General features: G+C 42.8%; 3 protein-coding genes across 6 annotated transcripts; 2 read left to right on the forward strand and 1 right to left on the reverse strand.

The window, feature by feature from the left end:
• Nucleotides 1-10,657: 10,657 nt before the first annotated feature.
• CDC16 (cell division cycle 16) lies at nt 10,658-38,962 on the forward strand. 3 transcript variants are annotated; one of them, XM_068526774.1, is made up of 18 exons: nt 10,658-10,788; nt 12,039-12,093; nt 12,195-12,292; nt 13,404-13,442; nt 13,702-13,842; nt 15,984-16,143; nt 17,134-17,225; nt 17,728-17,861; nt 18,697-18,776; nt 19,857-19,906; nt 20,800-20,873; nt 22,450-22,575; nt 28,093-28,245; nt 29,532-29,595; nt 32,053-32,114; nt 33,024-33,159; nt 34,750-34,840; nt 38,484-38,962. In XM_068526774.1, exons 1-18 carry the CDS (start codon nt 10,741-10,743, stop codon nt 38,741-38,743), a joined length of 1,863 nt encoding a protein of 620 aa, XP_068382875.1. In that variant the 5' UTR covers nt 10,658-10,740; the 3' UTR covers nt 38,744-38,962. The 3 variants fall into 3 exon arrangements, with proteins under 3 accessions (XP_068382875.1, XP_068382877.1, XP_068382876.1); XM_068526776.1 differs by lacking the exon at nt 33,024-33,159 and having other exon boundaries at nt 38,484-38,725; XM_068526775.1 differs by lacking the exons at nt 10,658-10,788; nt 12,039-12,093 and adding an exon at nt 12,891-13,107 and having other exon boundaries at nt 12,204-12,292.
• Nucleotides 38,963-54,983: 16,021 nt separating this feature from the next.
• On the forward strand, nt 54,984-83,273 carry UPF3A (UPF3A regulator of nonsense mediated mRNA decay). The gene is given in 11 exon segments (XM_068526830.1): nt 54,984-55,215; nt 55,947-56,053; nt 57,651-57,757; nt 58,941-59,039; nt 59,174-59,284; nt 62,587-62,642; nt 62,732-62,914; nt 71,092-71,252; nt 72,972-73,266; nt 82,996-83,038; nt 83,041-83,273. Coding segments are annotated over 11 exon segments (1,473 nt in total). The 5' UTR covers nt 54,984-55,011; the 3' UTR covers nt 83,148-83,273.
• A 9,406-nt stretch (nt 83,274-92,679) lies between these two features.
• On the reverse strand, nt 92,680-101,384 carry CHAMP1 (chromosome alignment maintaining phosphoprotein 1). Of its 2 annotated transcripts, XM_068526882.1 has the most exons (4): nt 101,244-101,384; nt 98,444-98,567; nt 96,443-96,515; nt 92,680-96,153 (listed from the first exon to the last, which is right to left on the reverse strand). In XM_068526882.1, exon 4 carries the CDS (start codon nt 96,113-96,115, stop codon nt 93,668-93,670), a length of 2,448 nt encoding a protein of 815 aa, XP_068382983.1. In that variant the 5' UTR covers nt 96,116-96,153; nt 96,443-96,515; nt 98,444-98,567; nt 101,244-101,384; the 3' UTR covers nt 92,680-93,667. The 2 variants fall into 2 exon arrangements, with proteins under 2 accessions (XP_068382983.1, XP_068382982.1); XM_068526881.1 differs by lacking the exon at nt 96,443-96,515.
• Nucleotides 101,385-144,179: the final 42,795 nt, after the last annotated feature.

Consider the following 144,179-nt stretch of genomic DNA (forward strand, 5'->3'; position numbering starts at 1 on the left):
TGGATAGAGTGTCCGGTGCTGAAGGTCTATAACTTCTAACTTCCAGAAACAGTGGTCTGGCCTGGTGGTCAGATGTGCCCAGCAGAGAAAGCAAACTCCTGTGAGAAATTCGGGTCCACTGGCCGGGCGGGCAGAACCTAGGGTGCACATTGAAACGATGAAAACTGGAAACTGTGACACGGGCTTGAACCGCTGGGAAACAAGAGCAACTGACTTTGAAGATGACGTGAAAGAAACAAACTGCAGTGTGTTCTCAGGCCGTGGTGCCCGTGCAGTCAGGCAGCTCAGGAAGCCGCCGCAGCCCTGGTCCCCATCAGCTGGGACAGTCGCCGTGCGGTGTCTGTCTCCTCTTCCCAAAGTCAACTACAAAGTCCTAAAAACACGCTGTAGAAGCTGAACAACACTTCTTGGTTAGTTACTTAGAAAACAAGTTCAGTTCCACGTAATCCAGGAATAGGTTGGGGAAACCACATAGCAAACTGACCCTGGAAACAGTGGCTGAAACAGACAGGGCCTCGCTGGTCCTCAGGGCCTTTGACCCGGCCCTGCTGCCGGCCTCCTGAGGCCCCTCGCCTGACCCAGCCCCTGTCCGGCCCGAGGCGTCCACGGAACCGACCGGCTCGGCACCCTGGGCCCGCGGGCCTTGGAGAAGCCAGTGGAGGCGCGCCCTCTGGTGGTGGCCCTGGGGCCGCAGCCCAGCTCGGGCTGGGTGGGACGGCAGAGCCCCCATTTCTCTCCTTTCCTACAGTTTGATGAGAACTGTCCAGGAGCCCACAGTTCCAATCCCCCAAATTAGCACTCTTTTTCTCATGTTTTTTCCAATATCTTCATCAGTTTGTAAACTGTAGCAAAATAATCAATTGTTCTCAACCAAAATGTCCTAAGTCACCCAAAGTACTGCGGCCTGATAGAGAAGGGTGAATGTACCCTGTCACCACGTGCGACCTGCACTCAGATCGGCAGCTGTTCAACACGGTTGTATGGGCTGTTGTTTTATAATAAGGGTCTCCAAGTCATGAAATCCAATTTGGGAAAATATTAGAGTCCCCAGGAATTTGAACAGAATTGTGTTTAGAAGCAGCGGGAATAAGATCTGCAGGGAGGGAAAAGCTTCCTTTTACCCTCCGAGGATCTGTGGCCGGCCGAAGAACTGAACTGACAGATAAAATACAGGAGGGAATCATAAAGCTTATTTAATATTTTAAGTGAACATGGGAGTCTTCAAAAGGAAAATGAAAAACTGAAGAAACCAATAGACCCAAGACCTTACGTACCTTTTTAAACCAAGGACGCTAAGTTGTGGGGATGTGACAAGAAAGAGGGGCTTGGGCTGGGGAGTGCCCTGTGGAGCCATGACTGGGGGATGCATGGGTTAGTGGAAGATAAGGGTTGTTTCGTAGGTTTGCTTGTAGACCCATTTCCGCCGACTCCGGTCTCTGGTGCTAAGAGCGTCGGCCTCTTCTTGGTGCAGGAGGGCATCCTTCTCAAGGTAAATTTATGCCCTGCTTTTAGGCAGAAAGGGGGAGGGCAGAGAGCCCTCCTGCATCTGCTGTTTCTCCAAATAATCAATAAGCCAAAGTGGTGTACTTTGGGGTGGCATGTTCTGATCCCCTTCAGATCCTTATTAAAACCCACTCAAAATAACATTTCCACGTGAATCACCGCCTACCACGTTGCTGCCGGAAGAGAATTCAGACAGTGGTGTACACACTGTTGTGTCTCTTCCTCCCGGTGTGTTCCTTTTTCACATGGTAGTGTCCTCTGCTGGCACAAGGCACATTTTCTCCGAAGGTGCACAGAGGGGATAGCGCCTGACCTCTGTCACTGATGCGAAAGATCATTGCTTCTCCTCCTTCTCCTCTGGAACACCATGGCGTTTGATGTTTATTGAACCCTTTCCCCTCTGCCTAAAGCATCTAGGTTTCCCTTTGTCCAATAGCGTGGGCCCCACCCAGCCCCAGTGTCCCCCAGGGCATCCTACTCTGCTCCTTGTAGGCCTCTGGCAGCGCCGGACAAGACCTCCTGCCCACACACACTTGACATAAGCGTAGAGTCACCAACAGCTTCATGGAACGAGAGAAATGCTGGTGTAGATCGAGCCCCACACAGTAAGCCTCCTTCAAAGTTCTTGTTAAATGTCTCTGTTCCCCTGACTCTGTACTCTGAATTCCACCGCCTCTCCTCCTTCCTCTGCTTCCTTCTTTCCTTAGATGTCCCTTCTTCCCTGGCAACTCCACTCCAGCCCTCAGTTTGCACCTCACACTCAACAAAACCAGGACCTCTTCATCAAGCTGGACCTACTGCCCTTATCAGCAGTTCAGCAACCATCCTTTTGTTCCCTAAATAGGACTCCTGTGGAACTTCCATCCCACGCTGAGTAGCTAAAAAGTATTTGCCCAACAAAATCTAGATATCTGAGGACCAGGTGTGGAGGAAGTTTCGGCTGCTAATAAGACCACGTGCATGTAGGTATGTACAAGGACGCGTGTGTATCTCTAGCTTAAACACTTTCACACCTTTTTTCAGTGATGTACTGCTGCTATTTTAAAAAAATTGTCCTTCTAATTAAACTTAAAAGCTTTTGCACAGCAAAGGAAACCATAAACAAGACGAAAAGACAACCCTCAGAATGGGAGAAAATACTTGCAAACGAAGCAACTGACAAGAGATTAATCTCCAAAATATACAAACAGCTCATACAGCTCAATATCAAAAAAACAATGTTTTTCTGATGTTTGGATAGAGGTTAATCCCAAATTTGTAGAGTTGTCGTTGTAAAACGACAGCAGAATAATTGCAAATCACTGTCTTCCTAGGAATTATCAGTGTCCTTTCAACTTTAGCCAATAGGAGTCTAGCAATTCTTAAATTACTCTCCTGCAGTGGCCTGACCACATCACTCCTCACTCCGGTGAGCAAGATTGCTCTCTATTCTTTTCTGAGTAATTTAAATTCTTGAGAAACCCCTTGAGATGTTTAATATTCTGGTCAGACTGAAAATCCGTGTCCTGTTTTCCTGACTGTATTTCATGGACTGTTTAAGGAAGGGCTCATTAAAGGAAACAGCAAAACAGAGACTTATACACATGCAATTTCACAAAAGTCAGTACTGCATAAAAATATCAGTGTGCAGCTGTTTCCCAGTATTTGGCTGACTTCAGACAAGTTAACACACAAGAAAGGGTAGGGGTTTAGAAGCTCTTGGATGAAGTTGTACTATTGTCTAATGTAATTCATGACTCGATTGATGATATCAGGGTCCTGTTCTCTTTCCATGTGTGATTCTTCATTGTCCCGCTTCGAAGACAGTGGAAATGACTCCTGCTGAAAAACAGGCAATTTGAGGGAGGTAAGGGAAGCACCCTGCCCGCTGTCCCACGTCCCTCGCTGGCCCTTGGCCTTTACCACCCCTCAGACCCCTGAGCTGTGACCTCTAACTGGTGCATTTAGGTCACAGCTGTAGGTGTGAGGGGGCAAGTGGAGGGAGCCTCATTCCCACCACACACACAGGTGCCCACCTGGTTGTACGTCTTCAAATTGTATTGTATGTTTTCAGATTGCTGCTGCCGAAAATGACGTGACCATCCCCGTGCGCGGTGCGTCCAGTGAGCCCTGTGGACACGGGCTGCTGTTTTACTTCACATCCTTGGTTAGAGCCCTGAAGACAAAGGCAGCAGTTGCAAAGTCCACAGAAACATGAAGGGCAGGGAAGGCAGATCCCAGTCCAGACCAAGTGGTTATTCCAGAAAGAAAATGTGCTGCTCCTTCTGAGGCGGAGGCCCAGGGAAGTCAGCCTGGCCTGCAGTAGCTGGCTGGGCCTTGGCACCCAGGACCCCTGAGGACACAGTGCTGGCCACCTGGATACCGAGCAAGTGACCGTCCGAGGGGAGGGAGACCATGCCACCTTCCCACTGCCACCGTGGCCACGGAAGGAGGAGGATGGAGTGGGGGGGAGGAGGAGGAGGAGGAGGAGGGGGATGGTTCTGGATGGCCGAGGAGTTTGCCCTTTGGCCAGGCCGACACTGGCCTGGAGCTGCTGGGCGAACAACAGGCCACAGTCCCGAGGGAGGTGAGGAGCAGGTGTTAGTGACCCCTAACTCTTGGTTAGGTTTCATCATATGAATTTTGGGAGGACACAAATATTCGGTCTACAGCAGCCTCCTGGTTTATTCTTGCACTTTTTTCCCTCTTATACCCATTGCCACCTGCTGCCACATCGTCATCACTGATCTTAAAATGCCACACCTGGAGCTGAACCTTCCATCACTATGGTTCCCCTACCACACTTACTAACTCACTAATATAGGCTAATATGGTTTATATATATTTCCAGCAACAGCATTTGATAAAGAAATGGTCTTAGCTAGATGCGGTGGACTCATTAGCAAAAATTCTCCTGTAGCCAAGGGTCCTGCTTGCCCCTTCAGTGCAGTGGCCAGAAAGGGCACAAGACCCTTCAGTAAATCCCTGGGACTCAGACCCCTGTCCTGCAAGGGGGTGACACTGCCACAACCCCTGAGGTGGTGAGGTGAGAGATCTGCTACATGCGAGGCTACTTTGAAAGTGGAGAAATCTCGTTTGGGTATTGGTTACTGCTTAAAGATTCTTGGGGCTTTGACATTAAACTTTTCCAAGGTTTAGATTCTTCACATAGTCAAGTGTCACAGAGAGCATCTTGATTTGCATGCAGTGGAGAAGTTTCTGTAGCTGCCATCAAGCGCAGGAAAGAACGAACTGGAAAAAAGTGATAAGCTGTGCTTTCAAGGGTGCGTTTACTTTATGAAATCCTTTTGCAGCAAAGCTTTTAATACCTGAAGACATTTGGAGAGCCTGGCCTCATGGAATGAAATAAAAGATGTATGATCCTCAAACACATCTGGAAAATGTCAGTATGATTCAGTTCCTGAGGGCTTGTAATCCAAACTGAATTCACTGTTTTATTTTGTCTTTTTAAAAATGAGTTTGATGGAAAGAAAATTTTAGATTATATTTGTGATTTTACTAATTATTCATCTCAAATATATGATTTAACACAGACATATAAGTTAATAAAAAAAAAATGTTCAGTGAAGACGCTAAACATGAAATTGGGTATGACAAGTCACCTGGCCAGCCTGAAACTCCAGCCGGGCCTACCTGAGATTCCAGAAAATTTGTTTGGCAGCCTGGTCACTGCGTTTTAGCCATTCCATGGAGCTGAGTGGGGCAGGAGGTAAACAAGAGCTGTCTTGGTGCAGAGACCTCAAGTGGAGTGGAGCAAACTGTCTAGCCTTGAGATGGACCCAGAAATGGCTGAGATAGATTTTCACGTTGCCGGTTTGTGCCGCCCAGGCTTCTTAGCAAGACTTCTACTACAACTATTGCCGCTAGTAATAAATGCCACTCATAACATAATATAATATCATGTAATGCAATGCAATATATCCTGATATTCATGTTAATATAATCACAAGAAAGTGTCCAGCATTATTCTAAGCACTTTACATGAATTATCTCATTAAGGCCTCACACACCTCAATCCTATGAAGTAAGGGCTATATGACAGATGAGGAAAATGACACACCAAGAGGTCAAGCAACCTCTGCTCCGGATCTGAACCGAGGCAGTCTCACTTCAGAGACCCTTTCCCACCAGACAGCACACTTGCTGCCTCCCACGGTGCGGCTCTGAGGTTTTCATAGGAACTTCACGTCTGCCTCTGGCTGCCCTCCCCACCCCACGACTAACCTCCAGTAACAGTGGGTAAAGCACTTGCCTACGGTGTTGGAAAGAAAATATGGTCCTGGAAGTGGCGGTCCATGCACTTTGAGTTGGCCTCCAGTAGAAAGGATGGCTTTTGTCTGATTCCTTTATATTTTCTTACCCTGACATAATAAAGGCATGCCTTTGGGTGGCCGACTAGGTTATGTAACGTGGTGAGCCGAGTAACAGCTCCCAAGATGTCCACGCCTAATTCCTGAACTTGTGAATATGGTACCTAAAGTGGCAAAAAGGACTTTTTAGAGGTGACTAAGTTAAGGGTTTTAAATAAGGCAATTTTCCTGGGTAGTTGGGGTGGAAGCACTATAATCACAAGGGTCTTTATAAGTGAGAGAGAAAAGCAAGAGGGTCAGAATCAGAGGGAGGTTTGAAGATGCTGTGCTGCTGGCTTTAAAGACCAGGAGCCAAGGAGCGCAGGTGCCCCTAGGTGCTGGAGAAGGCAAGGGGTCGGATTCTCCCCTAGAGCCTCTAGAAGGAGCACAGCCCTGCCCACACTTTGACATCAGTCAAGACCCACTTCAGGTAGCGCTTGGAGATTAGGAAACAAAATTAGAGCTCTACCAGGGGTGGCTAACTGTTTATTTCCTCTCCTTACCTTCTCCACCAGTGTTTGCTCCCAGGGGACATAGAGACTACAGGGCAATGTGAGAAAAGGAACTGGCAATCACGACGGTGTTACTACAAAGTATAGGAGGGACACGTAAGCCCAACTTGGGGGGGCTCAAAGGTTTCCTGGAAGAAACGGTTGCTGTCTTAAGATACATGTCTCTCTGCGACTACACGCATGTTAACCTACGGTAAGGAACTGGCTCATGCAGCTGTGGAGGCGGAGCAGTGCCAGGGCCTGAGTCAGCGAGCTGCAGACCTGGGGAGCGGACGCTGTGGGCTCCAGTCCCAGTCCAAAGGCGGGAGAAGGTCAATACCCAGCAGGTAGGCAGAGAGAGCAAACTCTGTGTGGTTGCGCCTTTTTTTAAAAAAAAAATCACGTTTTTCTCCATTATTTTGTTAACTGGTGATTGTATCAAATGGATTTTGAACCAACTTGTGTCTCTGATAAGCAACATGTGTCTTTTTTTATTTGTTTGTTTGTTTGCTTTTATCAATTGGTGGCGCCATGCGGCCTGTGGGATCTCAGTTCCCCAACCAGGGATTGAACCTGTGCCCCCTGCAGTGCAAGCGTGGAGTCTTAACCACTGGACCGCCGGGGAAGTCCCTGGCTGTACCTTTTTGTTCTATTCAGCTCTTTAATGGGTTGGATGAGGCCCATCCACATTGGGGAGGGCAATCTTGTTTACTCAGTCGACTGATTCAAACGTTAATTTCATCTGAAACCCCTTCACAAACACACCCAGAATAATGTTTAACCAAAGATCTTGGCATCCTGTGCTCCAGTCAAACTGATACATAAAATCAACCACCACAGCCACTGAGGTGTGACCTGAAGTGTCAGTTTGTAAAGCATCATCACTCCGCCTAGTCTGATGAATATAATGTGAAACGTTTTTCAGTCATCAGGAAGAACAAAGCAGGTTCTGACTGGGAACCTCCCTAAGGTATACCAGTGAACAAGGCAATTCTCAAAAAATTACATACTGTATCACCTCATTTTTGTAGAAAAGAAAAAGAGATATATTTGTAAATGTGCATATGTGCGTTCAAAGCACAGAAAGGAGAGTAGAAAATGCACAACAATTGACAGTGATAGTTTCTGAGAAGAGGAGGAGGGATGGGTCTGGGGAATGTCCACAGTCTGTATACACCATCATCATGGGAGTCTTTTATAGAGTGCATCCATGTGAAACTTAAGTGACAAAAAAAGACAAAATCTAACGAGGTAATGCACAAATAATTATATATAATATCATTAAATGAAAGAAGCAGTTGAAAATATGGCTTGAACTATAGCCTGCCGTATGCCTACCCCAAGTTAATGAGCATAGAGCTGATTATTACCTGCTGGCATGGAAGGGGTGGGAAAGGAGGAGAAGGAAAGGGAAAGACACAGGAGAAGAAATTTAAAGGGACTGTTTCAAAATATTATCCAGTGTATGTGTATGCATAGAAAAAGGACACGGCAGGCAACTCACAAAAGTAGTGAGAGAAGAGTTTTTGAGTACATGGAATCTTTATGGGAAGCTTTATGTTCTTTTGGCTTCTCTGCATTTTCTTTCTTTCCTAGGATTTTATATTGATAAAGGTTGTATCTACTTTTCAAAGGCAATACAGTACATGGTCTGAAAGTCAAAAAGCTCAAAGACATACCCAGGGAAAAGTCTCTCCCACGTCCACCATCGTTTAACTTCCAGCACTTCTCCCAGAAGGCATTGCACTGTTGCCAATGGCCTAATTTGTCCTCCCAGGGATAGTTTAATGATCTTTCTACCCATTCTTTAGTTAGTTTTCTATTTTACCCAGACGATCACATATGATAAACACTTCCCTATCCCATGTTTTTTCCCCCTTAATATATCTTGGAGGTTTTTCCATATCCACACGTAGAATTGCCTTGTTCTTTTAAACAGTGCATGGTATTCCACTACGTGAGTATGCTGTGACTTCTTTAATCAGTTTCCTACCTGATGGGTTGTTAAATTGTCCCTAATTTTTTGCTTTTGCAGACAATGTTGTAATGACTATCCATATGGGACAGGTCACTCTGCACACATGCAATATGCATCTCTATAAGAGGTTTCCCAGAATTGGAAGTGTTAGGGCAGAGTATATACATGTTTAGTTTTGGAAGACATGACAACTTGTTCACCATAGAGAGTATATCAACATCACTCACAAAGACAGTATATGAGGAGGCCTGTTTCCCCTACTCTTGCCAACAAATTGTCGCCAAACTTTTTGATCTTTGCTGCCGTATATAAAGTGATACCTCACTATTTTAAGTTTTCTTATTATGAGAGAAGTTGAGCTTTCTTTCATATGTTTAGAATTCTCTTGCATTTCTTTTCCTATGAACTGTAGTTTCATGTCATTTACCCATTTTTTTCTCTTGAGCCATCAGTCTCTTTATATTGGCTTATCACATCCAAAGGAAATTAGCATCTTATGGTAGATTTCAAATTTCTCCCTAGCTTGTCTTTTGACTTCATTTGCTGTTTGTCTGTCTACATTAAATTGGGTTTAGGTAATGAGAACGCATTGCCTTTATTTTAAAAGTTGAACTTCATTATGGGGAAGGAAAGGTTCAGCTTATGTCATCTCCACTTCAGTTGCTTCCATGTCACTTGATTTCTCACTTGGGTAGTACTGACTGTTCCCTGTTAGTCCCTCCACTCCTTCCTGAGTCTTGCATCTTTGCACTTTGCACTTACATATCTACACATGTTTCCTTCTACTAGACTGAACATTTTACACGTGCAGAGATTGCTCTCAGGTAGTGTGCATAACTTTTTCATCTTTGCACAGCTAACTGCTGGCACCATGTTGTGCAGATTAAGTCAAGTGAAACATATTTGTCAAATGATGTTTCTTTCTGCGTTCAACTTGTCAGAAAAAGGAGTTTTTAACAGCTTTATTGAGATATATTTCATATACCATAAAGTTTAAAGTGTAGAGTTCGTGGCTTTTAGTTTATTCATGGAGCTACGCAGCAATCATTACAATCCATTTTAGACCATTGTCATAACCCTGAAAGAAGTCCCAGACCTTTTAGCGGTCACTTGTCATCCGCCCAACCCCATCCCTCACTCCAGCCCCTGACAACTACTACTCAACTACCTATCTATATTGATTTGCCTATTCTGGATAGTTCATTTAAATAGTGTTAAAGAAAAAAATATTCAAACGACATTTGTTAAAGCACTGTAAGATGTTACTCAAAGGTGGAGAACTACCAACACAGGTATAGGGACCATTGAGATGGAAATCTGCAGTGAGGGAGAGATTGGGGTCAACTCAGAACGCCGCACAGGCACGTGGGAATGCATAGCCAAGGAGCCGGGTGGGGGCCCACCAGTAGGAAGTGGCTAAGAGGAAGCATCAGGGGTTAGGATTCTCCCTGAAGGCGGGCCAGGGTGATCAGATATCACCTGGGAGACTGTAGTAGTGGATGAGGAAGGTACAGGGTGGGGGATTCTGGCTAAACTGACTTATCAGAATTCTTGCAAAAATTGGACAATGCAGAAAGGAACGTGGAAGTCCAAAAGCCAGGCCTAGCTGAAAAAAGTTCGGGGAGCCTGGGCAGACTTCGGTCAATGAGAGAATCTGTCAACGGAATCATACAACATGAGGTCCTTTGCGGTTGGCCTCTCTCACTCAGCATAAGGTTCATACATGTGTCAACAGCTCATTCACTGTTGCTGCTGAATAATATTCCACTGTATGGATCCAGGGTTTTAATAGCCCCGCTTTTCCAGTTCTTACTCGTTTTTGATCAGAGGTTCCTCTACCTGAGGTAGAGGAATGAGCCTCCGGGCTTTGCCGAAGGACAATCTTAAAGGGACACTTGGCCATGGCGACCACAGGCAGAACTTCTACATCACGTGCCGGGACGGCGTGTGCGCCCACCGGTCCGCACAACCAGCCTCTGAGGTGGTTACCGCCGTTTTTACACGGGAAACACGAGTCACACTTGGAACCACGGAACCCGCGGGGCCGCAGCTGCCAAGCTCCCGACTCCGAACGAGCTACTTAGCGAACCGCGCACGGACACGTCACTGGCTGCGCGTCCGCGGCGGCCAGAGTCGCAGAGCAAAGGCGTCTGCGGCCGCACGAGAGCCCCAGCCACCCAAGGGCCAGGAGAGAGCCTCGGCACTAACGGCGCGAAGCCCGTTTCCGTCGCCAGGGGGGACGCGGTGGCGGAGCACTTCCGGGGCGGGGCCGGGCCGGGAGCGGAAGTTTGTGGGCAGCGCGCGCGGTCCGCTGGGGTCGGTCCCGGGCCTGGGGCGCGGGGCGGTGGCGGCGCGGGGGCCGGGTCTGCCCGGCGGGCGGCAGGAGGGCGGGCGCGCGCCGGACCCCGGCCACGCAGCCATGAACCTGGAGCGGCTGCGGAAGCGCGTCCGGCAGTACCTGGACCAGGTGGGCGGCCCGATCCGGGGAGCGCGGGCCGGGGCTCGGGAGGCAGCAGGGGCGGCTGCTGTCGGGGTCTTGGCGGCGCGCGGTCCTAAGGGCCTGGGCTTTGGTTCGGGGTAAAGCCCCCGAAGGGAGGGGTCGAGCCCCCCGCCCTCTGCAGCCGGGAGGCTGAGGAACGCTGAGCGTGAAGCCACTAATGCGCGCGGCGAGCCTTACACGTGTTCAGCCCCGCTCCGCAGCCGGCCCACCCCGGCCACAGAGGTGCTCAGTACATGCTTCGTGCTAAGTGGAAGTTGAAGGATTATCTTAGGAGGAGAGTTGCGGGGTGGCCTTTGAATTTAGCTAGCTGATAGAAAATTTTTGAGAACTTTAGTTGTCATTCTTATTTGGCTGAATTTAACTGAATAAAGATAAAAACAAATCTGTAGTCTCAAAATCAGTACTTTAAAAAGTTCCTGTTAACTACACTTTCATTCCCTGCACTCCTCTTGAATGAACAGCAAACAGTGTTTAAGGGAAAGAAATGTTTCCAGAATCAGCAGCATCAGTTTAATCTGCGATGTCACTTAGTTTTTGTAAAATGTATGCTCTCCCAATAAATTGGAAACCAAGAAGGGGAGAGAAAAGGGTGTTCGCTGTGAACTGTTCGATGTGAAATGTAGCAGCTGAATGTTTGCAGCACGCTGAAGGGCTGTATTTTGGTTTGCCATAAGTCAGCTGACTTGAATAAATGCTTCCTGCGCACTTTTTCTCTGGCTCTGGGGATGCAGTGAGGAAGGAGACAGGCCTGGTTCCACCCTCCAGGCACTAACATTGAGCCGATTTGTAACCGTCCCAGAAGCATTCCTCCTCCCAAATTGACTGGCGACAGAGTTGCTGGTTTGCATCCAGGAGGACTGAGGCAAAGACTGAGAGCCTTACTAATGGCTGGATGTTGCAAAATGATTACTTAAGTTATCTACTTCTTTAGATACCTGCTGATATAATTTTGCAATGTATAAGTTAAAAAAAAAACTGCCTTCTTCAACTGTATATATCAAAGGTCTTCCAATAATATTTTTATTGCACCACTGAACTAAAACTCACCTACCTGAGATATAAGATAGAGATATGATTGATAGACCTTTTACTACACGTAAAAAATTATTGTCCTGAGATGTTGATATATTATGTAGCATTCTAATAATATTATCTGTCTGTGTAAAACTATTGAAGTAACAGGGCAATTACCGCTTTTTTTCTGTTTTTGGATACAGCAACAGTATCAGAGTGCTCTGTTCTGGGCGGATAAAGTAGCCTCACTCTCTCATGGTAAGTGACAGGTTCTAATTTTTTTTTCTGATTTCTCTATCCTTAAAAAATCTTTCTGCTTTACCTTGCACCTCTGACCATTTATGTAATTTTCCCTCCAGAGGAACCCCAGGACATTTACTGGTTGGCTCAGTGTCTTTACCTGACAGCCCAATATCATAGAGCAGCTCATGCACTTCGGTCACGAAAACTGGACAAAGTAAGTGATTGTATGAACCTTAAAGCTTTTTTAAAATGTTATTAGATTAGTATTTTAGGTATATGTTCTTTTTATGTCAAAATATTTTTAAGGATTCAATTTTTCATATTAAATGTAAAGAGAAAATTTCTTGTGTACGCTTTTTTTGTTGTTTGGCTGCGCCGCGCGGCATGAGGGATCTTAGTTCCCTGACCAGGGATCGAACCTGCGCCCCTTGCATTAGAAGCGCAGAGTCTTAACCACTGGACCGCCAGGGAAGTCCAAGAGAAAATTTCTTATTCCTAGTCTCGGTCACTTTGTTTTTTCCTCCCCCCACCCCCCTATCTAATCACTAAGTTTTGAAAATTCTGTTTCCTAAATAGCTCTGAAAGTGTGGATAGTCCTTTCTATCTCATTACCATTCACACACGTCAGGCCTGTAATTTGTCTGTTTTGTTGTTTTAGCCTCTCTCCTTTCTCTTTTCTCCAGTAACATCTTTCCCACACCCCACCTTCCTTGTCTCCATTTCATCTTTTAAACTATCAAAGGGTGGTCTTCCTAAAACAGGTCTGATCACATCACTCACAGTGTAACTCAGTGATTTCCTATTGCCTACAGGATAAAGTCAGATGCATTCATAGGCACCCCAGGTGCTTCTTGATTTCTCTCCAGTCTGTGTCTGACCCACCACCACCATCAGTGCATGGAATGTGTATCCAGTCATGCTGACTGCTTGCAGTTCCTTAGATGTGTGACAGTTATTCAGACTCAGTGCTGGAATGCTGACCAACTCCTAAGTTACCCTCTCCCCTGGAGATGTTTTCTTATTCAACTGGTTAGTATTTTTTATGCGATTCTTTCATAGTTTATGAAAGAAACTATGTGCTGTGTTTATGTCTCCCCTGCCACAACCTCCTTGAGGGCAGGTCCCTATTCCTTTTTGAATCCTCGGTGACTGGTAAACAGTAGGTTCATGATGAATATGGGTTAAAAAGACTGTTTTTTTTCCTCTGCGAGAGTAAAAGAGGAATTATGAAAATGGCTTTCTTCACTTCGTGGTTATGGTTTTCTTTTTGATTGAAGATGCATGTTATCTTGATCACTTTTTTAATAGATTAATTTCTTTCCTAGTTGTATGAAGCGTGTCGCTACCTTGCAGCTAGATGCCATGTAAGTGTGCCCTCAGTTTGTTTCATTTGATAAAGGTTTAACGAAGTGAATGTTACACATCCCTCCCATGAGTGTGAGAATACAAAATACTGACTCCATTTACTAAAAGCTCATATGCATGAAGAAAATTCTACTTTAGACATTTTAAATTTAAGTAATGAGTGGGTATAATATTTATTACCCTTTTAAAATCTACTGCGATTGTGTATCTAGCATCAGAAGTCATGGTTGACAAACCCTGTTTCTGTTTTCTACACAGTTTGCTGCAAAAGAACATCAGCAGGCTCTTGATATTCTTGATATGGAGGAGCCGATCAACAAAAGACTGTTTGAGAAATGCTTGAAGGATGAAAGTAGCTTGAAAGACCCCTCCAGTGACTGGGAAATGTCACAGTCCTCAGTAAGTAATACTGCAATAACCATGCTTCCGTAACATCAGTAAGAATTGCCCACATGATAGGGCAAATGTAAATCGCCTTCTTTTACTTGAGTACAGTCATGTTAAAACAGTTTGATTGCCAACTTACTGAATTTTCCCAACCCAAGAAGATTCTGAGACATTTCTGGGCCATCAGTTAGAAGTTGTAATTGTGTCCTCAGATGCTTGAATCTGAAATAGGCAGACTTAAGCTCTTTCTTCTTACATTTGATACCTTAAACTCCTCCCCACAGGTGGAATAATATTTTCCCTTCTTACTGTATTTCAACAGTGTTTTGTACTTACCCCCAAGAAACCTTGATTACCTTAGACTGTTTCTTTCCAGGGAGTGCTGTGGTGTTAGGTGTATGTTATTTCGTGTATTTCAGTTTGTATACTTCCTACCTGCATAAAATTGCAAACTCCTTGCTGGCAGAGATTACACTGATAAAATGTAACATGATCAATAACATCCTCGGTCAGATTGCTAATCTGGACTGTTACTCTTTTTTTTTTTTTTTTTAACAGCTTTCTTGAGATGTAATTCACATAGCATGCAACTCAGGCATTTGAAGTGCCTAGTACCTCGGTTTTTAATATATTGGTTGAGCTGTACAACCCTTACCACAGTCAGTTTGAGAACATTTTTTTTTTACTTCAGCGAGAAACCCTGTACCCTATAGCTGTTACCCACCAATCCCCCATTTCCCAGTTGTTCTTTATAACATGTCTATGAAGGAACTTGGTTACTCTACTGTTCATCTCAAGAAGGTGGGAATACTATACATTCTTAGGTTTTTTTCTTTTTAAGAAGCACATTTTTTTGTGAAGAAATACGTTTATGAGGGAGTTGAGGATTATCATTATTCTTGGACCTCTTATCCATTAACTGCTAAGAAATGCATGATTTATTTGTAATGCATTATTTATTTTATGAGTTTACTTTTTTTAATAACTCATAGGATACTGCATAGGTCTAAGATTCTCTCATAATGTCCTCTACTATTTTTTTTTTTTTTTTTTTGTAATTCCTCTACTATTTTTGAATTGTGATTTTATGATGAATCCCATTACCAATTTTATTTATTTATTTTTTTAGTGGTTTGAGAGACGGCAATTTTTATTTATTTGTTTGTTTGTTTATTTTTGGCTGCGTTGGGTCTTCGTTGCTGCACACAGGCTTTCTCTAGTTGCGGCGAGCGGGGGCTACACTTGGTTGCGGTGCATGGGCTTCTCTTGTTGCGGAGCACGGGCTCTAGGCGCGAGGGCTTCAGTAGTTGTGGCTCTCGGGCTTAGTTTGCTCTGTGGCATGTGGGATCTTCCCAGGCCAGGGCTCGAACCCATGTCCCCTGCAATGGCAGGCAGATTCTTAACCACTGTGCCACCAGGGAAGTCCCCATTACCAATTTTAGCTGCATCTCTGGACCATCTTTAAGCTCACTTATTTGTTTTTTGAGGTTCAGAATCTGGAACATAAATCAGATTTCTACATCCTCCTGTTAATGGTACTAGTGAAGTGGCTGCTGTGTGAGCAGCTTACCATGTGCTGCCTACAGATGGTACCACCTCTGATCCTTACAGAGCCTGTGAGTTAGATGAGAGGAGGAAACTGAGTCACGAGAGGTTAGAGCATTGTCCAGGGTCACTCGTAAGTGTCACAGCTGGGATTTGAGCTCAGGTCTGTCCAGTTCCCAAAGGCCATGCTCCTAACCCCTGTGCTGCATTGCTGCCAGTTTTCTAATATTTACTAAGGTTCGTTCATTGAGATCTACCTGTCAAACGGTGTTCGTGTTTGATTTAATATACGTTTGCTCTGTATGCTGTCTCTAAATCATTACCCTATTTGAGACAGAACAAGTAATGAACAAAGTAGCAGTAAGGTGTAAGCGAGTTATAAAGGTTTGTTGAAGTGAGGAGAGCCTAAGGAAGATAGATGAGAGAAATTTTACTTTGCTTTTATGTTTCTATTAATTTATATTGTGTCTGACATTGGATGGAGCACATCCTTTTAGATGTAAAAAAAAAAAAAAAAGAGTCTTAGCCTTCAGACAATATATGATTTTTGATAAGAAATTAATTTCAGTAGTGCTGACTTAGTATGTCACTCATCATTTTTCCAACAGATAAAGAGTTCTATTTGTCTCTTACGAGGAAAAATCTATGATGCTCTAGATAACCGAACCCTCGCTACTTACAGCTATAAAGAAGCTTTGAAGCTTGACGTCTACTGCTTTGAAGCATTTGATCTTTTAACATCACACCACATGTTGACAGCCCAAGAAGGTTTGGAAACCCAGGTGTTTTTATGTTTAGCACAATTAATACTGTTTGGATTTTTTTTTTTTTTTCCTGAAATCTGTAGGATCAAGTGCAGGCTCTTATGTACAGGTTTAAATAAACCTATTAACTTCCTTCACATCTTCAAACATGAAACACATGGCAAAGTACAGTATTGTGCAGTGCTTCTTGCAGTCAGAATCTTCAGGGATTGTGATGGGATGAGCGATTTAAAGTTGTAAAGAACTCAGGATCTGATTCAGTGATTTCCAACATGGCTGCGCTGTATACCCCCAGGAGGTTTAAAAACATCATTGTGCCGGTCCTAACTCCAGACCAGTCGAATCAGAATCTGGTGGTGGGGCCCTGGCATCAGATGGTTTACAGCTCCCAGATGATCCTAAGGTCCATCAAAGGCTGAGAACCATTGACCTAGTATGTTGCCAGTGGTGTGAGGTGGATAAACAGGAGAAACAGAGAAAGCGGAGATGTTGTATTCATGGCATTCAGACATTTTAGCCTAATGCGTGGTTCTCAACCAGGGTGATTTTGCCCCCTAGAGGCCATTTGGCGGTATCTGGGGAGAGTTTCATTGTCACAACTTGCCGGTGGGTAGGGCATGGGAGATTGCTGCTGGCATCTAGTGGGTAGAGGCCAGAGGTCCTGCGAACGTCCTGCAGTGCGTTGGACAGCCAGCACGGCAGAGAATTGTCCCCACGGTGTCCGTAGTGCTGAGGCTGGGAAAGTGGCTTGGTGGTTCTCAAGTCTGGTGATGACTAGTATTGCCTGGCAGGTTCATGCAGAGCCCGCAAGGTGATTCTTATTACCTGGGTCTGGAACCACTGTCTTAGTTTTCTCCAGTTCATTCTATCTTGTTATTTTCTCTTTTGAGCTCAATTTACTTAAACCAAGAACTATAGAAGAATATTTTTCATTGCTGATTTTTTTTCCCCGTAAATACTGTGAGGACGTTCCTTTTTTCTCAACATTTTTTAGAAAAAGAACTTCTTGAATCACTACCTCTTAGCAAGCTCTGTACTGAAGAACAGGAACTGCTACGTTTTCTATTTGAGAACAAATTGAAAAAGGTAAGTAAAAACACAAAGTTAGTATTTGCTTTGTATAAGCATCTTATTTCATTAAATTTGGCCTCTATTCTTTCACAGGTTAAGAATTTAAAAATTAATTTTTATTAGTTTAGCACATTTGCAAGAACAGATTTAGATTATTTACAATATATGATGTGATTCCTGAAAAAGCTTCCCAAAATATCTGTCTTCCTCCCGGGAACAACTCATACTTTTAAAAGATTGAACTATCAGATAATCAATGATGTGTGAAAATGAGGATTTTTTCCTCATGCTTCTTGAACTACTATTTTGTAAAATACTTCCTACCATGGAATTCTGTGATAAAATTGAGAAGAGAATTAGACTTGCTGAGAGGAGTACTGATGATACTTGAAGTTAGAAAAGTTTCGAGCATCTCACAGGTGTCATTGTGTTAAACCTTGAAACACTCGGGCCAAGTTGAGTCTGCCTTTTGATTCGGTGCTGCACACTGAGTCATGTTTGCATTTCTCTGTTTCAGTATAATAAACCTAGTGAAACTGTCATCCCCGAGTCTGTAGATGGTTTGCAGGAGAATCTGGATGTGGTCGTATCTTTAGCTGAAAGACATTATTATAACTGTGATTTTAAAATGTGCTACAAGCTGACATCTGTGTAAGTACATCCACTTATTTTTGTGCAGGAACGTAGAGTTTAGTCCATTTTACATGAGAAATGTGTGGGACCTGCTTTCTGAATAATGTCAAACTGATGGATGATCATTTAAGCTGCCTTTTCCATTTGCAGAGTATGGGGTGGGGGAGGGTGGGTGTCTTCTCAAAAGAGCGATTTACTGACACAGGTATATGCACATTTGTTGCTTTATTCTATTAACTCGGGAGTATCCGTGTCCCTCCCAGGAGATAATTTGCAAGTTTGAGAATACTGTCTGGCACGTAGTTTTATAAAGTCCGTTCTTTGTTAAAGCAGAGGCTAATAAAATCCTCTAGGTGCTGGGTGTCAGGCGCACTGACTGGCCACGCCTCCTCCCCCAGCACCGGTCTCTCCATGTGCATAGTTCACGCTTGTCCTTTACATGGACTGTTTTTAATGGATCTTTGGGGTTGCTTAAAATCCTTGAATTCATAAAAATTTTAATTGACAGATAGTTAGGATTCATTTAATATTTCATATTATTTTTGATCCTTCTAAATAATTAGACCACTTATTTTATGTGGTACAGTTCTGTTAGTTTAAAGTAAATGTATGTGGTGATGTTTATTTTTATTGCTTCTGAACAAATCAGGATTTTCCCTTTCATTTAAAACCTAATCATTGCCTTAACTGAACAAGTCTGAAGATAATGGAGTTAAGAAAGTAAAAATGTATTATAGCCCACAGTATTGTATGTAATGTGGTAATGACTGTTTGAATAAGCATAGCTAATTGCAATGAGTGTGGTTACATACTGTTTGTACATATGTACATAGTGTGTTTCTTTAACTTTCAGAGTAATGGAAAAAGATCCTTTCCATGCAAATTGTTTACCTGTACATATAGGGACACTTGTGGAGCTGAGTAAAGCAAATGGTAAGAATTTTTTTTAATTAAAATAATAATTTTTAAGACAAAAAATATTCTGTAACTCTGGAAATTTTGTCTCACAAATCCTGGATAATTCAGATTGCAGGTTAACAACTGGGGGAAGAAATGCTTATCAAAGTAACCAGCAGTCTCTTCTGTTATCTCAGCAGAACACACTGTTTCTATATCCCTAATTCCTGCTTCCTTTTCTCAAATGTAATTTGTGCTCCAAGGTATGTTAGCTTTAGAGCATTGGGTGGCAGTTTTGCCTTTTTTCTTTTTCTTGTAAAATCCATAAGAAAGCTGGTATGGCAAGAGTCAGTAACTGTTTAGAAATTGGAAGGGAGCAGATTTTTTACTCACGTTTTGCATATTCTAGAAACATTTAGAGGGTTTGGACTGTATTTGCCCTTAAATCTTCTGAACTGACTCGTCAGCTCAGTCAGGAGGAAAGCTAGCCAGGCAGCCCAGCTCTGGGGCCCCTGCTGCTCCAGGTGTGGTCTGTGGACCAGCGGCATCACGTCTCCTGGAAGTTTGCTGGAGGTGCCGGCTCTCTAGCCGCCCTGGCCTGTTGAGCCCTAGGAGACGTCGTTGTGACATGCCGGGGCTTTGTGTTACTCGGGAGCAAATCATCTTGCTGATTCGATAAACGGGAGACTTTGGTCAACCAGATTGGCTGTGGGTAGTTGAGACGGTCTGTAATAGGCCCGTGGAGTAAGAAACCTGGGCTTTAAGACAGGCGAGGCCCTTTGAAATAGCCTCTTCAGCACGTGGGGTGCTTTGTTGTGTGCCTCTCATCCAGGCCGCTAGTCACTCGATAAGCGCTCAGCGCCCACTTAGTGCCTGGAGTGGGGTGAGGGATTGGAGGTGGGGGTACATGAAACAGCCGTAGTATCTGCTCCGTGGAGTTTCTATATGGCATTAGGTAAATGGATTTTGTATCCAGGAAGAAAGAAACGTATGAAATCATTGCTGCGAGAACAAGATTTATATGATTGCGAAGAGCTGTAACTGGGGGAAACTCGTATCTTAAAGTTCATTTGCTGTGAATAATTTTATTCTTTTTTTTCTTTTTCTCTAATGTAGAACTTTTCTATCTTTCTCATAAATTGGTGGATTTATATCCTAGTAATCCTGTAAGTAAATATAAACTTTTTTTTCCTTTATAGTGTCTTTTTTCTTACCTGAACTTTAAGAAAATACTTAACAGGTGTTTAGACAGAGGCTAAATTTAAATTCAAGCAAATAATGTTTTATTTTAAGGTGTTGGAGCAGAATCTCCTAGTGCGTATGATAATTAGAAGCAACATTCACTTTTTCAATTCATGAGAGTATATTTTTTTAGTATATAACTTAAAAATCTTTATTTTTTATGATTACAGAAATTATATATGCTCATTATTTTGAAATAGCTAACATACAGAAAAATTAAATATTGAAAGTGAAAGTCATACTCATACCTCTCATAAGCAATGCTAATAACTGCTTGGTAGCTTTCTCACATTACATGTATGATAACTTACTGAATTATGAACTGAATTGAATCATTGTGTCTTCCAAACTGCCATGGATCAGAATGAAGACCTAGAAATTGAAAATGGAATCAGGAACCATGTCCTTAAAGACAAAAGTCAGGGGTCAGGGTTTAAGTCTCAGACAAGAATCTGCACCCCAGACCAGTGTGAAAACAATTTATAAAGAGGCGAAAGCAGTGCAAGAGAAGTCAGCTAAGGAGGTGGAATCTGTAGAACCAAGGTGGGGCGGGGAAGACACAGTGCAGGTGGGAGGCTGGCACTCAGGCTGGCGTTGCAATAGGAAGAGGTTCAGATGCTGCAGGGATGCAGTGGGAAGCACCTGGAGCAAGAGCTATAGAGAATCTGGTCTCTTTTCATCCAGGACCCTTAGTAGACAGCCTGTCTCAGAGAAGTTTCTGACTTGAACTAGAATATATGCTGGGACCTCTGACTTGTTACAGATTCCCGGTTCAAGGTTAAGCGTCTTTGGTCATGGTATGTTTTCAACTTTTTAGGTGTCTTGGTTTGCAGTGGGATGCTATTATCTCATGGTCGGTCATAAAAATGAACATGCCAGAAGATATCTCAGGTATGAACTTATTGTCTTCCTCCCTCTGTAGTGAACCTATAGGAAGTAATTTCTTGGTCATCTGCTTTAATGCAGTAATTAGTAGTACTTTAAAAGCAGTATGAAAGAATAAATGTTTTCTTCAGATTCCATTCAGTTGCATCCATTATTTACCCTGCTCTTTATAAGATGCCATGAGGGGAGATAAAAGTAGTCAGTGGTATAGACCTTGTCCTCAAGGAGCTTATGATGTATTTAAACTTTTATTTATAAATGAGAATAAATATGAAAAAATAGGGAATAATACAAAGTATTTCGAAAGTTTTTTTATTTATAGAGATACTATTAACCTCTTACTCTTAGGACTTCTTTTGTTAATAGTTGTGAAATTACATGACACGTTATGTGAGGTTAGGGTCACTAAATGTGACTATAAAACAGAATTCTTGGCATAGTAAACTGGTTTATATAAGGATCTGCTGTGGTTTTAGCTTGAGGAACTCCATGCGGCCCAATCAAGCTGCTTAACCAGTGTTATTCAATTACACAAGTATAGAAAAATGTCTAATAAACCTGTGATTTCCTCCATGTGAACAAAATAGAAAATGGATCTGTGGTAGAGTTCATAAACTTTGGACACAGACTTGAATTCTAATCCAGATTCTGCCACTTATTAGCTATAATTCCTTGGGAGAGTTCATTTCTCCGACCTTCCCTTTCTTCTGTAAAAATGGGAATGATGTAGTTGTATGTCAGGATTGTTAGGAAAATTGATAAGATGACAGGAGAGGATCCTGCACTAGGAAAAAATTAGGGCGAGCTCTCTGATTAGTTGAGTGTTGCATTTTAGAATAGGGATGCTTGTGTTTTTTTCGGGAGCAGGATGATTCACGTTATAATAGCTCCTTTGAACTATGCTTCTTTGACTTAGTGTGCTTATTCAGTGATGAATTCTGCATGAAACAGGGAACATTTGGGTAAAAGAAAACTTAGGAAATAAAATGCTTAGAAGTGGGAATCTCACCTTCTGTATTTTCTATGTTTTGTGATGTGTTCTCTTTATTCCTTATTGTGGGTCACCTAGTTGAAGACTAGTTAAGACTATGTAAATAGTCCAGTCCATGGAACCAGCATGAATCTCTTAATCATCTGTAGGACGTCACTTAATCTTTCCAGCCTCAGTATACTTATCATTAAAATATAAATAGTAATTTATCTTGAAGGTTATGAGAATTAGGTGATGCATATAAGGCACAAAATAGGCCTTCATTAAGTGGTTGCTGCTACCACCGTTTATCTACTAGGTTTTGAAATGAAACTCCTGGATTAAGTAATATTTGTAAATTGTATACAGAAAGCTAATGGGTTCCACTGTAGTACCTAAGAAGTTGTGGACCTCTCCTAAAATTACTTAAAAATTTGCTTGTACTATTAAACATTTTATTTCAAGTGAATTAACATAAATGTCACATTAGTGTTTAATATGTTGACAACTCATTCATTAATTCTGATGTCCTTGAAACCGTGAACTTACATAAAATTAACCTAACAATTTAAGAATGAATATTACACACTCGAATGAAATCTCTTGTTTTAGCAAAGCTACGACGCTGGAGAAGACCTACGGGCCGGCGTGGATCGCATACGGGCATTCTTTCGCAGTTGAGAGTGAACATGACCAAGCGATGGCTGCTTACTTCACGGCAGCGCAGCTGATGAAAGGGTGCGCAGAGCGGGTTGATTAAGCAAAGCGAAATTTTATTATTACTGTCTCTGCCATTTGGTTGATAAACTGAACAAAAGAATAATGTATCATGTTAGTAGCTTATGATTGTGAAATAACTATGGAAGTGAGAGGGAAAGAAGCTGGTGTAGTGATTTTGCCTAGCAGTTTATCTTAACCAGTACAAAAGGGGACTAGCAAGTTAGGCTAAGGAAACAGAATAGGGTGGAAGCTGTTTTCCACATGCTCATGTAGGAAGGAAAGTATTCGTGAGCAAAGTTATTATTTACATCCTACTTATGTCCAGAAGGTATTTATGTGGCTTAATTCATCATTCAGATTGAGGACTGAGTTTGCCAGTGTTGTAGATTTACATCAGTGTTAAATGTGTTGGTATTAACTGGTGTGCCCTAAGAGCATGTTACTTTGGGGAGCAGAGTATTGCTGTTATTCCTGTTGACTTTCTGGATTTGCCGTCGGTTTTACTTTGCCTCGTTCTCTTGTGCAGGCTGCTTCTGCTGTCTGCCGCCCCACCTCTGTGTGGAGAGGTAGTGGGAGTGCCGGGGTGCAGAGGGCTGGTCTGGAGCCAGACTGCCTGGTGATCTTGGCGAGCTATGTACCTCTTGAAAAATAGGAATAATAGCAACACTCAACACCTAGGCTTACTGTGAGGAATAATTGAGGTAATTCCAGTTAAAGACTTTGATCAGTTTCCGACACATAGAAAGCACTCAGTAAAAGTTAGCTGCCTTAACTTGTTTGCTTGAATTTCATCTTGTTAGGTTTGGTTTACCTTTCCAGACTATCAGACTCATTTTGGCACCCAGTTCTGCATCTGTATTATTTATGGCCCCAGCTTGTTTAGTTGTGTTAAATTTGATATGTATGACTTTGATATCTAACTAGCTGTCCATGAAAATATTGTAAAAGACATAGCTCCCTGACTGCGTTAGTCTGCTCAGGCTGCCATAACAAAACGCCATACCCTGGGTGGTTTAAACAGCAGCAGTTTATTTTCTCCCGGTTCTAAGGCTGGCTGGCCGGCTGGCTGATTGGGTTCCTGGGAGGGGGGTGGGGTTCTTCCCGGCTGCCTTCTCACTGTGTCCTCACAGGGCAGAGAGCTAGGTCTAGTGTCTCGTATAAGGGCACCAGCCCCGCCGTATTAGGGCCTCACCTTCATGCCCTCACATAACCTTTATTATTTCCTCACAGGCCCTCTCTCCGAATATAGTCACTGGGGGTTAGGGCATAACATACGAATTTGGGGGCAGACACACATTCAGTCCGTAAGTCCATGATACTAACATATTACTAGAGTAATCCTCCAGATTAAAGTTGTTCAGCCAGTGACTGATCCACCTAAACGGTCCTCATACCCCGTCCATCCTGTTCACCAAGACATGCGAGACCCTTTCCAGTGCCCTGCTGAAGCTGGGCTCCAGTGTCTGCCCATACCCCTAATCCATCAATCTGCTAAACCGGCAGCAAATAATAACTTACTGTGGGTTGTTTCTTATGAGGAAATGCTAGAGTCTGCTAATTTTATTTTGCTATTCTGGGTGCTCACAAACCCAGAACAGTTATTACTAGTTATTAGTTAGTTACTAGCTAAGAGTCAAAACCAATGATAATTAATGACATGATTAATACTTTTAATGTTTCCCAGTCTGACACTTTTCTAATTAAATTTTCAAATCAGCTCATCAGGATAGACATTTTTCTCTCAGTTTCACTTTTTCATCAGAACAGCTTTTATCCAATCTAGTTTGGATTAATACTGACTGGGGCACTTTCCAACACTAACAACCAGTTCTCTGCTTCTCCAGACACCAGCTGGGTCCTACAAGTCCATTCAGTTCTGACACTAACTACCCAGTGTTAGTGCAGACCTCACAGGTTAAGGGCCCCGTCCCACAAGACTGCCCCTCCCCACTCCAGATGCCAATCGCAAGTCCTGGGTCACTTGTACTTCTGACTGTCTGGCCACAAACCAGGGGCTCCCGCAACCCCCTCCTAAGGTTTGATCATTTGCCAAAACGACTCGCAGAATTCAGGAAAGCATTTTGCTTATTATAAATGATACAACCCAGGAAGAGCCAAATGGAAGAGATACGTAGGGCAGGGTACGTGAGTGGGAGTGCGTGGAGCCTCCATTCCTTCTCTGGGCACCACGCTCCCAGCACCTCAGTATGTTCACCAACCCGGAAGTCTTCTGAAGCTAACTGTTCAAGAGTTCTTACAGAGCTCAGGCTCCAGCCTCCCTCCCAGGAGGTCCGTGCGTGGGCCTGAAAGTTCCAGTGCTCTCATCACTCGGTCTTCCTGGTAACCAGCCCCACTGTGAGTCACGCCAGTGGCATAAATTGGGTGCGATCAGAAGGAGCTCATTAACAAAAGGTACTCCTCTCACTCAGGAAATCCCAGGGCTTTTAGGAGCCCTGTGCCAGCAACCAGAGACAAAAACCAAATGTATTTCTTACTTTACGGCACCAACTCAATTTCAATAGAGCAAGTAGAGAAAGGTTGCAGACAAAAATACATTTGTACTGTCTTATCCTAACTTATGTGGTTACTTCGCCTAAACTCTATTTGTTCCTGTGGATTTGATCTTGTGTCCTTGTATTTCTTGTTGGGTAGGTCTGCTAACAACAAATTCTCTCAGTTATACGTTGTTATGATTATTTCCGCGTGTAATGTTATTTTTCAAAGAAGCTGTGAGGAGAAAGGCGAGCAGGTGTATATTTATGTCGTTTGTTATGTTGACCTTTTTTACCATTTCAAGTTCTCGTCATTTGTCCTTGTGGATTTGAGATACTGTCTGGTGTCGCTTCCTTACCCCAGTACAGCTTTGCTCCTGCCACTTCCTTTGTGCCGTTAGTGGTAAACATTACATTTCTACATACATTAGGCTTAATCATACTGTTTCATACAATTGCTTTCTAAGTCAGTCAAGAGAAGAAAGATGAAATGTAATCACTTCTACTGGTACTCTGTTTTTCATGTGGATTTGAATTACTGTCTGGGGTCACTTCTTTCACCCTTAAGAACTTCCTTCGGTATTTCTTGTAAGGTGAGTCTGCAACAAAATTTCTCAGTTTTTTTTGTCCCTGATAATGTCTTAATTTCACCTTCATATTCAAGGGATAGTTTTGCTGGATATAAAATTCTTGGTTGTCCTTTTTCTTTCAGTACTTTGAGTGTCATCCATTGCCTTCTTGGCCTCCAGGTATTTGGTTAGAAGTCAGGTGATCAGGGATCTCATGTGTTATATTTTCTTACTGCTTTAAAGATTTTTATTTACGTATTTATTTAGTGTTTTCCAGTGGTTTGACTATGGTTTGTCTAGGTGGGGATTATTTGGGAGTTTTTTGAGCTTTGGGGTGTGTTTGGCCTAAATATTCTTTGGTTTCAAATATTTTCTTTACCCCTTACTTTCTCCCTTCGCCTACAGGGCTCTCTTTATGCACACGTTGGGATGCTTGGTGGCGTCTCACAACTCTATGCAACTGTTGTTTTCCGTCATTCTTTTATCTTTCTGTTCCTCAGACTGGGTAATCTCATGTGACCTTACTCATGTTCGATGATTTCCTCTGCCTGTTCAAACTGCTGATGAACCCTTCTGGTGAATTTTTTATTTAGTTATTTTGTTTTTCAACTCCTGGTTTTCTGATCGTCTGTTACAATTTTTATCTTTTGTTGTTCTGTTTGGTGAGGCATTGTTCTCATAGTTTTGTAGACATAATTTCCTTTAGTTCTTTGCATATTTAAAATAGCTTATTTAAAGTGTTTTTCTAGTAAACCCAGTGTATGGTCTTCCTCCAGGGTAGTTTCTATTGCCTGCTTTTATCCCCTTATATATTGCCATACTTTCTTGTTTCTTTCCATGTCTCTTTATTTTTTGTTGAAACTGGACATTTATAGTAATATAATGTGGCAATTCTGGAAATCACATTTACCCTACGCCACCCCAGGGTTTGTTGTTGTTGCGATTTGTTGTGGCTGTTTGTTTGGTGACTTTGCTGGGCTTTTAAAAATTTTGTAAAGTCTGTGTCCTTTGTCATCTGAGGCCACTGAAGCCTCTGCTCAGTTAGCTCAGGGCTTCTTTTCATATCTTGAGCTGAGCTTTCCCCCCTTTTCTGAAGGACCCTGTACGTGTATAGGGGCATGTATGTCTGCAGTGTTCCCATGGCTGGCAGTTCGGCCTTAGCCCTCGTCAACTCCTGCTCGCACTGAGCCTCAGAGGCGTCCAGAGATGAGAGGTGAGGGCCTTCTCCAGCCCTTCCTGTGCGTGCATGTGGTCCTGTGTGTGGCCTTCTGGTGTAGCTGCCTCAGGTTAGTGTTAAACAGTTACCACTGATTGTTTTCAACAAATGCCTTGGGGGTAGACATTTCTCTGCGTGAGCTCTGAGCCAGGTCAAATAAGACAGCTGTGAATGGGGCTTTTCCAGGGAGCTGCCAGATGTGTCAAATAGTGACAGGTCTCTGTGGGGTGTTTCAGAAGCTCCAGACTAATTTTTGTCCCCTCCAGTGGCTGTCAGACTGCTGATTTTCTAGGCTAATGTGAGCTGGGGAAAGGGAGATGGGAATCAGACAAGTTAAATGTCATAGAGTTTGCTGTTCTTACTGAGACTCAGCTGTTTTTCTAGAATAAATACCCCTCAGATTGTTGTAAGCCTTTGGTCAACTTGCAAAGTTCTGGAAAAGTTTATTTTGACAATTTTTGGCAGTGCTCTTGTTGCTTCTGTGGAGGAATAGATTTTTGGAGCTCCTTCCTGTGCATTTCTTGTTTCCTCCAGGTACATCCGTAAAGGTTCTTCATGACCCTTCTGTAGATACTACAGTTGTAACTTCAGTCGTGCTTCTAGATTAGAGCCCGGGCACCTCCCAGCCAGGCAGTCAGTATTCACTGACGTTGTCAGATCCATCTTTGGGGAAAGGTTATCTTACTGTGATCACTGGTCTGACAGGATGAAGAGATGGAAATTCAATTAAAACTAGTTACTCTGCCTACAACTGTTTTCAGAGGGTATGAGAGTAGAATACACATGACATAATTCAGAGCTCTGCAGCATAGAACTGATAATAACCGATAATGGAGACCCACACGAGGGGTGGGGGGTGGTCTAGCTGGAAGTCCGAAGCAACTGCATAGAGGCAAGTGGAACTGAGCACAGTCATGAGAGTCTGTGTTGCTGAGTCAGTGAGGGAGGAAGGCAGTCTTGGCTGGGCCTGGGTGCTGGCACAGTGGGGCCTGCCCTCTGCGTTACAGGGGTTTTGTTTTGTCTCTTTACTGTAGAATAATGAAAAGTAAGGGTGAATAGGTTGCTGGTAGATTTTAGAAGTGGCAGCTGATTAGTCTAAGAGCCTATTAGATATCCATTAAATATTAGTAAATGAAGTGTTAGAAAACAAGTAAGCGCTCTATTTTTGGCTATGTTAAAATTATTTTGCAGACAGGATTTGAAATCTGAACTATAAAGTTTTGAGTGTTGAATATGTGAAATTTTCCAATATTTTTAGGTGTCATTTGCCAATGCTTTATATTGGATTAGAATATGGATTGACCAATAACTCAAAATTGGCTGAAAGATTCTTTGGCCAAGCTCTAAGCATCGCACCAGAAGACCCTTTTGTTATGCATGAGGTTGGCGTGGTCGCATTTCAGAATGGAGAGTAAGTACTGAAAGGCCAGAGGCCCCTCTGTTTCCTTTTTGTACAGAGAGGAAAACCTCAGTCACCTGAGTTTAGCCCATCAGAGTGGCTCTTCATAGACATTTCATTTTAGGAGAAGGAGGCGAACAGGTTAAAAAAGAAAATAGTGAGTGTTATCTTGGAATTCTTTAAAAATACTAAACCTGGGTTTTGGTCCCCTTTGCTGTGAGCTGTCACAAGCTCTTAGGTCCTGGACTGGACAGTTGTTGCCAACTCTGTTAAGTCACTGGACCCCACAGGGTGTTCTGGAGGCACTGCAGAATCCCTAGTCGTCTCTTTGTTGACTAGGAATTGGATTCATACATTTGAGAAAGATTTCTCACAATTTTGGAAGAAAAATATTTCCTTTGCAGATAATCCAATAATTAAGCCAATTAGAATGGCCCAGTCTCTGAGTTTCCTGGTCAGTAGTTGAGGCTTACCGTAGTCTTGGATATTTATAGAATAGGCAATTCAGTGTCATACTCAAAGAGGGAACTATCTGTAGTCCTTTGCACTGAACTATACTTAAATTTTAAAACAGTAAATTAGTACTACTGTAGTGTTTTTTGTGGCATTTGTGTGTATTCTAAAAATTCGATTAATGTTTTAAAAGAGTTTGGAGCCTTTTAAAATAATCTATAGTAATAATTTCATATACAGTCAATTTATTTATAGTCTATTTTATGCCCTTTTCCCTTTTTTGTGCCTTATGTTGGTTATTTCACAGTTTAAAATGATCCCCAAGTGGAATGCCAAGTGCTGTCTAGTGTCCTAAGCTCAGGAAGGCTGAGATATGCCTTGGTCAGAATACAAGTGTTAGATAAGCTTTGCTCAGGCATCAGTTACAGTGCTTTTGGCTGTGAGTTCAGTGTTAACACATCAACAATATACATTAAGTAAGGTGTTGCCAAACAGAAGCACATGTGAAACCAGGTACATTGAACAGTTGGTGAACATGTGAGCAGAGGATTGTAGTTTTTCCACTGGGAGCAATGGTTTGGTGTTGGCTAAAGTAGTGTTAACAGTGCGTTTATAGAACCTAATTACTGAGAATATGCTGTATCTCCTAAAATCTTGAACTCTTATGATGTTAATGCCATAAAAGTAATCATTTATCTCACTTAAATTTGACTTTTAAAAAACTGTTTACAGAAGTTTACCTCATTTCATTTTAATATTACTGGAAAGAGATATTCAAATTTTTCTTAAAATGTTTATACATGCTAATTTTGAATAAACTGCAATTTTTTCCCCCTCTATTTTAGATGGAAAACAGCGGAAAAATGGTTTCTCGATGCTTTGGAAAAAATTAAAGCAATTGGGAATGAGGTATTCTATATAATATCTGTAATACACACACACACTCATGAGTGTGTTTAGTATTGAATGAGGAAGATAATATTAGACCGTCTGTCTTGCCTAGAATATAATAACCTAATATTTATCATAGCAGATGTTTGTTAATGTTTGACTTGTCATGGTATGAAGTGTTTTATTACATGGTACAAAATGAGTCTTTCTAATTGAGAGGGTAGGTGTTGGCCGTTTGCTTCTTAAGAGGCTCCAGTTTTGATCTGTGGGTGTAATCAGAGTATATTCGATGATTATTTGATACGGGGAATATGTGATTATACATGGAAGCTGGTTGGCACTGTAGCATCTGACTTGTCCTTGTCTAGAACCTCTTTGACCAGTGGGTACATGTAGCAGCAGATCCCACTTCTGCAGGAATAGGGCCAAATGTCATTAAAATTAGACCTATCATTGCTCTTCCTTACCTGATACTTAGTATATATTTAGATCTTTAACCAGGTTCTGTCATATGAGAGGTGCATGAATTTGTGCTCATGAATTACCCTTCCAGCTATCATGGATGTGTAAACACTGGTATTATATTAAATGCTAACAGTTTTGGACACTGTAAACTTCTGTAGGTCAGAGATTTGCATGCTGTTGCTCTTTGGTTCCTGATTCTTTTTATTCACGCCTGTGTTGTCTTACTCTGTTCTGATGATCACTTCCCAGTGTCCTTCTGTTCCTGCCCCCAGGAACACTTGCCCACAGCATACATCTTCCTTGGCTGTAAGTTCCTCTTTACTGAGACAGGCACAGCTCCCCTGGGCTCCCTGCCAGGTGGCGGTTTACTTGTCCCTGTAGACACAGCTTTGTTTATTTTGGTCTCCTCTTAATTGTCATATGAACTTAAAAACTATATATCTGTGTGTTTGCACATGTATGTATATAAAGCAGGTCTTCCACAGCTCAGTCTTGGGTGGTCTGGATAATACATGTGTTTCTGTTGATATAGGGTTGCCACTTATCACCTTGCCCATTTTCAAAGAACTGAATACCTTAGGACCTTGCTCCTCGGACTGGGCCAGCCGCATCAGCGTCACCTGGGAGCTCGTTAGAAGTGCAGAACTTCATATCTGCTGCACCAAAATCTGCAGTTTTAGCAAGATCCCCGGGTGATTCTCATGCGCGGAAAAGTTTGAGACGCACTGTCATAACCCACATGTAAAGTTGGAATTATATACATCTTTGATGATCAGAAGACACTTTGGATTCTTGCAGACATTTAAAGTAATGGTTTAAATACAAAAGCACAATACTATTAAACTTTCAAAATGCTCATTAAAAAGTTATATGAGATGGGGAAGATATTGTGTGATCTAGTTGTAAACTGCAGCGAACGTCAGAGTAGCGCAGGAAAGCAGTTGTGCCTAAGAATCGTAGAGGGTTTGTTTCATTCACGTGGGCGGTGCCTCCCAGAGCTGGGCTCAGGGGAGTTAGAGGGTGTGACCGGGTCTGTTTATTCCCTTAGTTCTGACTTACTGCTGCGTGTCGCCTGTGTCCTAAGCTCTGAGCTAGGGGCTGGGAGGCAACAGAAAACTGGTTTGATGTTGATGCCCTCGGATCAGTGCAGATAAATAAATGGGCAGTAATAATACAGTGCACAGAAAGGGCTGTGATTGAGGAAGTAAAGGACTCCACACAGACTTGATGGTCGGTCAAGAAGGCCTTCTGGGTTCAAGGAAATGCACCTCAGTCCTAGAGGATGGGTGCTAGCCAGGCGAAAGTAAGGAAAAGGGTATTTCAGGTATAGAGAACGGTATGTGCAAAACTGGAGCTAATTCAGTATGGCTTGGATTTTCAGTTCACAGAGAACGTCAAGAAATGGGGCAGGAGGGGTAAGTGTGGGTCTCCAAGGGCCTTGAAGGTGATGTTAGAGTTTGCACCTTGTCGTGAGGTGGCGGGACAGTAGGAGCTTTAAGACGGGTGACGTGGTCAGACTCCTATGATGGGGCCCAGACAAGACGTGTTAGTGATGGGGGTGGCGTTCTGGTGAGGAGGCTGATAAGCCATTCTTGGAGGGGTCAGGGGTGACATGGTGCTGTGTGCTGAATGGCGGAGCAGCAGAAGGGGTGAGGTCAGGGAGCTGGGATGACAGGGGAGAGGGGATGAGAGGTTAGCATGTGGTGTGTTGGGCTTGAAGTGCTTGTGAGGCTTCTGAGTAGCAACATTACTAGGCAGATGGAAAGCTCTGGGCTGGAGGTACAGAATTTGAAGTTCTTTGGCATGGATGGGCTCTGACAAAATAGTGCTAATAAAATAACCCTCAGGAAGTGTCTTCTAGTAGGAAAGCTGGAAAAACAACACTCTTGCCTAGTGCTGTGCAAGCACCAGGAGAGAGCCCCTCTCGCACAGATGAGCGAAGTCATGCAGTGCAAACGGGTCGGGTTGAAAAGTAGCTTGTAATCATGGGTCTGATGTGCTTTGTTTTAGGTAACAGTTGACAAATGGGAACCTTTGTTGAACAACTTGGGCCATGTCTGCAGAAAACTTAAGTAAGTCAAGTAAAGCATTTTCAGAAATATTCTTTGTGACTAAAAGTTTACTTAATTTTGTGTAGCTCTTTTCCATATTTTGATTTAGCTTTCTTGTACTTGGCTACTCAGATATAACAAGCACAAAACAAATGTTTTTATTACCTCTCTTGGTATAATTTTATTTTAGAAATATATTGAGAATTATAATAACTTCTATTTTCTAGAATTAAAAAATGTTAGTGTTCAAAATTAATTTAGAAGAATTAGGACAGTAGGAGCTAATTAAAGCCATATCCATATCCTAACTCACTCTTCTCCTCCAGATACCAGTTTTGTGGTGTGATGATTGTTGTGATAATAGATGACAATTGAAAAAGAGATTCTTTGGTTAAATAAGTTTGGGGACCTCGAGGTTACTCAAAATTTAGCAGGTTTTTCAGGATTTCTTGCAGTCTTTACTATGCATTACGAACTGCAGCATTTCCCAAACATTATTAAGCACAAAACCTTTTTTCACAAGAGTTTTTACAGAGCAGGTATTGCAGAGAATTTGGGGAGATGCTGTTCCAAGTAACTCCTGTGGACCTTAAAGCAAAACCATTTGGTTGCTTGTCACCATCCCCGGTGTAGGAGGCCTGTCTTCACGTAAAAGAGGTCTTGCTGTGCGATGGGGCACAGGCCCAAGGGTCAAGGATGGGATTCAGCTGGTAGCCCTGCGGGAGTGCCCACCCTCAGCTGGAAGGCAGGAAGACACACTGAAGATACGCAGTGGATGCGAAGGACCCTTGCCGTCTAGACTGTCTCTCTGATATAGGAAAGTGGTTCTTACGTGGTTACATCAAGGAGTACCCACTGTACCCACTGACAGCTTTCTCTCTTTCTTCCTATTCTCCTCTCCTCCCTTGACTCCCTCGTCTTCTCTCCCAGGAAGTATGCTGAAGCCTTGGACTATCACCGGCAGGCACTGGTGTTGATTCCTCAGAATGCGTCCACCTATTCTGCCATAGGGTATATCCATAGTCTGATGGGCAACTTTGAAAATGCTGTGGACTATTTCCACACAGTACGTCTTTCGTCTTTTGTTCGTACCTAACTTTAAATCTGGTTAACAGTTACCACTTTTTTTTAAAGATCTTTTCTAGGCAATGTTTTGTTACTTTACAGAAGTGCAGTTTAAAATTTACATTTTAAAATTCCTCAGGCAACCTTGTATTTTATTCTTTTCTTTGCAGAGAAGAGTACGTGAATGTTGTGTAGTACTCATCACATTAGAACAGATGTGAGCCTTGTCCTGAGTGTCAGTGAGAAGAAACACAAGTGTCCAGGAGTGTTTATCAGCGCAGCTGAGCTGGGTGTACATCTAAGGAGCCCTTTGGGAACTCCATTCTTTCTATTTATGACTTAAAAGGAATTCCCTTAGATCATGTTTATAGATGAACAAAGCTTGTGCATTCATCACTGGGAAAGACTCTCCCCTGAATCCATATGCAGTATTTCATCAGCTCTAAGCCACCGTTAATAAGCAAGATGACCACACACAAAAATACGCTGCCGTTTACACTTTATCATAATTCTTTCCTATCACTTAGTTTTTCTGTACTTAGAAAAAGTGCTCTTTTGGACATATTAGGACATAGATTTTTATCAGGGATCACTTTACTACCTACATAAAAAAGAAGGTATAAGTGAAATAAATAGCTAAGATATTCAGTTCTTCCCATTCAGAGTTTGCTCCTTCTAAATCACTTTTGTACCAGGTGGTCATTCCTGTTTTCCCTAAATTGTGTCCGTGTGCCGGTACACATGCCCCATTTCACTCAGGCTCCTCCCAGCCAGAGACATTGGCTCTGTCAGAAAGTGTCCCCAAAAGGTTGTTAGACAACAACCACAACTCAGATATCTTCTGTAGGTGTTCTTCAGGAGGTTTGTGGTCTAGTCTGTGCAGTTGATTGTGGCCGCCAAGCCCACACTGCTGTCATGGACTCCCGTATCATGGCTGTGACCGGCGGACAGCAGTAGTAAGAAACCACCTGTTGAAAGACTTCCCAAGTTCAGAAATGCTAGAATTTGAAAAAATGTGGGTCTTAGAATCGATGAAATAACTGTTTTTGGAGAAAGAGATAAAATATGAGAAAATGCAATATTTCAAAGATAAATTTGTGTGTGATAGATTCGTAACTGATTTGCAAAGGTTGGTTAGAGATTTTCAGGTAAGGTGAAGTCCTGAGGTGCCACTGAGATAACCAGAATACTTTCTGAGCCGGCAGAAGTGTTTAGAAGTGTTAATAGTTTTTGTGATCTTTCAAATGTCTGTATTTGAACATTGTGTAACTTACCTCTCTTCTATGATTTAATTAATACAGAAGTCTTCAAAGGCTTTTTGTGGAGATACAGGTTTTTAAATCTTTTTGGAGGAGGGGATTTCAAACATAAACAATAGGATAATGTAATGACCCTCCATGTACCCATCACCCAATTTCAACAGTCATCAACTATTGGCTACTCATGTTGACTGTATCCCCACTAACAGCCTCCCTCTACCTCTGCCCTGGGTTCCCTGGAGTATTTAGAAATGAGTCCTGTGGGACTGTTTTACACCAAAGAAAAGGAAACAAATTTTCTTGTAATAACCCTGCTGACTCTTTTCTGACAGGCCCTTGGTCTTAGGCGAGATGACACATTTTCTGTTACAATGCTTGGCCATTGCATTGAAATGTACATTGGTGATTCTGAAGCTTATATTGGTAAGATTGTAATTATTCTTCTTGATGTTGTATTCCATTGTTTAGATGGTTACATATCTCTTTTTAGGTTTCTCAGGTTCTCATGTAAAGTTCTAAGTTCATTTTTCTAATGATTCTAGCTACATTAATATTAAGAAGCTCCATTTATTTCAGTGGAACAACGTGTGGGAATTAATGATTCATTAAGTATCCATTCAGTTTGAAGTTGAGTACTTGCTATATGCAAAATACAGTTATAGAATTTGTGTAAAGCACTGACACACAACAATCAATCGAATTGCATAATTGAAAAAAATCTTAAGACAAATTTTTCTAATAAGTAAATGAAAGGGCTCTTGCCTTAATATTTTACAATGCAGAGTGTAGCACGTAAATCTTTGCACTTCAGTGGACTGTTAGGTTGGCTTACATTCACATTACAATGCTATGTAATTCTTTAAATTTTTTTTAATGATTAGCAAGTCATAAGGTAAGTTGGTATGGAGTTGCTGTACTTGGGTGCCCACTTAGTTACGAACATTGTAAGGGAAAGAGCATTGCAGTGAGGTTACATCTTGAGATCTGGACTTTGGGGTAGGCAAAGACTTCTTTAACAGGATGTAAAAGCATAAGAGGAAAAAGTGTTAAATTAGGCTTCCATAAAATTAAAAACTTGAGAGCAAACTGGCACATTAGAGACTGAGAGAAGTCCCTCACAATACATAAACTCATCAAAGAACTTGCGTCTAGAATACAAAAAGTCCCATGCATAATCCTACAATAAGCAGAAATTCCATCAAAAATGGACAAAACACTTGAACAGGAATTTCACCGAAGAGGTTATTCAGGTAATTACAAAGCAAATGAAGGTGCTCAGTATCATTACTTATCAGGAAAGTGAAATAAAAACCATAATGAGGGCCTCCCTGGTGGCGCAGTGGTTAAGAGTCCGCCTCCCAGTGCAGGGGACACGGGTTCGAGCCCTGCTCCGGGAAGATCCCACATGCCGCGGAGCACCTAAGCCCGTGCGCCACAACTACTGAGCCTGCGCTCTAGAACCCGCGAGCCACAACTACTGAGCTCACGTGCCACAACTACTGAAGCCCACGTGCCTAGAGCTCCTGCTCCACAACAAGAGGAGCCACTGCAGTGAGAAGCCCACGCACTGCAATGAAGAGTAGCCCCCGCTCGCCGCAGCTAGAGAAAGCCTGCACACAGCAACAAAGACCCAACGCAGCCAAAAATAAATAAATAAATTAAATTAAATTAAAACAGAAAAACAAAAAAAAAAACACACCATAATGAGGCACCACTATAAACCTGCCAGAATGGCTAAAAGTGAAAAATACTGACTGGTTAGTAACTAGTGTTGGCAATGGCACGGAGCAGCTGGAACTCTCGTGTATTATTGATTATTGGCGGGGTTATAAACAGGTCAGACCTCTTTGGGAAACTGTTTAACAGCACATCTGCTAAAGTTAAACAGGCCTTTGCTGCCTAACACACCACTCTGGCCAATTTCCCACAGTCCTGCGGGTCAGTTCATGGCTCTCTTGCTGGTCTTCTTCACTTGGAGGGGCTGATGGTCCAAGATGGCCTCATACACAGGGGGACCTCAGTGACGCAGCTGGGCTTCTCCATGGGTCTTTAGCGCTGGCTTCTTTACAGCATGGTCGTCTCAGGGTCCTGAGGGGCAGGAACTAAGCATCAGGACCCCTTGAAAGCTGGAAGTTGCACAAATCACTTCCATCACATCCTGTTCCTCAAAATGAGTCGTGATTAAGTGCAGCGTCAACACAGGAGGGCTTATTCAAGGGCGTGAGTGCTGGGAGGTGTGATTCATTGGGGGCGATTGAGGCAGTGACCTTCCATGCTGATCTTACAGTGTAGCAGCTCTGCTCCCAGGTTTATGCCCAAGAGAAGCAAGTGCCGCGGTAAGCCAGAATTCACACGCAGGATTGTTCGTAGCGGCTTCTTTCCCGCAGCAGCTCACTGAAAATAACCGAGGTCCACCAACAGGAGAGTGGAGAACACTGCACAGTTAGAGGAACTAACGACTGAATTGTGTTGTAACATACATGAGTCTCACAAGTTTTGACCAGAAAAGAATATATACTGATTAATTCCATGTATACGAAGATTAGTAATAAGCAGCACTAATCAGTGGTGATAGAAGAATGAGAGCAGTGATTAAAAGGGAAGGTTCCCTAGACGGAGCCTGAGGTGGTTTTCTAGGAGCTGGAAATGTTCTGTTTTGGTCTGGTGGTGGTGATGTGGGTGTGTACATATGTGAAAATTCATCCAGCTGTGCACACTTCACAATTTGTATGTTATGGCTCAATTTTTAAAACTTAAAAAAAAAAAGACCTTGGGTTGAAATCTCAGCTCTGCCACTCAGTAGCCCTGTGGCTTTGGGACAGGTGTGAGCCTCAGTTTCCACATTTGTCCAAGGAGGAGTTGTGAAGCTTAAATGCAAAAGTCCTATAAGGCTAAGAGAGATGTGGAGATACAGTACTGAATAAGACGGACGTTTTGCCTGTCCTCACAAAGGTAATGGTCTTACAAAGGAGATTTCCAAGTGTATTGTTCATTACATATTATTTTATTTTATTGAGGTAAAATTGACATATAATGTTATATTAAATTCAGGTGTACAACATAATTTAATACTCGTAAGCATTGTGAAATGACCACCACAGTAAGTCTAGTTAATATCTGTCATAACACATAGTTAGAAAAAGTTTTTTCTTGCAATGAGAACTTTTAAGGTCTATTCTCTTAGCAACTTTTTTTTTTTTTTTTTTTTTTTTTTTTTTATGGCTGTGTTGGGTCTTCGTTTCTGTGCGAGGGCTTTCTCTAGTTGCGGCAAGTGGGGGCCACTCTTCATCACGGTGCGCAGGCCTCTCACTATCGCGGCCTCTCTTGTTGCGGAGCACAGGCTCCAGACGCGCAGGCTCAGCAATTGTGGCTCACAGGCCTAGTTGCTCCGCGGCATGTGGGATCTTCCCAGACCAGGGCTCGAACCCGTGTCCCCTGCATTGGCAGGCAGACTCTCAACCACTGCGCCACCAGGGAAGCCCTCTTAGCAACTTTTGAATATGTAATACAGTATTATTAACTATAATCGCCTTGCTGTACTATTTTTATCTTTAGAAGACTTGGATGTTATTATCTGTTAAAACATCTATTACTGAAAGCTATTAGTTTGAACTTTGTAAAATTGTCATTTTGTTTATGTCGGGAATGATTGGACCTAATACATCCATTATTCTCACGATTTTGATCTGTAGAAAATGTATTTCCCTTCACTGTGTTTCTGTATACCTGAGGCTTGTGACGGCACCAGGGCCAAGCGCCAGCCGGCAGCTCTCCGGGTGCAGCTGAGGAAGCACCGCGCACAGGCTCCTGTCGGTGGAGGTGGGGCGGCTGCTGAGCCCACTGGGGCTGAGCCTGCCTGTGCTCCTGGGAGTCTCCCCGCAGTCTCCCTGCGTCCCCAGGACCACAGGAGCAGGGGCACGATGGGAACGTTTCTCCTCCTTAGCTATGCGCGTGCTCTTACAAGGACATCTGGCCTAAATGATAGAGCAGTGTTATGTACTGGTGGAAATGACAGGTAAATGGAATTTCTTCTTTTGTTCTTACTGTGGCATTTCTCTCTTTTTAGGAGCGGACATCAAAGACAAATTAAAATGTTACGACTTTGATGTGCATACAATGAAGACATTAAAAAACATTATTTCACCTCCGTGGGATTTCAGGGAATTTGAAGTAGAAAAACAGACAGTGGAAGAAGCAGGGCTTGCACCATTAGAAACCTCAAGGAAAACGCCAGATTCCAGACCTTCCTTGGAAGAAACCTTTGAAATTGAAATGAATGAAAGTGACATGATGTTAGAGACGCCTATGTCAGACCACAGTACGTGATTCCAGACGGGTCCCAGTTCCCCTTTATCCTAGAGTAGGTCAGTGTTTCCTCTCATCCTTGTCTTAAAAATTTCCCATTTCTCAACATGCATCCAGACCCCACCTCTGCATTTAGGAATGGAGACCTGCCTTAAGAGACTGGATTGCACACCTTTGCAACAGATGTTTTCTGATCCTACAGAACAGTTATACAAAGTGAAATAAAGAAGGTAAACCATGTCTTAAGTCGTTTTTTCTTTTTCAATAGACTTTTATTTGGGGCTAATTTTGAACTTACAGAAAATCTGCAAAGGTAGTACTGAGAGCTTCCATGTACCCTCACCCAGTTTCCCCCATTGTTAACATCTTATGTGACTGTGGGACTTTTATCTTAACTAAGAAATCCATGTTGGTTTCTAGTAACCGAACTCCAGACTTTTTTGGATTTCACCAGTTTTCCCGTGAATGTCCTCTTTCCGCGCCTGCATCCGGGGGCCACGCTGCAACTAGCCGTCAGATTTCCTAGGCTCCTCTTGGTGGTGACGGTGTCTCAGACTTTTCTTATCTTTCGTGACCTGGACAGTTTTGAGAGGACTTGTCAGATATTTTGTAGAATGTCCCTCAGTTTGAGTTGTTTCAGGTGTTTCTCATGATTGGACTGGGGTTTTGGGTGTGAAGTACCTTTCTCACCACGTTGTGTCAGGGGTACATGTTATCAGCATGACTTACACAGGAGGTGTGGACCTGATCACTTGGTGACAATGGTGTCTGCCAGGTTTCCCCACTGCAAAGTCACTATTTCCCTCTTCCCACACTTTAGAAGCAAATCACTAAGTCCAGCCTACCCTCCGTTTGACAAGGGGTTTAAGTTAAGCTCCATCCCCTGGTGGTTTCATCTGTTCTCTCCCATTTCTTCATTTTATTTATTTATCCCATTTATTTATCAGCATAAACTCATGTATACATATTTTCTATTTTAGGTTATAATTTTATACTAACGTTATTTATTTTGTGGCTTCAATTGTTTCAGCTTTGGCCATTGGAGGTCTTTCAGCTTGGCTCTTATGTCCTTGTGACATGCCTCCATCCATTTGTTTTTTCTTCTCGTTTTTCCTTTATTTTGGTAAAATGTATGTATATAACATAAACTATGGACTTTAGTTGATAATAATGCATCACTCTTGGCAACAACTGTACCGCATCAATGCAAGATAGGGATATGGGGAGACAGTTAGTATATGGGAACTCTGCTTTCTGTCCCATTTTTCTGTAAATGAAGAAATAAAGTGTGTGCATGTGTGGATAGGTAGCCATTTAAATCATTTTCAAGTGTATAATTCAGTGGCATTTATTTCCAACTTTTTTTTTCACTCCAAACAGAAACTTTGTGCCCACTAAGCAGAAAGTCCCTCAGCTCTGGTAGCCTCTAATCTAATTTCTGTCTCTGAATTTGCCTATTCTAGATAATTTCATGTAAGTGGTATCACACAATATTTGTCCTTTTGTGTCTGGTTTATTTTACTTAGAATAATATTTTCAGGGTTTATCCACATTGTAGCTTTTATCAGAACTTCGTTCCTTTTTATGGCTGAATACTATTCCCAAATATGTATATTTACCACATTCATCTGTTGACGGACACTTGGGTTGTTTTCACCTTTTGGCTGTTGTGGATAATGTTGCTGTGAACATGGTTGCATGATTATCTGGGTCCCTGTTTTCAATCCTTTGGATATATACCTAGGAGTGGAATTGCGGGGTCATATGATGATACTGTGGTTAACTTTTTGAGGAGCCAGCAAACCTTTCTCACAGTGCCTGTACCATTTTACATTCCCATCACCAGCGCACGAGGGTTCCAATTTCTCTGCATCCTCACCAATGCTTTTTACTGTTTTTCTGTTTTGTTTTGTTTTGTTTTTTACTGTAACCATTATAGTAGGTGGAAGTGGTATCTCATGTTGGTTGATTTGCCTTTCCCTAATCACTAGTGATGTTGAGCATCTTATCCTGTGCTTATTGGCCATTTGTATATCTTCTTTGGAGAAATGTCTATGCAAATCGTTTGCTTACTTTAAAATTGAGTTGTTTATCTTTTTGTTGTTGAGTTGTTGGATTTCTTTATAGGTTTTTGATATTAAACCCTTATCAGATACATATTTTGCACACACTTTCTCCCATTCTTTGGGTTGTCCTTTCACTCGCTTGATAGTGTCCTTCAATACGCAAAAGTTCTAATTTAATGAAATCCAATTTATCTATTTTTCTTTTGTTTTTGACTTTTGTAGTCTGCATTTTTGGTGTCATTTAAGAAACTATTGCTAAATCCAAGGTTATGCGGAGTTTCACTTCTGATATTCTGAGATTTTTATCGTTTTAGCTCTTAAATTTAGGTCTTTGATCCATTTTAATTTTTTTAACTGTTGTAAGTTTAGGGTCCAACTTCATTCTTTTGCATGTGGATATTCAGTTTTCCTAGCACCATTTCTTGAAGAAACTGTTCTTTTCCCATTGAATAGTCTTGGCATCCATGTTGAATTGATGATAAATATGAGGGTTTATTTCTGGGCTCTGAGTTCTATTCCATTGGTCCATATGTGTATGCTTATGCTAGTACCACACTGTTTTGTCAACTGTAGCTTTGTAGTGAGTGTTGAAATAGGGATGTGTGAGTCCTCCAACTTTGTTCTTTTTCAGGATTGTTTTACCTATTATAGTCCCTTGAATTTCCATATGAATTTTAGATTTTTTTTCCATTTCTGAAAAAAAAGCCACTGGGATTTTGATAGGGATTTAATTGAATATGTATGTCTTCTTAGTATATGTCTAATCCGTAAACACACGATGTCTTTTCATTTATTTGTCTTTAATGTGTTTCAGCAATGTTTCCCAGTTTTTGTTGTACAAGTCTTTCACCTCCTTGATTAAATTCATTCCTAAGTGTTTTATTCTTTATGATACTATTGTGAATAGAATTGTTTTCTTAGTTTCCTTTTTGGATTGTCTCATTCCTAGTGTATAGAAATACAACTGATTTTTGTTTGTTGACTTTGTATCCTGAACATGTTCATTAGCTGTAACAATTTGTGTGTGCGTGTTTGTTCTTCAGAATTTTCTGCACAATAGGATCATGTCATCTGCAAGTTGAGATAGTTTTACTTTTTCCTTTCCAATTTAGATTCCTTTTATTTATTTTCCTTACATAACTGCTCTGGTTAGAATTGCAGTATTTTATTGAATAGAAGTGGCAAAAGTAGGCATTCCTGATCTTAAAAGAAAAGCTTTTAGCCTTTCATAGATGTCCTTTTTAGTGTTGGAGAGGTTCTCTTCTACTCCTGGTTTATTGAGTGTTTTGTTTAATCGGGAAAGGGTGCTGATTTTGTCAAATGCTTTTTTTTTGGATCAGTTGAGATGTTCAGGTTTAATGAGTTCTAGGATTTCGGAGCTGTTCAAGGAAAAGACACAACCATAAATGGCAGTCGCATGCTTTATTTGGGGTAGCTTTATCTGAGCCCTGTTTTGACAGGTTGCAAGAGGGGGTAGCCCCTTCCAGAGACAGCAGCATGAGGTCACCACCCAGAAGGGGAAGAGGGCAATGGAACTCCTGGGGCAGAGGGAAGTTCCAGAGGGGCTCACATGTCTCCATGATGGAGTTAGCAGCATGCAGGGGGTCTCTGGGTTACAGAAGTACAAAGTGCAGCAGCACCTTGGGGTCTTTTTTGTCTTATTTACAGCTACCAGACGCTGGGTGTAGTTTTGATGAGTATGCAAAATAGGCTCTAAATGGCTGAAAATATGCTTGTTTGGGCTATATATAAACAGTTGCATGTGAAAATTTTGATTTGGCTCTGGTGGACTTAAGCTAACCGTCCTAGCCTGCTGTGAAGAAGTAAACAACATCAGGATCAATATGCAGGGGCCATATTTGAGTCATTTGTGTAACATCTTTCAGGTTTTTTTCCCTTCATTCTATTGATTTTCCTATGCTGTACCACCCTTGCAGTCCTGAGATAAGTCTTCAATTTTCTTGAAATGTTTGAGAATAGATGTTAATTCTTTAAATGTTTGGTAGAATTCTTTAGTGAAGCCCTCTGGTCCTGGGCCTTTCTGTGTTGGAGGGTTTTTGATTACTGATTCAATCTCCTTACTTGTTATAGCTGTTTCTTGAGTCAGTTTTCATACTTTTTATGTTTCTAGGAATTTGTTTTATCTGGGTTATTCAGTTTGTTGGTGTACAGTTGTTCATATTATCCTGTTATAATCCTTTTTATTTTTGTAAAGTCAGTAATAATTTCCTCTCTTCCATTTTATGATTTAGAAATTTGAGTCTTCTCTTTTTTTTCTTTGTAAATCTGGTAAAGATTTGCCAATTTTTTATGGCTTTTCAAAAAACTAACTTTTAACTTTGTTTACATTCTCTGTTGTTTTTCTCATGTGTATCTTATTTCCACTCTAATGTATTGTTTCCTTATTTCTGCTAGCTGTGGTTTTAGTTTGCTCTTCTTTTTCTGGTTCCTTAAAGTGTACAGTTGGACCATTGAATTAACACTTTTTTTTTTAATGTAGGCATTTATAGCTATAAATTTCCCTCTGAGCACCATTTTTGCTGCATGCCATAACTTTTCCTGTTTTCGTTTCTATCTGTCTTAAGGTACTTTCTAGTTTTCCATGTGATTTCTTTTTTGACCCATTGGTTGTTTAAGAATGTGTTTAATTTCCACATGTGTGTGTTTTCCAGTTTCCCTTCTGCTATTGATTTCTAGTTTCATTCCATTGTGCTTAGAAGGATATTTTGTGTGATTTTAGTCTTAAGTGTATTAAGACTCTTCTTGTGGCCTAATTTATGGTCCCTCTGGAGAATGTACCCTGTTCACTAGAGAAGATTGTTCTGCTTTTGTTGGGTGGCATGTTCTGTATATGTATGTTAGGTCTAATTGGTTTATGGTGTTGTTCAAGTCTCCTATTTCCTTGTTGATCTTCTGCCTCGTTGTTCTTTTATTAAAAGTGGGTTGTTGAAGTCTCCAAATATTATTGTAGAACTGTCTATTTCTCCCTTCAATTTTGTTCATTTTTGCTTCATATATTTGGTACTCTCTTATCAGATGCACATATATTTATACCTGTTACAGCTTCTGAATTCATGTGAAATAAGCAGGTGATCATTAATATGTCTTTTTTAAATTTTTTTTATAAAAGTATAGTTTATGTACAATATTACATACGTTACAGGTGTACAACATAGTGAGTCACAATTTTTAAAGGTTATATTCCATTTATAGTTAAAATTCTGGCTATAGTCCCTGTGTGCACAATACATCCTTGTAGCTTATTTATTTTGTACATAATAGTTTGTACCTCATAATCCCTTACTCCTATCTTGCACCTCCCCCTTCCCTCTCCCCACTGGTAACCACTAGTTTGTTCTCTGTATCTGTGAGTCTGTTTCTTTTTTGTTGCATTCACTATTTGGTTGTATTTTTTAGATTCCACATATAAGTGGTATCATATGGGATTTGTCTTTCTCTGTCTAATTTATTTCACTTAGCCATAATATGCTTGAAGTTTGTCCATGTTGTTGTAAATGACAAAATTTCATTCTTTTTTATGGCTGAGTAGTATTCCATTGTTTGTGTATCTATCTATATATATAAGCATATATATATATATATATATATATATCTCACTTCTTTATCCATTCTTCTATTGACAGACACTTAGGTTGCTTCCATATCTTGACAATTGTAAATAATGCTGCTATGAATGTTGGGGTGTGCATATCTTTTTGAATTAATGTTGTTGGGGTTTTTTCGTATATATACTCAGGAGTGGGATTGCTGGGTCATATGGTAGTTCTACTTTTAGTTTTTTAAGGAACTTCCATACTGTTTTCAATAGTGGCTGCACCAATTTACATTCCCATCAACAGTGTACAAGGGTTCCCTTTCCTCCATATCCTCGCCAACGTTTGTTATTTGTGTTCTTTTTGATGATAGCCATTCTGACCGGTGTGAGGTGATATCTCATTGTGGTTTTAATTTGCATTTCTCTGATGATTAATAATGTTGAGCATCTTTTCATGTGCCTGTTGACCGTCTGCAGTCTTCTTTGGAAAAATGTCTGTTCAGGTCTTCTATCCATTTTTTACTTGGGTTTGTTTTTTAGATATTAAGTTGTGTGAGTTGTGTATATATTTTGATATTAACCCCTTATCAGTCATATCATTTGCAAGTATTTTCTCCCATTTAGCAGGTTGTCTTTCTATTTTGATGATGGTTTCCTTTGCTGTGCAAAAGCTTTTAAGTTTAATTAGGTCCCATTTGTTTATTTTTGTTTTTATTTCCTTTGCTTTAGGAGACATCCAAAAATATTGCTACGATTTATGTCAAAGAGTGTTCTGTTCTAATTATGTTTTTATCTAGGAATTTTGGGGTTTCTGGTCTTAACATTTAGGTCTTTAATCCATTTTGAGTTTATTTTTTTATATAGTATCAGAGAATGTTCTAATTTTATTGTTTTATATGTGTCTGTCCAGTTTGCCAAGCACCACTTATTGAAGAGATTGTCTTTTTGCCATTGTATATTCTTGCCTCCTTTGTCACAGATTAATTGACCATAAGTGTGTGGGTTTATTTCTGGGCTTTCTATTCTGTTCCATTGATCTATGTGTTTTGTTTTTTTGCCAGTATGATGCTTTTTGGTTTCTGTAGCTTTGTAGTATAGTCTGAAGTTAGGGACATGATTCCTCCAGATCTGTTCTTAAGATTGCTTTGTCTATTTGGGGTCTTCTGTGTTTCCATACAAATTTTAGGATTATTTATTTTAGTTCTGTGAAAAATGCCCTTGGTATGTTGATGGGATTGCATTGAATTTGTAGATTGCTTTGGGTAGTATGGTCACTTTATCAATATCAATTCTTCCATCCATGATCATAGTGTATCTTTCCATCTGTTTCACCTTCAGTTTCCTTCATCAGTATCTTTTAATTTTCCAAGAACAGGTCTTTTACCTCCTTAGGTAGGTTTCTTCCTAGGTATTTTTTTTTAATGTGATGGTAGGTGGGATTAATTCCTTAATTGCTCTTTCTGATAACTTGAAGTTAGTGTATAGAAATGCACAGATTTCTGTATATTAATTTTGTATCCTGAAACTTTATTGAATTCATTGATGAGCTCTATTAGTTTTTTGGTGGCATCTTTAGGATTTTCTATGTATAATGTCATGTCATCTGCAAGCAGTGACAGTTTTACTTCTTCCTTTCCAATTTGGATTCCATGTATTTATTTATTTATTTCCTTGTCTGATTGCTGTGGCTAGGACTTCCAGTACTGTGTGGAATAAAAGTGGTGAGAGCGGGCATCCTTGTCTTGTTACTGATCTTAGAAGAAATGCTTTTAGCTTTTCACCATTTTGTATGATGTTAGCTATGGGTTTGTCATATATGGCCTTTATTTATGTTGAGTTATGTTCCCTCTATGCCACTTTCTGGAAAACTTTTATCATAAATGGATGTTGAATTTTGTGAAAAGCTTTTTCTGCATCTATTGAGATGATCATATGATTTCAATTCTTCAGCTTGTTAATGTGGTATATATCACATCGATCAATTTGGGGATATTGAAAAATCCTCGCATCCCTGGGATAAATCCCACTTGATCATGGTATATTATCCTTTTAATGTATTGTTGGATTCAATTTGCTAATATTTTGTTGAGGATTTTTGCATCTATGCTCATCATTGAGCCTATTTTCTTTTTTTGTGATATCTTTGTCTGGTTTGGGTATCAGGGTGATACTGGCCTCATAGAATGAGTTCAGAAGCGTTCCCTCCTCTGCAGTTTTTTGGAATAGTTTGAGAAGAATAGGTGTTAACTCATCTCTAAATGTTTGGTAGAATTCACCTGTGAAGCCATCTGGTTCTGGACTTTTGTTTCTTGAGCGTTTTAAAATTACTGATTCAGTTTCATTGCTGGTAATTGGTCTGTTCATATTTTCTTTTCCTCCTGGTTCAATATTCGGAGATTGTACATTTCTAAGAATTTGTCCATTTCTTCTAGGTTATCCATTTTATGGGCATTTAGTTGTTTTTAGTAGTCTCTTATGATCTTTTGTATCTCTGTGGTGTTGGTTGTAAATTCTTTTTCATTTCTGATTTTATTCATTTGGGCCCTCTTTTTTTTCTTGATGAGTCTGGCTAAAGGTTTATCAATTTTGTTTATCTTTTCAAAGAACTAGCTCTTGCTTTTATTTATCTTTTCTATTTTTTTAAATTCTCTTTCATTTATTTCTGCTCTGATCTTTATGATTTCTTTCCTTCTACTAATTTTGGATATTGTTTGTTCGTTTTTCATTTCCTTTAGGTGTAAGGTTAGGTTACTCATTTGAGATTTTTATTGTTTCCTGAGATAAGTTTGTACTTCTATAAACTTCTCTCTTAGGCCTGTGTTTGCTGTGTCCCCTAGATTTTGGGTGGTTGTGTTTTCATTTTCATTGGTCTTGAAGTATTTTTTTATTTTCTCTTTGATTTCTTCAGTGACCCATTGGTTGTTTAGTAACATGTTGTTTAGCCTCCAAGTGTTTGTGTTTATTGCAGTTTTTTTCTTGTAGTTGATTTCTAGTCTCATAGCATTGTGGTCAAAACAGATACTTGGTATGATTTCAATTTTCTTAAATTTACCAAGGCTTGTTCTGTGGCCTAGCATATGACTTATCCTGGAGAATGTTCCATGTGTACTTGAAAAGAATGTGTCATTCTGCTGTTTTTTGATGGAATGTTCTTTATATATCTATTAAATCCATTTGGTCTAATGTGTCATTTAAGGCCAGTGTTTCCTTATTGATTTTCTGCTTGGGTGATCTGTCCATTGATGTAGGTGGAGTGTTAAAGTCCCTTGCTGTTATTGCGTTACTGTCTTTTTCTCCCTTTATGTCTGTTAGTATTTGCTCTATGTATTTAGGTGCTCCTATGATGGGTGTGTGTATCTACAATTGTTATATATTCTTCTTGGACTGATCCCTTGATCATTATGTAGTGTCCTTCTTTGTCTGTTGTAACAGTCTTTATTTTAAAGTCTATTTTTTCTGATATAAGTATTGCTACCCCAGCTGTCTCTTGATTTCCATTTGCATGGAATATCTTTTTCCATCCCCTCACTTTCAGTCTGGGTGTGTCTTTAGATCTGAAGTGAGTCTCTTGTAGGCAGCATATATATGGGTCTTGTTTTCATGTTGATTTCAGCCACTCTGTGTCTTTTGATTGTAGCATTTAGGCCATTTACATTTAAAATATTTATTGATATTATGTTCTTATTACCATCTTGTTAATTGTTTTGTGTTTGTTTTTGTAGGTCTGTTTCATTCCTTTCTTCTTTTGTTCTCTTCTGCTTTGATTTGATGACTACCTGTAGTGTTATATTTGGATTCCTTTTTCTTTTTTGTGTGTATCTATTACAAATTTTTGGTTTGTGGTTACCATCAGGTTTTTATATAGCAATCTGTATGTATACATGATTGAATTAAGTTGCTGATCTTTTAATTTCAAATGCATTTTAACATCCCTGCTTTGGACTCTCCTCCCCTCACGATTACTATGTTTGATATCATATTTTGCATCTGATTGTTTTCTGTATCCCTTAACTGCTTATTGTAGATATAGATTATTTTACTGCTCTTATCGTTTAACCTTCCTACTAGCTTTGTGCTTTAGATGATTTCCTACCTCTACTTTATGTTTGCCTTTACTGATTAGCTTTTTCCTTTCGTAATTTTCATGTTTCTAGTTGTGGCCTTTTCTCTTTCGCTTAGAGAAGCTTTCCATTTCTTGTAAAGCTGGTTTGGTGGTGCTGTACACTTTTAGCTTTTTATTGTCTATAAAGCTTTTGATCTCCATCAAATCTAAATAAGAGCCCTGCCAGGGAGAATATTCTTGGTTGTAGGTTTTTCCCTTTCATCACTTTAAATATATCGTGCCACTTCCTTCTGGCTTGTAGGGTTTCTGCCAAAAAGTCAGCTGATAGTCTTATGGGAGTTACTTTGTATGTTATTTGCTGCTTTTAATGTTCTCTCTTTATCTTCAACTTTTGCCATTTTAATTACTGTGTGTCTTGGTGTGTATCTCTTTTTTTTTTTAATGCTATGTATTCCTGTTATTTTGGTAAACTTTTTTTTTTAATATTTATTTATTTATTTATTTATTTATTTATTTACTTATGGCTGTGGTGGGTCTTCATTTCTATGCGAGGGCTTTCTCTAGTTGCGGCAAGTGGGGGCCACTCTTCATCGCGTTGCGCGTGCCTCTCTTTATCGCGGCCTCTCTTGTTGCGGAGCACAGGCTCCAGACGCTCAGGCTCAGTAATTGTGGCTCACGGTCCTAGTTGCTCCGCAGCATGTGGGATCTTCCCGGACCAGGGCTCGAACCCATGTCCCCTGCATTGGCAGGCAGATTCTCAACCACTGTGCCACCAGGGAAGCCCGGTGTGTATCTCTTTGGGTTCATCCTGTATGGGACTCTGTGCTTCCTGGACTTGGGTGACTGTTTAACTTTCCCAGGTTAGGGAAGTTTTTAGCTATTATGTCTTCAAATATGTTCTCAGCCTCTTTCTCTCCTCTTTCTGGGACCCTTATAATGTGAATATCAGTGCACTTGATGTGGTCTCAGAGGTCTCTTAAATGGTCTTCATTTCTTTTCATTCTTTTTTCTTTTTTTTGGCATCAGTGATTTCCACTACTCTGTTTTCCAGTTCACTGATGTGTTCCTCTATATCATTTAGTGCATGGTTGATTCCTTCCAGTGTATTTTTCATTTCAGTTATTGTATTCTTCATCTCTGTTTTGTTGTTCTTTATATTTTCTAGTTCTTTGTTAAATACTTCTAATTTCCTGCTCTGTGCATCCATTCTTCTCCTGAGTTCCGGGGTCATCTTTATAATCACTACCCTGAACTCTTTCTTAGGTAGGTAGCCTATCTCCACTTCACTTAGCTCTTCTGGGGTTTTATTTTGTTCCTTCGTCTGGAACACGTTCCTCTGTTGCCTCATTTCACTTAAGTTGCTGTTTGTAATTTTATGTATCTGGTAGGTTGGTTATGTTTCACAACCTTAGAAAAGTGGCCTTCTGTAGGAGACGTCCTATGCAGCAGTGCACTCCGCTCTTGTCTCCCAAGCTGTATGCTCTAGGTGTTCCCCCTGTGAGGACTGCGTGGGTCCTTCTGTTTTGGCAAGCTGACTATGTGGGCGGTCTGGTAGGCTTGGTTGGCACCTGGTTTGGTTGGTTGCCAAGCTCTGCCTTGTGTGGAGGCTGCTAGCTCCTGGTTGGTGGGGCCTGGTCAGCAGGCAGCTGACTGCAGAATCCCCGGGGGCTCCAGGGCTAGTGCTGGCTCACTGGTGGGCGGAGTCACGGTCCAGAAGAGTTTGGGGTTGTTGCCTGCCCACCGGTGGGTGAACCCAGGTCTTGGGGTTAGTGCCAGCCTACTGGTGGGCAGAGCCAGGTCCTGGGGTCTGGTTGCAGGGCCCAGGGGTCCCAGAGCTGGTGTTGGATCTCTGGTCGGTGGGGCTAGTTCTGACACAGTTGGGTACAGGGTCCAGGGTGTCCTGAAGTTTGTGTTGGCCTTCTAGTGGCCAGGGCTGGGGCCCAGCTGGTCCCAGGGTAGGGTCTGGCTGGCTGTGGGCAGGCTGGGTTTGCAGGCTGTGGAGCTGTGGTTTTCTTGCGTCTGGTGTTTGCCCCCTGGTGGATGAGGCTGGTCTGGATGCTAGAGCCGGCTTCCTGAAGGGCAGGGTTGAGGCCCAGGGGATTCTGGGGCTGGTGCCTGCCGACTGGTGGGTGAGCTGGTTCCTGGGCCCTCTGGTGGGTAGGGCCTTGTCCAGGGGTGGCTGTGGGCTCGGGGGGTCTCAAGGCAGCCTGTCTGCTGATGGGTGGGCCTGTGTCGCCGCTTAGTTAGTTGCTTGAGGCATCTCAGCAGTGGTGCCTACAAGCTATTGGGCCAGGGCAGGGCTGTGTCCTGGGGCTAATAAGCTAGAGGGAGGGTTCCACAGTGGCCCTTCTCAGCACCAGTGTCCATGTGGTAGAAGGAGCGAGCTTCCAAGAATGGCTGCCGCCAGCGCCTGTGTCCCCAGGATGAGCTGCAGTAGCTTCTTGCCTCTCCAAGATCAGCAGGCCAGTCTAACCCCGGCTCCTGTCAAATTACTTCCCCTGCCCTGGGTCCTGGAGTGTGTAAGATTCTGTGTGTGCTCTTTAAGCATGAAGTCTATTTCCCTCAACCCTCTGGCTCCCCCAAAAGTAAGTCCTTGTGGCCTTCCAAGCCAAATGCTCTGGGGGCTTGTCTTCCCAGTTCAGGACCCCTGGGCTGGGGAGCCTGACATGGGGCTCAAACCCCTCTCTCCTTTGAGAGAACCTCTGCAATGTAATTATTCTCAAGTTTTTGGGTCCTGGGGGTATGGGACTTGACTATATCGCAAGTCCGTCCCTCCTACCTATCTCGTGGTTCCTTCTTTGTCTTCAATTGTGGAAGATCTTTTCTGGAAGGTTCCAGTCTTTTTCACTGATGGTTGTTCTGCCAGTAGTTGTGATTTTGGTGTGCTTGTAAGAGGAGGTGAGCTCAGGTGCTTTCTACTCTGCCATCTTGGCCAATCCAGGAATTCTGTAATGCTGAGCCAGCATCTTTCCAGAGCCGTTTCCCAGGCAGTTAAATACAGCCACGCACAGTCCTCTGGGCCAGAGCCTGAGCTAATTAGGGAGTCTTAGTTTTAGAGCTGCTTTTCTCCTGTAATATATCATTTTTAATATGTCACAGCTTAGATAACTGTCTTGTCCAAGCATCTGGATCAGTTGTGGCAGAACTGATTGAAATGATGTAGCACATTTGTTGGGGGCAAGAAAGAAAATTTCTCATAGTTTCACACATTGGCAGGTGATTTATTCCATGAAAGACATGTTAAAATTGTCTTTAAAAAGTTTATACAGGGCTTCCCTGGTGGCGCAGTGGTTAAGAATCTGCCTGCCAACACAAGGAACACGGGTTTGATCCCTGGTCCGGGAAGATCCCACGTGCCGTGGAGCAACTAAGCTCATGCGCCACAACTACTGAGCCTGCGCTCTAGAGCCCGCGAGCCACCACTACTGAGCCCGTGAGCCACAACTACTGAAGCCTGCATGCCTAGAGCCCATACTCTGCAACAAGAGAAGCCATTGCAATGAGAAGCCCGTGCACCACAACAAAGAGTTGCCCCTGCTCACGACAACTAGAGAAAGCTAGCGCAGCAGCAAAGACCCAATGCAGCCAAAAATAAATAAATTAATTTATAATAAAACAGAACAACTCTTAGTCATTCTAATAAAGAGATGGATTAGGTCCTTCATTTGTTCAAATCTTTTCTTTCAAGCTCTTATCCTGATATTAGACACATTATCCTATTTTTTCATAGAAAAATGTTTTATTTCAAGACGTTTATTTACAGCATCATTAACAAATAAGGTATTGTATAGAAATGAATTTTCCAAGCACCTAATATTCTCCCTTAAACACTAAAACTTTTTATCTTAACCTAAAATGTATCTTATATATTTCTACCTTTTTGAGGGTTAGAAATATAATAGCTAAGGCAGAAAAATATAGATAATTTATAAGGTAGAAGAATAATAGCTCTCATTTCTTGAGGTCCCCATGTGCTAATAACTCCTGTAAGTCTTTGGAGTAAGACCTTGTACAGATCTGAGCACAACTAGCGAAGCATCCAAGGCAGCATACAGGCCCCATTTCCCGTCTCAGCCCCTCACGCTACACATGAGCTGTGTGCAGTGATGCACTTAGAGCCCCTGAGTTGCCTACTGCTATTTAGACTCAAATAGTGTGTTCCTGAGTTTTCATTCTTCTTTTAAAATGGCTTCTCTATCTCTTCTCTGTCAGGCAGATGGCTTTTCTGTCTCTTCTCTGTCAAGCATCACATGTGCCTATTTTTATGCCTCCCCTCTCTTTAGCTGGGCTAGAAAATCAAATGATGGAACTTAAAATAATCACTTTAAAAAAAAATAAAAATGAAGGTATTAATACTCTTGCACACTTATTTTACCCACCAGACAATAACATTGCTTCATTTAGCTTTTTCATTCATCACGTGGTGTGATTTTTTTAATGTTCTGGAAAAGTGAACGCCTGATAATTAACCCATGACCTTGTTGACAGTGCTTTAAGACATAAAAGAACAAGAGCTTCAAGACATTTGACTAAGCTGTTTTTCACATCAACAACAGTTTAATATCAATGTTTAGTCTTCAGAAAGTGTCAAAAAAAGGGGGGGGGGGTAATGTGTAATTGTACTGCCAAGTATTTTTCTGACACGACTCTAGTATCTCATAATAATGCCTAGTTTCCTAAAAAGTCAGCCTTCTTGCCGCCTTTAAAGTGACTGTGCTGTCATCTTTAAAGAAAAATAGAGTGTAACGGTCACCAGTTGCTTTAGGTCATGGTCATCCATCAATTAGACCCGTGCTCTGGAGCAAAATGTAACCCTTCCTATGACGAGGACCACGCTCATGGGTGGAGTGTTCAGTAAAGGTTAGGTTCACTGACATTTGGAGATTAGTTAATACTGCTTTGTTTTGGATGTAATTCTATGTGTATTTTAAACAAAACATGCTGGGTAATGTGTAGGAAGATAGATATTCTTTGTGCTGTACTTTTCTTTCATATAAAATCATAAGCGATTTTACAAGTGTATGTCATTCACTGTCTTGAAATTTGTATTATAAAATTGTATTTAAAGAATAATTCCATCCAACGTGAATTCTAAAGTTCTGCCATTTCTCACCATCAGCCCCTTCTGCCCCTACCTCCCACCCTCGGGATATAATAAACCATCTTCTCCGACAACCACATTTTCCTTTTCTTTGTCACAGTAAGAGCTTTTGATCAGGAGAACTAGGCTTTCAATACCGAGTTGACTGGAGACAGAAAAGGAAACTGTGGATCTAGTGTGTGCAACTTCATCATACTTTGTTCCTATAGGATTCCTTTAGACTTTATTTGAAATAATGAAAACTGCTCCTGGCCTCCTTTCTGGGGTTTTAGAGAACTCAGTTTTGGAACTGCTGTTTTGAGTCTTTCAGCCCATTTAAAATAACACATTTCAATTGTGTTCATAGGTAGTGAGTGGTTCAGGGATAAAGGACTGGATTGAGTTAAACCTGGATTTACTCCGAGTGGCTGCCAGCGATTCCCTTAATCTCTTAATTAATGCCTCGATTACTCTATTCTCCAGTTTCTATGTTTGTTGGTACTTAAAGTTCTGGGAAGAAAGGTGCTACGAATGAAAAACATAGCCAACACGAATAAGTTGAAAATATGAAAAAACGTGGCATTTAAAAATTAACCTCTATATGAATTATTCTAACCAAAAGTGTTTCTGCCTGAATGTTTGTAAAAGAAAAACATGGCTGCTGTCCCATTGAGCGCCTCAAAAATTTGAGCGAAAATTATATTGGAAAACATTAAGGCCCTGTTTTGAGTGCCATGAGTCTGAGCTACTCCATTTCTTGACACCTGAGTCCTAAGGACCGTCGAAGTGAGCCTTCTTTCTCTGCGGCCAATTTCTTCTCTCAACGCTGGGGCATTTATTCTACTCCGTAGAGGAAAGCCATGTACTGATTTGTGCTGTTTTGTCAATCGCTTGCGTTTTCTTGAATGTAATTGCTACCCTCTGATGAAACGTTCAGATTTCCTTGGAAAAGAATAAATAGCTGTAAACATTTTATTAAGCACGTGTATGTCATTCTCTGGGATGTTTAGCCAAACGGCCAGCTCTTCTCGGTGGGAAAGAGATCCAGTCCTGCACAGCCCAATTCAAGGCTCCCGCTTGAGCCAAGTCCTCAGGTCCCGAACTTCCCGCTGACCCGCTCCTGGGCGAGGCCGCCAAGCCCCCGTCCACCCCCAGACCCTTGTAAGTCGGGCTGCAAGGAGACCGGGGCATCGGCCCCGAGCTGACCGCCGCTCTCGGGGCCGCCCCCGCAGGGCCAGGGCCCGCCCTCGGCAGCCCAGCTCCAGCTCCAGGTCCTGGCCCCGCACACGCTCCCCCCCTCCGCCCCCACGTCCAGGAGCCGAACGTCCCTCCCCACGCGCGTCCCCCGGCCCCGGACGGGCGCGGCAACGGAAGTCGGGGGACGGGAAGGGGATGCGGACGTGCAGTCAGGCACGGTGGAGGGGGCGTGCGGCCTCTGAACAGTGGGGACTGGGCGGGGCGGCCCAGTCCTCGCGAGATTTCGGCCCTGACGAGAGGCTGCGGCGGCTCAGCGGCGGGTGTGGGATGCGTTCGGAGGAGGGAGAGGGGAGCCCAGGGGTGGCCGTTACTACGCGGGGTCCGAGCGGGAAGGAGAAGCCGTCGCCCACAGAAAGCCACTTCCGCCGGGAGTCTCAGCGCCGGGAGCCTGAAGCGCCGGTAGCCTCCTCCTCCGGCTGTGGGGGCGGTGCAGTCAAACCTCGCGAGGAAAAGAGGACGGTCCTCAGCAAGGTGGGGGCGGGGCGGTGTGAGGGGCGGGGCGACGTGAGGGGCGGGGCCGAAGGAGCCGTAACCCTGCGCTCCGGGGCGGAGCCGCGGGCCCTTCAGCACCGCGGACAGCGGCCGGGCTGCGCTGCCCCAGCGGCGTCTGGGCTGCTAGGGAGCCCTTGACGCTATCTTTTCTGGCTTTGGAGGAAGAAAAGTCACTTCAGCCTGTGGGTGTTTCCCGTCGAGGCTGGGACGCTGGGCTTACCAGTGCCGGGCAGTAGCCTTCCACGTTGCCGAGGGTCCGGTCCGGTCCAGGGGAGACGGCGCAGCCGGGAGAGCAGAGCCCGTGGCGCTGGAGTGGACGCGGGTGGACCCTGCGGGCGGGAGGCGGAAGGTGTCTACCCCGTGCTTTGCTGCTGTGGATGTTGCCCTGCATATACCTTACCTCCTGGTAGGGAGCGTGGAGGCGGGCACATACCAACAGTTATCTGGTTTTAATGAAAAGATTTCATGAAAAACGGCTGCTACGCCCAGCCTTTTCTGACCTCACCGATCCCTTTTACTTTATTCAGCCCTCGTTATTCTTTTGACAGCCATGTTCTCCATGCATATGTTCCTTAATCTTTACTAAAATGCGTGTTTCTGCTGGACTCCTGGGTTAGATTTTACTCTGAGCATAAACACAGGTGACCAAGCTTTCAGGTAAGCTTAATACAGTGCTAGTGAAAGGAAACCCAGCCAGCGTTTCTCCCCAGGTGGTCATCCGGCGGCTTCCTCCCAGCCTCACCAAGGAGCAGCTGGAAGAGCAGCTTCACCCGCTGCCCGCACATGACTACTTCGGGCTCTTTACTGCTGATCTCAGGTGAGAAGATTTTACCAACGTTCCGAGGCTGAGCGGGAGTTCCCTGGTGGCCTAATGGTTAGGACTCGGAGCCCGGGTTCAACCGCTGGTCGGGGAACTGAGATCCCACCAGCTGTGCGGCATGGCCAAAAAGAAAAAGGCGAGAGGTTTTGTCAGTTGATGGTAAAGTAATATAGATAATAGAAGCCATCTCTGTTTCCATCTTCCTTCCCACATATACGCGAAATCAGTGCAGGCCTTTATTTCTGCAAGTTATTTCTAAGTAGGCAGATAATTAAATTTCCCTAAAACAGATTTGAAGATCTCCATAGCACCACCATAGCCTAAAATGAAAAGCAGTCTAACAACGTATTACTTAATTTTTTTATTTTGGATATCAGTAAACCTTATTTCATATAACCTTTTAAAGTAAATTGTATTAAGATATAAGAAAGAAAAGTGAATAAATAATAGATGTATAACCCTAATGAACACACAGATAAAGAAGCAGAATATTCCAGACCCCAGAAGCCCCTAGTGTTCCCTTCTATCACTGACATCCCAACCCTCATCCCACCCCCGCTAAGTTATATCTTTTTCAGTTCCCTTTTACAGCTTGGTAGGAAGATGTTTCTGACAATAATTCAGCACTTCAAAATATTCTCTTTATTAAAAAAGAGAGCAGACCTCAAGTTAGCCCAACAGATGACAGTTCAGCTAGAATTTGGTGATTTTCACTATGTGATTTCTTATTATCTTTATTATTCTTTTTCTCTTTCATATCATGAGTTCTCATTTATGGTAGCCATTATAAACTTTCCTTTTGAATAAATACATTTAAGTAAAAAATGTCAGTTCAGTCAAAGAAAAATATCACAGGTAAATGTAGATTTGGTTAAAAAAAACCCAACATAAACATGATTTTTTGAAATGACTAAAGTTTAAGAAAACTAGTACAGTTACAGGATGTCAGGCACTGGACTCAGAGTGACTCAGGTTGGAATCCCAGTCCCACCATTTTACTAACTCCTCCCTCTGTGAGCACCTAATTTCTCTGAGCCTCAGTGTTCTCATCTGTGAAATGGGGTTGAAAGTTCCCACCTATGAAGGATATGGGTAGCTGTGAGCTAGAGGGGAAAGGCTTAGTTCTTCTGTAGATCCTATGCCATGTGCTACAATTAAATACCCTTTTAAGATACCTAAATGTGTTCTCTAAATCAGTAAAGGAGCTCTTTTACAATACAACATTTCCTTCTCTGAATGAATTGTGATTAGGTTTTATTGCAGTCATGATACATGATTAGGAATGATCTTTGAATAACCTTGCCTTTGATTTTCTACCTCTGAGGACCAGTATTTTAACCCTGGCTCTGTGCAGTAGAAAAACCAACCTAAATTGTCTCTCCCAAATCATTAAAAAGATCTCGGTTAATATTTTGTTTGTTTTTGGTTTATTTGCTAAAGAATATCCAGATTGTTGTAATTAACTGAGAAATGGTTCTTTGGCATAAAGGTTTTATCTGAAGTAGTTTGTTGTATCCAGAAAAAAAAAAAAAAAGACAATATTAAAAGAAGTCTTAAGTTTTTTTACTATTTTCATTGTTATCTCTTCTTTCAGTCTTCATCCTCATCTCTATTCAAGAGCGTACATTAATTTTAGAAATCCTGATGACATCCTGCTTTTTAGAGATCGTTTTGATGGATATATCTTCATTGACAGTAAAGGTTGGGTCATTGGCTTTTTAAACTCTTTATTATAATTTCTAAGTACATTAATTAAGTTTTGCTGGATGTTTGTGAATTTTAATTAAGAGTCCTTAGACGCTAATCTAAAATAAATTCATAAATTTTGAGTATGTTATTGTGATTATGGGCTTATGTTAAAAATTAAAATTACATATAAACCAAAGAATTATAGCAATTTTGTGTAGTGACAACCTATTTAGGTATTATCATCAGAGAGCGAAGTTTTTCACATAAATGAGTTTTCTGGATAAGTGAACTTTACTCTTTTACGTTCCCAAACTAAATTATTTTATTCTGGTACTATGTACTAGGCATCATGGATGCAGCATTGAAAATGAAGCAGACATTGTCCCTGTCTGTCTGAAGCCCTTCTCTCCTCCTGGTTCTTGACTTTATTCTGAGTAGTTGAGAATAAAATAAATACTCAAAAGTGTCTTCCAGATACATGAGAGTTAAAGTATCATAGTCCTCTGGCAAATGTGAAAGCGATCACTCAGCGGGTTTGGTAGCAGGGTAGAAGTGTTCCGTCTCTCGGTGAGGCAGATGCTCTCCGCGAGCGTTCCTGTGTGTCTGTTCCCCGCCACCCCTACATAACAACAGAGGCAGCTTCAAGTGACTTTCATTCTAGATTTTTCTATTTGAAGCAAATCTTACCTGGGTATCATGAACACCCTTTGAAACCCTCTCTTTTAGCTGAGTGTCTCTTGTAAACAGTCATTTCCTTGAACTCATATACCAGATTGATAATTGAATTAACCTTTTAAAATTAAAAAATGTAAGATGTGACTAGGACACCTATTGAAAGGTATTCCAAAATAAACTCTTTGGTGGGAGAGCGATAAGGTTTATTGAGGTAGAAATTACATATGGTAAAAAAAAACCACTTTAAGGTATACAGTTTAATGAATTTTGAATGTATTCAGTCATGTAACCACAACTACAATACGAGGAATTGTGTTATTTAGTAAATAAGTGCTCATCCTTTGTTTAAATCTGGAGTTTGATGTGCTAAGATTACTGTTACTTGAAAGTATAATTAAATTATATTTTAAACAGTAGTATTGTCAATGCTATGCTCAGTGCTTAAGTAAGCTAGACTATTGTTTTAAAATGAATACAGTAGAATTTCAGAATGGCTTTTGTAATTTGTTTCCTGTTAAAGGCCTAGAATATCCTGCAGTGGTAGAATTTGCTCCATTCCAGAAGACAGCCAAAAAGAAGCTAAAGAAAAAAGACGCCCAAGCCGGAAGCATTGAAGATGGTGAGTCCTTTTTCAAATGCTGGATTGTGAAACTGCATTAAACACATTGGTCAAATAAGACACATTGGTCAAATATAATTTCTCTCCCTATATGGGGAAGAATATATTGATTTTCTTTCTATCTTAATTTATAGATCCAGAATATAAGAAGTTTTTAGAAACTTACTGTGTGGAGGAGGAGAAAACTAGTGCCAATCCTGAAACTCTTCTGGGAGACATAGAGGCAAAGACAAGAGAACTTATTGGTCTGTTTTGCTCATTTTTTTCCTCTTTACTTTATTGAGATATGTATTTATAGAGTATATATTTGGTTTTCCTTTTTCATGATTATTATAGAAAATTGACACATGTGACAGGCTTGGCAGAAATACAGAGTATTTCCCAGTTTTGACAAAAGGAAAAGGGTGGCAGGATGGTAACTTGGGAAAATATTTCTGAGCATCTGTTGATGGAGGGAGAGCACCTGAGTTTTCAGTTACAGTCATTTTGTTTCAAAGTTATGACGCTTCTGAATGAGCTGTAGAGAAGACATTTGAGTGCTGTGTGCCGGGCTGCATCAGGTAAGCTTATGTCTCAAAGTTGAAGTCAGTCATCTTTGCAAAGAGCAGGAGATGCTTTGCTTAAGTATGAGGTCATCTTGCTGTTGTTCAAAAAACTATCAAGGCCCCTGAGCGAGTGAGGCAGATGAGTGGGTAAGCCCAGCCAGAGCACAGAATCTGGTTTGAATCAGGCCTTCAACCCTCTACCCCCGAGTGGAATATTTTGGAAATGGCTCTCTCCTAGTAGCATTCCCCCAGAACTCAAGAGTAGACTTGAAACTCCTTTCTCTATCAGGCAACCTGCTTGTCTCTCCCAAACATGCTTGGAGTGTCTCCCTTCCTGCCTCTGCTGGGGTGGGGCTTCACCTTGCAGCCCAGCGCTCCTCCCACCTGTTCTGCCCTCCCTTCCCCATGCCTACCTCCTGCTCACCCACTAAGACTTACAGGACAGAATGGTTACACTGTTTATAATGTATCTTCTTATTTGTCTGTCTCCCTCTGCATTAACTCTCCTCTCACTTTGTCTCTCCACCCCCCCAAGAGAAATGTATTTTTGTCTTTGTAGTCTTAGGATGTAACACATTGCTTGAACAAGTTTAGGTATTTGGTAAATATGTGTTGAGTAAATTAATAAAAAAGGTTAACATTATTGAAGGATTCTTCATTAGTCTAATAATGAAGTTTTATATTTTATAAGAGGTGATTTAATGTGTGGCTCAAAGGATCTTTATTCACTAAAGAATTTATGGAGATGTGCTTAGCACATGTTGACTGGGTACCGACTCTGAGCCTGGGCATGGGGACAGCACCGGAACAGGATACACAGGCTTCTGCCCTCATGCAGCTGCCCTCCTACTGGGGTGACTGTAGCAAACACATGCAGAAATGCTCAAGCCAGAGCATTTCCACTTGTGATAAGTGCCGCAGACGTAATGGAATAGAAGAATGGGATAGAGAGAGAGGCCCCTCTGAGACCGTATTTGAGCCGAGACCAGCTGGGCCAAGAGACAGAAGAAGAGGGAACTCCAAACACAAGGGCTGGAGGCTGGAGGTCTGGGCCTGCAGGAGCGGGGCGCACGCCTGTGTGGTTGGCACATGGTGGGCAAGGAGCGGAGTAGCTGGAGAGGTGGGACCACAGCATGATGGGCTGGATTTTATTTGAGGGACAGCTGGGGACCGAGGGAGTGATGTGGTCTGATTGATTTTTTTCCTCGTCACTCTGGTTGCTCCATAAGATGGAGAAGCTGGGCTCTGGTTAGGAGGCTCTTGCTGTCGTCAGGGAAGGCTGCTTGGACGAGGGCGGCAGAGTCAGCATGTGTTCTGGAGGTTGAACTGACCAGACTGGCTGAGGATTGGGTGGGAGGGTAAGAAAGCAGAAAGGATCAAGGCCTCCAGAAGCCTGACTTGAGCAGGTCAGTGGGTTATGGCACCCGGACTGACATGGGGAAGAAACAGTATTGAGGGCAAATCGCGATTTCACTGTAGAACATGGTAAATTTAAGAAGAGTTACATGAAGCAGCAAATTAGAAATTATTTACAGAACTCACCCTCCTCATCCTGTTTCTTTCCTGCTTCTTCTTAAATGCCCTTGTACAGGGCCGCTGCAGGGAAGTAGCAAGATCTTTCACTTCTGGGCAGTTGTTAGATATCCACTTGCTGATCACACACACATCCCCCCACCCAGAGTCCAGCCACCCTCCTGCAGAGGAGGGACGTGCCTGTCCTCTCCTGTTCCCAGCGCCTCGCCCAGCGCTCGGTGCACAGTCGGTGCTCCGTAATTATTTACTGAATGAACAAATGTGACTTAGAATCCACTAGCCCAGGACGAGGCTATAGAACTTTGTGATTCCTCTTTCTGCCTATTTAAATCTAGTCTTAATCCGGCAATTCATGGCAAACGCCTTTTTCTTTTCTTAGATTTTGACCTTTAGTGGATTCTTGTGGTCAGGGCTGAGCGGTGTGGGTTGAATGCAGATGTTCGTTCACTGTGAAGTTGCAGGTTAGTGCCGGCACATCAGGGTCTTTAGAGCAGACAGGCCTGGGCTCAGGTCCCAGCTCCGAGACTCAGCAACCGTGGGACCGGCTTCCTCGTAGGTGGTTGTCGCCAAGCCTAGGAAGCGAGAACGGTTCTGCTGTTGGTTAAATCAGTGTGGTACTGCGTGGTTGCGCATCTTCTGTTTAGTAAATGATACACTTTTATGGTTTGTAAAGCACTTTCTTATACAGGGTCCCATTTACCCACCACATCAGTCCTTTGGGGGAGCAAGGCAGGTGTTTGTAAGAAAGGAGGGAAGGCAGGTGGGGCCTCAGCATCAGCTCCCCAGCCCCAGCCAGGTAGGTCTCAGCTCTGCCCTAGTTGACAAGCCCAGAACCACCACAGTGCAGGGCAGAGTCCTCACTCCTTTCCAGCCCCGCCCTGGCCTCTGTGGGTGCTTAAGTCCCCTCTATAAAATGGCATTATATTTGCATGCAGCTTACCCACATCCTGCTGTATACTGTAAGTCATGTCCAGATTAGTTGTAATACCTGGTACACTGTGAATGCTATGGAAATAGTTGCCACTGAGTTGCAAAGTCAAAGTTTTGCTTTTTAGAACTTTCTGGAATTTTTTTTCCCATATATTTTTGATCCACAGTTGGTTGAATCTGCGGATGTGGAACCAGTGGGTACGGAGGGCCGTCTGTATATAAATATGTTATAAAGTTTGGGAAGTTTAATGTATTGTTTTCATTTTGCTTTTTTGCTTTATACCATTTTTGTGAGTAATGTATGAGACTCGCTTAAGAATCAGGAATTAAATGCCTAGTGTGTATAAGACTGTCAGTACCTCCAAATTACTTGACTTTATAGTGATAGAGTAGGAGCTCCCCCAAATACAGTGTAGGCTCATGTAAGTTTTAAAATGATAGAATCTTCCCTTAATTATTTTAAAGATTAAATTGAAAGCAAGTATTTAAAGAAATCTTATTTTAGAGTTAAATACTACATTGCAATTTTTGTATTTTAGCTAGAAGAACCACACCTCTTTTGGAATATATTAAAAATAGAAAATTGGAAAAGCAGGTAGGTCTGGCCTTTTACCCAATGAATAGCCTTCTTGTTCCCATCATGTCCGTGCAGACAATTTATACACATACTTTCCACATCTTTAGAGAATTCGAGAAGAAAAGCGAGAAGAACGGAGGAGGAGGGAGTTGGAAAGGAAACACTTACGGGAAGAAGAGATAAGAAGGAGAAGGGAAGAAGAGATAAGAAGGAGAAGGGAAGAGGAGAAATGTAAGAGGAAAGCAGCAGAAAAACAGAAGAAAACTGCTGAGAAAGAAGTAAGGATGAAGGTAATTTTGAGGAGATGTTTTATTTCTTTTTTCCAAAAATAGTTCAACCTTTTAGGTATTTTAGCTCTTCAGAACTTTCAGAACATTTTCATTAGTGTAGTCTTTCACTATTATTGTTCTTTTTCTCTGTTCTATGACAGTAGTTCTCAGATGGTGTTCCCTGAGCCCCAGGGGTTTCTTGAGCATGCTGTGTTTGGGCTACCACATGGGTGGAAGAGTGGGCGAGGACCAGGCTCCTGGGTGTGACAGAAGCACTTCACCCAGAGGAGCCCACATTTAAATGTCATAGGCTGGGCTTCTGCTTATATTTGCCTTTCAAGAAAGATTTCCTGACTAAAAAACTACACATTTGAAACCCACTGGCTTTGGGTCTACTGGCCTTTCTTTATGCCGACTGACTCATAGAACTGGGTTGTATCATTTCTTTTGTGGTAGCAGCAATGGTTTCTACATCTCTTGCACAATTTTTCCTTTGACTGATGCATTCATTTAGGAGGGTGGTTTAATTCCCATAGAGGGAATTATTCTCTATGTAAAATTTATTGCCCAAATTGGGGTCAGCCCCTACCTTCTTAGTATTCTGCTCAGATGACTTTAAGCCTAGATTTCAACCTCATGTGAATCTTACCTCTTCCACAAAGGGTTTAAGGTGCCTTTTAGGGATTCACTAAAATTGTATAATAGAAAGGAAAAAAATGAAAGGTCAGGACTTGCGGGAACAGAGGTAGAAAGGAAAGGATAGGGAAGAGATCACAGTTGCCATAGTTGAGCCATAGATTAGTTTCTGATATGCTCGGCAGTCAAAAACAGAAAAGTTGATCAGAAACGTAGTTTTCATTATCCATGAGGAGAAAACATGCCATTTCTTCAAGGATAGCAAAGCTTTTTCTAGGCCTTTGCTTCTAAAACAATGTCTCCCATAGGTGGTCATACGGGGTTCACTAGCAATGGAGGGAATTTCTTAACCATATCCCTATGAAACACACAGCCGTTTATATCGATCAGGACTGACTAGGTTATGCTGCAGTAAAAATAGTCTCAAGATCTCATTGGTTTCATGCAGCTCAAGTCCTCCTCTTGTTCACGTTACGTGTCCATTGTGCGTTGCTCATCATAGCCGTCCAGTGAGCCAAGCTGATGAGGCTCCACCTTGCACTTGCTTCCACAGTCGTTATGAAGGGGAAGGGGGTGTGTAACACAGCAGATTGCACACTGGTTCTTAAACCTTCGACACGGAAGTGACAGGTCCCATCTGCCCACATTTCACTGGCCAAAACACGGTGCACGTCTCCACCTAATCTCCAGCTGAGGGACATTGCAAGTGCCAGGAGGAAAACCTGAACTATCTGATGAACAGCACTAATGAATAACATAATCTCTGAAGACTGTTTCTTGAAATGTCTCTTTTTAAGTTTAAGGATTTGCTGAAAAACTCAACCTGATGGAAGGTGTGGGCCAGGTCACGTTGCTGCAGCACATTTACTGCAAAGATAAAACCTCAGTGGGCAAGATGAGTAGGTAGCCGTTTGACCCACAAGAAATCAGCCAGAGTGGTTTCCTTCATTTTGGCTTTGATGACAATTGTTACAGATCTATGTAGTTTTAAAATCTCATAATCTGATAATAACATTGATGAAATTGAGGAGCCCAGCCAAGATTATTAAATGAAGATCGTCCATCCCACCTCTGCCAGGACATGGACCTAATAATGGGCATAGCCAGGGTGTCCCTCTGGAAATAACTCTGAGAGTGTCTTCTGTTTGTCCATGTGGTTTAAGTATGAACACAATTCTTCATAACAAAAGTGTAGCAGATATACTTCCTATAACAATCATTATGTAGTCTCAACAGTATAAATTAACAGCCCTTGAAGGATAATAAAATGAAACCTTAATATTACGGGAAGGCCTTTGTCATCTTAGAAAGTCAGCTCTGTCATGACCGGGGGCGAAGTAGGTATACATCTACAGGTATGCAAATATTGTCTAACCTTTTCCTTTACCTTTCTCAGCAAAGAATAATAGCACCTAATGCTTTATATTCTGAAAAGCATTTTTGTCAACAGCTTTGAGAGTTTTTCAGGAAGAATCATTAAAACGTGTAGCCTACAATTTTGACTATAATTTCAAGTAAGACTTACAGTATTTGGAATATAGCATTTTATTTTTACATGTTTGAATATGGAATTAGAATCCGAAATAAACCAAAGAAATAAAAACAAATTATGTCAGTAAAAGTAACTGTAGGACTCTTCATATAGTAAAAAAGAAACCAAAACATAGGCACAGCAAGAGAAAGGCTTAGTCTTATTGAATCTGGTAAAACAGAATCCTGGTGGCAGATTAGACCCCAGTGACATGAGACGCCTACCTCTCTGTCCTTCGAGTGTCTGGTGTTCTGACCTGACAGTACATATTTGACTCCAAGCGTAGCCTTTAATGAGCGTCTGTGCTCAATTTGGGGATCTCTGACCTAAGATTCATCTAGAGAATTCAAATTAAAAAAAAAAAAAAAGAAAACCTAAAAAATAAAATCTGTAAAGAAAGCCCGAAAGAATTTGTATTAATACCCTAAAAGTAAAGAGGCAGAGAGAGGTCCTCATGGCTGTTTTAAACAGTAAAGAAGAATATGATTCAAGGAGAGCCACCCAGTGGTTTATTTTCCTCTGAGACTTGAAAACTAAGCAGTGAGCTCAAGTTGAAGTAGGAAGCCAGGTTACCAAAGTCACAAGTAAAATTCCCGAATACTGTATATAAATTGTAGGCTATAAATACTGTTATCTGAAAGAGCTGTGCGATCTTTTCCACGAAGCTCTTTAAAAACAGATGTGTGATTTCTGTGCATTAATTTTGTATCCTGCTACTTTACCAAATTCATTGATTAGCTCTAGTAGTTTTCTGGTAGCATCTTTAGGATTCTCTATGTATAGTATGGATTCCTTTTATTTCTTTTTCTTCTCTGATTGCTGTGGCTAAAACTTCCAAAACTATGTTGAATAATAGTGGTGAGAGTGGGCAACCTTGTCTTGTTCCTGATCTTAGTGGAAATGGTTTCAGTTTTTCACCATTGAGGACCATGTTGGCTGTGGGTTTGTCATATATGGCCTTTATTATGTTGAGGGAAGTTCCCTCTATGCCTACTTTCTGCAGGGCTTTTATCATAAGTGGGTGTTGAATTTTGTCAAAAGCTTTCTCTGCATCTATTGAGATGATCATATGGTTTTTCTCCTTCAATTTGTTAATATGGTGTATCACATTGATTGATTTGCGTATATTGAAGAATCCTTGCATTCCTGGAATAAACCCCACTTGATCATGGTGTATGATCCTTTTAATGTGCTGTTGGATTCTGTTTGCTAGTATTTTGTTGAGGATTTTTGCATCTATGTTCGTCAGTGATATTGGCCTGTAGTTTTCTTTCTTTGTGATATCTTTGTCTGGTTTTGGTATCAGGGTGATGGTGGCCTCGTAGAATGAGTTTGGGAGTGTTCCTCCCTCTGCTATATTTTGGAAGAGTTTGAGAAGGATAGGTGTTAGCTCTTCTCTAAATGTTTGATAGAATTCGCCTGTGAAGCCATCTGGTCCTGGGCTTTTGTTTGTTGGAAGATTTTTAATCACAGTTTCAATTTCAGTGCTTGTGATTGGTCTGTTCATATTTTCTATTTCTTCCTGGTTCAGTCTCGGCAGCTTGTGCATTTCTAAGAATTTGTCCATTTCTTCCAGGTTGTCCATTTTATTGGCATAGAGTTGCTTGTAGTAATCTCTCATGATCGTTTGTATTTCTGCAGTGTCAGTTGTTACTTCTCCTTTTTCTTTTCTAATTCTATTGATTTGAGTCTTCTCCTTTTTTTTCTTGATGAGTCTGGCTAATGGTTTATCAATTTTGTTTATCTTCTCAAAGAACCAGCTTTTAGTTTTATTGATCTTTGCTATCGTTTCCTTCATTTCATTTTCATTTATTTCTGATCTGATCTTTATGATTTCTTTCCTTCTGCTAACATTCCTATACACTAATGATGAAAAATCTGAAAGTGAAATAAAGAAAACACTCCCATTTACCATTGCAACAAAAAGAATAAAATATCTAGGAATAAACCTACCTAAGGAGACAAAAGACCTGTATGCAGGAAATTATAAGACACTGATGAAAGAAATTAAAGATGATACAAATAGATGGAGAGATATACCATGTTCTTGGATTGGAAGAATCAACATTGTGAAAATGACTCTACTACCCAAAGCAATCTACAGATTTTATGCAATCCCTATCAAACTACCGCTGGCATTTTTCACAGAACTAGAACAAAAAATTTCACAATTTGTATGGAAATGCAAAAGACCCCGAATAGCCAAAGCAATCTTGAGAACGAAAACTGGAGCTGGAGGAATCAGGCTCCCTGGCTTCAGACTATACTACAAAGCTACAGTAATCAAGACAGTATGGTACTGGCACAGTATGGTACTGGCTACAGTAATCAAGACAGTATGGTACTGGCACAGTATGGTACTGGCACAAAAGACAGTATGGTACTGGCTTCAGACTATACTACAAAGCTACAGTAATCAAGACAGTATGGTACTGGCACAAAATCAATACAGTATGGTATTGAAATATAGATCAATGGAACAGGATAGAAAGCCCAGAGATAAACCCACGCACATATGGTCACCTTATCTTTGATAAAGGAGGCAAGAATATACTGTGGAGAAAAGACAACCTCTTCAGTAAGTGGTGCTGGGAAAACTGGACAGGTACATGTTAAAAGTATCAAATTAGAACACTCCCTAACACCATACACAAATATAAACTCAAAATGGATTAAAGACCTAAATGTAAGGCCAGACACTATCAAACTCTTAGAGGAATACATAGGCAGAACACTCTATGACATAAATCACAGAAAGATCCTTTTTGACTCACCTCCTAGAGAAATGGAAATAAAAACAAAAATAAACAAATGGGACCTAATGAAACTTAAAAGCTTTTGCACAGCAAAGGAAACCACAAACAAGACCAAAAGACAACCCTCAGAATGGGAGAAAATATTTGCAAATGAAGCAACTGGCAAAGGATTAATCTCCAAAATTTACAAGCAGCTCATGCAGCTCAATATCAAAAAAACAAACAACCCAATCCAAAAATGGGCAGAAGACCTAATTAGACATTTCTCCAAAGAAGACATACAGATTGTCAGCAAACACATGAAAGAATGCTCAACATCATTAATCATTAGAGAAATGCAAATCAAAACTACAATGAGATACCATCTCACACCGGTCAGAATGGCCATCATCAAAAAATCTAGAAACAATAAATGCTGGAGAGGGTGTGGAGAAAAGGGAACCCTCTTGCACTGTTGGTGGGAATGTAAATTGATACAGCCACTATGGAGAACAGTATGGAGGTTCCTTAAAAAACTAAAAATAGAACTACCATACGACCCAGCAATCCCACTACTGGGCATATACCCTGAGAAAACCATAATTCAAAAAGAGTCATGTACCAAAATGTTCATTGCAGCTCTATTTACAATAGCCAGGACATGGAAGCAACCTAAGTGTCCATCACCAGATGAATGGATAAAGAAGATGTGGCACATATATACAATGGAATGTTACTCAGCCATAAAAAGAAACGAAATTGAGTTATTTGTAGTGAGGTGGATGGACCTAGAGTCTGTCATACAGAGTGAAGTAAGTCAGAAAGAGAAAAACAAATACCGTATGCTAACACATATATATGGAATCTAAGAAAAAAAAAAAAAAAGGTCATGAAGAACCTAGGAGCAAGACGGAAATAAAGACACAGACCTACTAGAGAATGGACTTGAGGATATGGGGAGGGGGAAGGTAAGCTGTGACAAAGTGAGAGAGTGGCATGGACATATATACACTACCAAACGTAAAATAGATAGCTAGTGGGAAGCAGCCACATAGCACAGGGAGATCAGCTCGGTGCTTTGTGACCACCTAGAGGGGTGGGATAGGGAGGGTGGGAGGGAGGGAGATGCAAGAGGGAAGAGATATGGGAACATATGTATATGTATAACTGATTCACTTTGTTATAAAGCAGAAATTAACACACCATAAAAAAAAAAAAACAGATGTGTGTGTGAGATCAGGTTACACGCATGTAGAACAAGCACAGATGTGGGCTGCCCAGGGACACTTGGCCTGACCCCTGCTGCCTTCCCCGCTCCCTCCCGCCCCCACCTCTCCCCTCGCAGGGAGCTTCCCCCCACCAGACTCACGGCCTCTCATGAGTGGCCCACCTCACTGTCTGGTCCCTGTCTTCCCTGACCCCCTTGAGAAACCATTCCTCCTCCTCCCCTGCCCCACACCTCATTGTCCTTTTAGTCTGTTTATCATGTGTTTGTAGCGTTTCATACCACCTGAGATTATCTGGTTCACAGTTTTCTATTTTTGTCACTGTGTATACCGTTCTCCCACCCCCATGGCCACCACTGCCTTGGCAAGACTATCAAGTGTGAGTCCTTAATTGTGGGCACTTGTCTCTTACCCACAACTGCATTCCTAGCACTGAGCCCAGGGTCTTTACCCCAGTTCATGGCACACAGCTGCTAAAACCCTTGTAATCTCTGGAGTGACAGGAGTGTCCTCTGTATGCTAATGAGCTGACAGGTGGCTGGGACCCTGGATAGCTTCAGGATGGGAGCTGCTCATCAGAAAGACCAGGTGTGATTAGAGCATTGGAACCTCCAGCCCCATCCCCACCTCTAAAGAGGGAAAGCGTTGGAGATTGAGTTCAGTCACCAACGGTCAGAGGTTTAATCAATGATGCCTGTGTAACGGCGTCGCCATAAAAGTCCCTGAAGCGTGGGGTTTGAAGAGCATCCAAGCTGGTGAACACACATATCCCGCTGCCAAGGGGGTGGAGCCCGAGGGAGCCCTGTGCATCTCTCCCATCTGGCTGCGCCTGAGTTGTATCCTTTATAATAAACCAGTAATAGTAAGTAAAGCACTTCCCTGAGTTCCGTGAGTCAGTCTCATTCAAGAACCCCCTGAATTTATAGCCGGCCAGTCAGAAGTACTGGTGACAACCTGGGACTTGCAACAGGCCTCTGAAGTGGGGACAGTCCTGTGGGATCTGACATTGATTCCAGGTGGATAGTGTCAGAACTGGGTTGAGTCATAGGACACCCAGCCTGTGCTGGACAGCTGGGGAGGTGGTGTTGGAAAAAGCTTTGGTTTTAGAAATATTGTAAAAACAGTTCATAGGTGCACAAAATTATTTGTTGGATGGATGGAGACTTAAACTGTTGCACTCCCCTGTGGTTTGCATATATTACTTTTTTAATTAAAAAAAAGATACACTGTTGTCTGAAAGGATCCCCCATAGGCAGGTAACATAGTCCACACCTCTGATGAGAAGCAGCTTGCAGCATTTGCCTGACAGTTTCATCCTTAATCCTTAAATGAACTCATTTAGTCTAAGTGTATCTGTGTATAGTTTTTCTCTACTGCAACTTACATAAGTTCACTTTTGTAAGTGAGAACAAAATTCTCACAAGTAGACTTCGGTTCATGTTCTACAAACTGACTCTACCTGTGGTACTTAAAGTTCGAAGAGCAAGAACAGGGAGGAAGGCCCAATTTCATACCAAAATGAATGTATCATAGGAACCTTCTAAATCTGTTTCAAGAAAGAGAGTAATAGGTGTTTTTAAAACGATTCTCAAAGTCATTAATATAAAGCCATCCTTTAAAAAAATTTTTTTCCTTATTACCAAATACTTGTTCATTTTAGAAAAACTGGAACCTGTAGATGAAAGGAAAGAAAATAATTTCATTTCTGCCAACTAAAAATAATAACTCTTAACACAGTGTTGCAAGCCTTTTAGACGTTTTTCTATGTGTGTGAATCAACATGCAAATAGAAATTGGATCATTCCACTTTGTAACATTCTTTTCTTCGTTAATATGATATCTTTTTATCACATTATCCTAAATTGTTTTTCATAACTAGAAAGTATTTCATTGAAAGAATGTTCCCCTGTGTATTTAACCAAAAACCTGTTCATTGGACCTTTAGCTTATGTTTTTTTGCTATTCAGACATTTGGGCTCAATATTGGTGTATATTTTAAATTATTTATTAAATACCTTCTTTTATAATATATTCCTAAAGTGATATTTTACTAGCATTATAATTTCTCAGCTTCTCAAGAAATCAGAAAAGGGAGAGGAGTCAAGCACTGAGAAACCAAAAGAAAGAGGAGAGGAAATTGACACCAGAGATGGGAAAGAGGAACCCGGTGCCAGCTGTGTAGTCATGAAGCCCAAGCCCTTGGAGAGCTCGCTGGAGGAACTCAGGGAAAAGTGAGCCGTGCTTTTGTTTCTCTGACCATGTTAAGCACCCAAGATTGTCATCGAGTTGTGGTTGTATATCCTTTGTCAGTATGAGTGCTTATATTTCATAATCTACTTGGAATTCAAGAGTTTGCTGGGATGCGCTTGCGCACATCTTTGTCTCCTTGGCCAGCAGTCACGCTGATGGTGAACTGTTCAGTCTGCCTCCTCAAGGCTGTCTTCAAACAGGGAAGTGTCCTGGTATTGTTTCCTCCACTCTCTCCTCTCCTGGTTATTCTCTTGGGTTCCTGTCTTTGCACTTCCCATCTTCAAGATCTTCTTCCCACTCTCTTTACTGGGTGATTTTTATCAGTTTGTAATTTTCCTCTGTGTTTTGAGATATCTTGCCCATTTGATCTTCCAGACCACATTCAGTGTATCTGCAGAATTGTAAATTGGAGAGCCCAGACTTTTAGGCGCTGGAGATCTTCTGTGATACAGAAATGGAGTCTAAAGTGCTGTCCTTCCTCTGTTGGAGTGGTCAGCCCTCCGGTCCCGCCAGGATCTGCCCGGCGGCTCTGGATGCTGGTGTTCCACCGGCCCTGCCTCTGTGCGGCGGGGGTGTCCTCCGCCTGCTCACGCACAAGCGGCCCATGAGAGGAGTTTGAGCAGTGCTCTGGGGACAGGATGCACGGCAGTCTCTGAGCAGGGAGCCCCTCCCTCCTGGGTCCACAGTCAGGGGGCCATGTGCAGCTGGGATTCTTGTTCCCCTGGCCCAGGGCTCCTCCCCATATCCTGCATGTGGACGCCTGCAGAGCTTCCTGGAGCCCAGGACCACTCTGCTGAGAGGGGTGGCTGGAAGTAGATTTGAGTTTGGAGGGGAGATGGCAAGGTCATGGGATTAGGCTGCTTTTTGCCCAGAATCACAGTACTGGGAATGACTTCTTACTACCTTTCTTGCACAGAGTTGTGATAAAGGTTTTCTTTCTTCTTTATAGGAGTTCTGGTTAATTGGTTTGTTTATAAGATTAATTTGTACATGACTATCAAATCTATGATCACTCTGGTTTATGTTACAGGCATATCTCTTATTATTGCTTATGATACAGCAGTGCCTTTGTCATGTTTCTGGCACAGATTTGTGCTTGTAGCTCTTTTTGTTCCCATCAGCCCTGCGGCCACTGCGTGCGGGGAGCCACAGACGGTACGTGAGGCTCGTGGAGAGAAAGACTTTAAGAACCAGATGAGCTAAGCAGCTGCTTATTTACTTACTGTTCAGTTAACAGTTTGATATATGCGTGCATTAATTTTTTTAGTTAATTTTAGCTCTGCTTGGAACAGAAACTCAGCTGTAAATACCAGCTCTGTGTCACGATGGATGTGCATCTGGGCTTACTAGGAAAGTCCCTTGAGTACTTTTAGTCTCATTTACTTTATCTGTAAAAAACGGGAGGATTATATTTACTAAGAATTATAAAAATATGTGCATATGGTACCTTAGCATAGTGCCTGCTACATATGTGTCACTCAAGTGTAACAGTAAATATTGTTATTACTATTGTTTATTCATGTTTTCAAAAGTTTCTTGTTGAATGCCTGTCGTGTGCCCATCGTGTGCAAACTTGGCACTGCAGTGGTGAGCAGACTTATATATCCCCTGCCTGTTTTTGAACTTGTTGTCTGGAAGGGAAGACAGGCAACTGACAAGCAGTTTATGTAAGATTATTGATAATTTGTGTTGAATCACAGGTCACAAAATGACAGTGATAAAGAGCAAAGGGACATGGAGAGAAGATTCCGAGAAAAAGAACTTGAAGCACAAAGATACCACTTGGATGACAGCAGAAAACATAGAGCTCACTATGAGTTGGATAAGTTTTCAGGAAGAAGCGCAGAAGAGCTGAAAAGGGGGAAAGGATTCACCCCAGACCGAGGGAAGAAGGGGAGCCAGGATGGGGGCGCCCCTGTGGGGGCAGCAGAGACACCAGGAAGGGAGAAGAGTGAAGGTGGGCTGGCAGCCGAGAAGGAGCGCACGGGAAGCAAGGTTCTTTTATTCACTGGGGATAGTCTTTCACTTCATTTTCGTCTGCTCAGAGTCAGCTGTAATCCTGCAGGCTTACAACTGCTTTTCCAAGCAGAAATGTTTTATCTAACCAAGAGTCTTGAGGTGTCTTGAGGTGCAGGATCGTAGGTTCTGACAGCGTCCTAGGGAGCTCACTGCCCTGAGAGTCTGTATTTGCAGAGCAGTTTTTCTTGTCCAGTGAGAGGGCACCAAGTCCTGAAATGAAACCAGCATCATCTTTTCTCAGAGAATCAATTTTTTTTTTAACCAGGAAAGAAAAAGAACCTTTTATTTAGTATAAAACTGGCACATTCACACTATTTGCTTGAGAATAAGTAATGGAAAGATTATACATTTTACCCCTAAGACAGTAAGGAAAATATTAATGACATGTCATGGTGCTTTCTTGTACATCATTAACAGAGTTATGATTTTTTTAAATTGAAGTTTAGTTGATTTACAATATTGTGTTAGTTTCAGGTGTACAGCAAACTGATTCAGACATTTTTTCCTGATTATATCCCAATATAGGTTATGACAAGATATTGACTATAATTCCCTGTGCTAATACAGTAAATCCTTGTTGCTTATCTATTTTTATGTAGAGTAGTTTGTATCTGTTAATCCCATACTGCTAATTTGTCCCTCCCTCCTTCCCTCTCTCCTTTTATAATCATAAGTTTGTTTTATATGTCTGTGAGCCTGTTTCTGTTTTGTATATAGATTCATTTGTATTATTTTTAGATTCTGTATATAAGTGATATCATATAGTATTTGTTTTTCTCTGTCCAACTTAACTTCACCTAGTATGACAATCTCTAGGTTGATCCATGTTGCTGCAAATGGCAGAATTTCCTTCTTTTTTATGACTGAGTAATATTCCATTGTATATATACCACATCTTCTTTATCCATTCATCTGTTGATGAGCATTTAGGTTGCTTCCATATCTTGACTACAGCAAGTCCGCTACATATGAATGAGTTCCATTCTTAGAGCATGTTCATAAGTCCAATTTGTTTGTAAGTCCAACAAAGTTAGCCTAGGTACCCAACTAACACAATCGGCTATATAGTACTGTACTGTAATAGGTGTATAATACTTTTCACACAAATACTGTATAAAAAAACAAAAAATAAAGAAAACATTTTTAATCTTACAATACAGTACCTTGAAAAGTACAGTAGTCCAGTACAACAGCTGGCATACAGGGGCTGGCATCAAGTGAACAGGCAAGAAGAGTTACTGACTGGAGGAGGGAGAGGAGGTGGGAGATGGTAGAGTTGAAGGGTCGTCAGCAATAGGAGATGGAGGGCAAGCTGCAATTTCACTCACACCTGACGTTGATGGAACACACGTTTGCATCTTTGAAAGTTCGCAACTTGAAGGTTCATATGTAGGGGACTTATGTATTGTAAATAGTGCTGCTGTGTACATTGGGTGCATGTATCTTTTCGAATTAGAGTTTTTATGTTTTCCAGATATATACCCAGGAGTGGTATTGCTGAATAATATGTTATCTCTATTTTTAGTTTTTTAGGGAACTTCCATACTGTTTGCCATAGTGGCTGCACCAATTTACATTCCCACCAACAGTGAACGAAGGTTCCCTTTTCTCCACACCCTCTCCAGCATTTACTGTTTGTATACTTTATAATGATGGCCATTTTGCCCAGTGTGAGGTGATACCTCATTGTGGTTTTGATTTGCATTTCTCTAATAATTAGTGACGTTGAGCATCTTTTCGTGTGCCTGTTGGCCATCTGTATGTCTTCTTTGGAAAAGTGTCTATTTAGGTCTTCTGCCCATTTTTTTGGATTGGGTTGTTTGTTTTTTTGATATTGAGTTTTATGAGTTGTTTATGTATTTTGGATATTAACCCCTTGTTTGTCGCATCATTTACAAATATTTTCTCCCCTTCTGTAGGTTGTCTTTTCGTTTTGTTGATAGTTTCCTTTGCTGTGCAAAAGCTTTTAAGTTTAATTAGGTCTCATTTGTTTATTTTTGCTTTTATTTCTTTTGCCTTGGGAGACTGACCTAAGAAAATATTGCTACGATTTCTGTCAGAGAATGTTTTGCCTGTGTCCTCTTCTAGGAGTTTTATGGTGTCATGTCTTATATTTAGGTCTTTAAACAATTTTGAGTTTATTTTTGTATATGGTGTGAGGGAGAGTTCTAATTTCATTGATTTACATGTAGCTGTCCAGCTCTCCCAACACCCCTTGCTGAAGAGACTGTCTTTTCTCCATTGTATATCCTTGCCTCCTTTGTCATAGATTAATTAACCATAGGTGTGTGGGTTTATTTCTGGGCTCTCTATTCTGTTCCATTGATACATATGTCAGTTTTTGGTACCATGATGTTTTGATTACTGTGGCTTTGTAGTATAATCTGACATCTGAAAGGGTTATGCCTTCAGCTTTGTTCTTTTACCTCAGGATTGCTTTGGAACTTCTGGGCCTTTTGTGGGTCTATATATATTTTAGGATTATTTGTTCTAGTTCTGTGAAAAATGTCATGGGTATTTTGATAGGGATTGCATAAAATCTGTAGATTGCTTTGGGTAGTATGGCCACTTTAACAGTATGAATTATTCTGATCCAAGAACATGGGAAATCTTTCTATTTCTTTGTATCATCTTCAATTTCCTTTATCAATGTTTTATAGTTTTCAGCATATAGATCTTTCACCTCCTTGGTTAAATTTATTCCTGGGTATTTTATTTCTTGACATGATTTTAAATGCGATTGTTTCTTTAATTTCTCTTTCTGATATTTCATTATTGGTGTAAAGAGACGCAACAGATTTCTGTATATTAATTTTGTATCCTGCTACCTTGCTGAATTCATTTATTAGTTCTAATAGTTATGTGTGGAGACTTTAGGTTTCTCTATAGAAAGTATCATGCCATCTGCAAATAATGACAGTGTACCTCTTCCCTTCCAATTTGGATACATTTTATTTCTTTTTCCTGTCTGATTGCTGTGGCTAGGACTTCCAATACTATGTTGAATAGAAGTGGTGAGAGTGGGCATCCTTGTCTTGTTCCTGAATTTAGCAAGATGGCTTTCAGGTTTTCACCATTGAGTATTATGTTGGCTGTGGGTTTGCCATAAATTGCTTTTATTATGTTGAGATATGTTCCCTCTATACCCACTTCGGTGAGAGTTTTTATCATGAATGGATGTTGAATTTTGTCAGATGCTATTTGTGCATCTACTGAGATAATCATGTGGTTTTTCTCTTTCTTTTTGTTAATGTGGTGTATCACATTGATGGATTTGTATATGTTGGACCATCCCTGCAAGCCTGGAATGAATCCAACTTGATCATGGTGTAATGATCCTTTTTATGTGTTATTAGATTTGATTTGCTAATATTTTGTTGAGGATTTTAACATCTATACTCATCAAAGATATTGGCCTATAATTTTCTTTTTTTGTAGAGTCTCTGTATGGTTTTGGTATCAAGGTGAAGGTGGCTGCATAGAATGAATTTGGGAGTGTTCCCTCCTCTTCAATTTTTTGGAATAGTTTGAAAAGGATAGGCATAAGTTCTTGTATGTGAGGTAGAATTCCCCACTGAAGCTGTCTGGTCCTGGACTTCTGTTTGTCGGGAGTTATTTTTTATTACAGATTCTTTTTCACATCCAGTGATTCGTCTGTTCAAATTATATGTTTCTTCTTGACTCAGTTTTGTTAGGCTGTATATTTCTGGAAATTTGTCCATTTCTTCTAGGTTGTCCAATTTGTTGGCATATAACTGTTCATAGTGTTCTCTTATGACTTGTTGTATTTCTGTGGTATTATTATTATTATGTGGTTGTTATTTTCATGTCTTTCATTTCTTATTTTATTTATTTGGGTCCTCTCTCTTTTCTTGGTGAGCCTGGCTAGAGGCTTGTCAATTTTATTGATCTTTTAAAAAAACCAGTTCTTGGTTTTATTGATCTTTTCTGTTGTTTTTTTAATCTCTATTTCATTTATTTCCTCTCTGATCTTTATTATTTCCTTCCTTCTGCTAGCTTTGGGTTTTGTTTGTTCTTGTTTTTCTAATTCTTTTAGGTGGTAGCTTAGGTTGTTTATTTGAAATTTTCCTTGTTTCTTGAAGAAGGCCTGTATCGCTATGAACTTGCCTCTTAGAACTGCTTTTACTGCATCCCATAGATTTTTGTAAGGTTGTGTCTTCATTTTTTTTTGTCTCAAGGTATTTTCTGATATCTTCTTTGATTTTATCATTGACCCATTGGTTTTTTAGTAGCATGTTGTTTAGTCTCCGTGGGTTCATTCTTTTCCCATTTTCCTTTCTGTGGTTGACTTCTAGTTTCATACCATTGTGGTCACAAAAGATGCTTGAAGTAATTTCCGTCCTCTTAAATTTGTTGAGGCTTGTTTTGTCACCTAATACATGGTTTGTCCTAGAGAACGTAACATGTGCACTTGAAAAGATGTGTATTCTGGGTTTTTTTGGATGCAGTGTCCTGTAGATATCAGTTAAGTCCAACTAGTCTATTGTGTCATTTAGGATTTCTGTTGCCTTCTTGATTTTCTGTCTGGATGATTGATCCAGGGATCTGATGTCAGTGGGGTGTTAAAGTCTCCTGCTATTATTATATTATTGTCAATTTCACACTTTATGTCTGTTAGTATTTCTTTTACATATTGAGGTGCTCCTATATTGGGTACATATATGTTAACAAGTATAATATACTCCTCTTGTATTGATCCCTTTATCATTATATAATACCCTTCATTGTCTTTCTTTATGGCCTTTGTTTTAAAGTCTAATTTGTCTGATCTGAGTATTGCTACTCCCACTTTCTTGTCATTTCCATTTGCATGAAATATCTTTTCCCATCCCCTCACTTTGTCTGTGTGTGTCTTTCACCCTGAAGTGAGTCTCTTGTAGGCAGCATATTGTAGGTTCTTGTTTTTTTATCCAATCTACCACTCTTTTGATTGGAGCATTTAGACCATTGACATTTAAAGTAATTATCAATAAATATGTACTTACTGACATTTTAATCCTTGTTTTCCAGTTGTTTTTTGTAGTTCTTTGTTCATTTCTTCTTTTTTTTTTTCTTTTTGTGGCTTGATGATTTTCTTTCGTGGTATGCTTGAGTTTCTTTCTTTTTGGTTTTTGTGAATCTACTGTATATTTTTTATTTGTGGTTACCATGGAATTTGAGTATGTTAACCCATCACTATATCTACTTTCTTTACACTGATAGTAATTCAAGTTCAAAAACATTCCAAAATACTTACATTTTAAAACTCCCCTCCCCAACATGTTGTGACTTGTAATGTCCTGTTTTACATGTTCATGCTTATCCTTTTACTGTTAATTGTAGTTATAATTGCTTTTACAATTTTTTTATTGTTTTTTGACCTATGTACTGGCTTATTTAAGTGATCTTCAATCATTTTGTATACTTGCCTTTCCTATAGATCCTTGCTTCCTTTCTATTTAGAGAAGACCCTTCAATATTTCTTTTAGGGTAGGTTTAGTATTGCTGAATTCTTTTAGTTTTTGCTTGTCTGAGAAATTCTTTATCTCTTCCTCTATTCTAAATGATAATCTTGCTGTGTATCCTAGTTGCAGGTTTTTCCCTTTCAGGACTTTGAGTATATCATGCCACTCCCTTCTGGCCTGAAAGTTGCTGCAGAGAAATCAGCTAATAGCTTTCTGGGGGTTCCCTTGTAACTAACTCTTTGTTTTTCTCTTGCTACCTTTAGAATCCTCTCTTTATCTTTCACTTTTGTCATCTTAATTATGTGTCTTGGTGTGGGTCTGTTTGGATTCATCTTGTTTGGGACCCTCTGTGCTTCCTATACCTGGATATCTGTGTCCTTCTTTAGGTTTGGGAAGTATTCAGCCATAATTTCTTCAAATACATTTTCAATCCCCTTCTTTCTCTCTTCTCCTTCTGGAATCCCTATTATGTGTAGGTTGGCACATTTTATATTATCCTATGGATCTCATATGTTGTTTTCATTTTTTTTAAAATTTGTCTTTCTGTCTGCTTCTCTGATTGGGTGATTTCCATTATTCCATATTCCAGATCACTTATACATTCTTCTGCGTCACTTAGTCTGCTGTTCATTGCTTGATTGTTTTTTCTCTCAGCAATTGTCTATTTCTGGTTGGTTCGTCTTTATAGTTTCTAGTTCCTTATTACAGTGATCTACATTTCTATCAATAATCTTTCTTAATTCAGGTAGCACTTTTACTACCTCCTTTTTGAACTTGGGGTCTAGTAGACTGATGAGCTGTTTCATTATTTGTTCTTTCAGGGGATTTCTCTTGTTCTTTTAATTGGGAGTTCCTCTGCCTTTTCATTCTACTTAATTTTCTCTGTCTCTAAGAATTTAGGAGAAACAGTTATCTACTGTGGTCTTGAAAGTGTGTTTTTATGTGGGAATGTCCCTGTGCAGACTGTGTGTATTCAGTGTTTTCGGTGCAAGGGCTGGTTTTGGTATGCCCACCAGCCACGTCATTCCTCAGGGTGTGCTGTCCGTAAGCCCCTTGATAGGGGTGTGGTCAGTGTTGTACTGTCCAGAGCCTGGGCTGGGTGTGAGGTGGGGCCTCCTCTCTGCTCCGTGGCTGTCACTGCCCTGTCGGGGGCGGGGGCTCTGCTCCCCAGTTGTTGGAGTAGAAGCTCTGAGGGTTGAGTTCGATCACGCTCTGTTGCTCTTGAGTGTCTGCCCCAAAGGAGGTGAGTGCTGAAGCAGGTGAGGCCACAGGGGACTTAGGCGTCACCTGTGTAGGTGTCCACAGTTCTGCTCGGAAGCAGCCCGGGGTCGCATCCCTTTCTCTGGTGTGTTCATCCCGGATCTCACGCGAGGCTGTGGTGTGGAGTAGGCTGGGGCTGGGGGTTGGGACGTTGCGGGTACAGGAATTGAGGTGGCTGCGCTGCTTTGGGAGACCTCTCTGCCCCACATCCAGCACTAAGCTGCCGTGAGGGCTGGGCGGAGCCAGGGGCTCCCACTGACAATGGCTGTTGCCGCCCCATCTGGACCCCACCCCAGACACAGGTCTGTCTCTGCACTGCTAGACCGAGTCTCTGCCCAGATCTCACGCCAGGCTGTGGTGTGCAGTGAGCCCTGCCAGGGTGTTCACCCCTTCAGATCTGGAGTGCAGAGCGGTGGCAGCTGCGACTGCAAAGCTCTCTCCACCCTGATTGTCAGCACGCTGCACACAGGCACTCCTTGTGAGTAGAGTCACAGCTTCTCCAGTGCCTCTGTCTGTCTCAGTGGATTTCCCAGCCGGCAGGGGGGCCGTCTCCTCCGTGCGGGACCCCAGGACTGGGATGCCCAGGTTGTTGCTCAGCCTGCCTGCTCCCCAGGGCGAGGGTCCATCCATGAGGACTTTCTCCTCCTTACAGATCTCCCCGGGGCACAGGTCCTGACCCGATGCCTTTTCTTCTGTCCAGCCCGGTTACATGGAGCTCTTTCTTGCAGCTTTGGCTGTGTAGGGGGTCTTCTGCCAGTTTCTGTGAGAACCGTTCCACAGGTAGATGTATTTTTGATGTGTTTGTGGGGGCGAGGTGAGCTCCATGTCCTCCTCCATCTTGATCCCCCCAAGACTGTTCTGATTATTAGTGGATAATGAGGTGGCCATAAACGCCCAGGTCAGCTCTGCACAACCGGCATGGGATTGGGATCACATCGTTGCAGAGAAGCACTGTAAGGGGGTCATCTCCCTGCCAGGCCCGGCCCCATGGTGCTGGTCAGCCCTCACAGCCTGGCGTCCAGGTGAGCCGAGGGGACGGAGGCCTGGGCTGCAGGCCGTATCCACCTCCCCCACCATCCCTGACCCTGGCAGCCTCCCTCTGTCCTGTGTCTGATTCTATCATTTCAGGAAGCTGTAGAAATGGGAACACAGCATGTATAACCTTTTGAGGCTGGCTTTTTCACTCAGCATAACCCCCACAGATCCATCCAGGGGATGGTGGGTATCATCAGCAATGTTGATTTTTATTTATTTATTTATTTATATTTTTTATAAATCTATTTATTTGTTTTTGGCTGCGTTGGGTCTTCGTTGCTGTGCGCGGGCTTTCTGTAGTTGCGGTGAGCGGGGGCTACTCTGTTGCGGTGCGCAGGCTTCTCCTTGCTGTGGCTTCTCTTGTTGCGGAATGTGGGCTCTAGGCGTGCGGGCTCAGTAGTTGTGGCTCACGGGCTCTAGAGTGCAGGCTCAGTAGTTGTGGCGCACAGGCTTATTTGCTGCACGGCATGTGGGATCTTCCCGGACCAGGGCTCGAACCCGTGTCCCCTGCATTGGCAGGCGGATTCTTAACCACTGCGCCACCAGGGAAGTCCCGCTATGTTGATTTTTAAAGTGTATGCAGTGAAGGCAAGACCAGCCCCAGCCAGAGGGAGTCTACTCATCTTCACCCTTGACCGGCCCCGTCCATACACTCAGAGGTTTCTGCAGTTACTGTAACCTCAGGGCTTTCTGCTGGGTTCGTTCACATGAGCACTGGTTTTTCACCTGCCTCTGCATTTAGCAGCAGCGAGTGACTTGGCTATTGGCACAGCTTGGGGAGTGGGAACCTGAGGTGACTCTTCGGCTCAGTTAAAGCTGTGGTGCTGTAGTGGTAATAAGGTGCTATGTGTCATATCTCCTTTCTCACGAGGTGAGTTGTGATGTCCTTCTAGAGTCCGTCTGTACACACAGACGTTACCCTGCGAAAGCAGAGCCATGCTTTTGGCCCCAGGCAGAGGTGGTGTGTGAAGCCTGCCTCTCTGTCTACACGGGATTCGGGTCTGTACGGCCTGCCAAGCCCTTTCCCACCCTTCTCATTGGCCAGGCTGATATTAAGGAAAAGAACATTCTGGTAAACCCCATGGTGGTGACTGTGGGGCCTCCACACACAGCCCAGGAGTGGGCAAAGGTGAGTGGTGAGCCCTGGAGAAACAGCGTAGGACGTGCCCACCTGAGTCACACTGCCCTGTCTCCCAGGTGGCCGTGGAAGGCTAAGGCCGCTGTGCCGCCCACGTAAGCAGACGGCCCCCTCAGGGGTGGGTCCACGGCAGAGAGCTGGCTGGCTTCCCCAAGGCTGGTCCTGGCCTGTGGAATCGCTTTGTCCTTCCCTGGCTTTGCTTTCCTCATGCCCTGAAGCAGTTTCATTTCATTTCATGTACTTTATCCAGGAATGTTTTTATCCCACCACCTCTAAGAGATTAGTATGATGGCTGGTTAGCATTTTCCATAAAGGGGACAGTTGAGGAATAAGCTACACAGAAATTGCTAATTACAAATGTGTGTGACTGTTCAGTTCATAGCTCTAAAAAGCCATCTCTCTAGAGACCATGCCTCATGTCATGTTGTTCCCGACTTTGCATCCACCCTGTGTGGCGAGTTTGAGGGGCTGAGATGAGGGCATTTGAGTTTTCAGCTATCAGAATAGGAGGGAATTGCCGTGATTGTATTAATTCCACAGAGTTCTGGCTTTGAGCGGTAACACTTTCCCAGATGCTAACTTTACTCCCAAGTTATTATTAACTGTCTTTCTTTTTCCTGGCTCTTTTTTTTTTTAATCTCAAAATGCCTGATTTCTGAGATAGTGCTGTGAAAAAGGCTGATTTTTAGCTGCAAGACTGATTTTCTTTAGATAATTAGGATTATCAGGCCCTAGAAATAGGTAGAGCTGTTGCCTCCTCCTGTATTTCTGGCCCTTGGAAGAGTAACACGCCCTCTGTCCTGGCAGGACCGACCAGGCTTGCAGCTGTACCAGCCCAGAGGTGGCATCCGAGCCGTGAATGTGATGGAAGACCCCCTGAGGAGGGCCGTGACAGGAGGAGGGGTGAGGTGGAAGATTCAACAGGGGCTGGAGCTGAGAAGAGCAAAGAGGCAGAGTGAGTCAATGTGCATGTTGGTGACGTGGGTGGTCTCCCACCCACACTGTGGATTAGAGAGGGCATTCCTTCCGGAAGCGCGTAAATTAGCCTGGAATAAAACCGACAAGGTGAATTTACTCCTTATAGAGAAACTAGAACTATAAAGGTGGCGTAGAAATACCTAGAAACCATTCTCAAGCGATCTTTTAAAACTTTGAACAGAGTTATAGATTTTGCCATTTCTGATATAAACTAGTATATGTAATTTAGCCAAAGCAGAAGAAAAATAATCTCCTTCAGAAAGCAGAAAAGTATGACCAAAACCAGAAGAAAGCTAGTATTGTATCAGTGTGAATTCTGAAGCACTTTAAACATGTTGTAGGAATAACTTGGACTTTCAGTTTTACACATTTTTAAGTCAGTTATCTGTATCTCATTGTGCTTTTTGTTGGTTTTCTGTGAGCTGTAGTTTCTGGAAAGTGAGCAGCTCTCATTTCTTATAACCATTGTAATTCAGTCATTCATGCACCTTCTGTCATAAGGATTAGCTGAAGTCTGTTGTGCTGTATTCCCTCTGATAGGAACTTTAACACTGTATAAAGCCCAACAGCTTTAATTGTTGCCCTTTTAACAATATGGCCACTGAATTAACAAAAATAGTTCCAGTCTTTTGATGGCGTGCTCGTGGTTTATAACATAAATGGCATTATTTTAGAGAGGAATAATTAGGTATTGCATCTGGAGTTTTTCTTTTTGCAGTCTGAGGCAGTTTTATGAGAACTTAATGTAGCTTTCTGCAGCTGTGCATTCTACAGTATTTTTTCCTTTTAGTGAAATTTTTAAATGTTAATGCTTTTGGCACTGTGCTTTGAACCATTTATTAAATAAAAATTTTGGTTGCTATGAATTTGAACTCCAGTTATGGTACTTTTCCTATATAGAATTATATGTAACAAAATACTGCTTTTTAAAATGTAGCTTTAATCATCTGAATATTTTGCTTATTATATCTATTCTTTATAAAATATAAAATGTTTTAAAAAAACTGAGACTTATTTATTATTAAAAAAAACCTCTGACTGTTAGACATACAGCCAGTTTCAAGCATTGCTGTGCTCTTGTTCTTGACTTATGAGCTCCAGAAGGTGGGGGAGGGGAGAGAAGAACTTGCTGTGGATTCAGTGAGTTCCAGGTGATCCAGCAGCATCAACTCTGGCTGAAAAGGGCTAGATAGTAACCACTTTAGACTTTATAGGCTATACGGTCTCTGTCACAACGATTAAACTCTGCCATCATAGTGAGCCTTAAAATACATTTACAATAGAAAATGAATGGGCAGGGCTGTGTTCCTATAAAACTTAATATATAAAAACAGGCAGCACACCATATTTGGCCTGTGGGCCACAGTTGGTTAGTGTTCAAGATTCATGGTTTAAAACAATGGTTGTTATACTTTTTGGTCTCAGGAACACTTTACGTTCTTAAGAATTATTAACAACCCCAAAGGACTTTTGTTTATTAGCTAGATTATATCTATTGATGTTTACTGTATTCAAAATTAAAGCAAAAATGTTTAAGCACAAGAATACATAAACACATGTTCCTTTTATAGCTGTCAGAGTAATAACATCAACACACATCATTCTAGCCTCTGGAAAACTCCACTATACACCCGTGAGAAGATCACAGTAAAAAGGCGAGTAATGTCTTTTAGTCTTAATGCGTAATTATACCCAAGGGAGGGACCAAGATGGTGACATCAGAGGCTCCTGAACGTCCCTCCTCCCACAGACACACCAAATGTACAGCTACACACAGAGAAGTTCCCTCAGAGAAAAATCCAGAAACTAGCCAAGCGACTCCTACACACCAGACAAATAAGACAATACCCACATCGAAACAGGTGGGAAAGTCTGAGACAACCTCTCACCATAAGCCCAAACCCCAGCACAGCACCATACAATCGGAAGGGAACCCCCAGTTCCCAACTTCTTCCTGAAGAAAAGCTAGGGCTGCCACATCTAGCACCCCAACTTTTAAGGCTCCCCATCTGAGGGATGGACCTTTAACTCACCTAGTTCTGAAAGCCAATGGGGCTTCTGTCCATGAGACCCACAAGACAGGTGTGCACGAGAGCCCTCTCTGCAGGTATCCCCCCAGGTCTCCGCACAGAAGGAGCAGGCAAAAACACTCATCTACCAGATTCTCCCTGGAAGGGTTTGACTGTGTACTCTCCTGGTTGCTACTTGAGGACCCAGATTCTAATCAGCCTGCACGTGCATGGAAGTGGACTGAGACATCGATGGGTCTTGGCACACCTTCCACTACTGGAAGCCACTAAGAACAAAAAGACAGGAGCATGGACAATCACAAAGGTTTGAGAGGCAACTACATACTCAGGCCAAGCTGATTGACAAGGTTTATCTCCTACATGAGACTAGTCTGTCAAGACTGGGAGAGGTGGCTGTTTTATCTAATGCACAGAAACCAACACAGAGACTCAAGGAAAATAAGAAATAGGGGAATATGTTTGAAACAAAAGAACAAGGTAAATATCTCAAAACTGATCTTAATGGAGGTATGTGATTTACCCAATAGAGTTCAAAATAATGGTCACAAAGGTACTCACTGAGGTCAGGAGAGCAATGCATGAACACTGTATGAATTTCAACAAAGATATAGAAAATATTAAAAAGTACCAAACAGAAATCATAGAGCTGAATCTTACAATAATTAAACTGAAAATTTCAATAGAGGGGTTCAACAGCAGACTAAATTGAGTGGAGGGAAGGATCAGTAAACTCAAAGGTAGGGCAGTAGAATTCATCCAGTCAGAGGGGCAAAAAGAAAAAAATAATAAAAAAGAGTAAAGATAGCTTAAGGGACTTATAGGATACCACAAGAAGACCAATATGTGCATTATAGGGGGTTCCAGAAGGAGAATAGGGAGGGAAAGGGGTAGAAACGTTATTTAAAAAATAATAATAATGGCTGAAAACGTCCATAACCTGTGGAAAGAAACACCCAGATACAGGAAGCCAAAAGAATACCAAATAAGATGGATCCAAAGTGACCCACACTGAGACATATTATTATATTGTCAAAAGTTAAGACAGAATCTTAAAAACAGCAAGAGAAAAGCAACTTGTTATGCACAAGGGAACCCTCACAAGACTGTCAGTGGATTTTTCAGCAGACACTTTGAAAGTCAGAAGGGTGTGGGATGTTATATTCAACATACTGGAGGGGAGGGTGGGGAAACACCAACCAAGAATACCCAGCAAAGTTGTCCTTCAGAATTGAAGGAGAATAAGTTTTCCAGACAAAGCTGAAGGAGTTCATCACCACTAGACTAGCCTTACAAGAAATGTTAATAGGAGTTCTTCAAGCTGAAACAAAAGGCCACTGATTACCAACAGGAAAACATATGAAAGTATACAACTCACTGGTGCAAAGGTAAATATATAGTTAAATTCAAAATGTTCTAATATTGTCATGGTAGTGGGTAAATCACTTATAACTAGTATAAAGGTTAAAAGGCAAAAGTTTTAAAATAACTATACAATAATTTGGTAATGGCTACACAATATAAATAGATGCAAATTGTGACATCAAGAAAAAAATGTGGGGTGGGAAAGTAAAAATGTAGAGCTTTTGTATGCATTCAAAGTTAAGTTGTTATCAGCTAAAAGTGAACTGTTTTAATATGTTTTATGTAAGCCTCATGGTAACCACTAAGCAAAAACCTGTTGTAGATACACAAGGCATAAAGAGAAAGGAATCAAAACATACCTTTAAAGAAAATCATCAAATCAGAAAGCATGAGAGCAAAAGAGGAAGAAAGGAACTTCAAAACAGCCAGAAAACAATTAACAAAATGGCAATTGTAAGTTCATATCAATAATTATTTTAAATGTAAATGAACTAAATTCTCCAATCTAAAGACAGAGTGGTTCTTTTAGTCAATGTAGTATTGGAGGTCCTAGCCACAGCAATCAGACAAGAAAAAGAAATAAAAGGAACCCAAATTGGAAAGGAAGAAGTAAAACTGTCACTGTTTGCAGATGACATGATACTATATATAGAAAACCCTAAAGATGACACCAGAAAACTACTAGAGTTCATCAATGAATTCAGTAAAGTTGCAGGATACAAATTAATACACAGAAATCTGTGCATTTCTAAACAGTAACAACAAGTTATCAGAAGGAGAAATTAAGGAAACAATCCCACTTACCATGACATCAAAAAGAATAAAATACCTAGGAATAAACCTATATAAGGAGGTAAAAGACTTGTACTTGGAAAATTATAAGACATAAAAGAAATTGAAGATGACACAAACAGATGGAAAGATATACTGTGTTCATGGATTGGAAGAATTAATATTAAAATGATTATATAACCCAAGGCAATCTACAGGTTCAGTACAATCCCTATCAAAATACCAACAGCATTTTTCACAGAACTAAAACAATTTTAAAATTTGTGTGGAAACACAGAAGACCCCAAATAACCAAAACAATCTTAAGAACGGAGCTGGATGTATCATGCTTCCTGACTTCAGACTATACTACAAAGCTACAGTAATTAAAACAGTATGGTACCAGCACAAAAACCAGACACACAGATCCATGGACCAGAATAGACAGGCCAGAAATAAACCCATGCACTTATGGTCAATTAATCTACAAAAAAGGAGGCAAGATTATACAATGGCAAAAGGACAGTCTCTTCAATAAGTGGTGCTGGCAAAATCAGATACATGTAAAGCAGTAAAATTAGAACATTCTCTAACACCATATACAAAAATAAACTCAAAATGGATTAAAGACCTAAATGTAAGCCCAGAAACCATAAAACTCCTAGAAGAAAACATAGGCAGAACACTCTTTGACATAAATTGTAGCAATCTTTTTGTGGCTCTGTCTCCTAAAGCAAGGAGCAATAAAAGCAAAAATAAACAAATAGGACCTAATTACACTTAAAAGCTTTTGCACAGCAAAGGAAACCATCAACAAAATGAAAAGACAATCTACTGAATGGGAGAAAATATTTGCAAATGATATGACCAATGAGGGGTTAATATCCAACATATATAAACATCTCATACAACTCAACATCAAGGAAACAACCCAATTAAAAAATGGGCAGAAGAACTGAATAGACATCTTTCCAAAGAGGAAATGCAGATGGCCAACAGGAACATGAAAAAAACCCTTCCCCAGGGATTGCCGTGTTTATTATTTATGTACTTATTTGTTTTACTGTTGTAGGCTGTCTCTGTGCCAAGGATCAGCCTGAAGTGCAAATAATGTCTTTTTTTATGTCTCTTCTGAGCCTTCCCTTGGTCAGGCACAGTCACTTTCTAATTTTCCCTGTATATGCAGTAGTATTTAACGTCTGGCTCCCAAAAGGAGAAAAGCAAAAAATGAAGTGTGTCAGGGGCAGGAGGTGGGGGTGGGGGTGGGAGAGGGTGCTGGCCCTTTAAATCACCTGTAAGTCACTTCAGCTAGAGGTGGAGGTATTTACAAAAGGAATGGCTGCCTGCCTCTTTGTCTGCACCTCTGTGATCAAAAGCAGCAACTAGAAATCAAAGCACAGATGCTCGGTATTTGCAAGACAGGGCCCTTTTTACCCACACTAGCTCCTGCAAGTTGTGTGCAAGATGCTTGCATGGCTGTGGGTAGGGAACAAGTAGCTGCTACTCTGTGAAAAGTAGAAAAAGCCAAAATTGACCAAAATTAACCACAATTTTCTGTCCAGTTCTTCCCCTGGAAGTTGGAAGCCTTCAACAGACTCCAGAGTTCCAAAATAGTTATATCAGATGAATTCTGCCAGTGCAGTTCCTGTCTAGGTGGGGAGACAGATTCCTGGGGCTTCCTACTCCACCATCTTCCCAGAATCCTCTCTGCCCGATTGCTTTGGATTTACATGTTTCCTAGGTTGAGGCAATTTTAGAGGCTTCCTACTGGCCTTTCCCACAATAATAGCCCTCACCTCACAGGTCAGGGAACCAACGTGGGGATACTGCTAGTTCCTGAGTATGTCTACTGTAATTATGCATCCTAGAACTGGAGAAATGACCACAGGATGGTTTGGGGATACTGGACCCACTGTGAGATGAACCTGAGCTGAAACTCCATTGATTATCTGACCTCCATCAGCCCCTACTCTGACTGGAGGGCCACAGTTATGCTTGGTGTCTCCTGGAATCAGTGTCAGTTCAGAACCAGTGTCCAGGCATTCCTGAAGGGTCTGATTAGTTCCTTTTCCCCAGTGCAGCCACCCTGGTAAATGGCCATCTGTACCTTTGGGGAAGGCTGGGAAAAAGGTTAACAGTATAAATTTTTGGCAGTGTACTGGGATTCTTGCTCAAGGGGACCCAGCCTCCCCTTCATTCAAGGTCTGTAAACTGGCTCAAGTCTGGGAAATGACTGAGGGGCCATGACTGTTTTTATGATTCAAGTTAGAATTTTGTTCACTTGACCTAGAAACTCTTCCATTTATACAAATCTAGTAAAAATTTAGTAGGCTTCCCATCGACTTCATCTAATCCTCCTTGTGGCCCATGGCAAACATTTACAAGAGATCGGTGGGTGTTTGTTAGAAGCAAAGTTAATTGAAAGTATGCTCAATCCAACTAAGCTGGTAGTTGATCAGGATCAAAGGGGTTGAAATGTCATATTTTATTCCAACAGCATTTTCAGTTTTAGGGTTGAATGTAGCATCCAGTGTGGGGTGTTTGTAACAACAAATAGCATTCCCGTGTTGCATTAACGCTAAATTAGGTCCAAATCAGTCCTATAGGTTTTCCTCAATTCATAAAATGAAAAAAGTAGTCTTGCAATAGTAGACTTGGAAGGTGGAGAGAACCGTGCCAGGCTTAGTAAGGGTAGGACTTTAATAGGAAAGACTGACCAAGTATTATGAGGTGGGGTGAGAAGGTTATTGAGTAAGGTGTGGTTTGCCAATGGAAGGCCTTAAGTAACTGTACCTTAAGGGGTAATTTTGTATAAAGAATGCAACACACAATCAGTATTGTGGAGACCTTATTTTGGTGTGTAAAGGGTGGGCTGGGGTTGATACTGGAGGCCCCAGACTATGGAGCAGTCTACTGCACCAACGATGAGGGCCTAGACCTGTGAGGCAGTAGCAACAGACATGTTGCCAAAGAAACCCAACCTGGCTTGCTATAGGCTAAGCAGAGGAATCAAAACCCCAATTTTCAAGCTCAGGTGTGGAAGGCAGAATGGCCCCCAAAGTACAAGATTGCCAGAATCTGTGAGTGTGGTAGTTTTTATGTCAGAGATTTAAGGTTGCTAATTAGCTGACTTTAAAATACAGATCATCCTAGATTACCTAGGGGCCCAATGTAATCACAAGGGTCCTTAAGTGTATGAGGGAAAGAGTCAGAGAAACATGTGATAACAGAAGCAGGGTCAGAGATGCTATGTGCTAGCTCACAGATGCAGGAAGGGAACCATGAGGAGAGTGCAGCTGGCCTCTAGAAGCTGGAAAAGGGAAGGGAATGAATTTCCTTTTAGAGCCCCCAGGAAAGAACGCAGCCCTGCTCTCACCTTGACTTCCGCCCAGTGAACTTCGTTAACTGTAAGAAAACAGATCTGCATTGTTTCAAGCCACAAAATTTCATGCAATGTATAGCAGCAATAAGAAATGAATGATCAAAATTACATGTGAACAGAAATAGCTAGATTGAGAAAGGAGACAATTTCCGGGTGTTTTTTTTTTTTAATCTAAGGGTGTAATTCATCTTGAAGAGGCACCCTTCTTCATTTTGTGATGCTTGCAGATCAGATTTGATTAAGCATCAGTCTGTCTTCATGCAAGACAAAGCTACGGAATCTACACCAATATTAAAAACAAAAGCAGCATCTGCTACAGACACATTACAATTCATGTACTCAGAGTCAAATTAATGAAAACTAAATCGGCTACCTAAAATATAATGGCATCAAGACCATGAATGCTGTGTAAAAATGGTACAGTAACTTTTATTCCCTTTCATGTTATGTAAAATCACTGGAGGGTTCATTAGAAAGTTGTAATTTCATAGGTAAATAAGAAAATGAAAAGATACAGAGTGGGTCATATTGATTAGTGAGGGTTGCTATTGTATAGAAGGCAAAGTTACCAACGATTAAAAAGAACGTAAACAGGTTCTAAAGTAAGGGCACAGCTAACCCTTGACCTTGGAGGTAAAAGGAGAAAAAAGTGGGAAACCACAACTGGGGTGAGCCAAGAACATCGTGGTTTGGTCAACTAAAATCAAGGTCTTTTAATGCCAAAACTACACAGGCATCACCACCGCTTACCCTAGTGTAATATCCTCTATCTTATAAAAATATTATTAAAAAACCAACATGAGATGGCAAGTCGTAGGATCTAGTTAGCTCCCCCTTGAGCAAAGATATAGGAAGGACTCTGAGAAGTCTGCACCAAAAAGTGTGAAGTCCTAAGAATCTGTTGCATGTTGTTACATGCTCAAACATGGCTGATTTGATCGCAGGCTTCAAAAGGGTTTCTGGGCACTGGAGGCCCGTTTTTCTACCCATAATTTTAATCAAGTCAGTATACAAGACAGATATAGCCAAGATATCTTACCTCTCCTACTTGTTGGCATCATGCCTAGAAGCAAACTCCAGAACTGGAAGCTTCTTGTCAAGGTGCCCAGTATAAACCAACAATCCCATCAACCAGTACCTTCCCTGCCAGACTGTGCTCTCCAAAGAAGTGACAGGTCTGAAGCTTGTAAGATCTTCCCAGTATTATCTAAACATTGTATTCCCAACTGGCATATTCATTTGGATGCCATGAATAAAGCGCTCCTTGTTCAAGTGTCTGGGAACACCTTGATAAAAGCCAGTATCTCAACCCTGGCTATGTATCAGAGTCCTTATGGCACTAAATGCTTCCCATGGTTTAAATGAAGCACTCAGGATCGACCACCACTGAGATTAAATGACCTTTAATAGGCTAATGTGGATTAATGAGAATTTTCATACACAGAGCCTAATGTAGCCAGGCCTCTGTATCCTTGGTTTCCACATTCGTGGATTCAACCAATCACAGATCAGAAATATTAGAAAAAAATTTCCAGAAAGTTCCAAAAAGCAAAACTTGAACTTGCCACTTGTTGGCAACTATTTACATAGCATTTACATTGTATTAGGCACTATGAGTAATCTGGAGATGATTTAAAGCATATGGGAGGACATGTGTAGGTTGTATGCAAATACTACATGCTTTTATGTAAGGGACTTGGGCATCCCTGGATTTTGGTATCTGCAGGGGGTCCTGGAACTGATTCCCTGTGGACACCAAGGGATGACTGTACAGTGTTTCCCTAAACCTACCTGACCACAGAACTCTGAGAAAACTGAGCTTAGAAAATGCTGCTCCAGGTATGAAAATTAGTATGCTAAAAACAAGTGGAAATAGGAAAGAATAATGGAATTTGGTATCATACAATGAAAGTTACACAAAAGAAAACACACATGAATATGTTGCTAACATGAAAGCCTTTGTTTTTAATTTGATTGATACACAGTTGACAAAATATTTTAGAATAAAATAATCCATTAACAGGCACAAGGTATTTACAGTAACAACTGTGAAAAACATAAAACTGATGTACTCTTAAACAGTAATGTCTATTTATAAAATTTTTTGTTGTGAATCCGGAAGACTTTCAGTTCTGCTCATTACCCTGGTCTGAAGCCCCGACAGATGGTGCATAAGGCCCAGGAGTAGGAGGTGCAACTCTAAAACATTTGGCAAATAAGGATCATCTGTTGGTTTGAGCTCACAGGGAAGTGAAGGGCCAGATCTTGGGGTAAGGTCCAGAATGGAAGACTCCAAAGGAAACAACTAAAGACAAGACCTAAAATCACACTCATGTTTCTCAGTTTCCTACAGGAGGAGGCTGCAAACTATTTTTTAAGTGGACTCAATTTCCCCACTTTTAGCAGAAAATCAGCAACCCTGAGACTCCAATCTTCCATAATATAAAAGTTAATAAACACCTAGAAGTGGTTCAAGATTTATAAATAAATTAATTTTATATGACCAAATAGAAACTTTAAAATAATTTTTATGATGTGAAAATACTTGAGAACATTTCTCAAAAATTTCATGCCTAATTCTTAAACATTCTAACGAATAATTTCCAATGTCTGAAATTAGTTGCACAAAAAAAGATACACTTTAACTAGATGTTTTAAATTGAGTACAACTTGCTCTTGTTAAATGGAATGCCTACCTCTTCATATTGTTCAAATATATTGAAATTAATTTTACCCATCTGGAATATACAATGTGAATTTATTGACTTACACGACAACCACATAAACAGAGATCAAGAAAAAAATAACCAAACGCTTATGCTTTGTAACACTACTGAGACACAGTACACCATACACGTCAACATCTACTGATCCAACTAGGCTATTTAACTATACTTTCAACAAATGGGTTCAATAAACAACTCTGTAGAGCATATAACCACACTGTATTTAAAAATCAAATTTGCTGCTCCTCCAGTGGAGGTTCCAGAGCTTCCATTAGCTTTTTATTTGCCTCTTCATTATGCCGGCTTTGACAATGAGTTAAATGTTTCTTAAAGCCTCTTGGAAAATTTGACTCAAAATTACAACGTGGACATTTAAGTAAACTTTGCCCATGAGCTGCTACATGATTTTTAAGGAGAGATTCCAAAAGAAAAGCCTTTCCACAAATTGTACACTTGTAAGGACTGTGGACATTATGCTTGTTAACCAAATGATGCAAAACAGCACCTTTTTTCATAGCACGACAGCAACAAATTTTGCAATAATACTTTCCTTTTCCACGCTTCATGTATTTTGCAATCTCTTCTTCAGAGATAAAAGCCTCTTTTTCTTCAGTAAACTGCAGCACATTTTTGGACTGCTCTGGACTAGTCATGTCTATTTTGTTCTCTTTACTAAAATCAATAGATTCCACATCAACCTGCTCTTGATCACTGCTCGATTCTTGGCCCTTACTATCTATCGCATCCAAATCTGTTTTTATATACTCACTGCTACTAAGCTCAGCATCCGAGTTCTCTTGGTTGTCTTTCTTGAGCTTCTTTGAGGAAGGAAATAAAGTGTCTTCTAAGAGTTTCTTAGGTGTAGCTAGTAGTTCTTCCTGAACCAAAACATCACACTTTTGATCATCTATGGCATCTGCCTGTAGTTCATCACCAAGCTCAACTGCCTTCTGAGATTCTGAGAAGACAGCAGCTTTGGGAGGTTCGGGAAAAAGGGCATGTTTCCGGGGCTCTGGAAAAAGAGCACGTTTTCGTGGTTCAGGAGAAGCAGGAGGGGCAGTTTTGGTAGGCTCAGAAAACAGGGCAGGTTTTCTAGGCTCAGTATCAATAGAGAGAACAGGCTTCCAGATATCAGAGGAAGCTTTAGGGGACTCAGATGGCCCAGAAGGACCTGGTTTCCGGGTCTCAGGGAAGACAGGTTTCTGAGGTTCAATAAAAAAGGAAGACTTCCAGAGATCAGGGGAACCACCACGGGAACTTTTCTGGGACTCAGAAAAATCAAGTGAAGCAGGAGAAGTTTTCCGCTGATCAGGGGAAAGCTTCCAAAGCTCTGGAGACCCTGAGGGTTTTCTGAGCTCTGGAGATCCCGCTGGACTACGGATCTCTGGGGACAGTGGTGGGCCTGGTTTGCGAAGCTCAGGCGACACTGGAGGAACTGTCTTCCAATGTTCAGGTGACAAGGTGGGAGCTGTCTTTCGGAGTTCTGGTGGGCCAGACTTCCACGACTCAGGAGATGCGGGGGGAGACTTCCAGGAACCAGGTGAGACTGATGAAGACTTCCAGGACGCAGGTGACATGGATGGAGTTGGTTTCCAAGGTCCAGGTGATATAGAAGGAATTGGTTTCCAAGGTCCAGGAGACACAGATGGAGCAGGTTTAGCTGGCTTCCAAGGTCCTGATGATGCTGACGGACTGGATTTCCAAGACCTGGGGGACCCAGGTGGCCCTGGCTTCCAAGAACCTGGTGACACAGCTGGGGCTGGTCTCCGAGGCTCTGGGGACACAGCAGGGAATGGCTTCCAAGGTTCAGGAGACTCCGATGGGGACAGCTTCCTTGGCTCAGGGGAGACAGTCCGGACTGGCTTCCGAGACTCTGGAGATGCAGTTGGGGATGGTCCCCAAGGTTCAGGGGAGGCAGCTAGAACTGGTGACTCTGGAGATGAGGCTGAAGGTGGCCCCAATGTTTCTGGGAAATGGGAGTGTTTCTGGGGTTTGGGATTAGTAAGAGTTGCCTTTACTGGCTCAGGAGATACAGGAGCAAGTTTCTGTGGTTCTGGAGAAGGAACAGGGACTGGTTTCTGAGATTCAGAAACAAGAGGGACTGGTTTTGGAAGTTCAGGAGAAGAAACAGGGGCAGGTTTTGGAGGCTCGGGAGAAGGAAGAGAAGGTGTCTGTGGCTCAGGAGAAACAACAGGGCCAGGTTTCTGAGAGTCCAGGGAAGTAACAGGACTAGGTTTTGGTGACTCGGGAGACATAACTGGGCCAAATTTCTGTGTTTCTATGGAAAGGGCAGGTATAGGTTTCAGGAGTTCTGCTGAATTAGAGGCCATTTTCTGGTGTTCAGGAACAGAAGGGCTGTTCACAGGATCTGCTTCTTTGTTTAACTGATTTTTTGGTTTCTCATTCCATTTCTCTGGGGCTGAATGTTTGGATGTGATGTGATAGTATACATTAGAGTACATCTTGCTAGTGAAAAAGCATTTATGGCAGTGAAATAGCTTTGCACTTTTCTGGTAAAATATCATTTTACCTAACCCACCGGCATCCATTTCATCACAAAATTCTGGATGGATGGTACCCATGTGGATTTGTACATTTTCATAATCCGTGCCTCTGAAATTGCAGTGGTCACACTCCAAACGTGCCGATGGCTTACGAAGTTCCTGGAATACTTCCATTTTTCTAACATACACGATTATATTCTTTAAAAACAGTGCTGCAATAAAGTGGAGATAAATGATTTTCAGAGAACATAATTTTGAATAAAATGCTGTTTCTAGTCCATTCTATACTTGCATAGTAAGTCTAGAATGGCACATGCACTTATTAGATAATATCTCTATAAAGATTTTGAAGAGATGGGAAAAATATAATTAATTTTAAAGTGAGTCCCAAGAACTCTGCTATTTTTACATACATCATCTCATTTAACACTCCTAACAATATGGCTCAAATATCACTTTCATTTACAGATGAAGAAAATAATGTTCAAAGAAATGACTTACCCAGGTTATAGGACTATCAGGGACCCAAGCTGCACTCCAGAATTATGTATTGCATGTGCCTTACACTTTGACTCTAAAACCGCGAATCAACAAGCTGTCAGTACGCAAAGCTGAGTAAATATCAAAGCTAAAGCTAGGCTATTAAGGCAGAGCAAGAAACTTTAGGTCCATTTCAGAAAGCACTTGTTAAACTAAATCTAACATGAAAAGACAGCTTTAAAAAAAAGTCAACATATCTTGTAATGTTTTATCCATCCTAATATACTTTTACCCATTCATTTAATAAATTAATTATTTTGTGCCCCATGCTTTTCTAGGTGCTTGGGTTTAAAGGGGTGTCTTGCAATATGGTGCTCATATCAGTTGGGAAGGTAAGAATGTGGAGGGCAACACAGAGAAGGCACTCAAGCAGAGATCTTGAATGATGTGATGGAGTTTGCCAAAAATGGCAATTCAGATGGAGGACACCCTTGAGGCAACTTGCTTGCCAGAAAACAAGACTTTTAAACTTTTAAGCTAGCCTTGTTAAGGTGGTAAAAGTAACAGAAGCTCACAGTTAAAAACATACTCTTTCACGCAGTACAAGGTACTCACACAGTATCACTCCCCAGGGGTAGCCACTGTACTTATGTGTCACCGAAGAGAAGGTCTATGTTTACACATTCTACACAAATGAGGTATTAAGCATATTTTTCTGCAACGAGCTTTCATTTAAGGAAGAGAAGGTGTCTGTGGCTCAGGAGAAACAACAGGGCCAGACTCCAGGGAAGTGAGAAGTACATGTTTTGGTGATTCTGGAAACAACTGGGCCAGGTTTCTGTGTTTCTGTAGTAAGGGCAGATACAGGTTTCAGGAGTTCTGTTGAATTAGAAGGCATTTTCTAGGATATTTTTACATACAGAGTAAGCACTGAATTTCCTTTGAATGGGAGAGTATTTCTGAAAGGGAAATTCCTAGAAATGGATTACCTGGTTCAAAGGCTATCTGCAATTGAAACTGACATTTTACCAAACTCTCAAAAAGTTGTGGTACTATTTCACACCAACCAAGAGTGTCGACGTGAAAACTAACTCCCCAGCTCCCTCGGCATCACAGTATCGTTAAACTTCTAATCCTTTCTACTTCTTAGGTGAAAACTGATATCTCACTAGTGTTTTAATGTAGTTTAATGACAAAGACTGAATATTTCCCCTTGTTTATTAGCCATGTGTATTTCTTTTTCTAGGCTGTGCTTTGCCCATTTTTCTTAATTATTTGTAAACAGTCTTTGTATGTGAAAGAAGTCAGTCCTTTTATGGAAACTATCTTCTCACTTTATTATTTGTCTCGACTTTATGATTTTTTTTTTTTTACTACATACAATTGGTTTACATAAAAATTAAAAACTTAAAAGTGCTTCCCTTATGACTGTGTTTTAAGTTATGCCTTCCGTTCCATTATTTTTTTAATCACTCAATATTTTCCCTATGATAATGATAACTTCATTCTTTTCTTACATTTGTATCTTTAATCCTCTGGCATCCAGCCTATTTTTGACCCCAAATGGATAGTTCAGTCGTCTCAACATTGATTACACATGTAACCAATGACACATAATGTTCTATTCAGCAATTACTAAGTTTTGTGTACGATGCTACTCTGGGCTCTGTTCTATTCCCCACCAGCTCCATCTGGTATGCTCTTCTTAGCATGGGTATCCAACAACTGCTGAAACAGACTCTGTAACTAACATATTCATGCATCATCATGTATATGGGTGTGTATGCTTTTACAGTTTTCCCTCAAGAACTCCAAGCACTTTTTAAAAACGTACTCATCATAAAATATTCTCTTAAACGTTAGAAAGAAATGTTAAAAGCACACAAAAATACATGCAGAGCAATGCTGGTACAATACCGTTATTAAATATTGTATATTTAATTTACAATATAAATCCAGGACAAGTACTTTTAGAATGGGGAAGAAATATAGACCAACATGCTCTTTCCCTAGTAGACTTACCAGCTGTCTTACTAGAAGTCTTAAAAGCGGTCTTCAAAGGGCAGGCAAGTCTACATGGCTTTTCGACTAAACCACAGAAGACAGTGTGTAGTACGTGAAGAAGGACAAAGATGAGCAGTTGAACCTGAAAAAAACAAAGGAAGGGTAATCAAAATGACTTCTCTGTGAAAATTTGTGTCCTCTATAATAGAATTCTGCCAATTTCCCTCACTATCCTGCCCCTTCCAACAGCAAGAGGGGTCCAATCCAAAGCCTGGACACTAACTTTAATGAAACGACACCAAAGACTACAGCAGATACTATCCACGACACCATCCTTGTTGAATTTTATTTTAATGATCCACTATGGAATTAATGCGTGACCCTAACCCAACCAAACCCTTCTCAAACCCACCATCTAACTTCAGCTAACGTGACAAGCACTCAGAAGACTCCTGCCATGACTACAGGCTATTTTGTCAATTAAAACTTCTTATAGTTGAGGAAACTCAAACCTAGACATTAATAACTTGCTCAAGGTTAGGCAGTCCGCGTCTGATGAAGGACCATACTAACGTTCCGCTATCTATCCAGGTTCTTTGTCATATATCTTGACCAAGCTAATACAGTGGAATTTAGTAAGATCCTGTAAAGCCAGTAAATGGGCCCAAATCAGACAGATGAAATTTATCAAACATTTAGAATCCAAATATCAATTACAAAACATAGGAGTATAGTGAACTGCACTGGGCTGAGTATCCCAGTGGATCAACTGTCTCCAGCTCTGAGCAGGAAGGACACTTTAAGATCTTGAGTCCAAACACTGGGAATACGCAAAAGAAAGCAAAGAGAATGGTAGGAAGTCCTTAAAAACACGTCATTTGTGAGCACAGACACTTAACTTCAAAAGAGGAAGAATTAAGGATAATATGCAAGCTGTCCAAAAACAAGTGGAAGCCAGCAGGAAAAGAGATTTCAGCTCAACATAAAGTTTTACAAAGTACTCAATCACGGACTAGACTGAGCTGCTCTGTCAGGCAGGAGCCCTCCGTAACCGGGGGCCAATGATTAGTACAGGACCAGAAGGATCCTCAGCGGACTTAAGTCCAAGCGTATCATTTTATAATTGAGAAAAGTGATGCTGAGGGAGAGAAGTGACTTGTCAAAGATCACAACAATTAGGTCAAAGAAAACAACAGAAGACCCTGATTTCCTGACTCTGGATCTCTGCTGTAACAATAATGATGTCTTCCCCATGGGGATGTTGCAGAATTGAGTTCAGAATTCAGCTGCTGGGTAGAGGCTAGAAACTGAGATTACTTCCAGCTTCCAGATTATAGCAATTTTCCCCCTAAGTTTCAGAGTTCCTTAGCCTAACTATGAAAGTAACTCTACATTGTGCAGGTTAATAAAAATTTCTCATCCTACATTTCACCTCTACAGACCACGTATTGTGTCTAAAAAACATAAGTTTTAATCACGAGTGTTTTGCCAGTCCATCACCCTGTATCTTTCAGTGAAGTTCTACCATATGGTATCACACCTACTTCCATTTTCCATCCAATTTCTTTCTTGACATCTAGCACCACTGGTCTTTTAAAACATTTTGATGCACAGCTCTCCCACGTAAACTCAATATGTAGAGCACGTCTAAAGCTAATTTGCTCTGTTAATATATACACAGTAGCAAGGCTCTTCACCCTTGCTGATTTTTAAAAAATTATTAAACTTTAGAGATGTTTTAGGTTTAAAGAAAAACTGAACAGAAAGTTCTCTGTTCTCATATACCTCCTTTCCTCCCCTGCACATCCTTTCTCCTATTATTAACACCCTGTAGAGTGCGGTAGATTTGTTACAACCGATAAACAAATAACATGTTACTGTTAAAGCAGAAACTCTATACCCGTTCAACAATACCCTCTGAGTCGAATCATACAACACTTGCTCTTTTGTGTCTGACGTATTTCACTTAGCACGTCTAAACTGAAGCATGTATCATAATTTTATTCTTTTTTAAGGATAAACAGCATTCCAACTTTTTTCCCGTTCACCTGCTGATTATCATTTAGTGTCACCGCCTTTTGGCTGCTTCGAAGAAGGCTGCTCGGAACACTGGTGTCCAAGTACCTGGGTCCCTGCTTTCAATTCTTTGGAGTTCACACCTAGGAGGGGAAGTGCTGGATCATGTGACAACTGCATGTTGACACTTTTGAGGAACCACTGAACCACTTTCCACAGCTGATAGCCGCTCCATTTTAATTCCCAGCCACCAGTGCAGGAGTGTTCTAATTTCTCCACGTCCGAACAAACACTGGGTGTGAAGCGGCATCTCGTTCTGGATTCCCTTTCCGTAACTCTGACGGCTAAGAGCATCCTTTGACGTGCTGCCTGGCGATCTGCACATCTTCCCGGGAGAGACCCCCACTCAAGCCCTCTGCCCACTTTTACACAGCTTTTTGTTGCTGGGTTATCAGATGCACACCACATTTCTCCCCCTCCGTGGGTTGCCCCGCCGACTTCTGAACAGCACTGATGACAAAGCCCATGCAGCCGAGGGCGGCAGAGAAAACTGCCTCCAGGACCGGACCCGCGGGGCCGGGTCCCGCCTTCCCAGCGCGGTTTTAAACAAAACGTTTCGTGCCTCCACGGGATGACGCAGGGCCTCCCGCCCCTAGTGCCGGCGGCCCCACCCCGCCCGCGGCTCTGGGGGGAGGGGTCCTTCCGCCGGCGCCAGCGACCGGGCCCCTCCTCGGCGGCCGCCCCAGGCTTCCTCGGGACTGCGGCCCGGACGACGCCCCTCCCTGCCCGCCCCGCTTCTCACCGGTGGGCCGCGGGCGGCGTCCAGGCGGGGAAGGACTGCGGGAGGCCGGGCTCGCGGTCCCAGACGGCTCCGCGAGGCCCTGCGGCGCAGCGGCCTCCCGAATGGCGACGAGGCGCAGGCGCGAGCTCCGAGCGCGCGAACGTGCGCGCGGCCACAGAATGGGCCGGAGGGGGCTGACGGGAAGCGAGTTTGGCGCCGCGCGCCCTCCCGCGAAGACCAATCAGATCGCTGGTCGCGGAGCGCCGCTGTGTGGAGAGAGCGCTGGTCTGTCGAGCGGCCCGACCCGCCCCCGGAAGTGACGCGTGCTCCCACTCCGCCCCCGGAGGCGCCCGCCCCGGCTCCGCCCCAGAAGTTCCAGCGAGCCGGCGGGCCTCAGGGAGTGGCTCCGCTGCCCTGGACGGTGAGCGGTGGGAGGACGGCCGCACTTGTCCCTCCCGCCGGGTCGCGGGTCCGATCCGCGGCCTGGGACCACCCGGCCGCTATGAGTTTTGGATTTGTTTCTGTCTTTGGCCGGGTTCTTTAAAGTTAACAGCTCCGTAGCGCTTAAGTGCCCCGCCGAGACGGTGCTGCGTAGGGAGGGAAACGGCTGGCCGCCAGGTTCCCTGCGGGAGCCAAGGGCATCCACTACCTGAGTTGCAGGCATCTCTGGTCTATGCCTGTGTTTTTTGTTTTATGCTCACTTTCACGCCAAATTTAAAACCTTGCATTCTTTTAACTTCTGAAAATAGTCTAACTTTAAATAGTAACTGGGGTGCTTTCTAGGAAATTTTCAGATTTTTGTTTTTGTAGCAAAATGATCCATACTTTTGACCGGTTTAAATAGCTTTATTTAGTTATTTATTTTTGGCTGCGTTGGGTCTTTGTTGCTGCGCGCGGGCCTTCTCTAGTTGCGGCGAGCGGGCTTCTCATTGCGGTGGCTTCTCTTGTTGTGGAGCATGGGCTCGAAGGTGCAGGCTCAGTAGTTGTGGACACGGGCTCAGTAGTTGTGGCTCGCGGGCTCTAGAGTGCAGGCTCAGTCGTTGCGGCGCACGGGCTTAGTTGCTCCGCGGCATGTGGGATCTTCCACGATCAGGGCTCGAACCCGCGTCCCCTGCACTGGCAGGTGGATTCTTAACCACCGCACCGCCAGAGAAGCCCTAGATGTAATAGCTTTAAAGGAAGACCTTCCACGTAATTAAAGGCTTTACAATTCTCAGTTATCTTTTACCTGAGCTGCGTGGACTCCTGGATGGAGGCACCGCCTGGGCTGAAGAGTACCTGCCCAGGTGCGCTGTAAACTCACTGGTGGGAGGGGAGAGGGAGGGGGAATGGGTGACGGGACCACAAGTAAATGAACACCATTCGTCTTTACCTAGACAAACGCTTCCCATCCTCCAACGCCCAACCCTGGAATGAACTTTTGTCTCCTAACTTATGAAAAAGTTCTGTGTCAAAAAATAATAGTTGAAACCGCACTAGAAATACAGGCAAAGAACACAGATTATTTAGAAAAGAAGAACATAAATGTCCAATAAACAGAAAAAAATCTTCAGCTTTAATAATAAAAATGCAAATAAAAACACGTTTAAAGCTGTAAATTTTAAATGTAGAAATGAGATCTTTTCTTTGAAGATCAAGTTTTATATTTTAAGAACTTTTGAGATTGTTATCTTGAATATGAAGCTATGTTGTGAAATTCAGCTTGGGAATAGATAGAGTGCTGTTTTTCTTATTTTAAGTCTGTATTTTAAAAGTCTTTGATAATTTTATTGTAAGTGTTGCTGTTATGTCAGCGTTACCAGAATAACTTGCAACCCTGTATTGTTGTTGCAGCCTTTTATTGTTGTTACTTGTGAGGCCACCTCCTGAAAGGTAGTTTAATTTGTCATCCATATCATGCAATTTCCAGTTAAAGAACTGGTTAGAGCCCAGAGACTGTTAGCAAGATATCAGTTTATTATTTCTGCCATTGGTGAAGATCAGTTGGAGTGACGTGTCAGTGAAATATCAATGTGTAGATGTGTACCTGTTCCTTTAGTTCATCTGCAGAAGGGAGTCCCTTCCGTCTAGAGGCAGCTGTGGGGTGTGGGGATACTGCTGGAGTGCCGGAGTTCTTTATTCCTTTCCTTTAAGAAGCCTCTGGGGCCTTTTTACCTTCTGTTATGAAATTCACCTTTAGAAACAAGGCTCATTGTGGCTGCAGGCTGTAGTTTGAACAAGTTCTTTACTTTGTTTTCTTCTCCTGTGTTAGAATGAGTTGATTATTCCAACTGAACTCTGAACAAGCCTCTAGCATAGGGCAACTTCTGGAAACCAATATCTAGATTGTGATGGGGCAGTAACTCTGGGTCTTTTTCATTGATGTTTTCTTTATGAATAGACAACAACAACAAAAAATAACAAAACACCAAAAAACTTTCTGCCATTTTTTTGAATTGAAATTATGTAAACAAAGCTATTGTAGCTCTAGAATGTGTAAATACTTCAAGATGAATAACACAAACGAACTCCCAATTATTGAAATTTTGGTATTTTAAAGCTTCTTAGAATAGTGCCCTAAACTTGAAAGTATGCAAAGAAAGCAGAAGTAACTCTTACACAACCCACTAAAATGAGGACTTACAGGCTTTCAAACAAAATCTAGTTTAAGCCTCCTACTTAACACACACTTTTTAGTAACTAATCTGGGTGTTTTCTCAACTTACACTAGATTCCAGGTGCCAAACTTGAAGAAGGGAAAGAATGGGTGGAGGCAGGTGAACTAAAATTGCAGCAAGAAGTGACAACCTTAACAGCCTCTGGGGATGAGGACCCCAAAACACAACCAAAATGGCATTGGGCTTTGTCATTTGTCATATGTGCATAAAGGATAATGACATTGAGCCTCTGCACATACTCAAAACCTACACAGAATCACGATTGCAAACCCAGTGCACATTGTCAAATGAAGTGGTCAAAATCAGACTGACTTTTCTGTCAGAAAAAAAGACAAATTTTCAATTCAAACTAGTGCATTAATATACATCTGACGAATTATAAAAATGACTGAGACATAAATTAAGGAATGCTTCCTGTAAGAGAAATAATAAAAGCAGCCCAGATTATAATATAGATCTAATACAATTAACTTATCCACTTTAAGAGTAATAAAAACAAGACAGATAACTCTCTCTACTTAATTTATAATAATGCAAAATAATGTTAACTAAAATGATGTTAGTATTTTAATGAGGAGTACAACTTTGGTGAATGTCAATATACTTTCAAAGGTTAAAAACATGACTCTCACACAAATATATAGTGAACACATATCAGAGATTTATTAACTCAAGGGAATAAGAGAAGAATAAAGCTCATTCAAAGAGAATTCATAAGACTGAGAATATATAGCCATAGAAGAAAGAATGCTAGTTAGATACAAAAGTGGTTAATGTCCCACAGGGCAATAAACCTATAACCTTTGAGTTTGTCTTTCCTGTCGGACAGAAATCATTCACATCTCTACTGTACAAAAATCTACATGTTAGCCTACAACTTCATGTGTGTGGGTCCAAATCAAAAAGAGATACTAGATCAAACACTCAATAATCCTTACCCAGTCAGAGATGACATAGAAAGCTGTGAAATCACTCTTTTGCCTTAGTTCCAAGTTTTGGGCAATTTTTTAAACAGCACAAATTAAATAAGAATCGATATAAACATGAGAATCAAGTGCATTCATAGTTTTGATATGGTTATCGGGCTTTTCCCAATATAAAGATTGGAAATAAGGATGTATGATGCCTGTTCTTGGAAGGCTTTCATGTGCCCTGTGTGCCCATTTGTAACAAGACTTTAACCAATGCTATTAACACTCTTCATGAAAATAACCCTCAGATATTATCTCAGGGTTGAAGGTGAGAAAAATGTTCAAGGAAACACAAATACTTAGTGCTGGAGTCATGAGCAGAACCCAAGATCTTTGTTTCCTAATTCCACCTACTGACCTGTACTCATAGAATTCAGAGGTTAAATTTACATGCTTTTTTCCTCGGTATAGCTATTTGACTGCTCCCATTAGAAGCTTAACACAACAAAATATGATTAGCATCCTCCAAATTCGTTTTGAGGACAAAGGAACCTCTTGCCTATTTACCGCTTTCCTAGACTCAGCAAACAAAATGGAGAAAGCCTATTTACATGTAAAAAATCTACTCTCTGCTGATGTGCTCTTGGTTGATGGGTGCCCCTGGAACTCTGAGGTTGCTTGCTCCCAGTGTGAGTGAGCTTGGCCTTGGAAGGCTGGGGCCTGCGTGGCTAATGCCACAGGTGGAAGCCAGCAGTGGCTCGGAGCAAATGGAAGGACATCGACTCGCATCCCCGAGGTGGTGGCCAAATCTGAGTTGCACCCCATAGGTTGGTCTGAGACAACTTGGGCCTCCAGGGACTGATGCTGTAGTAGGGTGTGAATTCTGGCGATGGGGGTCCTTCAGGAGGGGGCTGTTAAGGTAAGGCTCAGGCTGTACTTGGGCACAGAGCAGGGTCCAGCCCCCTCTGGGTTCAGTCTGGGAGGGATTTAGTCTGGGACATTACATGTGAATAAAAGTTCTAACACAGGCTTAATAAAAGGTTTAACATAACAGTTATACACGTTTATGTCCCTAATGACATTGTCAAAATATATGAAGTGAAAACTGACTGAATGAAGGGAGAAATAGTTTTACAATAATAGTTGGAAATTTCAATACCCCAGGCACAATGATCGGTCAAACAACCAGACAGAAGAAGAGCAAGGGAATAGAGGACTTAATAAACCAACTAGCGCCCACAGACAGACACAGAGCCCTCCGCCCCAAAACAGCAGGACATACACTCTCCTCAAGTGCACAGGGGACATTTTCCAGGATAGATCATACGTGAGCCCACAAATTATGTTTCAGTAGATTTAAAAAGTGTCTTCTCTGACCACAAAGGGATGAAGTTTATAGTTATGAATGTTTGTAGTTAAAAAAAAAACCAAGAAAGATCTCAAATCAACAGCCTAACTTTACAATTTATGGAACTGGAAAAGGAAAACAAGCTAAACACAAAGCCAGCAGAAGGAAGGAAATAATAAAGATTAAAGCAGAGATAAATGAAATAGAGAATAGAAAAACAATAGGAAAAAAACAATGAAACCAAAAGTTGGTTTTTCAAAAAGATCAACAAAATTGACAAAGCTATAGCTGGATGGGACTAAGAAATAAAAGAGAACACCAAGTTACTAAAATCAGAAATGAAAGTGGAGACGTTACTATTGGTTCTACAGAAATAAAGATTGTAAGAGAACACTATGAACAATTGTACACCAATAGATTGGATAACCTAGAAGAAATGGACAAGTTCCTAGAAACACAAAACCTGCCAAGACTAAATCACAAAGAAATAGAAAATCTGAATAGACCCATAAGTAGTAAGGAGATTGAACTAGTAATAAAAAAATCTCTACACACAAAAAAAGCCACGGCTTCACTGATGAATTCTACCAAACATTTAAAGAAAAACTAATACTAATTCTTGTCATGTTTTTCCTAAAAATTGAAGAGGGAACACTTTCTAACTCATTCTTTTAGACCAGCATAACCTTGTTACCAAAGCCAGAAAAAGATACTACGAAAAAAAGAAAACTACTAACTAATATCCCTCATGGGTATTGATGCAAAAATACTCAAAATAGTTTTCACAGTGGTTGGTCCTGCATAGAGGGGACAATAAAAATTTAATGAATTTGAACCTGCCCATACGTTTGATGAAGGAATAGGTAGCATCTTATAGAGAGCTAAAAGAAGTTTTAAGGTTACCTTTACTGGATGAACACTGAACAGTGTTTTGTATGGTGGAGTGAAATTTTGGTATTTGGCCCAGTGTTCTCCCGTCTCCTCACTTGCCTGCCTCATGAATAAACCCTTTCTCTGCTACAAACCTCAGCGTCTCGGGGTTTGGCTTGCTACCACTGGGCAGCAGCCTTAATCAGTAAAGGCAAGTTACACGCAGAGGAGCTTCTAACAAGCTGTTCCCTTATCTGCTGCTCTGTGAGACACACTCAAGGATTTCTGTTACAGTGCCAGGTTCTGTTAATGCTACTGGGCATGGTTTCACTAACTCAAAGATGAACATGCAGGATATTTACCAGGCAGAGGTCTTGTATCAACACCTGTGGAAGGGAAGGGATAAGAGGAGGCAAGGTTGGGCAGAGGGAGAAATCGCGCTGTGATACGGGACCCACAGAGGCCTCAGCCGACCTCATGGGGGCCCCTGAAGCTGGAGTGACTCCTAGGATGTATTTAGCTGAAAGGTTTTAATATGAAATAAACCTTGCTGCTCTAAACAAGTTTGAATTTTTGTTTTTTAAATTTATTTGTATGTGTCGGGTCTTAGTTGCAGCACATGGGATGTTTTGTTGCAGCGCATGGCCTCTTTGTTGTGGTTCATAGGCTTCTCTCTAGTTACGGTGTGCGGGCTCTAGAGCACGTGGGCTTAGGTGCCCTGCGGCATGTGGGATCTTAGTTCCCCAACCAGGGATTGAACCTGCATCCCCTGCGTTGGAAGGCGGATTCTTAACCACTGGACCACCAGGGAAGTCCCCTGAAATCTTCTTTATAGTGCTGACAAGACAACTTAAAATCAGGTCTTGATTACAGCTTGGGCATTCTATTCTACATAGCCTGAACATGCCTGTAATATTTGAATTCATCCAAGTCAGAGATAATTTCTCTTGAAAAGTATCAGAAATATTAAGGCTTGCATCAGTCTCCTTGAAGCATCAAGATGACGTGAATGCGGACAAACCCAGGAGACCTAGCACCTGATTGTCCAGGGGCAACCCATTCCCACCTGCCTCTCCCTACTTCACTTATTTGTCTGTTTTGACGTCCTCAATCAACACATATATTCTCATTATAAAAATTCAAACAGTGCAAACATGTACAGAGCAAAATGTGGAATCCCTCTTTCACTATGGATGATTTTAAAAATCTATGCTTTAGGTTTGGGTGGATCAAATAGAGACAGCACTGCACAAGAGAAATAAAGAAAAGCAATCTTTGGCAATAGTAATATGCTGACATAGTTGGAGAGATGGCATTTTGTCATGGTGAGCACAAGACAGCAGGAGGACTGGGACCTGGTTGCCTCAACACACTCGGCTTTAATGGAGAAAATAAAAGTGGAGAAAACTTTAATGTGTCTGCCATCCCTCCCAGGATCACCATGCAGATTCTTTAAGAGGATGAAGGAGATTTGTGGTCTCCATCCACAAGGAGGTTTGGCTGGAGGGAGAAACACTGAAGGCACTGATTTGGGAAGGTTTTGATGGGCTTCCACTCCAAAGTGCTACAACTTCTAGTAGCCTAATTTATACAATTGAATGTAAAATGATCAGCCAGTTTTTTGGGTCAACTCTTCCTTGCTTTTCTGGCAGAAACTGGTAGGTGATAGCTACCGAATGGCATGTTCCCATCTTTGGCAAAAGTGGAAGGATTTGCATACAGGAAGTGACAGGAGGGACCCTGGGAACCCCTGGGCTCCCCTCCTCCTGCCGTGACCCAGGCCCTGGCACCTCTGCTTCCCCCTCTCTCTCCATCTCCCCTTCCTGTGCCCGAGGCCCAGCCCTGAGCCGTCTCCTCCTCCACATCCTGCATTTCCACTTCATCCAGTCTCAGCTCAGGCATGACACATGGATCCCACTCCTCAAGTGGTGATTAAGTTGGTCACTACTGAGGGGGCTTATCGTGACATGGCTTCGAAGTTTTAAAAAATTAATATTGGTACAAATTGGAAAAGAAGAAGTAAAACTGTCACTGTTTGCAGATGACATGATACTATACATAGAGAATCCTAAAAATGCCACCAGAAAACTACTAGAGCTAATCAATGAATTTGGTAAAGTTGCAGGATACAAAATTAATGCACAGAAATCTCTTGCATTCCTATACACTAATGATGAAAAATCTGAAAGAGAAATTATGGAAACACTCCCATTTACCATTGCAACAAAAAGAATAAAATACCTAGGAATAAACCTACCTAGGGAGACAAAAGACCTGTATGCAGAAAACTATAAGACACTGATGAAAGAAATTAAAGATGATACCAACAGATGGAGAGATATACTATGTTCTTGGATTGGAAGAGTCAACATTGTGAAAATGACTATACTACCCAAAGCAATCTACAGATTCAATGCAATCCCTATCAAATTACCAATGGCATTTTTTACGGAACTAGAACAAATCATCTTAGAATTTGTATGGAGACACAAAAGACCCCGAATAGCCAAAGCAGTCTTGAGGGAAAAAAACGGAGCTGGAGGAATCAGACTCCCTGACTTCAGACTATACTACAAAGCTACAGTAATCAAGACAATATGGTACTGGCACAAAAACAGAAACATAGATCAATGGAACAAGATAGAAAGCCCAGAGATAAACCCACGCACCTATGGTCAACTAATCTATGAGAAAAGAGGCAAAGATATACGATGGAGAAAAGACAGTCTCTTCAATAAGTGGTGCGGGGAAAACTGGACAGCTACATGTAAAAGAATGGAATTAGAATACTCCCTAACACCATACACAAAAATAAACTCAAAATGGATTAGAGACCTAAATGTAAGACCGGACACTATAAAACTCTTAGAGGAAAACATAGGAAGAACACTCTTTGACATAACTCACAGCAAGATCTTTTTTGATCCACCTCCTAGAGTAATGGAAGTAAAAACAAAAATAAACAAATGGGACCTGATGAAACTTCAAAGCTTTTGCACAGCAAAGGAAACCATAAACAAGACGAAAAGACAACCCTCAGAATGGGAGAAAATATTTGCAAACGAATCAATGGACAAAGGATTAATCTCCAAAATATATAAACAGCTCATTCAGCTCAATATTAAAGAAACAAACAACGCAATCCAAAAATGGGCAGAAGACCTGAATAGACATTTCTCCAAAGAAGATGGCCAAGAAGCACATGAAAAGATGCTCAACATCACTAATTATTAGAGAAATGCAAATCAAAACTACAAGGAGGTATCACCTCACACCAGTTAGAATGGGCATCATCAGAAAATCTACAAAAAACAAATGCTGGAGAGGGTGTGGAGAAAAGGGAACCCTCTTGCACTGTTGGTGGGAATGTAAATTGATACAGCCACTATGGAGAACAATATGGAGGTTCCTTAAAAAACTAAAAATAGAATTACCATATGATCCAGCAATCCCACTACTGGGCATATACCCAGAGAAAACCGTAATTCAAAAAGACACATGCACCCCAATGTTCATTGCAGCACTATTTACAATAGCCAGGTCATGGAAGCAACCTAAATGCCCATCGACAGACGAATGGATAAAGAAGGTGTGGTACATATATACAATGGAATATTATTCAGCCATAAAAAGGAACGAAATTGAGTCATTTGTTGAGACGTGGATGGATCTAGAGACTGTCATACAAAGTGAAGTAAGTCAGAAAGAGAAAAACAAATATCGTATATTAACGCATGTACGTGGAACCTAGAAAAATGGTACAGATGAGCCGGTTTGCAGGGCAGAAGTTGAGACACAGATGTAGAGAACAAACGTATGGACACCAAGGGGGGGAAACCACGGTGGGGTGAGGATGGTGGTGTGCTGAATTGGGCGATTGGGATTGACATGTATACACTGATGTGTATAAAATTGATGACTGATTAAAAAAAAATTAATATTGGAAAAAGAAAATCCAGACAGTTAATGGTCTAAATGAGCACGAGGGTGAGAGCAGTTCCCTCTGGTTCCTGTTGATGATGGAGCCCTAGTCCTGGAGGGACGGAGAAGGTGAACTTGGTGGACACGTGGCCCGTGTTTAGTCCTTTCATCTATTTGGTGTTTTATCCTCATCACATTTTTCTGAGTCCCTCCCTGCATCAGGCCCAGTCCCCTTACAGAGCTCACAGGCTGGAGAGGTAATCAGAGTGTGATCATAGCCCTGGGGGTCCCAGGTGAGGGCAGAGGGGGCTGTAGGAGGGGGTGAGGATCATGAAGGGCTTCATGGAGGAGGTGACCTCTGAGCTGGGTCTCCAAGGACAAGTCATCATCTAGCCAGGAATTTTCAAAATGGAGAGCGTTCCATAGGATATTTGTCTTAGGGTGAGAATCTTAAAAAAAATCCTTGCAAATATTGTCTCATTATGTATTTGGCCAGGACAACCAGTAAATTCTCCTGGCAGTATTGAACTTTTATTTCCTTCCAGGAGGTCTCCAAAGGTATACCTGTTCCATATGTGGCTCAAAACCAGTAAGCCGGGCTTCCCTGGTGGCGCAGTGGTTGAGAGTCTGCCTGCCAATGCGCGGGACACGGGTTCGTGCCCTGGTCTGGGAAGATCCCACGGAGCAACTAGGCCCGTGAGCCACAATTGCTGAGCCTGCGCGTCTGGAGCCTGTGCTCCGCGGCAAGAGAGGCCGCGATAGTGACAGACCCGCGCACCGCGATGAAGAGTGGCCCCCACTTGCCGCAACTAGGGAAGGCCCTCGCACAGAAACGAAGACCCAACACAGCCATAAATAAATAAATAAATAAAAATTAAAAAAACAAAAACAAAGAAAACCAGTAAGCCTTTTTATAGCTTAACCATGGACAAAGAGATGTCAGTAAAGAAGGTGAAAAGAGAGCAGCCCCCATGATCCAGAGTCACTCCCAAAGACAGCCAAAAGAAAGAAAGAGTAGATGAACAGAGGAAAGGTTTGTTTCTAGGCACACAGGAACCAATCAAAAAAGTAACTAACATGTTAATGATGAAAGTTAAAGGATTATAAACCTCACTTAATAGGGAAAGGGTGAGGGGAGAATTGGCTTCTATGGGAAGAACAGATGGGTTTCTTCAGGAAAGACGACAGGTTCTTTGGAAAACAATGGGATATGAGAAAGTTTGTGATCATGTTTGTCTGTAAAGGGATGAGTGATCTTTGCATCTTCTTCAGGGTCATAAAACACCCCACAGAAGGGATAGTAGGATTACTCTTGGTCTCTCTCCTGGGAATAGAAGCCACCCTGGAGAGGAAATTTATGGCCGTGGTCATTTCTCAGAAGCTTCTGCTTTTATTCACATGAGGGGAGCTCCAAGAAGGCATTTTTTCTGCATCTGTTGAATCTCATCTCCAGCTTAAGTTGTATAGGAATTCAGTGGAGTTTACACTGTGTGGAGACCAGAATCCTCAGGAAAATTAGAAAGAACAAATCAAACCCTCAAAAGAAACTTAGCCAAACTATGTCAAGAGACTCATCAACCCTGGATCTCCCTTCTCCCTCTAGTACTTCTGAGAATGTGAATATCCCCTAAAGGAAAGCTCAGGTTGAGTTCATAAGAGCTCATATACGGGGGACCCATTCCTGAAGGACCTGGCTACAAGGCCAAGCTTAGGGATATGGACCGACTGAAGTATACCTTACAGAGAGGCAAAATAATCAAAGCTTTACATGCCTACAGGAATCTGGAACTGCCTTCTTCTGACATCACTTTACATCCTTTCTCCCCTGGGGATTGGGTTTATTTGACAACCGGAAAGGCTGGAAATCCACAAGACCAGTTAGACCCCAAGTGGACAGGACCCTACCTAGTAATTTTGACCACCCATTCTGCCTGACAGTTATAGGGAATAGCTCCGTGGGCCCACCACAGCAGAGTGAGGACAGCAGCTACGCCTGAGGAAGAAGTTACTGAGCTACCCACTCCACACACCTGTGAACCTGTCACAGACCTTAAGTTACTTTGCAAAAGGACGAACTTACTGATAGATCAGTAATGTGGTGGACAGGCTTAGTGCTTGGCCTTGTCATTGCTCTTGGCTTACTTGGCTGCTGCTGTTCTGCCAAACCCCCTCCCTGTGGAAAACATTTCATCTGACTATGCTGGATATCAGGAATATTAATATTGGAAGCGGCATGAGTGGCCATTATTGTCTATTGTTTCTTCTCTGTTCTCTTATAACTGTCCACGCAAATGGGAATTCAGTGCAGTGGTAAATTTCTCGAGGATTATAGCCCATGGACAAAATCTACCCCAGTGCTTGTCTGTCATCTCCACCCACAAAGGGATGCCTATGGATTAAAGGTGTTACATTTTACTCCTAAGAATGACAACCTCACTCTCAAGGTAGCTAACAGTTCTGCTAAAGCTATCCCGGTTGAAGTTTATATCTTGTCCCTAAGGCAGATTCCCTGCTTGGACCGGGCCCCTCTCATTAACATCTCTAATGAATACAGAGCACTCAGTCTAACGTGCTGCCACTCTAACCAGTCTTGCTGCCACAGCCCCTGAACTTGCAATAACACCCTGGACTGCTCTGGACTCTGATGGATGCTTCTTCCTTTGCCCCAAGATTTTAGCGCCCCGGGATTGACTCCTAAAGAAATCTCACCTGTTGGTGCCCTGTGCACTGACTCAATGAATACACACAGGGACCAGACGGGAGATGTACTTATTGGAGAGGGAAGATGCTGGTTGTCTGGTGTTTAGTATGTGGCCCCCCTGAGGATTGGGGAAAAGCCACTAGTCAAGAACCCCCCAGTGACCCCTGCTATGCAGGTGGGCCTCTCTCCCCGCACTGCAAAGGCACCCCCTCTTGGGCTAGCCACTTAGGGAGGTGGTTCAATTCCTCAGAAATGCGCTAGGTGTGCGCTCCCCCTGGGTACCTGTTCCTTTGTGGCCCAGGGATAAACTCATTGTCTCATCAGGACAACCCCAACTCCTCCTTCCCTTCCGTTGCTTAGATAATGCCCAATCTGTGCACAATGCACACTAGGCCAGCTAAGTTCTAGGAACCTGGGTATAAGCATTCATAATATCACCCAGCCCTGAGATCAAAGGGCAATGGGACTCATTCCGGCTGGAGTAGCGATCGGTCTCGGACTAGAGGCCCCCTGGGGAGATGTTGCATACCATGAAATCGCTCTACGGAATCTCACACCAGCCCTTGAGGAGTTATCTAAAAACATGGGGGGTGCCTTACAAGGACCCCATACTTCTCTGGACTCATTAGCAAATGTTGTTCTCGACAACAGGCTAGCCCTTGACTAAGTTCTGGCTGAGCAAGGGGGAGTCTGCACAGTTATTAAAAAGACTTGCTGCACGTATGTCAGTAACTGGCCAGATTGAGGGCAACATAAAAGAGATATATGAACAAGCTCAATGGTTACATAGATGTAACACACAAGGTCCGGATCCAAGCTCCATCTAGGATATGGTCAAACAGAGCCTTCCCAGCTTCACCTGGTTCCTTCCATTTCTTGGCCCACTAATATCCTCCTGCTCATCTTCAGGCCTTGCCTCCTTAACTGCCTTGTCAACTTCGTTAGTAAACGGCTTGAAGCCATCAAACTTCAGATGGTGCTAACACAAGGGTACAAGCAACTGGGACTGCATCCTGGTGACAGATGCAGACTCATTTAAGGCTAGTCAGGGAACAGTTCTGCTCCTCTAATCCAGGGAAAAATCTATGCCCGTGTTCAGCACGAAGCAGCTTCAGTAGGTAGACCTTTGCCCTTCAGCTCCCCTCAAGAATGAGGAGCAGTAACAAGGGAAGAGGAGAGTTTGTTACCAGAGCTGTGACAGGTCCTTGCTCAAAGCCTGCCACCCCACCCCCTTACAGAGGAATTAACATATATCTTTAAGTCCCAGGGTCCAGAGACAGAAAGGTAATACAAAGAGACAAAAAACAAACAAACAAAAAAAAAAACAGATAGAACCAGCTGGAACCAAGGTGGCTATGAATCTGACCTCCAACAGATCCTCAGTCTCATTATACCCTGATTTTACTACGTTAGCTACTGGATCATACACCTACTGATGGCTGTGACCAGAAGACGCAGACCATAAAAGGATAAAAAGGAGGTGGGTTAGGGTTAGGGTTAGGGTTAGGGTTAGGCCAGGGATCAAACCCCGGCCCCCTGTATTGGAAGCACGGAGCCTTACCCACTGGACCACCAGGGAAGTCCCCAATAAGCCTTTTCATAGCTTAACCATGGACAAGATGTCACTAAAGAGGGTGAAAAAAGAGCAGCCCCCATGATCCAGAGTCACTCCCAAAGACAGCCAAAAGAAATAAAGAGTAGATGAACAAGAGGAAAGGTTTATTTCTACAGCCAAGAGCCAACCAAAAAAGTAAGTGACATGTTAAATGGTGAAGGTTAAAAGCTTATAAACCTAACTTAGTAGCAGAAAGGGAGAGGGGAGAATTGGCTTCTATGGGAAGAACAGATAGGTTTCTTCAGGAAAGACTAATGAGTTCTTCGGAAAACAACGGGTTATAAGAAAGTTTGTGATCATGTTTGTCTGTCTATGCATGAGTGTTCTTTGCATCTTCTTCAGGGTCATAAAACACCTCATAGAAGGGATTTATGGTAAGTTTATTTTGGTCTCTCTCTTGGGAATAGAAGCCACCCTGAAGAAGGAATTTATGGCCGTGGTCATTTCTCAAAAGTTTCTGCTTTTATTCAGATAAGGGGAACTCCAAGAAGGCTTTTTTTCTGTATCTGTTGAATGTCAAGTATATTCAGGGTCAATTGTCTTTATACCAATCGTGGGGTTCCGCCTGACTCTCCATACCTCCAACTTTTTCTTCTTTTTCAAGATTCCTTGATCTGTTTTGAGCCCCTTGCATTTTTCACATGAATTTTAGATTGGTTGTCAACTTCTACAAAACACAACCTGGGATTTTGGTAGCGATTCTTCGAGTCTTTAGATCTATTCATGGAGTAGTTCCACCTTAACAGAATTAAGCCTTCTGACCCATGACTATGGGATTATTTTCCAGAAATTTAGAATTTTTTCTTAATTTCTTTAACAAGCTATTGTTGTTTTCAGTGTACAAGTCTTTTTGCGTTTTCTCAATGTCATCAGATCAGTGTACAAGTCTTATCCATCTTTTTCCTCACTTCTACTGGATGCTGATTCAGAACATACACAACCTTCTGGAGAAACTTGCCCCAACCCTGTCATGTACTGCCACCTAGGTGGCCTGGAACTGAGTCACCAAAAGCCTTTGTTATTTACTTAATTCTTAATTCCTTTAGAATTCATTATTGTCATAAATATTTATTGTCCTTGTAATAAATCTTTTAATTTATTTTTTTAATATTTATTTATTTTTGGCTGTGTTGGGTCTTCGTTTCTGTGCTAGGGCTTTCTCTAGTTGTGGCAAGCAGGGGCCACTCTTTATTGCGGTGTGCGGGCCTCTCACTATCGCGGCCTCTCTTGTTGCGGAGCACAGGCTCCAGACACGCAGGCTCAGTAGTTGTGGCTCACGGGCCTAGTTGCTCCGCGGCATGTGGGATCTTCCCAGACCAGGGCTCGAATCCGTGTCCCCTGCATTGGCAGGCAGATTCTCAACCACTGTGCCACCAGGGAAGCCCTAAATCTTTTAAAAATAAAAAGAAATAATGTACTTTAGTTACTCCATAGATGAATACAAATGGATCACACTTGACATATGATTTTAATCTTTGTAGAATTATTAAAGTAATATACACATTATAAAAATTGAAATATCACCTAAGGGAGAAGAGAAGACCTTTGCAAATCCCACCCCCAGAGGTGACTGTCATGGATGGCTTGGTGCATCTCTCTCAGGCTCTGTCTCTCTCCTTCTGTCTCTATCTCTGTCTCTCTCTCTCTCACACACAAGCAGATTCATTTACACCTATGTTGATTTCACGTATATGCAGTCTTACAGATGGGATCCTGGGTGCAGACGGTTGGTTTACATGCATCCCACGTATAAACCCTGAAGTCTCCCCTGTCATCAGGTAGAGACCCTGCAACCACTTTCCCAGCTGCACAGCATCCATTCCTCCAGGTGGACCAGGACTGATGGATCCCACTCCCTCTCCATGAACATTGGTGTTAGTTCCAATCACTTTCTGTTTCAGCCAGTGCTGTGATGAGTATCCTTGAAGTGACATCTTTGAAAGATGGTGCAGGAATTGTAGTGGGATCAACTCTAAGAATCAGCACTACGAGTAAAGGGACGCACCTGTGGGACTTTGATGGGTCCTGCACACTGTTCTCCCAGAGAGGAGTGTCTGGTCACTCTTCCCTCTAGGGGATCTGCTGGGGCCTCTTCTTCCTCACTTTGTCCCCTGGGCTGGTGGTCACCAGACTAGAAACCTGCCAGTGTGATGGTGACCAAAGCTGTCTCCATAGTGTTTATGTTTGCATGTGTCCTCATCTGAGAGGTTGAGTATCTCTCACATACACTGGTCATATGCATGGCCTCTCATTGGAATTGCATGTGTTTGCTCTCTTTTTAGAACATTGATTTTCAAGAGGTTTTTGGACCACAGGTATTCTCTGATCTTGGTTACGAGGAATGCTTTTCCAGTTTGTGTGTGTTGGCTCCTGCAAATCAATTTATTCTGGGAACCTTCTGTCGTGACTACTGTGGTGCCAATTAGCTTTGCGATGACAAAGCCAACTCCTCTCTCTGCCTGTTTATGAGAAAAGGCCTGAGTCTGAGCCACTATAGATTCTCTAGATATCTTGGCACATGGACTGAGCCCCACCCTCCCATCCTGCCAGACCCCTTGTACAAACACCTCCATTTGAAGAGTTCTTTCGCTTCATCCAGAAAATAAATAGCACACCCCCCTCCCTCCCAATACCCAACAAACAAGCAAACAGATATCCAGCTGGCCTCCTTCTACCTCAACCTCTCCAGAGAGTCACTCTCTTAGAAATACCTTAAGCTCAATGACATACCGCTGTCTCCCTTTCTCTGGCACCATGCCAACCCTGGGTGAGCCCTGTCTTATGTGGGCACGACGGCACCACTCAGGTGAGCCGGAGACAGTACCCCAAAGTGGCCTGATGGTACCACCGTACATTGAAAATGACCTACACACCAAATCGGCCTTAAACATGGTGGTTCAGAGACCAGAGATGTTCATGTGCCTCTGATAAAATCATTGCTCAGGAGACCCCAGCACCTATCAGCAATCTTGTCCATATTTTTCTGACCTTTACTCTTCCTCTTTTCAGCTGATATCTTGCTAGATCGTTCATGGAGAAGTTAGATCCCATTTGGCAAGAGCAGAATCATCTTCCCAACACATGAGAAGAGAACAGGCACAGGCCCGCACCCATCTTATCCCTCCTTGCCTGCCCAGCCCGTCATGTCAGAGACATGTGTCCCTCCTGTCAGAAGCCTAACCCCAGGTAAAGGACTTAGATGTAAAGGAAACCAGAATATTGTCTTGAGCTATGGACACTTCAAAAAACAAAGCAAAAACAACCCCTCACCCAATACAGCAGGTGCAGAAGGGGGTGCTGAGCCGTCTCCTCTTTCCTCCTGGAAGCAGCAGATAACATGTCCCCCCGCCCCACCCCCAGAGGAAGACGCCTTCCCTCTGCTGGAAGGAGAGTGACATTGTGATTGTCAGGGGCAGAGAGTGGAGAATGAGAGAATTCTGTACAAACAGACCTTGTTCAACATAACTCTCAACCTCCTTAGCCTCCCCACATAGTGTAGTTCCTTTTCCACAATCGCCTCTCTTTGTTCAACCCAACAGAAAAGAATTTAGGTTTTGCCACTTCTCTGGGTCTTTATTCATTTCCTTAGGAGAGCGCCCTGGGTCATGTAAAACTTGTGGGAAATAAATGTGTATGGTTCCCTCCTGTGAGTCTGTTTCATGTCCATTTAATTCTCAGGACCAGCCTTCAGCTCTAAGAGGGTGGAGGTCTGGTTTTGTCTCAGCCACATCTTCCTTGCCGGCATCTTTGAATTCTACGTCCTTCCTTGGCTTGATTCCTCAGCATGCTGACATGCTCTCAGCTACCATCTTCAGAAACTCTGTGAACATGGGCTGTGTCTTTCAAAATGAAATGCATTCTTACTATATGATCCAGCCCTCAAACTCCTTGGTACTGATGGACCTAAATGAGTCGAATGCTTCCATCTACACAGAAACTTGCATCTGGACGTTTACGGTAGCTTTATTCATAACTGCCAGAACTTGGAAGCAACAAAGATGTCCTTCAGGAGGTGAATGGACAGATAGACTGGGCTCCATCCATGCAGCAGAATGTTCTTCGGCACTGAAAAGAAAAATGAGAGAGAGAGGGAGCCACGGGGTGACAGGTGGGGCACCTTAACTGCATGTCACTCACTGAAAGAAGCCAATCTGGAAAGGTGCCATATCTTAGGGTACCAACTACCTATGACATTTGGGAAAAGGCACACCACAGAAAGGGTGGGTTGCTAGGGGTTTGTGGCGGGGTTGAGGGGTGGGGTATGATAAATAGGTCAAGCACAGAGGACTTTTAAGGCAGTGAAACTATTCATTGTGATACATTCATGGTGAGATACATTTGTCAAAACCCATAGAATGTACAACACCAGGAGTGAACCCTAGTGTAAACTCTGGACTCTGATGATCATGATGTGTCCATGTAGACTCAGCGATAGTGACCAACACCCAGAATGTTGATCGGATAGTTGGGGAGAGGGAAGCTCTGAGCACCTGTGTGAGTGGGGGGGAGGGGGCGGATGGAGAGAGCAGTAACAGCAGAGCAGGGGGCATGTGGCACCTCTCTGTACTCTGCCCAATTTTGCTGTGAATTCAAAACTTCTTAAAAAAACAAACAAACCCAATTTAAACAAAGAAACAAATGAACATTCCAGTAGCATCACATGACTCCTCCTCTTCGAGCCCTCAATTTGTCTGGGCCACTTGAGAGTCAAACTTCAGTCGGCACTTGACCTTTCAATCAGCATCCTTTGAAAGTTTCATCTGACACCTGCTCTTTATCTCACTACACTCTTTTTTTACACATTTTTAATTAAAAAAAAATATTTTTTGGCTGCAGCGTGCAGCTTGCCAGATGTTAGTTCCCTGATCAGGGATTGAACCTGCGCCCTCAGCAGTGAAAGCACAGAGTCCTAACCACTGGACCACCAGGGAATTCCCCAACACTTTTTAAAAAATATATTTATTTATTTATTTATTTGGCTGCACCGGGTCTTAGTTGCGGCATGTGGGATCTTTTAGTTACTGCATGTGGGCTCTAGTTCCCTGACCAGGGATCGAACCCAGACCCCCTGCATTGGGAGCATGGAGTCTTAAACACTGGACCACCAGGGAAGTCCCTCTTTTTTTAAAAAAAATATTTACTTATATATTTGGTTGCATCGGGTCTTAGTTGCAGCAGGCAGGCTCCTTAGTTGCAGCACGTGGGCTCCTTAGTTGCAGCAGCTGGGCTACTTAGTTGCAGCAGGTGGGCTTCTAAGTTGTGGCATGAGAACTCTTAGTTGTGGCCTGCATGTGGGTTCTAGTTCCCTGACCAGGGATCAAACCCCGGCCCGCTGCATTGGGAGCGCAGAGTCTTATCCACTGCGCCACCAGGGAAGATCCCCCTCCTCTTTTTAAGATAGTATTTTTTCTTCTTTCTTAAAATTGGTGTATACTTGACAGGGAATATTATATATTAGTTTTCTGGAACACAACATAGTGACTTGATATTTTTATACTCTACAAAATGATCACCAAGATAAGTCTAGTTACAATTTGTCACCATACAATGTTATTACAGTATTATAGACTCTATTCTCTATGCTGTAAATCACACCCCAGGACATTTGTTTTATAACTGGAATTTGGAACTTCTCAATCTTTCTCAACTATTGCACTCATCCCTCCACTCCCTCCCATCTGGCAACCACCAGCATGTTCTTGGCATCTATGAGTCCATTTCTGTTTTGTTGTGTTTGTTCATTTGTTTTGTTTTGTAGATTCTACATATAAGTGATATCGTAAGGTAATTGTCTTTCTCTGTCTGCTATATCTCACTTAGCATAATGCCCTGTAGGTCCATTCATGCTATCATATGATTTCATTCTTTTTTATGGCTGAGTAATATTCCAGTGTGTGTGTGTGTGTGTGTGTGTGCGCCCAGTTTTCATACATATATATGAAAACTTTATCCAATTGTCTATCGATGGACACTTTGGTGGCTTCCATATCTTGACTATTGCCAATAAAGCTGCCATGAACATAAGGGTGCATATATCTTTCTGAATTTGTGTTTTGTTTTCCTTCAGAAAGATACCCCGAAGTGTAATTCCTGCATCATGTGGTAGGTCTATTTTTAATTTCTTGAGGAACCTCCATACTGTTTTCCATAGTGGTTGTACCAATGAACATTCCCAACAAAAGTGCATGAGGGTTCCCTTTTCTCTGCATTCTGAGCAATACTTGTTATTTGTTGTCTTTTAGATAATAGCCATTCTTTCAGGTGTGAGGTGATAATCTCATTGTGGTTTGGATGTGCATTTCCCTGATGATGAGTTATGTTGACCATCTTTTCATGTGTCTTTTGGTCAACTGTATATATTCTTTGGAAACATATTTGGTCTTCTGCCAATTATTTATTTGGGTTTTTGTTTTTTTGGAGGCTGACTTGTGTGAGTGAGTTCTTGGTCTAGTTTGTGTATGAACCACTTACCAGATATATTGTTTGTAAATATTTCTCACATTCAGCAGGCTGCCTTTTTGTTTTGTGGATGGTTTCCTTTGCCATTGAAAAACTTTTCAGTTGGATGGAGTCCCATTGCTTTATTTTGCCTTTGTTTCCCTTGCTTGAGGAGACAGGTCCAAAAAATATTGCTAAGACTGATGTCAAAGAGTGTACTGCCTATGTTTTCTTCTAGGAGTTTTATGGCTTCATATCTTTGTTCTAGTTCTAAAAATTCCATTGGTATTTTGCTAGAAATGGCATTGAATCTCTAGATAGCCTTGGGGTGTGGAATCATTTTAAAATACGAATTCTTCTAATCCATGAGCATGGTATGTCTTTCCATTTGTTTGTGTCGTTTTTAATTTCTTTCATCAATGTCTTCCAGTTTTCTGAGTACAGGTCTTTTACCTCCTTGGTTAGATGTATTCCTAGGTATTTTATCTTTGTTAATGTCATTGTCCATGGGGTTGTTTTCTTAATTTCTCATTCTGACATTTTGTTGTGAGTGTATAGAAAGGCAACCGATTAATTTTGTATGCTGCAACTTTACTGTGTTTTCTGATGAGTTCTATTTGGATTTAGGTGTCATCTTCAAGATTTTCTGTATAGAGTACCATGTCATCTACGAACAGTGACAGTTTTACTTTTGCTTCTGCCATGAAATTCCTTTTATTTTTATTTTTTAAAATCTAATTACTATGACTAGGACTTTTTAGACCATGTCAAAGGAAAGTGGCCAGAATGGTCAGGGTTAGAGTTAGGTTTAAGCATAACTGGTCCTCTTCCCCTTCCTCTCTCTCCATGTCTCTGAGACCGCCATGAAGGACAGGACTAGTCCACAGTCACAAATGGCTCAGGGAGTTGAGCTGGGCCACTGTTTTTCTGCCCCCTAGTCCTAGGCATAGTTTTGTGTACTGTCTGTGTATCTTCTTTGGCCAGGTGTCCATTCAGATCTTTCCCTATTTTAATTGGGTTGTTTGTGTTAGAGTTATTTGTATGTTTTGAGACAAAACTTTTATTAGTTATGTGTTTGCAAATATTTTTCTCCTAGTTTGTGACTTGTCTTTTGATTTTGTGAGTAAGGTCATTCACAGAGTACAAATCTTTAATTTTATTAAGTCCATGTTATTTCTTGTTTTCATTTTTAGATTGCCTTTTTGTGTTGTGTGTTACAACTCCAAAGCTCATGATTTACATGGGCACACGCAAGCTCATGTCAATTTTCTTCTATAATTTTGAATAGTTTTGTATTTAAAATTTGTCTGTGGGGACTTCCCTGGTGGCGCAGTGGTTAAGAGTCCGCCTGCCGATTCAGGGGACCCTGGCTCGAGCCCTGGTCCAGGGAGATCCCACATGCCACAGAGCAACTAAGCCTGTGTGGCACAACTACTGAAGCCTGTGTGTCTAGAGCCCGTGCTCCCCAACAAGAGAAGCCACCGCAATGAGAAGTCCGTGCACCGCAATGAAGAGTAGCCCCGCTCGACGCAACTAGAGAAAGCCCACATGCAGCAACGAAGACCCAGTGCAGCCAAAAATAAATTATAAAATAAAATAAAATTTGCCTCTGAATAACTTTGAGTGAATTTGGTATAAGTTGTAAAGTTTGCATCTACATTCAGTTCATTCCAAATGGTTTCCAATTAATTGTTCCTTAGCTAATTTTAGAAAACTTTTGGGATAGAGACTCTATTTCAGTTTGAATTTCCAGTTTAATGGATTCAGCAGTTTTGTCAGTAGGGAGCGCTGTCTCCAGTGACCTGTGAGGGAGGCGCGGCCTGCACTTGCTGCACTGACCACAAGGCGGCGCCGAGTTCGCCTCTCGGACCCACAGCGCATGCTCGTTCCCTGCGAACTCGATTCGGAGCGCAGCTGAGAGGAGTTGAGCCGCCTCAGGCTCGGGGGCGGGGCCTTCGGGTAGGACGCCCGGCTCAGCGTCTCTGCTGAGAGGAGCTCGGTCTCCGTCTCCTGAGGACTTGCTGGGGTTTCGGCTTCAGGACAAAGTGGAGCTGCGTCCACGCTGACTAGGGAACTAGGTTTCCTGAGGACCCAGGTGATGCCTGAGGAAAAGGTGAAGAGACGGTGAGGAAAAGTGGGGAGAAGCTTCCTGAGGGCGACTGACCGTTGAGGGGGTCCGTCTTCGTGTGAGCGAGGGAGGGCTTGGCGTGGAAAGCTGGGTTTTTGGTCAGGCTTGTGTGCAGGGCAGCCAGCATGAGTTATGGGGCGTCCAGTTTTCCCAGCACCATTTATCGTGGGGAGTGTCGTGCTCCTTGGTGTGTCCTTGGTCCCTGTGTCATAAATTCACCGACCCCGTCCGTGTGGGTTGAATTCTGGGCTCTCTGTCCTGTTCCTCTGGTCCCTGTGCCCGTTTTGAGCCAGTTCCACACTGTTCTGGTGACTGTCGCTTCTCAGCAGAGTGTGACGTCAGGGAGGGAGCTGCCTCCAGCCCGTTCTCTTTTTTCAGGGTTTCTTTGGCTATTTGGGGTCCTTTGTGGTTCCACACACATATTAGGAGGATTTGCTCTATTTTGGGGGAAAATACCATGGAATTTTGGGAGGGATTGCATTCACTGTGTACATTGCTTTGGGTAGCATGGATATTTTAACAATATTAGTTGTTGCATTCCATGAGAACAGGATATCTTTCCATTTATTGGTGTGTTTTTCAATTTCTTCATCAATGTCTTAAAGTTTTCAGTGTGCAGGTCTTTCACCTCCTTGGTTGACTTTATTCCCAGGTGTTTTGTTCTTTTTGATGCAATTGTAAATAGGGTTGCTTTCTTTCTCTTTCTGATGGTTCATTATTAGTGTTTAGAAATGCAACTGATTTCTGTGTATTGATTTTGCAACTTTACTGAATTCATTTATTCGTTCTAATAGTTTTTTTGTGGAATGAAGTGGAAAACTGGAATTCAAAAATCCCACTGTTTCTACCATATCCAGGTCGTCCACAACACGGAGGACAGTGGCTCCTAATATAACCTTCCCACAGTGCCTCTAAATGACATGTGGACTTTGGGTGAACTGGACCTGGGTAAAGCTTGGCTTCTATATGGAAGTTTGATGTTTTTTCTGCTTTTTTGGCATGGTATTGACATACATGATGTTTTGAAAAGTAATTTACTTTCCAGTAATTTCAAACATACAACTTTACATACATAAAAAGAAGTCTTGTACCTTGATTAAATATCCTCCTAAATATTGATGTTGACATTATTTAAAATGGAATTGTTGGGCTTCCCTGGTGGTGCAGTGGTTGAGAGTCCGCCTGCCAATGCGGGGGACACGGGTTCGAGCCCTGGTCTGGGAAGATCCCACATGCCGCGGAGCAACTAGGCCCGTGAGCCACAACTACTGAGCCTGCGCGTCTGGAGCCTGTGCTCCGCAACAAGAGAGGCCGCGATAGTGAGAGGCCCGCACACAGCAATGAAGAGTGACCCCCGCTTGCCGCAACTAGAGAAAGCCCTCGCACAGAAACAAAGACCCAACACAGCCAAAAATAAATAAATAAATAAATAAATTAAAAAAATGGAATTGTTTTCATGAATTCTTTTTCAGATTATTTTTTGCTACTGTATACATGTAAGATAGATTTTCATGAATTGATATTTTGTTCTATAACTTTGCTTACTTAGTTGATTAGCTCAAATAATTTCTCTGCTGATTATAGGTAGTTTTGTATATAAGATGATGTGACCTATGTTCTGTGAAGAGACACAGTTTTAATTTTTCCATTCACCCACGGATGCCTTTTATTTCTTTCCTCAAGATTCTGGGTAGAACTTCCAGTACACTATTGAGTAACGGTGATGAAGGCCAGCTTCCTGGCCTTGTTCCTGATTTCAGGAGTAAATCTTTCAGTCTTTAACATTGAGCATGATGTTTGCTGTGGCTTTTTGTACTACTCTTTTCCATATTGAACAAATTTCCTTTTATTCCTGCTTTCTTGAGTGTTTATCATGAAATAACACTGGATTTTCATTGTAGAGTTTTCTGCATTAATGGATATGATTATGTGTTTTTACTTCACACCATTATTGTGGTTTAATACATTGCTTACTTTTAATATGTTGAGCAACCTGAAATTTCAGGTGAAGAGATACTTGCTTATGGCATTATCCATTTAAAGTTCTATTGGTTTCATGTTGCTATTATTTTGTGATAGATTTTTACATTCATATTTATAAAGTAAGTACCCTTTCCAGGACTCCTAGGCCCCTCGGGTGTGCATCATTTTCCCTCCAAGATCAGAGAGTACCTCCAGACCCCTGTGGGCCTGCTGAGCAACATCGAGGCCCAAAGGTCGGTCCCTCGGAGGCCCTGTGTGTATGCCGAGTGATGGGCAACACACTGCTCGTTCCTTAAGGAGAGCTACGTTTCCAGAGCACTGGAACAGCCTCAGGACCACATTTCTAGCCAGTGCGACGTGCCATGGAAGTGTTCGTCATGGCCCCCGTCTGAGCTGCCATGAGAAAACACTCCGCTTAGGATTCTTCGAGGACCTCGTACCTGAAGTCACTCTGCTCGAGGAGAAAGTCAGCATCCTACCATGCTGTGTCGCTAACGGGACACTCAGCGTGAGCAGTTGTCTCGAGGTAAGGCCCTGAATTGCCATGCAGAAGCGGAGGCGTGCAGCAGTTTCCAGGAGGCCATAGCCGTTGCTCTGCATTGTTTTAACATCAGTACGCTCTGCAGGACATCTAGGAACCCCGCGTGGGCACCCTATTCCCTGCAAGAACACTGAGTACCCTCAGGCCCCCATGGGCCTGCTAAGCCACATCCAGGCCCGTAGCCCTTCGGAGCCACTCTGTGTATGCCGAGCGTAGGGCAACAGACTGCAGTCTTTCTTGGGACAGCTTGATTTCCCCAGCACTCCCACAGGTCCACGAACACCGTTCTAGCAGGTCCAACATGCCGTGCAAGTCTGACTCATTGCCCTAGTCTGAGCTGCACTGAGAAAAACACTCGGCTTCGTATTCCATCTGGGACCCCCTGTCTGAAGTCACCCTGCCTCCAGGAGAATGTCGGCTTGCGTTCCGACTGCAACTAATGCCCAGTTCCTCGGGTAACACTGCAGGCTTTTGAAGAGCCACGGGCCCGGAGGCCTAGCTGGGGCTTTCCTTGGTTGAGGCAGTTCGCTAGATGCAGAACACCCTGCTTCGAGGCGTTGATTCAGGGAAGTAACCAGTGGGTAACCTGTGTCTCTTTGGACTTGTTAGAAAGCACAGGGATGTATGCTGCGTGTGCCCGTGGAAATGGGGGCCTGATGGAAGTAGCCTTGCTTTCCCATTTTGAAAGCTCCATTCATGCTGCCTTGAAGCTACTTGAAATTGACTGCTGTTGACAGGCCACTAGCCACTGTAGGCATGGCTCTGGGAAGAAAATTAGTTTTCTCTAGCTCAACTGGGTGCTTCCACGGCTGGGGTGGAGCTCATCCTGCCACGCTCTAGAGCTCAAGGGAAACTCAACGTGAGTACTGGCCTCGAGGTAATGCCCTGAGTAGCCGCACAGAAAGGGAGTCGTGCAGCTGTTTCCATGATGTCTTCGTCACTCTTCTGCTTTATTTTAGAGGAAGTACCCTTTTCAGGACTCCTAAGCCCCCTGGTTGGCACCCTTTTCCCTACAGATCACTGAGTATCCCCTGACCCCTCTATGTTTGCTGAGCAACAGCCAGGTCAGTTGGCCCTTCAGATGCCCTCTGTGTATGCCGAGCAAAGGGCCATATGCTACACTGTTCCTTGAGAGACCTAGATTTCCTCAGCACTCCAACAGCTTTAGGAAAACGTTTCTACCCCGTCTAACATGCCATGGAATTGTTCCTCATTGCCCTATTGTGAGCTGCAGTGAAAAAGCACTCTGCTAAGCATTCCTTCTAGGACTTCCTACCTGAAGTCACCCTGCCTGCAGGAGAAAGTCGGCTTGCGTTCCAACTGCAAGTAAAGCACAGTTCTTCGTGTAACACTGCAGGCTTTTGGAGCAAGCACAGGCCCAGAGGCCTAACTCAGGCATCCCTTAGTTGAGGTAGTTCACTACACGCAGAACACCCCGTGTAGAAACGCTGATTCAGGGACGTGTCCAGTGTGTAGCTCGTGTCTCTTTTCACTTGTTAGAAAGCACGTGTAAGTGTGCTGCGTGTCCGCCGGGAAATGGGGGCCTGACGGCAGAAGCCATCTCATCAGAGGTGTTGGGAGTGTGTAGAGGCCTTATATTCCTGTTGTGTGTCCTGCAGCCTTCCCATGAAAGACCAGAATCTAGGTCAACTTGGGCAAGCCACTTAACTGGGCCTCAGCTTTCTTTATTTGTAAGGTGGGCACCACAGCGCTTCCCTCCCATATTCATGGCGATAACCTGGCAACAAACATACACCATGTGGCCCCACTTTGAAATCTTTAAAGAGGTCTGCCAATAAAAGTGTCTGTAGGTTGTACCTTCCCTGCAATGCGACACCTGGTCCAAGGTGGAGAGGTTCAGGAGTGAGCAGTTTGCCCTTCACATGAATGGACAGAGCTCAGCCAGCGGCGTCCCTTCACTGAGATCCTGGCTGCCGAGGTCCACATTTCCATGTATCCAGGCTAGTTTCAGATGGAGACTGAGAGGGAAAATAGGCAGGTGTAAGGATGCAGTCCTCAAATCTTTGGCTTCAAATAATCCATCCCAAACTGCTACCCGAGCCCCCCAGTATCAAAAAGGAAACATGTTATAGACCCAGAACACTGTGTTTCCCAAAAGGCCTAGGTTTGCCCTCATAGTCATCAGTATCTAAAATAGAAGTAGCAGTACACTTAAAATCTTAAACTTCTATGTACTTAGGGACCAAAGGCATTTTCATCAGAAAGAAAAGGGATTTAATAATGAAACCACAGAGAGATAAATTATTTTCAAGCCCCTGATAAGAGAGGGGAGAAATGTCAACCTCATGGGAGTTGCAGAATCAGCAGTTAGGATTTTTGGATGCCAACTCTGGTGGAGAAGAGACTCCAGCCTGTACCCTCCCCGCCCACCCTCTGCGGTATGCCTGGTTAGGAGGTGAGTCCTGCAGGCGCGGTGGCCCCTGGGCTGGCCGGAGCAGCAGGGTGAGCGCAGGGGTCCCTGAACAGAACAGTTTACCCTCCCTCCCCAGAGACACCTAGCAACGTCTGGAGGGTGGGCTAGCGGCAGGTGGCCAGGGACGCTGCTAAACACACTGCAATGCCCAGGACAAAGCCCACCGCAGGGAGCGATTCAGCCCAGAATGTCAGCAGTGCTGAGGGTGAGAAACCTATGCATGTGGCAATGATGGCCTCCAGGAGGAGCTCAGGAGACAGCGCAACCCCCTTCCTGCCCACAAGGGGGCGATGGTCCTCTCCTGTAGCTTGCTCCAATTTAAGGGCCTTGTTGCTGTCCGCTGCTGGTGAGTGACCCGGTGCCCTGGCTTTAGGAGTCGGGGCCTGAGGGCCTCGTTAGCTCCCCGAATTCTGTGCACTCAGAGTGCGCTTCACCCCCGCGCTCCCCGCTGTTGTAGAGCAGGGTCTGCAAAGCCAGGAGGGGGGATTGCTGGATTTGGCGCTAGCAGGCGTGGTCTTGGCGTCACTGGTAATGCGCAGGGTGGTATTTGGGGTAGAAAGAGACGAATCAGGCCGATTAGCAGCGAGGTGGCGGCTGCGGTGCAGAGCGCCCCTGAGTCGCGAGGCTCCGGGACCCACTGGTCAACAGCAGAGGTGTGACGACGACGCAGCCTCACACCGTGCCCCGCGGCCTGGGCCTTTCGGAGCTGACCTCTTCAGAGGGCTCTCCCAGGCGCAGACCACCCCATCCCCAAGCCCCAGCACTCTGGCCACTCCGCACTGGACATCGAGGGGTAGTGCGGGGTGTGGTGTCCATGCCAGACTGAAGTCCAGGTCAGAGGGTCTCAGCCTGAGGCTGAAAGGAGATGGGTGGATCAGTAGGTTAGTGGCGGTATCTCTTGGGAGGGAATCACAGGGAATTTTTACTTCTCAGTTATCTTCTGCATTTTAAAAACTTCTGCCATGAGTATGCATTTCTGTAACCAAAACCTTATTAGAGTGGAAGCTTAGTGAGGCAGCTTTGCAAAAGGACACTGCCTGCCTCTTGACCCGCCTGTGTGCCTAAATGCGCATGCAGCTGGGGGCTTGGTCAGCAGTGGTGACTTCCTGAAGCTATTTACAACCTGTAAGCAGTGTGTGCTCCTCCACGGGATACCTCAGTTCTCTGACTCTCAGGTTCTTCTTCTGTGGAGAAAAAGGGCAGATATGTTCTACAGATGTCCACAGTTCCCCGTGGAGAATGTACCTCTGGGCATGAACATGTGCTGGAGTGGCATGATGCTGGGATCTGCCCCTCGCAGCTCAGTCTCAAAGACTCCAAGCAGAGCTGCCTATTTTATATTTTTCTTCCCTTCTGAAGACATTGGCTGGCACTTGGCCTTGGTCCAGGGTGTACGCCTTCTTCAACCTGTTGACTGCAGAGTCCTCACATTGCTTTGGGCTTGGTCCAAGTCTGTGCTTGAGTGGAGGACGGGGCTTTGAGAGGGTCCACACGCCCCTCCTTCCCAGCCACGCACCTTCTTTTCCTTGCCAAGCTCTCCCTTCTCCTACTGTGCCAACGAAGCAGCTGCTTCAAGCTCTTCTGTAACCTGGGCTCTCCCATCTGTCTTCAGTTTTTCCCGTGCTCATAGCTGGTTAGAAACCTGCCGGGGGGTGTTTTTCAGACGAACTTGAGTAACTTGCCCTCTAGATTAGTTAAGAGCCTGTAGGTCTCGAAGGGATTTGTGGAAAAGACCCAGCAGAGTCTCTGAGAACCCGAGGCGGCTGTGGCTGGAGCCAGGTGAGCCACAGGTTAGGGGCGTCTGGGCCTCATCCTGTGTGAGGGTGGATGCGCTACTGCTGTCCTCTGCCTCGGGCCCTCATCTGTGAAATGGGGGAACAGTGAGAACTGCCCTCCCGAGGTCGTCATGAGGCTTAATGTGTGAATGCACTGACCACTCAGAGCAGCCCTCACCGCAGGGAGCAGTGTGTGTGTGTGTGTGTGTGTGTGATTGCAGCCACCGGGCTTCGCTTTTCTCCACCAGCTCCTTCTTCACGGGGAAGCAAGGAGAGGCATGGGAGGGAGGGAGGGAGAAGACTAGAAAAAGGAGGCAGAGGGAGGTCCCTGGGGGAGGGTTTCTGCCACTCATGCATGGGTGGCCTGGGGTCCAAACTTGGGGTTTTACACCAGGGCGTGTGAGCAAGGGGCGGCGGCCAGGGGCAGAGCATTTGCAGACCGCACGTAGGTCTGGACAGCGCAGGAAGACGCCAAGGCTCTGCCTCCTCCCAGCTGTCAAGGCCCGAGGCAACAGGTCACCCCTTCTGAGTCCCTGAGAAATTGGGAGGTGCTAGTGCAAAGGGCACAAAGTTTCAGTTATGCCAGATGAAAACAAGTTCTGGAGTTCTGCTGTATAATATGGTGCCTGTAGTTAACAATACTGTATTGTGTGCTTAAAGTTTACTGAGGATGGCTCCTATCTTAAGCGTTCTTACCATACACACAAAGAATGATGATAATAGGAATAATAATAAATAAAGGAATGAATAGGTCGGGAGGACACCTTTGGAGTGACACATGTGTTTACGGTGTAGATTGTGGTGATGGTTTCATGGGTGTAATCTGTCTCCATACTCACAAAGTTGCATGTATTAATCATGTACAGCTTTCTGTATGTCAATGATACCTTCATAAAGTGGTTTAAAAAAATAAAATGGGGGGGAATATAGTCACTCCAAGTACTGAGCACATTGCCTGTCACAGTAAATAAGCAAATAAATGTAATTATGGTTTAACCTTAGCTCAGGACTGAGAGTGAGTACTTGGCAGGTGGTGTCTGTGACCAGCTCCTCCACCCTGGCTCAGCACTGCTTCTGTGAAGCACAAGGGCTCCCCAAACACAGAGACCAGCTCCAGGTGCACACTCCTGACAGAGAAGGTGGGCTGGTCGCAGACACCTTGTTTTGGTTACTTGCTATTCCTTCCCCCACACACCCTTTCATTGTCCTGGTCCTTAACCTTTAACTCCTGCAAGAAGCTGGGTTTGCAGATTTCTGAAGACATTTTGCAGTGTGCAGACCTGTTTCACCTTTGTTTCCCATCCTTGGGTCTGGAGATAAAGGCGGGAAGACAGTACTCCATGAAAGCAACAATCACAAACCTCAGGTATGCTCACCCTCAGGTGCCTCAGACTTCAAAGAAATGGCAAACTAGGCATCTCATTTTATACATGGCCCTCTTTAAGTACACTTGTATGTACATAAAATGAAATTGTACTGAAATAAATCTTATTGCTGAACATTTGCTTTCCGGAAGACACTTTGGTGTACAAGTTCCTAAGAAAATTTGTTTTTTTAAAGGACCAGAAGTGGGGTGAATGTTTCATGGGTAAAGACCTTTTTCGTAACGAGTGAAGGTGAAATGAGCAGACTGTGCGACTCAGATTCCAGCTGCGTCCTCGTCACTACCCTCGGGAGTGTGCCGGAAGGACCCCAGAGAGCTGGCTCACTGGGGTGAGCTTATAGCCTTGGGGCCCCAAACTGGAAGGATGGTCAGCATTCCTGGTGCTCTGGGTTCAGCAAGACCTGACTGAGGTGGGTGGGAGGTGAGTGGGAACACAGTTTTGCCCAGAGCTATCTCGTTGGCCTGTGTTAGAGGGGGAACAGAAGGTCAGAGCGGGCCTGGGTGAACCCCAGGTGCTGGCTGAATGTCTTTTTTTTTCTTTTTTTTAATAAAGGGACTCTCTTTTCTGGTTGTTGGCTGAGTATGTAATGTCTACTCTGGGTCATCTAAGGGCCGAGACCAAATACTCTGTTCCTGCTGTGACCCGTGCTTCTGCTACCACGTGCTGCACAAGGTAGGTACCTCAAAGTCCTAGCTGAACAGCTCATAGAGAGACAGGTCTCACCCTTTCTTCTCCACCTGCATCTTACAGAGGTGGAAAGTAGGAACTGCAGCCCAGCAAGCCACGGACCCAGGCAATCCTAAAACTGCAAAGTCACCTGTGTTGATTCCAGCCAGCTTTTAGTAGGTAAATCCGTGACTCTTGTAAGAAGAGATTTCAGAAGATGTGTACCTTCTACAGAATTCACATTTAGTGAGGGGCGTGTGAAAAGGTATACACAATTTTAATCTTTTTATTTTACTAATAGGGTATCTTAATGATTGAAAAATAGAAATTCCTGTAAATAAAAAGAAAACCAGAAAGTACTCATACTTTACACACCTAGTGTTCACGGTCTAATGGGCCTGCTTCGCCTTCCCCTCTCTCTTCTATCTGAGCCTCCACGATGGACGGGACTCACCTGGTACAGGTGACGCGGGGTCGAGCTGGGCTGTTGGTATTCTGCTCCGCCTCTGCTTCCTCTCCGCATCCTGGACTCTAAAGAAGATGAATGAAATGTCTGCTCTGGTTGCTGGCTGTTTCATCTCCAACTTAACTTCAGTCTGTGGTTGTGGAGGACCTCAGAAGTCAGGAAGGTCCCCCGCCGCCAACATGGGGAGGGTGGGGCTGGACACAGGTTCCAGCCCAGCCCTGACACGCAGTGCGCTCAGTGGGACATGTTGGCATGCATGAAAGGCTGTAGCACTGCCAGCCCCCATATGCTGCCTTCTTGAGGGCTGGCGGTGCCCTTCAGGAGTGGCTGCATCCTTCGTCCCATTTGAGTGGGCAGTAGTAGATAATAAAATCTCAGAATATCCCTTGACCCCTGACCATCCAGGCAGGCATCTGTGGTCCTCCAGCTCAGGCCTGCCTGGGCCCTGTCAAGCCCCTGTGGCCAATCACTGAGCCGACCTTGCTGCTGGGCAATTGGACAGCTACCTGGGCAGCGTAGACGGCCCCTTGGGATGTTTCAGTTCCCTACATCCATATGACTGGGAAAAGGGCCTCCTCCCTCATAGCCTCTCAGCCTTCCGAGAGGACGTAACCCTCCAGACATTGAGTGTGGCCCTGGCCACAAGCAGCATACAGTAGACCGTGGCCCTGCAATCCTCTGGCCTTCGGGTTGTTGCAAACCTTTGACATTCATACTCATTAAAAATCACAGGTATGGGAGCAAGTGGCTTCCCAACTGGTGTTCTCACTCTGAGACCACGTGGTCTCCAGGAACCACGTGCATCCCGGGCCCAGTCCCTGCGGCCTCCGGAAAGCCAGCCAACTGTGGATTCCACGGTATAGAATCACCCTTGAGACACTGCTCCGCTGAGTAACAGTTTCCTTACCACCTACCATTTGGTTTCTGTTCTCTGTAAAGGAGAGAGCAGAGACTGGGAAATGAGCAAATGTGTTCTGTGGAGAGGGGTGATTAATATAGTCAGAGGGCAGGTGTGACTCCTGGGCTCCCACCTCCCAGGGACACGAATGAAGTCTGTGTGCCTTTTGAGGTACACTGGCGATCAGGGCCAGCCTCTGATGTGAGGCCCCGATGCCCAAAGCAAGAGTCTTGAGTTTACCACCAACAGCGAAGTTGCTATTTTAGCAAGTGGAAGAGCTTCCTGCCATCAAGGGAGGACAGCAAGAGCCCTGGATGGGTGACCACAGTCACTGACCTTAACTGAACCTCTTCCTTTCTGGTAAAATGGACATTGAGTGGGTGTCGCCTGCGGTTTCTGGAAGCCCTGGATGCAGTGAGAGAGACTGTTCCTGTGAATGGGGCCACCCAAAGGCATTTAGCAGGACAAAGGATTGGAGGGAGACCAGATCACACTGCAAGAGAGTGAGCCACCAGAACTGCCAGGTCCAAATCCACTCTTAAACCTGTCTCTTGCAGTTATTAATTTATTTCTATCGTTTAAAAATAATGTTTTATTTTACTTTCGTAAGTGTGTCCAGTCCATTGGAATCAAAAAAGTCATAGCTGATACATCAGAACCAATAATCCCTGAGACTCCCTTGGGTGCCCTACTGGATGGGGCATGGCTGGGAGAGATGAAGACACTGAGTGGGGTCCGAACTTAGGGGAACTGCCAGACTGCTGTGTCTCTCTTCCTTCCCTGTCCCAGGAGAGCGAAATCCCAGAACAGTGAAAGGAGAAGCAAAATGGGGAAGAGGTCTTTTGGTGGCTTAACTGTTCTGTTTGTATTTTCCTTTGTTATGTTCAGTTTTGTTAATGTGTGTTTTTACTGGGAATTTACCCATTTCCTCTAGATTTCTAGTGTGACGCAATAGGTTTCTCATTCTAGTTTTCAACTGAATTGTCACTTATTAACTGACATCCATATTTCATTTGGGTTTCCTTCATTCTAAGTTTTTCTCTTCCAGGATGCCATCCAGTGTATCATGTGACATTTAGTCATCATGTCTGTTTAGGCTCTTCTGGGCTTTCACAGTTTCTCAGACTGTCCTTGTTTCTATGACCTTGACATTGGTGAGGAGTACTGGTCAGATATTTTGTTGACTGTCCCGCATTGGAATTTACTTGGTGTTTTTCTCAGGATTAGGCTTGAGTTATGGGTTTTGAGTAAGCAGATCACAGAGGTAAAGTGCTTTCTCATCACTTTATATCAAGGGAACAGGCTCTCAAGGCAACTTATCACTGTTACTATTAACTTTGGTCACCTGGCTGAGGTAGTTTGTCAGATTTCCCCACAATGAAGTTAAGTTTTTCCCATTTCCGTGCTGTGTGTCTTCTTCAGGAGGAAGCTACTTTGGGAACCAGCACTTATGGAGACAGGAGTTATCTCCACCTCCACAATCCATGGATGGCTGAGTGTCCACATCAATTATTTGGACTTCCACATAGGAGATTTCTATTCAACCTTATTGATTAAAACAAACAAACAAACAAACAAAACCCTATGCAGTTACTTATTTTTACCAGCATGGACACGTGTGGACGGTTTTTTTTTTTTTCTTTGTTTTTTTAACTTTTTGTTATAATCCAGCAGTCCAGATTTTGTTGCTAAGTTCATTCCTACTTTGGCTATTGAGAGCTCTTTCCATTGGCTCCTGTTTTCCTTTGACATCATTCCACCCTGTGGATTTTTTTTCTTGATACTTCCTTATTTTCTGATATAGGATTCAAGATTGTCCTGGCTCATATATTTACTGTGTCAGTCCTAGTGCCAGCCATTATTTCAAAGAGCTCTGGTTCGTTTTACTAGAGAATGTTATGAAAAAGTTACATATAGGAGCTGAAAGTGCTCAGCTGATAATGCAAGGAAATATATGCATGTATTCCCACCTTTGTGTATTGTTGGGTCTCAGGGAGGGGTGCTCCACAATGGCATATCAATTATTTTGAATTACAGTTCCTTAATAAATGGCTGATGCAAGAGGGACACTCTGACTCTCTATGTCCTTGAAAGCAGGAAATAAGTCTCTCATGTGAAAGGTGCAGAAGCCTATATGAACAACCCTTGGTACTTCTTTAATTTACTACCCCAAGCCCAAACTCTGTTTAGATTCTTCACTAATTGAGTATCCCAAACCTAGTTTCTTTGGCCTGTAAATTCCCCATAAGTTTATTCTGTGATGAAATTAAGCCTCACTTTCTGTTACTGTTGGGGAGGGATCTGTAAAGCACCTTGGTTTTTAAAGCAAAGGTTTGTTACTGGAACAAAGTGTCCCCCCAAAATAGTCTGATGCTCAAGATGTCTGTGTTCCCTTCATGTGATAGTTCAGGGCAGGTGGGGGTCGGGGCCCAGGCTCTGTCCTCCTTGTTCCTCTTCCCTGCTTTCAGGTGGAGGGCTCCCACCAGCAGGGGATGGGGTGACCACATGGCACCGTGCCCTCCATCCTAGGACCCAGGCTGGCCAAGGCTCTCACCACCTCCAGCACTTCCATTTGGAGCTGCAGTGGGTGGGAAAGCTGGGAGGTGCAGGCTGGCTGTGAACAGGAAAAAGGGACGTGGGTTCTGGTGGACAGCTGGGCGGCTCTGCTGTGGCAGGGTCACCCGGAAGCTGGCGCACAGCCTCTGGGTCCTGTGAAACACGATTACACAGCAGCATGCAGTCTCTGATGCTTTGTGGTTCTGGAAATCCTATAGGAGGTGGTTCAGAGCAGATTAAGGTAATGCTCTCAGTGGAGGTGGTGAAGCAGGAAGGTCTGCCCTTGAGACTGAAGGTGCTAATGTGGGTGTATATACAGGACAAAACCATCTCGTGTGAACGTAGATCAGGCTCGTTTAAGATCAGTGCAGTCGTGGGGCTTCCCTGGTGGTGTGGTGGTTGATAATCTGCCTGCTGATGCAGGGCACATGGGTTCGAGACCTGGTCTGGGAAAATCCCACATGCCGCAGAGCAGCTATGCCTGTGTGCCACAACTACTGAGCCCCCACGCCTAGAGCCCGTGCTCCACAACAAGAGAAGCCACTGCAATGAGAAGCCTCCTTCGCCACAACTAGAGAAATCCCGTGTGCAGCAATGAAGACCTAACGCAGCAAAAAATAAATAAATTAAATAAATAAAATTTTAAAAAATCTTTAAAATAGGAAAAAGAAAAAGATCAGTGCAGTCGTGTTATGCCTAAAATCTCATATCTTGTGCCTTTCCTCGGGCACACCTTCCTCAGTTCCTGAGGGTACTGTAACTCACATACAGGGGAATGGAGAGTGGGCTATCTAGTGTGAGACCTCCTTTACCCTGTGTGTGAGTCTGCTCAGGGCTGCCATAACAAATACCACAGACCAGGCAGCTTGAACAACAGACCTACCTCCTAGTCCTGGATGCTGTCTGAGATCAAGGTGTCTGCAGGCTGGTTTTTCCTTGAGGCTTCTCTCCTTGGTGTGTAGACAGCCATCTTCTCACATGATCTTCTGTGTCCTAATCTCTTCTGGTAGGACATCAGTCTTACTGGATTAGGATCCACCCTAGTGACCTCAGTTTACCTTGATCACCTCTTTAAAAACCCCATCTCCAAATACAGCCACATCCTGGGGTCCTTGGGGTTAGGGATTCAGCATGTGAATTTGGGGGGACACAACTGAGCCCACAGCATCCTGCTTAGGAACTAACGTGCCTGGGTCCTTCCTTCCCTCAAGTCTCATGGGGAACATGCGATAGCTCAGGGAGAGGCCACTCGTGCAGAGTTTGTGTCCCAGCTGGGGAACCCTTCTCTGCTCTCTTTGATCAGGCAGCGGCAGTGCCAGCCCCATCCTGAGGTGAGCAGTTCTGGGGTTTGATGCCATCTCGCCTGGCCTGCTGAGGCGCTCAGTATCAGGGAACCCAAGAGCCACCAGCCCAGTAGGGATGCCGGGGACTCTCAGGGCCTTGGCAGATGTCTCTCCCAGCAGATACTCTAGCGAAAGTGGGGAAACATTTGGGGATTACATGTGGGAGAGAGTCACAGTCTCGTTTATGCTTCAGAAGGACCATGTTGGGGTGGGATGTGAGACGCACCGTGGGGGCAGGGAGCTTTGTCAGGGCCTGATGGAGGAACCAGGCACTAGATCGGGCTTGGGCCAGGGCTGTGGTTGTAGAGGGGAATTAGTGTGAATTTGGAGGAGGGGGTCGCAGGGTATGAGATCAGCTGGTGCACAATTCTCTGGTTGGTTGATGGTGAGGTAACAGGGTGGTGAACAGTAGCAATTCTTAGGTGCCAGTAGGTCTGGGGGCTCTTGATCATCAAGTACAGTAGTTAATGTCTTCCATCTGGTAGAAGTCTGTAAAACAACTCAGGAAGCGTGCATCAGATGCTGTTATCCAGGTACTTCAGAGAGGAGCTACAGCAGAGGATATGGGGAGGTGGGTCTGTCCTGGGAAGGCCCCATAGGGTCCTGCTCGGTTACACCCGGTGTCTGGGCTCAGCAACCTGGGAAGGTGGGGCTGCTCCTGGGTGTGGGGAGCTGCAGGATCCCGGTCCCCTGAGGGCCCTGTTAGCCCCCAAGGTGAGATGGGGGTGCAGTGACTGGGCAGAGGTGTCTGGCCTGGGAGAGGGGTCCAGGCTGGAAATGTCACGGGAATCATCGCAGGGAGGAAGAGGAAAGATCAGGCTGGGGAAGGTGGGTTACAGCAGACTCCACGGATGTCTCTGTGGGCCTGACAGAAGGAACTCAGAGCCAGAAGTGGTCGTCAGGAGCTCAGCTTCATTCTCCTTTTCCTTCGTAAAACTGCTGTGTCAGTTTGCAACACCACCAAGAGACCTCTGGGCCCATTGCTGGCGTGGTTTCATCAAAGGGGCCCGGGTGGAAAACAGAACCACTGCAGGCCCCACCCATGTCCCCACTGGGGGTGAATCCGATCAGGGTTCCAGGGCTCACAGACTTGAGGGAACCTCTGTCCTCAGGACTGGTCTTTCTCCTTCCTCTCACCTGCTGGTCAGGAGCCCAGGCACCGCTATCCTGGCTCCATCCCCCAGGGCCTGGATTCTGGGACAGCTTAGAGGTAATGCAAGACTCTCACGCTCCTTTTTCTGCCTGGGGCCAAGAATGTCTAAAAAGGTGCAACTGGCTGATTACAGAGGGCTGAGTGTTTGCAGCAGGTATGGGTGGAAAGATGGGGTGTGAGTTTCCTGTGTCTTCACAGCCTTCCCAGTGTAAAGATCTGTGCATTTCCTATGGCCAGTGAACTCCCCACACCATGCTCCCAGGAAGCTCAGCCAAGTATTATGAGGGCAGAGTCTCTCCCCTTGCTTATTTGTAACTTCCCACTCCCACAGTGAGGAGCTTGGTGCCCACTATCTGTCATTTACTTATGCATTGCTCCTTTCCAGATTACATGTGCAGAGGTTTCAGAATTGTTAGCTGCTACACCCTGGAAAGAACTCCATAAAATAAAGTCCACTGTTTGTGTACGTTTTTTTTTTCAAATATTGATATTGTACTTCATTATTTTTTTTTCTTTTAATTTTAAAAATTTATTTATTTATTTATTTTTGGCTGTGTTGGGTCTTCGTTTCTGTGCGAGGGCTTTCTCTAGTTGTGGCAAGCGGGGGCCACTGTTCGTCGCAGTGCGTGGGCCTCTCACTATTGTGGCCTCTCTTGTTGTGGAGCACAGGCTCCAGTCGCCCAGGCTCAGTAGTTGTGGCTCACGGGCCTGGTTGCTCCGCGACATGTGGGATCCTCCCAGACCAGGCCTCGAACCCGTGTCCCCTGCATTGGCAGGCAGATTCTCAACTACTGTGCCACCAGGGAAGCCCCGTTTGTGTACATTTTGCATTTAGTCTAGAGATTGCGTTCATTTCCAAAGTTAACTTAGGTCAGCACCTTTTATTCCATCCCCTACAGTGAGTTTTTTCCATGCATTTCTAATACAGTTAGATTCTGTCACATTGAGTATTCCATCCTGGAGTATTTACTCCTACACCGTAAATAACTAAATTTGAATAGAGTTTGATTGACCCCTTGGGCTATACACATCTATGGGTTTAGACAAATGCATAGTGACAGGTATCCATGCTAAAGTATGACATGGAACACTTCAAAACCCCCACCGCATGATCTGCTTATCATCTGTGTAGCTTTGCCTTTCCCAGAATGTCACCAATGGGGTCATACTGTGTGCAGCCTCCTCAGACTGGATTCTTTCACTTAACAATATATACTGAGGATTTATCCATGTCTTTCCATGGGTTGATGGTTCATTCCTTTCTGCTGCTCAGTAGTATTCCATTGCATGTGTATGGAAGGAAGAACAATTTTCACTCTGTCCTTCTAGGTTCTTGGTTGAGTCCCACCCCTGCCCCGTAATAAAAGCCAGATTAACAGGAGAAAAACAGAAGTTTAAGAGCATGTATACCTCCTGTATACAGGAGAGATACCCAGAAAAACTGAGTCACTCCCTGAAATGGCCAAAGCCATCACCTTAAATACCAAATGCCATCTTCAGATAAAAACAAAAGACCTTGGGGAAGGGGGGATTTCCTTATAAATGTCCTTCATAAAAGGTCAGTCTCTACTCAGTTTTTTCTATCTTTCTTTCTTTGAATGAGACTGAAATAATCCTTATGCCAGAGAGACATATATTGGCGTGGTGTATTCTGCTCACCTTGACATGGATGTCCTCCACTTTGCTTATGCAGTCATCTAGTGAAGGATATCCTGATTTCTTCAGGTTTTTAGCCATTACGAATAGTGCTGCTGTGCATAATTGCACCCTTGTCTGCTTTTGGACATAGATTTTCAAAGCAGTTGCCTATATACTGGACGCATAATTGTTGGACCCCGAGGGGAGACTTGATTAGTTGTGGAAAAAGCTGCGGAACTGTCTTGCCACGTGGCTGTACATGCACCCCAGCTATGAGGAGAGGTTGCTCCTCAGCCTCCAGCAGTCGGTGTTGCCATGGTTTTGTTGGAGTTTAGCCATCCTAGTAGGTGTGCTGTGATGGCTCACGATTTTATTTTGGAAATCCCTAATAGTATATGTATAATTTTTGTATGATTTTTATTATCTGTATATCTTTTTTGGCCAGGTGTGTGTTCAAATCCTTACCCATCTTTAAAATGGGGTTGTTTTAGAGGTCTTGGTCCATTTAGAGTCCAAGTCCTTTACTGGATATGTGGTTTACAAGTATTTTTCTCCCAGTTTGTGGCTTGTCTTTTTTATCTTGGAGAGGCAGCAGTGAGTGGTGGCATGAAGCGAGATCTTCATTCCCTGCCCAGGAACTGAACCTGGGTAGCCTGGATGAAAACCAGGAATCCTAGCCACCACCCCCGCTAGCTCTTGCCCCCAGCGAAAAATGCATTTGTCATAGAGGTAAAAACTGTAAAAACAGGTGCAAAGTTTATTATTAGAGACATAGCACAGCAACAAGTGGGAGAGCACACAGAGAAACAGTTTGTTTAGCTAAGACAGAAGCAAGGCAGAGATGCACACCCAGAGAGAAAGGGTGTGGACACCCTGCCTAATGAGGAGGAGGGCAGTAAAGAGGCGGTTAAGTCACTTATATAGGGCAGTTCTTCCGGGTCTCTGTTCACCTCTGGCCAATTATCTGGTTTCTTTTTCCACACCTGCCCTGCCCTGGGACCCTCCCCAACATGCGTGCACAACTTTTTTCCAAGACGGATTACAGCCCAGAGGCCTATGGGACGACCTTAGCATCACCTATTTTGGGGTGGTGCCCCTTCCTTTTTGACCCCCAAGGAACCTTTCTGCGCATGTGCAATGTTTCCCTTGCCCCAAGGATGAGAAATATATGACTTCTTGATCTTTTAACAGGGTTTAGTCCCACTCTGTCCCTCCCATAAAAATGTCCAATGTCTGGTTATTTACCCTATTTCTGTTGCTGGTTTTCATATCGAGGTGCAGACCTCGAAATATAGACAGAAGTCCGGTCATAAATATGTAGTCCTAGAGCCCGTTTGTCTCTTGCTTCAGGAAATGTAAACAGGGGGCTGGTAATGAATGTCCAGCCTGGAGCCCATTTTTTTCTCATCCCAGGAAGTGTGAACCGGAGGCCAGTTGTAAATGTGTAGACTGGAGACCATTTATATCCTGCCTCATTTTGTCTTTGTGAATAAGGTCTTTGAGAGTAGAAATCTTTAATTTTATAAAGTCCACCATATTTTTTTCTTTTGTGATTGACCTTGTATGTTAAAACTCAAAGCTCGTGATCTATAGACGAAACCCAAGGTCATGTAGATTTTCTTCTATGTTTCTCTGTAATTTTCATAGCCTTGCATTTGAAATGACCGTGAATAAATTTGTGTGAATTTGGCATAAGTTTTAAAGTTCATGTCTAGGGACTTCCCTGGTGGTCCTGTGGCTAAGGCTCTGTGCTCCTAGTGCAGGGGGCCTGGGTTCCATACCTGGTCAGGGAACTAGATCCCACATGACTCAACTAAGAGTTCGCATGCTGCAACTTAAAAAAAAAAAAGGTCCCGTGTGACACAGCTAAGACCCAGCGAAGCTAAATAAATAAATATTAAAAAAGAATAAGTAAAGTCCATGTCTATAATCATTTCATTTCTTACGGTTTCTAGTTAATTGCTCCTTAACTATTTTGGAGAATTCATGGGTCATTTGGCTCTATTTCAATTTGAATTTCCACAGCAGAACAGATGTAGCAGAAACCGGGTCTCCTCAGGACCCACTGGGGCTTTGGGACACTGTGGGGTCCGGTTCACGCTGACAGGAGCCAGGTCTCCTCTGGACCTGCTGGGAGGTGACGCTGCTAAAGGAAAAGGTGAGGAAAAGTGGGGGAGAAGGTTCTTGTGTCTAGTTGAGTGATGAGGGTGTCTGTCCTCAGAGGACCCAGGAGAGGAAGGGCTTCATGTGGAACACTGGGTTTTTAGCCAGTTTTTGTGTGGTGTAGACAGAGTGCAGTGTTCTTTGGTGTGTGGTGTCCAGTTTTGCCAGCACCATTTATTGAGGGGACTGTTGTTTCCCCAGTGTATGTTCTTGGCTCTTTTCTTGTGAATTAACTTACGCATAACCGTAGGTTTATTTCTTGGGTCTCTGTCCTTTTCCTCTGGTCTGCGTGCCTGTTTTTGTGCCAATTGCACACTTTTTGGTGACTGTAGCTTCATAATGTAGTGTGAAGTCAGGGAGGGAGATGCCTCCAGCCCGTTCTCCTTTCTCAGACTCCCTTTGGCTATTCAGGGGCCTTTGTGTTTCCACACAAATGATAGGAACGATTGCTGTATTTCTGTGAAGAATGCCATTGGAGTTCTGACCAGGCTTGCTTTGCATTTGAACATTGCTTTTGGTAGAATGGACATTTTAACAGTGTTCTTTGCATCCATGAGCACGGGATAGCTTTCCATTCATTTGTGTCTGTTCAGTTTCTTTTATCAGTGTTTTACAGTTTTCAGTGTGCTTTCACATCCTTGGTTCAATTTATTCCCAGGTATTTTTTAGATGCAATTGTAAATGGGATTGTTTTCTTCATTTCTCTTTCTGATGGCACATTATTAGTGTATAGAAAGACAAGTGATTTTTAGGGCTTCCTTTGTGGCTCAGTGGTTAAGAACCTGCCTGCCAATACAGGGAACACGGGTTCGAGCCCTGGTCTGGGAAGATCCCACATGCTTCGGAACAACTAAGCCCGTGTGCCACAACTACTGAGCCTGTGCTCTGGAGCCCGCGAGCGACAACTGCTGAGGTCGTGTGCCACAATTACTGAAGCCTGCTGTCTTACAGCCCGTGCTCCACAACAAGAGAAGCCACCGCAATGAGAAGCCCGTGCACCGCAACGAAGAGTAGCCCCTGCTTGCCGCAGCTAGAGAAAGTCCGTGCACAGCAACGAAGACCCAATGCAGCCAAAGATAAATAAAGAAATAAATATTTTTTAAAAAATTTATAAAAAAAAAAGAAAAGTGATTTTTGTGTACTGATTTTTTATGCTGCAGCTTTACTGAATTCGTTTATTAGTTCTAACAGGGTTTTGGTGGTTTGATGTGGGAAACTAGAATTCAAAAATCCCACTGTTTCTACTACAGCCAGGTCATCCACAGCACCCAAGACACAGTGGCTCCTAATATAATCTTCCCACGGTGCCTGTTAATAACGCGTGGACCCTACAAGAATGATGAGCGTCACCAATTTAGGTGAACCGC

Source organism: Eschrichtius robustus, chromosome 18, assembly GCF_028021215.1.
Source record: "Eschrichtius robustus isolate mEscRob2 chromosome 18, mEscRob2.pri, whole genome shotgun sequence".
In the NCBI taxonomy this organism is placed as follows: Eukaryota; Metazoa; Chordata; class Mammalia; order Artiodactyla; family Eschrichtiidae; genus Eschrichtius; species Eschrichtius robustus.

What these genes read in the sequence shown, in the direction of transcription:
- CDC16 (XM_068526774.1), top strand. Translation starts at nt 10,741, where the DNA reads ATGAACCTGGAGCGGCTGCGGAAGCGCGTCCGGCAGTACCTGGACCAG. An exon ending in TGCTACAAGCTGACATCTGT is followed by an intron (nt 17,862 to 18,696) that starts GTAAGTACATCC and finishes TTTAACTTTCAG; the next exon opens with AGTAATGGAAAAAGATCCTT. An exon ending in GTCGCATTTCAGAATGGAGA is followed by an intron (nt 28,246 to 29,531) that starts GTAAGTACTGAA and finishes CCTCTATTTTAG; the next exon opens with ATGGAAAACAGCGGAAAAAT.
- CHAMP1 (XM_068526881.1), bottom strand. Translation starts at nt 96,115, where the DNA reads ATGGAAGTATTCCAGGAACTTCGTAAGCCATCGGCACGTTTGGAGTGT.